Source organism: Myodes glareolus, chromosome 22 (assembly GCF_982192425.1).
Source record: "Myodes glareolus chromosome 22, mMyoGla1.1, whole genome shotgun sequence".
Taxonomy (NCBI): Eukaryota; Metazoa; Chordata; class Mammalia; order Rodentia; family Cricetidae; genus Myodes; species Myodes glareolus.
In genome coordinates, this window is record NC_142047.1 from 42,912,758 (window position 1) to 43,034,653 (window position 121,896).

A 121,896-nucleotide genomic window follows, 5' to 3' on the forward strand; every position below is an offset into this window, starting at 1 on the left:
TTCCTCTCTTCTGCTTGATTTTGTTATGAAAGAAGGCTGAGGTTTTGATTTTAGGGGTTCTTGGAAGTGGCACTGAGGAAGAAAGCAAAATTAGAGGTGAAACCCAGTGCCCGAGCCCTAATCGGCATATCAATAGTAGACTACTCAGAAAACACTCTGCTGTCCCTAGATTAAGTAGCAAGAATTCTCTGAGTCCCCAGATGCTGTAGTGAGTGAGTGAAACACTAGGGGCCTGTCAGAGGTGATGGCCCAAGCCAGGGATTCTTCGGAGAGCTGGGTCTGCAGACAAAGAACAGTATCAAGCAAGCACTGACTTCAGTGGCAGAGTTGGAACTCAAGCCCTACATTCTCTACCTCTACTCCCCAGCTCTTGTCATTGGGTTAAGACACAGGTGCTGGTGAGACAGCCAATATCCACAGTCTTCTCTTGGGTTTGGGGTTGGGCATAGGCAGCCCTCAGACTTACTGAGGGCTTCTTAGTGCTGGGAACTCAACTTCAGACTACGTCATCCCTACTAGCGACTCGGCCAAATGAGGGAATGCCAACGTTATCATCACTAAAAATGTCTGTGTTTCAGATTGATGGATGACCAGTGGCATCACAGTGCTGTAGCCCAAATCCGGGGTGTCCACTATCTCTTGGGCTCATCCCATCACAGTGGATTCTGACCTGGGAACTCCAGACACTGCAAGTTGAGACTGACTCCTCTATTGCACATTTCTACTGCCTTAAGCATTTGATATCTAATCGTTATCAAAAGGAATCCAAAATTATGTTCTCCTAAACCTGGGCATAACTGAAGAAGACAACAGTTTAAGCAGACACAACATCAAAGAAGTTCATTTTTAAAGTAAAATAAAAATAAGTTCAAGTCACGGAAATACTTTTGATATAATAGTTTTCTCATTGACCCCCTTAATATTTTTCCAAATTGGTAATTTCATCCCCAGACCAATTCATTCATCAGCTGATAAAGCACAGCCTCCCATTTTCCCCTCACTATTTCCGTCAATCATATACATTCTGACTTACTAGGTGCAAATACTAATCTTGGTTCTGAAGATAGAAGGCCTACCGGGGCAGGACTCTATCCATGAAGGAATTTATAGACTAGTAGGGGGCACTGAGAGTAAATCGGCAAGTTGGTTGCTATGGGAAAATGTCCTATGAGGAGTAATGAGTAGGGCAGGAAAGGGAAAGACAGGAAAATACGGGGTACAGCTGGGAGAACGCATCAGAGCAGTGACTGAAAACAGTAAGGAGGTGAAAACCAAGACATAAGATGCAGGAGGGGTCTAAATGCAATTTTTTGTTGCCAGGAATTTTCTACAAGAGGTGTTCAGTCTGTGTTTCATTTGGTATGCAGAATTACTAAGTTATAAAATTATAGAATTATAGCGATACACAGGGAGTCTAGCACTTTGGTTAGACTATCTTCAGTCCAAGTCACCTCTCCACCCTCTGCTCCCACTGACTGCATTGAGGGAGGTCTCCCCACAGCTCAGACCCATTACAGAAAAGGCTTCAGGACCACTAACTACTCAGTTCCTGGTCCCTGCGACTCCTTTCTGGTCCTTCAGCCCTTGCTTTGAGCTCTATTTTACTTAAGAAAATGACTTCAAGTTATGTTCTTGGTTCTATTTACATGTGTACTGACGCTTAAGCTAAATTGGTAAGATAGGTATTTGACCTCTCCTGCCTCTGCTCACCATCAACCTACCCTGGCTTTCCTTCTGCCAAACACTACCTCTCGCTGACCTTGAACCAAACCAGCCATCATGAAAGATCTGACTGTGTTTAAGATCATCCCTCATGCTTGACTCTGCCCATAGGATAAACTTGACCTAGAACACATTTGACGAGGTGTTCATTGGGAAATACTAATCAGCCACCATCCCATTCCCAAGCCACAAACCACTGCTCGCCTATTTCCAATCTGCTAGCCACCTCCCTCCACCCACCCCAGCTGGAAATGAGATTCCCAAGGACAGACGACCCCAAGATCTGACAAACACCAATGTGTTCACGAGACTTACGTTATTTCCAGGCTCAAATTTATCTGACAACAGGATCCAGTTGGATGGTGCAGCCATGAATTCATTTCTTACCCAAGTATTCTCTTGTGAAGGGTATTTGACAAAGTAAATTTATGTAATCACAGCAATAATAAAGCTTTGATTTTTTTATTTAGCTCTAATTTGATTGACCTTGTTCAATAGCAACATGGATCTGTGTTAGTTGGCCTTGAGCATGCCCAAGTTTATAAACTTCTGCAGAGATCATGAGGATTCCTCATTTACATTATGAGGTCGGCATGAGTTAATATTCCTACTCAGTTATCATCCTCCATCTAGGATCTAGATCTTTCTTTCCTTTTTTTTCCTGATATTAAGTTAAGTCCTCGTACAGTCTGGTGGTTTCCTTTGCATCAGGCTTGGTGCCAGGAATGTTCTAGCCTAGGTTTCAGTGGGTAGGTAGAAGCTATCTGAGCAGACCAGTACGGAAGAGGATCAGCTCTTGGGCCAAACTTCTCTTTTCCTAAACCTAAATCTTTCACACATTCTCACCCCCATGGTCTTGATTTTAGAGCTGCCCTAGCTTATACCCTAAGCTAGCTACCTCATGAACTTCCTGGCCACTGATGCTTCAATAGCTAGTTCCAGGTTATATATATTTCCAAGATTCTTTGGTGCCTGATGCCATTCTGAATGGAATTTATTGTCTAATTTCTATTACTAATTTCAAATGCAAAAAATAGTTTTATATCTTTGGTCATTATACTTCTGAATTATGTCTTCTGAATTCCCAGAACTTAGAGAAAATTTTGAGATAACTTTTAATGTTTTAATTATGTTCAGTATGTCCCTTTTCTCTAATGTTTTTTGTAAATATTTCGATTTTTTTTTGCTTGTTTCTTTTGCATCAACTACTGCTCCAAAGACCATAAAAGGACAATGACAGGATCTGATATCAGGTTTTAATAAGAAATGGCTCTAATGTTTTACCCTTTAAAATATCATCTGCCATTTTTGGAATCAGCGTGTATTATTTTTCAGTAACCTCTTTCTCATCATTCTCTCTTACAGTTATCCACAATAGCTTTGCCTTTTATTGAATAGCTTTTCAGCTGCGATTGATATGCCTTGGATTGTTGATATAATAAAATATGTTGATAAAAATCCCTGATTCTGAAGTCCTTGTGTTACTGGAATGCATTTCATTTACCATATCATATAATTTAAAAAATGGATATCTGAGCTCAGACATCTAATAGTTTATTTGAAATACTTCCTTTTATATCTGTAATTGGAGTCCATCTAATTTTCTCTTGTGTGCTATCTTCATGATACTTTAGGCAGTGAATTAAAGATATATCATCTTTTCCTGCAGACTGGAATTATTTAAATAACGTAAGAATTACATGATGTTTGAATTTAGATTAAATGCAGCAGTAAAACCATCTGAGCCCGCCACCCTATTTGGATATGGTTATTGGACTATTCATAATTTTCTTTTATTTTGGGTCAAATTGGGCATTTTGTGTTTTGATAACAAACTAACCATTTCACAAAAAAATCTTTGAACATGTATTATCATTGGTTTGTGTGAGATGCCTTAAATATAAATCTTAAGGCTTGTCTCTATTTGAAGATTATAATGTATTAATAGCACCTAGTTATCTTCTCTCCATGTGTGTCTCTCTGTCTCTGTCCTCTCTTACTCTGCCTCCCTCTCTCTCGCTCTCTCGCTCTCTCGCTCTCTCGCTCTCTCTCTCTCTCACACACACACATACACACACACACATACACACATTCAGTTTTACTAGTTGTTGTCTATTTCAAAGACAATGTTATTTCAAGTCCTGAAAAATTTTTCATTTTGCCTCATATTACATGAACTATAAAAAATATTGCAAAAAATTAATGAAGTGGCTGTGCTTTAAGGTAAAAGCTAATTTTTATCTCATGTAAGAAATAAAATATGCAGTCTAAGACTGGCCTGTCGCCCCACTAGCATGTTAAGTAACACAGACTGGGTCTTCACACCCAGGTCCCAAGTGCTACCTTCCTTTCTTGTGGTCCCTGTTATTCAAGTGACTTCTGGATTCTGGCTCATGTTCAACAGTATACAGAACAACGGAGAGCTAGAAGGATCACGTCATGAACAGTTCTGCTCCCTTTAATTTTTTTCCAGAACTTCTAGACCACACTTTCATTTTTGTAACACCTTAACATTGAATCAGAGTACAAACAAGGGATATTGAGGCTGGAGAGATGGCTGAGAGATTAAGAGCACTTACTGCTCTTGAAGAGGATCCAGAGTTCGTTCCCAGCATCAGCATGCACAGGGAAGCTCACAACTATCTACAACTCCAATTCTGGGGAGTCCATCATCTCCTCTTCTGCCTCTTCAGGCACCATTATGCTTGTGATGCACAGACATACATAAAGGCAAAAGGTTAACACACATAAAATAAAAATAAACAAATACCTCCTACAGCAAAGGATGTTCAAAAATGCACTTACTTAACTTTGCATGCAGGAGGCCTTTCTGGTGGGCATGCTGGCATGTGCCTATCATCCCCTGGAAAGGCTAATCAGAAGGAGCCAGGCAAACATCAAAGCATCTAGGGCTGGCCTAATAGAAAGAAGCATCTTTAAAAGATAAGAACAAAACACAGAACCAAAATTTTCTGCTACCAATTTGTGCATTCTATCAGATAGTTTTATTTCTGTGTCCACTTCAAACTTTTAGAGCTTTTTCATCTGAATAAATTTTCTCCCTGACTTTTATTAGCCTTTTTAAAGTCATAGTTCATGATGAATATTGAGCTGGGTCCTCTCATACACTAAGAACAAGCCATACCACTGAGATACCTGAGTTACTCTAATTATTATATTTCATAGGTAAATAATTAGTCTATTTTTGTCCTTTGAAAACTACAGTATGGCTGGGGAGATGGCTCAGGAGATGACGTGCTTGCCTAGCACAAGCATGAGTATTGGAGTTCAGATCCCAGAAACTATGAAAACCCCACAGAGACATGGCAGACAACCATCTCTAAATCTAGTACTTGGGAAGCAGAGAAAGAGAGGTCTAACTGGCTTCCTAGGCTAACCAGGATTGCTGAGTTCTGGATTCATCTACAGCCCCCAGCTGAGTTCTGGGTTCCTCTACAGATCCTGGCTGAGTTCTGGGTTCATCTATAGACCCTGTCGGAGCTCTGGGATCATCTACAGATCCTGACTGAGCTCTGGGATCATCTATAGACCCTGGCTGAGCTCTGGGATCCTCTACAAATTCTGGCTGAGCTCTGGGTTCATCTATAGACCTGTCTGATCTCTGGGTTTCTCTACAGACCCTGGCCAAGATCTGAGTTCTTCTGGAGACCCTGGTTGAGCTCTGAATTCCTCTACAGAGGCTGACTGAGCTCTGGATTCCTCTACAGACCCTGGCTGAGCTCTGGGTTCTTCTACAGACCCTGTCTCAATAAATAAAGAGGAAGCTGGTACAGAAAGGCATTTGATGTCAACTTAAGACATGCAAACACACACACACATACACACACGGATACACACACATGCACACAAACCCACTTAACACATACATACAAATCATACATATACGTATACAAAATGTAAACTGCAATTAAACTTTTAAGAATCTAAGTTTGAAATCTTGTGTTTTGCAAGCTCATTTGTTAAACACCAGCCTTCTGCCTGTGGGACAAGTGTTTATAGGGCTGCCTGGAGGTGGTTGAAACTAAGAGCATTGGATTTTAGGGTTTATGATCTTTGAACATATATTCCCTGAGCGTGGTAGTCATCTGACATATTAAATACCTCCTCTCAAGTGCATAGCCCTTCTTTCTCATAACTCATTTAACCAATTGCTTTTTCTCAGACATTTAGTGGTCTCCAATTCCTCAAGATTGTAAGTAATGCTGTATCTTCCTTCCTTATGATATATCTTTGTCCATCTGTGTAATTACTTCCAGTTTCTGGAAGCAGAATTGCTATGTCAAAGGGCATGCACATGTAAAATCTGACGCCTTTCCCAAAACCACTCACTAGTTTATTTCGTTCCATTTTCTGGATAATATATAATGTCTATCTTTCTTGAGCTTTGGATGATTAGGTCACTGGTTTGACATGAACAGACTTGAAATCGCAGTGCTTGGACTTCTGCCTCATCACTAATAGGGTGTAAAGCCAAGAATGGAGATTCCAGGACCTTGATTGCTACCAGGTCCTGGCCTGCTACCTTGGTCTCTACCAAAATAAACCAGGGGCCAGACATTAAAAGAGAATACAGTTTTTTTCAAGACAAAATTCAGGAAAAGAGGTGAAGATTCTCCATCCCAAAACAAAAGAAATTATTCATTTTTCCAAGAGAGAATGGTCTCAGGGCCTTGAGGGGTGAGAGCGGGAGATAGCTGAGCTTGGCAGGCAGCGATTCCCCTCCACAGTATGTTCGTAGATCTGCAAAACAGAGGCAGGCTCTGACTCTTTTTGAAAGTCACTTCTGGCCTTACCACCTATGTCCCTGTTAATACACTAATTTTGCAAGTGAAGATCTATAAAGAAAGATTAAAGGGGGTGGCACAGAGTCCCTTCTTAATATTTCAAACACTGCATGAAAGAATAAGTACAGATTAGACAAAAAGGAGGAAGGCAGGAGAGCTGGGTTCTGCCGAGACCCATCAGAGGATGACCAGTTCCTCCTGGGGAAACATGACTGTTTTCTATAGATTCATCTTGTAGCAGGAAGCAGGAACACAGTCCCCCACTTCCACAAATGATGCAGTTGCGTTTCCCACATTTGGGGAAGTCACAAAGGGTTAGCATATCTGGAATACAATAGATAAGCTTTTCCTTGTGCAAAAACCACCACTTGCATGATCGTATCTGGCCTGCCAGGCAGTATAAATCCGTCTCTTTTCCTTAAATTCTTTCTAATCTGTTCTCTTACATGATTATTGCCCAAAAGGATGATATCTAAGTCCCATCTCTGGGCGTGGATAGAGAGATGACATTCTGAACTGACAGAAGGTCATAAGATTACTATCTAGGTCAGGCTTTCAGGTAAGGAACAAAGACTTGCCATTGTCCTCCCCATTAGAAGTTAATCTAAATGGACCTGTCAATCACCTGAACAAGAAAATGCCCCCTCACGAAATCTGTCTGTTCTAGTAACTTTAGAAATAGCACAATGCCTACCAAAGCATGCAGGCTGGCACATTGATCTTTCCTGCCATTGTCTATATTCACCTGTTGGGAGTGTGTCTCTTGGTAATGGTTCAATCTCATCCCTTGAAGGAAATTCACTTGATAGCATAATAAACTCTGCTGTTTTTCTACTACACAGTAAGCTGTGTGCACAGTCACCTCTGAACTCGTTCTATAGAGACCACAGGGACCAGGGAACTGAGGGGAGTCCAGGACACGATCCTAGGAACTGTGACAGTGTACTATCAGGGCTGATGTAGATGGCAATGGGTGGGATCATTCAAAACTCAAACAGGAAGGGTCCTGATGCAGGGTCTTCCTCTAAGAGTGCATCACTGAATCGGTCGCAGCTGCACACAAATAGTCACCCTCTGTGTATCCTTTTCCCAGCGGACCTGAAAATATAGCCCAAAGATATTACAGTTAACCAGGGAAAATACTTTGAAGTCATAAACTATAGCAGACTTTCATCTGGTAAAAGAGAACTACACGGACATTAAGATATATTAGTACTTAAGTCAAAAATAATGACGTGCTCCCTGGTGAAAGCATGAATGCCTCACACATAACCGGCTGTGGATCCCGACGCTTGTGCCTCTGGTCACCTGCAGTTCTGTGAGTGAAAACCTGTGCCAGGTATAGGGGGGAAGGATTACAATTGTCCCTCCTTAGAATTTGAAATATCTTTTACAAATGGCTTGATCAGCACTTGATAATACCCTTTGATGAAGCTCTCCCACGCACAGACAAACCCTGTATGATAAGGAGAAAGGCTCAAGAGAGCAGCCTCACACCAGAATGCAGAAAGAAATATGACACATCCGAAGACCGGAGGAGGAGCAGCAGGGGTGGGGGCACAGCCACCTCCTCAAGAAGGCACCTAGTATCCCAGGAGCTCCTCCCTCAATGCGGGTACTGACAGATGTTCAGTGCTGAACCTGCTGCTTTCTGAATTCCCCTACTTGTCTATTTCTCCTTTTTGGATACTAGCCAGCGGCGGAAGACTTCTTGTCTTGATACCCGCGGCATTCCCTCCTGCCCCCATGCTTCCTACACTCCCTGCAGCTGCTGACAGACTGCCTTTGCTCATCTTGCTTTGCTTGCCTGACCCTCGGTTCATAAAGCATCCGTTTTTGCTCTTTCTCTGATCCAGCTCCCTCTCCCTGGCAGCTGACAAGTATCTAGCTTCCTGTAGTCATTCTGCTCTCTCTCTCTCTCTCTCTCTCTCTCTCTCTCTCTCTCTCTCTCTCTCTTTCTCTCTCCAATTTGTTCTCAAATTTACCAATTACTAAATCTGTTTTTAGATTCTTTGATGTATAAGACAAAGAAGCTAGAAGAGGGAGCATATGTTCCAAGCAACAGTTGCTTCTGAGAAGAGGGAGACTGGACCCAGTTGGAGCCTGAGATGAAGGGCTAGCTCAATCTAGGGTTTAAGAAGAAGAACTTTTGTATTCGGTATATATTTCCTGTTAAGATTATGTTTGAATTTTTGAAGCAAAAGTGATAATTAATTAAAATGAAATGAGATCCTGGCACATTTTTAAAGTTGTCTTTAATATTCCATTCTCACCTGCCATAGTTGTCCGTCAGGATCTTTACAACATCACAAAGGAGCTGACTGCTTTCTCTCTCGCTGATCTGCTACAATACACACTGGTTGCTTCAGTCTCTGCTGTCATAAAGGCCCAACAACCAGGTATGTGTGGTGCACACTCTGATTAAAGAACTGAAGGTCGTGGTGAGACAAAGGCGAACCAGAGCTATACAAACATTGTCAATGATTTTTTAAAAAAAAGCAGAAAAATCCAACAAATAAAAAGGGCTGCTGTTACAATGTTTTCACCAAAGAATAAAGAAATACAACCTCTCTCACAATGCACACACACATGCACAAACAAACAAACACACAACACACTCAACTAACCATTCTATGCGGTGATTTTTCCCAATACTTATTTCTATACATAAGTATAGTCTATCTTTTAGGTATAATATGATCATCTCATGGTCATTTCAGATTAGAGATAACCCTGGCCCAGTAACCATGGCAATAAACTAAGCAAAACAATACGATGAGTGGTATATGTATATGACAATGATAATAGAGCTAGTGACACTTTATAATAGGAGAAAAGATGATGATGATGAGGTTACAGGACCCTCACCTGAGATTCTAGCAGTTTCTCCCTCCTGCCAGCCAGCTTCCTCTTAGGCTTCAATGTGAGCAGACAGTGGTTCAAGAGGATGCGGGGACAGATTGCTGGGGGCTAGAGGGTTCATTAGAACAGCTATTAAGACCATAGACAGACAGAGAGAGGGCAAAAGTGGCAGAGGCTCTGAGGAGAGCGATTCAAATAACATGATGGGGCGTGTGAAGAGAACCAGAGCCCATGTGGCAGAGGAGGGAGCCTCTTCTGCTGCCCTTTTAGGATGGGGAGTGGTTCACAGCAAGAACCTGCAGCCAGACTGACTGATTTCCAGCAGGAGACAGGGAAGGAGTGGGGAGTGGGAAGTGTGGGTATCAATCACACCAATACCCCTTAGACATGAACTCAGCTCCCAGATGGGTGTGGCATTACAAGCTGCCTAGCTCAGAATCCAAAGACAGTGTCTCCTTAGGGTTTCTGCCAGCACCTGTGAGAGGAGCAGAGCTACTGCAAAGCAGCAACTAGATCTAAGGTGACAATGTCACCCTGCTTGTCTACAAGTGATCGCCAGAGATGTTACAGCATACGAGAAATGGGAAGATGTGAGCATAGAGCTCCACGATGCTACTCCCGTGCACTCATTATGTACAGTGGGGTAAACTTGGCATTGACAATGAGCTGTGAGCAGCTCCAGCCAACTCACTAGTCCTCCAAGTTGAGCCTGGGTAGAATCGTTCATTACTTTGGTTCACGTTGATACCCTATCTGGGATGACTAGACATTTGCTCATATGTAGCAGTGACTATGAAGAATTCGGTGACCAAAGAAAGAATGTATACACCTGAATCAATCTGGCTTTAAAAACAAACAAAAGAACTTCAGAGTAACGGGTATCACACAAGCAGCCAAGTTTGCCACGGTGACAAAAGGCTGTTTCCATCCCTGTGATCTGTATCCTCCCCTTCAGACTGTTTTAAAGGTACTTGTTATAAGTTTAGACCTCAAGATAAATCTTACAAAGGATGGCTTTCCAAAAAAAAAAACTTTCCAATTATGGTTCAGCCAATGTGGGTTGTGTCAGAGTAACTTAATAATGACTATAATAAGCGAATGTGTCTGTCAAGGTTTGGGGGAAGGCTCTCTTCCATGTGTGCCTACAGAAATATCCTGACAATAGCAACTCAGGGAAGAAGGGTTCATTTGGATTACAATTCCAAGTCACAGTCTGTCATGTGGTGTGGAGGGCCGGACCACATTCTCCATTGCTTCTAGGAACAAAGGTAGAGATTGACCTCTGTGACCCCAAGGTGTGGCGGCACACGCCTTTAATCTCAGCGCACGTGCTTTGTAACTCTCTACCGCTGCGTCCCTGCCTACTCCCGAGGTTTCACCTGGGACTGGGAGCAGTCAGCCAATCCGGGAATGACACGTCCAGGGCAGGGTCTGTTTCCTTTATAAGGGATGGGTTCCATCTTATCTGGGTCCCCACGGCCGTGTTGGCTTATGCTCTGCTCCCAAGAGACATAAAGCTATTCTGCAGAAGGATCCTAGTGTTCCGTGTGGTTCTTGCTGGCGAGACGGTAGCGCGGGACAATGTGGGTGAAATCAAGACAGGAACTGAAGCAGCTCATCATATCAACACGCAGTCAGAGCAGAGAAGGATAAACACATGCTTGCTGGCTGGCTGGCCAGCTGGTTGGCTGACTTGGTGACTATGCTTGGCCAGCTCTTCTCATTTCACTTTTGTATAGTTTAGGGCCCAGCCTAGGAGGTAACAGATGGGTCTTCCCATATCTAATAGCAATTGAGACAATCCCCAATATGATCTAGAGACTTCTTCATTAAGACTCTGCCGAGGTGACTCTCAGCTGTGACAAATTGACAGTTAAAACCCACCCACCCCTGGCTGGTAGCACAGAAAGAGTTTAAACCATAACAACTAACTCCATATAGTAAGGTTGGCCAAGAATCTTTTCCTTCATCGGCATCTATAAATAAAAAGGCAGCTGGATGGAAATGGGAGTTTGCATTCATCAAAAAGAACTCATTTCTTCTTCAAGGCATGCAAGTCACATGAGTGAGGGTCAGGATCATACAGAAAGGCATCCCATGAAAGATGAGGGCATGCTTGCTGGGATTTCTGTTCTGCCCAGTTCCCACAGCCGGCAAGTCCCAAAGAAAATCACACAGAGGTCTCCATAACTAATAAACTGATTGGGCCATTAGCTCAGGCTATGTATTAGCTCTTATAATGTATACCAGCCCATTATTCTAGTATATGTTAGCCATATGGCTCAGTACCTTTTTTGGCAGGGTAGATCACATCCTGCCTCTTCTATGATTTGGGCAGGACTAGGAGGAATGACTTCCTCCTTCCTAGAATTCTCCTGTTCTCATCACCCCACCTCCACTTCCTGTCTGGTTGACCCGAATATACTTCCTGCCTGGTCAATCAGCATTTATTTAAAATATGATTGACAGAATACAGACAATTAACCCGCACCAATCCTGGAGGTGTCATGGTCCAGACCATATCACTACTCTGAGCATACTACCCCACTGCAGTCTCTTTTGTCTGGAAAGGAAAATGGCAAGCACCCTGCAGAGCCTGTCTGTGAATCTCTAACTCCCTAACAGTTTCCCCAGGTGCCCAGATTCCATGAGAATGAAAGGCACCATGCTCATTTACCCCATGAAGACTCAAAGGACATTAAGCTCTATCAATGTATCACAACTAGATCACCTAAGCCTAAGCCTAAGATCACCACGATCAAGGAAGCTTACAGAAGAAAGGCTTCATTGTAGTTTATGGTTCCAGGGGCCTTGAGTCCGTCATGGTACAGAGGGGCATCAGCAGGTACCTGGAGTAGGAAACTGAGAGTCAAGAATGAAGCACAAGCATGAAGCAGAAAGAATGATGTACAGGTGGGATGGATCTGCAAACATGTGAAGCCCACCCCCAGTGACATAATTCTTCCTGTGAGACCCTACCTCCCAAAGATCCTGTAACCTCCAAATAGAGACCTAGTATTCAAACCTATGAGTCTATAGAGGGCAGATTCATTCAAACAACCACACCTTCATAGAGTTTCATTTTCCTTTCCTGTATCCCTCCTGTCACCCCTGTTGCCCAGCAATCAGGGATGAACCCAGTTTCTGCTACAATTGTGTGTCTCTGTAAATCATCCAGGGACTTAAAAATCTGGAACCACACTATGAATGTCCTCTGAATTCTGATGTCAACCAACATCATCCTCAAATCTCCTCTCCTAGAGAACAAACTTCTGAAGCTCTTGGATCAGGAGCAGCTAAAACCATCAAGGCCAACACTTGGGCAAGGGTTCAGTACCACTTGAAAGGTAAGACCCATGTTGGGAAGCAGAAACCCGTGCTGTTACAACTAAATAAGCCAACACTGAGACCCAGGGTAGCAGCCTAAGATCGAAGTTAGAAAGGAAAACTAGAAGAGAGTCCCTTCAGCACTCCAGCCAGGTGAATGTGCATTAATCCCCATAAAATAATTGTTTGTTCCTTGGAGAGAGATGCGCATGCATGGGAAGATTGTCTTTGCAGTTCTGGCTCACAAAGGAAGCCTAACATAGACAGTGGAACGAGAAAGGTAAGGACAGTTCTGAAAACAACCCAACCCTACCCTAATCACAGGTAAATCTGGGAGAATTCAAAGCTGATTACCAATGGAAATTAATTACAGGAATAACAAAATGCATACCCAGCTCAATTACTGATCAGGCAGACCCCTTACCCCTTAAAAAAAAAGTCTGCCAGAAAGTGTCTTATGTTTCTCTTTCTGTTGTTGCCACAGTTGCCTGACAAAAGTCCCTTAAGTAAGGCTCGCAGTTTATGGTGTAGTTCATCATGGCAGGGGAAGCATGGCAGCAGGAGCAGGTGGTGGCTGGACACAAGCAGAGAGAGGTGAATGCTGGTGCTCAGAGCACTTTCTCCTTTTTGTTCTGTCTACAACCCCAGCCCCTGGAATGGTACCACCCACACTCAGAACAGAACTTTCATCTTCCATTCAGTTTCTGTTGTAGAGCCCTCATGAACAGAGCCCTCAAGGACATAGCCCCCAAGGGCAGACCACCCATGGAAAGAGCCATCATGAACAGAACCCTTGTGGGCAGAGCCCTCAAGGACAGAGCTCTCAATGACAGAGCCCTCATGGACAGAACCCTCATGGACAAAGCCCTTATGGACATAACCCTCGTGAACAGAGTCCTTTTGGACAGAATCCCCATGGACATAGCCCTTATGGACAGAAATCTCATGGACAGAACCCTCATAGTCAGAGACCTTGTGGACAGAGCCAGGGGTGTGTTTCATGCTGGTTCTGATCTAGTGAGGTTGACAAGGAAGACTAACCATAACAAAGAAGTGTGCCCATTTCCAGATTCACGTCATTCTATTTGACTTCTACTGTCTTTGACATGATGTTTATCTTTGAATAGAAATAAGATGCCATGCCCGCCCCCCACAAAAGACTAAAAAGAAATTCTGTCAAGGAACAAATGAATCTGAGCTGAAGATACAGACTAGTGGTAGAATTTCTACCTACCATGCCTGGACGGGGTGGGCTTGAGTCCTTGGCCATGGACACCAAAATAGGAAGAAGGTAGTAGGGAAAGGAAGTGAGGGTAGGAAAGGGGAAAGAGGGACAGCAAAAGGGAGGGGATTCGGTGACAGTCATGGGAACACACACTTATAATCCAGTCTTAGGCTTCAGGGGAATCATTAATTCAAGACCATCCTGGGCAACATAGTAATAAGACCTTGCCCTACACACTTAAACAAATGAAAGAATAATATTTAAAGGTAACTTAATTGTACAGATAGCAGATAAAGAATCAAGAAGAGAAAAATAAAGATATTTTATATTAAATATATTTATAGTATATATCTAAATATATATTATACACATATGCTACTTTGTTACATGTTTTACTGGTTAATTAAAATCTGCAGTAGAAAGGGCACAGAATCAGCATCAGAGGAAAAAAAATGTCAGCTGCCCATCCTTTGAGGGAAAATCAGAGATTAAGTCCTGATACACTCATCAGGGGACCCAGTAGAGTAGACATGGTGAGTTGAAAAAAAAGTTACCCCAAACTGAAAAGCAAGTTGAAAAGTAAAAGGTCAGAGTAAGAAACTAAAGCAAACATTTGAACAAAGCCTTTCAGATCCCTGAGACATTGCAAGGTGTCTCCACAGCAGAAAAGACAGCTGTTTAGTTCTCTCTCCCAGAGGGCTTTGACATCACTATGTTTATATCTCCACTTATTTTATTGGTTTTTTGCTAGGTCACAGGCCCTCCAGCTGCCTCTCTTCCTCTTCCAGAAATCATGCCAGGCCATGCCTTCTTCATGCAAGAGTATTCATTCTCTCTCTCTCTCTCTCTCTCTCTCTCTCTCTTTCCCTCTCTTTCTCTCTCCAGAAGAGTTGTAAAGAGAGCATGATGTACTGAAGAACCTTTATAGTCACACCTAGGGCCTCCATGTTCTTTGGCATGTAGACCAGGCCAAGCTTGCCCAACCCCCTGAAGTCCTGTAAGCGTCAGAAATCCCCTTTTTCTCAGGATTTGAACAGAAAATTCTCTCACTCCCTTTAGAGATACCATCATCTTCTACATGGTGATGATGTCTCCCTGCAATGCCCTATTGACTCACCACAATGCCCAGCTATGATACCAGAGTTCGTAATTGTAACATCACAATGCCACATCATCAGATTATAATGCTTTCTTCTTACAGCACAATATTTCACTGAGATATCGAAGTATCTCACTGACAGCGCAACATTCATCGTGACACACCACAGTGCTCCATTGTGACACCACAAGTCACCTATGACATAACTATGCCTCACTGGCATAACAATACTCCCTCATGACATCACAATGCTCAATTGTGACTTCATAAATCTAAATTACTACATTACAAAGCACAGTTGAGCCATCACAATGATCTATTGTATCATCACAACAACCCCCAATGACATCACAATGAACTCACTGTGACACCATACTCTACTGTGGCATAAGAATAATGCATGTGATTTCAGAATTCATCATTGTTACCTCACAATGCCCCCTAGTAGCATCACAATGGCTCTCTTGTGCCTTAACCATTTCTGAACTGAGGCATCGCAACGTGCCATTCTGACAACAGCACAATGCTCACTTGACATCACAAGCCACCACTATGACATAAGACCACAAATTTGCATGAAAATGCTGCATGAAGATGTGCAGTACAATGGTCCACTGTGACATCACAAGACTAAACAGTATCATGAAGTTGCACTGTGGCTACACAGTGCCACATTGTCTCATCAAATGTCCTGCTGTACCATCACAAAGATGCTCTTTGAAATCAGATGCTCCATTGTAGCATCAGCATGCTTAAACTAATGACAGTATCGCCATGACATCAAACAACGACTCTGGCATCGCAGAGTGAACATTGGCATCACAAGTCTCCCTTGTTCACAATGCTGTATTAATCCCCTCAAGACCCCACCAAGGAGCATTATGACATAACAGTGTCCTGTTTTGATGGTACAGTATGAACTGATGACATCACAAATCCCAAAGACATCACAGTGCTTCATTGGTACATCACAATGCTCTTCTGTGCAATCATAGCATGGCATTTTAAGATCACATGCACCATTGTGCTATCACACTGTGAAAGATGGCACCCCAACAGCCCCATGTGCCACTGTGATACCACAAAACAAAGTACTATTCCAACAACACAAATCCCCATTGAGATACCAGATGCGTCACTGTGACATCGCAATGCTCTATTTTGTAGCATCACAAAGATGAATTCTGAGGATTTAATGCTCCATTTTTCCTTTGCAATGCCCCATTGTAGGACAACCAAGCTCTAATGTTGCACCGCCATGCATATTTCTTTACAACACAATATCCCACTGTGATGACATAATGCTCTATTGTGACATCGCAATACCCCACTGTGGCATCATGATGCAGTTTTGATGTCATACTGCTGAACTGTGGTACCACAATGCCCATTGTGACATAATGCTGAATTATGACATCACAAGCCTGAATTGTTAAATTAAATGGTCAACTTAATCATTACGGTGTTCAATTTTACCATTACAGCGCTAAATTGTGACATCATGGTCCTCGATGTGATGTCAGAATACCCCATTTCTCCAGATTGTGCCATCACAATGCCCCAGAGTAATACAAACTGTTTTTATTATTACATAATACCTTATTGTGACATCAGTGCACCACTGTAACATACGATACCCATTGATGCCACAAATTCCATTGTGATACAATGCCCCGTTGTGATGTCACTGTGTTTTACAGCATCACAATGCTCCATGTTGACATGCAAATGCATACTATTCTATTACCATGCAAGTTGTGCCATCACAATTCAGCACTTTCCCTGATAAGCCTCCCCTTCAAGGGTAATCTCATGGCAGCTCCTTTCCTCCTGCCTGCACTTAAGTTTTAACACGAGCAGTCTCTAGACTTCTTCTCTGAATTGTTGTGCTTGTATTCACTGAGACAAACCTAAACTTCTCTTGAATTGTGCTTGTAGACACCAAAAGTTTAAATCCACTTATCTTAATGGTTTTAGGCTATTGTTGTTTTCTCTGTGAATTTAGCCCTTCAGTTGCTAAAAAATCTCCCCTGCCCATATTTTTGTTCATGGGCTGTTTATTCTTTTTTATATGCCCATCTTCCCAACTGATATTATTTCCTTTAAGCCAATGGAACTCCTGTTAGTATTTCCTAAGGAGAAGGTGAATTATATCAGTGCTAAATTCTCAGGAGTTTGCAGTAAGAAATGTCTCTGTTTTTCATTTTTGAACATTGTTTTGTTAAATAGCATTATAAATTGGTGGGATATTTTTGCTTTGGGGTCTATAAACATTCCATTCATTTTCTGGTTTCCATGCTGTTTAGAAAGTTAGTTATCAGTTTTATCCTTGCTCCCTTCAAACTGGCATTTCTTTTCTTGTTAGACTTTTGAGATTTTTCTAACGTTGGAGTTTAGCAATAAAACATCATGTGCCTGGGCATGGTGCTCTATGCAATTATTTCAGTCAGTATTCATTGAAGTTCTTTCTACTTTGGTTTTGTCTTTATTTATCTATTTTTATGTGTAGGGGTGCTTTGCCTGCATGCATGTCTGTGCACCACATGTATGCCTAGTGCCTGCAAAGGCCAGAAGAGGGCATCAGAGCCCCTGGAACTGGAATTATGATGACTGTGAACTGTCCTGTAGGTGGCAGGATTCTAACCTTGCTCCTCTGGGAGAACAAGTGCTCTTAGCCAATGAGCCATCTCTCCAGACCTCATTGAGGTACGTAATCAGTAAAACAACATAGGCCATAAGATTTGGAGTCCTGCCTTCTAACTTTTTTTCAAATGTGGTTTCTGGGTTTTCCCATGCTCTCTGGGTTTCCAGTTATACATTCTACACCCCTTCCTTAGTTCCTTCTGTTCACATGGGAGGCACTGTTCTTTTTCACTCTTTCATTCACACACTGTAATATATACTCTGAAGTTCCCTGCATTTGCTAATCCTTTTGATTGTGTCCAGTCTGAAGTTAATTCCTTTATCTGAGTTTCTGATTTCAAATACTGAGTTTTGTTATTTTTATGGCAGTCATTTGATCTTGACCTCAATTATTAAATCATAATTTCTCGCTGAGAATTCCTGTTTTACATTTATTTTGTTTTATCGTCAAATATTATGCAGTTTTCTAAAGTCCTTGCTTGCCTTCTTTTTGTTTTCAACTGTTTTAGCATCATTGGGCTAAAACAATTTTTTTTCTTGCATTTTCCAACTCATAATATCCTGTTAACCTACTTGGGTGTTATGGATAAGACTTCATTATAGCATTTTTCCCCTAAAAGAACAATGGAAAGAAGGCTCAGTGGATAAGACCTCATACTATTCTTGCAGAAGACCTGAGTTCAGTTCCCAACATCCACATCAAGTGATTTAGAACTCCAGCTGCAGGGGATCTAACGCCCTCTTCTGTCTTAAAAAGGATTTGCATTCACATGAACGTACTTCATCAGACACACACATACCTATAATAATAATAAAAAAAAGTAGTAACCTTTGCCTGGGTGACAGTTAAAAATGCCAGTAGATCATTTTGCTACAAGTGAAGCTTTGCTAGTAGATTATGTTAAGTAGGATGTATTTCCATTTTTAGCCAAATACACATGTTACTACCAATATGTTATCCACTTTACAGGGTCTCAACTAAGTGACCTGGTAGCTCATATATTTCAAAAAGCAGTAATCATGCTTTCAAACAAATTGGCATCTTTCTTCACACCTGGCCTCTATGAATAAGTGTGCTGTTCTTTAATCAGTCTAAGTCATGAGTGATTGGCAGATCCAGAGAGTGACCATTGATAGTTGTGAAACTTGCCACCCCTCCAGAACTTTCTCAATAATCTGTAGACAATAGTGTGTCATTTTTCTTTAGGTATGTGTACCTTCTTTCTTTGCCTTTTTTATCTTGAGAGGTTCAAGGGGCCTAGACCTCAAATCCGGGGCCTCACACTTATTAAACCCATGCTCTATCATTGAACCCCTGGATTTGTTTTCCTAACTACTTAACAAATAGGAGACACATTTAAAAAAAAAAAAAACTCAGGTTGAAGAGAACTAAAAACTTGTTACAAATAAGAGCATGTACTTACCTGTCTTGTTTCTCTCCCGTCCCCTACCCTGTCTGCATTCACAATGAGTGAAACCACGCTGAACCTTACCAAGGATGAAAGTCAAATTCTGCAGTAGAATTAAACATAACACCCTCCCAGGAATAAAGTAAATAACGCTTGACTTTAATGAGCAGCTCATGTGAGGATAAGGCCCATGCTGAGTCTTAAAGTTAAGGTTTTAAATTAAAACTAAACATATACCAGTGCGTAAGCCAGAAAATATAGGTATCTGAAGGTGCCCTAAGGCACCATGAGGAAAATATGCCACTTAACTGTCCCATGGGAAAATTCTAGGCTTTCCCCCCTTGTTTCCTCAGTCTGCGTTGTATGCAGAGCCTGAGAAGGCAGAGCCAGGTTTGTAGAAAGGCGGATGTATTAGTCAGGCTTCCCAAAAGGAGCCAAGCCAATGGAAAGACTATATGGGGGTGAGTTAGATCAACTCAAGGACCTGGGTAACCCAACAAAGGCTGTCTCACACCACAGAGGTCTAGAATGTCTCAGCAGTTTCAATCTGGCCCCAAAGCCCTGGAGAATTTCTGGTCTTCATTCTATTTTGAGATCCCAAAGACGTTGGTTCTGATAGGGGTGAGGAAAGGCTGTATTAAGGGGCTATGAACTTGCCAGGGACAGTTAAGCAAGCAGGCAAAAGCAAGGCTTTCTTCTCCTATGTCCTGCTATGTGGGCTGCCCCCAGAAAGTCTTGCCCACATTTAGGGCGGATCTTCCTGCCTCGCAGATCTAATCAAAAATATCCCTCATAGGAGTTCTGGCATCTTGGACTCAAAGATGGTTAATACCAGCTACTACAGAACTGTGTAAATAAGTATGTAAATAATGTTCTCAAAGTTAAGGCCATGGGCTGGAGAGATTATTCAGCAGCAAGAAAACTTACAGAGGAGCCCAGTTTGATTTCTAGCACCCACATTGGTCAGGGGAAGAGGGGTTTCACAGCATTCTGTAATTCCAGCTCCATGTGATCTGACACCCTCTGGCATCTGCACAGACATTAATGTACTCAAACACATAAGTCTATGTATATATATTAACATATACACAGATTTAAACATGAAGATCTTTAAAAAACAAAGAGCAAAACTCTGTATTGGCGTTCTTTCCATGACATGTATAGAGCCCTGAGTTCAGTTCCCAAGACTGAAAAATAGAAGAGTGATTTAAAAGAAGCAACTGATTGCTTGAAACTAAAACACTTAATGGGCCTTATTTGAGTTACTCAGCTGTTGGCCAATTGGTAAAATAAGATGAGAGATGATAATACTACTTTTTACTTTATCGCCAATTGTACATTTGAAGTGGGAGAGCAAATCCTTCGCATCTTACTCATGCTGGCCACCGCCCCACGAACAGGATAGGTGAAGTTTGGTGCCTATCACATGCCCCGTGACCTACAGATAAGAATCTACCAGAAGCCTTCCCTAAGCTCTGCTTTGTATGAAACAGGAGTTTGATTTAACTCTTGCCATTCAATAGTTCCAATCCCTGGCACACCACCCGCTTAGAAATGTAAATAAGTGTTGGTCATATACACAACTGAGTCCTGGAGGGCTAAACATTCCATTAAATACATTGAAGAAAGGAAATATGGAAGGGCTTGATGGTGTCACTCTGGTTACTGACGGTTAATCTCATTCTACCCACAGCTTTGAGCACAATGAGCTCAAGGACCAGGAAGTATCATGGTCCACGGCCCACCCAAACTGCAGAGGCCATGTTTGTCAAATCAATAGAAACATGCTCCCATTATCTATTGATTATCTCCTTTAAAAATTATATTTATTTACTTTGTGAGTCGTTGTTTTGCCTGTATGTGTGCATGGACCGTGTGTTGGGCACTTTTGGTGCCCTCAGAGGTCAGATTAGGGTGTCTGATCCTCTGGAACTGGAGTTGCAGACTTTTTCAGGCCACCACGTGGGTGCTGGGAACCAAACCCAGGTCCTCCACAAGAGCCACAAGTGCTCTTAACCCCTGAGCCGCCTCTCTAGTCCTTCATTATCTCATTTTAACATCAACGTTCCCCTGTAAGACAGTCTTCCTGTCTGTCGTTTCAATTACAAAATTTGAACTCTGGACATTAATAGGCTTCTTTGACCAAAGTATGCCTATGATTGAGTTTGCAGCATTCTCTCTACCAGGGTTGCTCTCATGTCTAGGTTGGCTCACTAGGTAACAAATGTGAAGGCTGGGAAGCAGGAAAAGACCCAGACTTGCCACTGAGAATCAAGGTAGAAATAGCCAGCCACATGCCTCCTAAGAGGTAAAATTAGTAAAAAAAAAAAAAATCATGAAATATGCTATATTTCTGTTACAGGAGATAAAGGCAAACAGAGAGTGCAACCTTGAAGTTATGTGTAGAACACACATTTGGGTAAAACAGGAAGCCAATGGGTTCTTTTCCCACTGAAGAGACTTGGAGGGAGAAGACATGCAGCTTATCTGGGGAAAGAACTTTGAGATACAAAATGAGCATCTTCAGAATTTGCTGTGTGAAACAGTTGGCAAGGAGACAATGTAGGTGCAAAACGTAACCCCTCAGAGCGATGTGTGGGTACCAATACTGCATAGTGACACACTTGTGGCCAAATCATCCTTTCATTGACTTAAACACAATAGAATGTGGAGCCTTGTGGCTCAGCTTGTATCCTTCACAGAGTATCAGTACTTCCGTATTGAACCACCACCACCTGAGCCCCCAACAGGTTCACAGCAATGCACTCAGACCCTCTCCCCCGTATGGAGCTCCAAACTACAGTTGCAAAGAGAAAAGCAATTAGAGCAGTGTGGGATACTTTTCTCAAGTCTGGCTGGTGGGTTGCTTCGGATCCATCCCTGTTTTTAACAATTTCTTTCAACCTGACTTATAATTATGCAACTACAGTATCCACCAGAATCAATTGGTCTTCCAAACCCAAACACGTTTATCTTTATCTAAATGTAATTTATCTGAAATGCCATGTTTGTGCGAGCATTATATGGTACTTGCATAGGCTTCTATTTTCTTCTTAAATAATGAAACACCCTAATGAAAAATATTCCCGCTAAATAAATTTTAATGAGCACTTATTTGCCCAAACTGTCCTTTCTCTGAATGGCAGAAAATTTAATATGAACTTAAAATTATCACGAGCAATTTTTTTTTGCAATGGGCTTTAGGAATGCATCATGCAAAGATGAATTCTTTTCCTACACCTTCCTAATCTGCAAAGGCTGCAGTAACAACTTCCTCCCAGATGCAAAATGAGTGTCAGGGTCTTATCGTACATCTATACAGCAAAATGTCACCTCAGGACTCATGTCAAGGTGTAAGACATTGGGAGAACTTGAAGTGAGCAAGGAAGAAGCCAGATTGCTGCAAGGGGCATACATCCCAGACAATGTATATGTCTGCTAGAGAGTTTTAAAAATTCCACGCACCGAATCTTTTTCTTTCCTGAGAAAGGAAGCAAATGGGATGCATTCCTCTGTATCCTGGACGGTCTAGGGGGCATGGGCCTCGCTGGGCAGCAAGACTTAAAGCAGAAGCAGATGGAGATCTTGGCTAAGTACCTTCCAGAGGAGGGTTCAAGTCAGAGCAAAAATTATGAGTCAGCAGAGTAGGAAGGGGGACGAGAGAGTGCCCCGCAGACTGCAGAATGCACATTAATTGCTGCTGTGGATTTCCTCTGCATCCAAAATGCTGCCGAAGGGAGTCGTTGCCATTTCTGACTCTTTTTCTTTTCCTTTCTTTTTTTCTTTTAACAGAAATGACACTGAAAGGAATCATTTAGTTCAGTTCAAGAAATACATAACCATATCTCACAGAAGCTTCGGAGTATAAAATCAACAACTGCAGAAATGCTTCCATTTATCAGGGAGCTGCTCTCTAGCATGGGGGCACTCGGCAAAAGCAGCGGCAAGTGCCAGGTAGTCAGATTCTTCTCTTAAACGGTGCCAGTCAGGCGAGCACTTCCAGGGGGTACATGTGCATCAAAGCCTCACTCCTCCTGTCCATAGGAGGCTATTGGATGCAGCCAGTGAGCACAAACCCTATAGGCTAAAGCTGCTCCACTCCATGGCACAGGACTGCCACCAGGCCAATGGGCATCCTAAAACTATTCCTTCCTGGAAACAAACAAACAAAAGAGAACAAAGGCAGCTAATGGGAAGGGGACAGAAGGATATATTCAATATATAATATATATTGGAATGAAGAATTCCCTATTTCACAGGGTCATGAGCAATGACTACATACAATGAAAGAATGGTGTGGGGGGGGGGGCTCTCACATCCCTCTTCCAGCTCCACTGACTCACAATGTTTGCTCTGACTTGAACCCCCCTCTGGAAGGTTCTTAGCCAGGTTCTCCATCTGCCTCTGCTTTAAGTCTTGCTGCCCAGTGAGGCCCACACTCTCTGCTCCATCCAGGATACAGAGTAATGTGTCACCATTTGCTTTCCTTCTCAGGAAAGAAAAAGTTTCGGCGCATGGAATTTTTCAAATTATCTAGTAGTTAAGGTTCCAGCAAAACCATGTGCAAGTACAGTAATCACTAGAGTGTAGTCTGGCCAAGTCAGATATGTGAAACCACGGGATAAAATTCTAGTCTGAATCCATTTGCATCTCTGCTTCCTATAAACAACAACAAAAAGTACCCGTCTTGTAAGGCGGGTGGGAGACAAACAAAAGCAGTGGGGCTTCATGGAGCATTTTCCTGGTCCCCAGCAGCTCCATAGCAAGCAGGTTTCAGCCCTCTGCTACCTCAGGAATGCCTTTGAACTTCCCCGGCTCTCCTGGCAGTTCTGTCCAGGATTAGCCCTCCATCCATGGAAACGACTAAATGATTAGAACACGGAATCTCAGAAGGATGTGGAAGATGGAATTGTTTGGTCATGTAAGGAGAAAGGGGGACAAGACAGCAGATATAATACAAATGATCTGGTAGCCGATAATGATAGCGTGTCCCCTTTTAATTTAGATATACTAATAATAATTCCTATTTTTAAAGCATAAACGTAACACTCAACAAACATTTAGTAGATGTAAAGAATTTAAATATTGTTAAACTTTTTAAGTTTAATCCTATAGCAACTAGTGTTCCCAGTTGATCTCCCATCTAAACGCTAGCCAGCGTGACCCTTGCCTACCATCTGAGACCAAGTATGTTCAGGGTAGCATGGCTGTATGCCACTTTTTCTTTTTGCTTTGATCCTTGCAACAATCTAACATTCCCAGCGAGGCACATTTCGCTACTCATTTTGAGATGAAGAAACGAAGGTTCGGAGGATTTATGTTGCTTGATCCAGGTTAATGAAGAGCTGGTGGAAAAAAAATAAGATTTAAGTAAAAGTTTGGTGCCGAATGACATTTGCTTTACACAATATCTGCCTGCGTGAATAAATCTCTCTGAAGGAGGTTCGTCCTAGACTTTTACAGTGTCCCAGAATGACCACTCAACAGCTAACATGAAGGAAAACTCAAGCTAGAGCCAGAACCTAGATATTAACTCTTCTTGACTCACACGCCTTCTGCCAGTTCAAAGCTGCCTGTCCCTGTACAGATATTTCCGTCCACACCCAGATGGTCACACCAAGAGTCTTGGAGGTCACCCCTAAATCTCAGTCCTCTACCAATGAAACATGCAGACAACTCAGTGTCCCCACCTCTTAACCATCTGTGAATTCGACTTCACTGGGCTGGTGCTAGCTGTCACCAGCCTTTCCCTCTTACTGTAATAATTTCCCAGAGCCCATTTTTGCTACCTCAAATTTGATCCCAGGAACCATCTGCCATCTTTGTGAAGGAAAATCCCACCCTTTCCTGCCTGCATCCTTACTCCCCAAGCCTTCTCAGAAAAGTCAGGTATTTTATACACTGAACATCACAGGTTGGGTCTACCTGTTCCTGAGGGTAACCTGCCTACGGTCCTCTTAGGTCCAGCACACCAAATCTCATCCAACCACCAGGCCTATCCATAATGCACACTCTGGGTGATGTACCCTCGCTGCCTGCTTCCCTATGTTTAACACCTGATCTCCTCCATGGCTTCTGAATGTGGTCTCTCTTTTTGTGACTTCTCTCCAACTCTTCATTGACTCCATGTAACAGAAACAATAGTGGCCTCCCTAATGATGTTTATATACTAAGACTGAAGCTTGTGGGTAGGAAAAATTGAGTCTGCTGGTGCGACAAAGCTAAGGCGGTCAAGATGATAAAATTATCCTGGATTACTTACTCTCACCCATGAAATCACGGTGATCCTTCTGGAGGACACAAGGAGGCAAGAGAGAGGAGGGTGTCTCGTCAGAAGCAGGGTCTGGGCAGTGCAATGACTGACCAGGCGCCATGAGCTAAGCATTGCAACCACCTCAAGAAGCTGGAGAAGACAAGGAAATGGGTTTTCCCTTAGAGCAGCCAAGAGGAGCCCAGCTCTACCAGCATCTTGATTTTAGTTACTTAAGACCAGTTTCTGAATTTCTCACTTCCATAGTTGTAGGATTCTCAAAATGCTTCATGCTAAGCCACTGCGTGAATTGTTACTGAGGTCACCCCAAAGGAAGCTAATGTACCCCTCAACTCAGCTTCCACTCCAAGTCTTCATGCTTCTCCCTTTTAAAATAACAGCACACTCCTACTTACATGAACCTATTTCATACACACCTCATGTGCATAATCATGCATCGCTGTGTGTCTTCCATGCTACACAGAAGCAGATGCTGTCTATGTGAGAGCATTCGTCAACCTTCCTCGGGTGTCTAAGTTTGGATAACAATGAAATGAGAGGTCAGGGGAAATACAGAGAATGCCTAAGGAGCAGACTCTCCAGGACTCTATCATCTGCCTTCACTGCTGGACTTAGCTGTGGCCAAGACTCAGTTTCTACCTGCTGTGGGGTACAGTGGCAAGGAACTAGGCAGTAGTCTCCTTGTGAGGAGAGGGGAGCATTTCTGAGCACCTAGCATGTACGCATACATTTTATCCCAGTTGTGACTTGAAAGAGAAATGTCTCTCACAGGCTCGTGTGTCTGAACACTTGGTGTCCAGCTTGTGGTACTGTTTAGGGATATATTGTAGAATGGTTAGCATATGGCAGGTGAACCCTTGCTGTAAGAAGTGGGTCACTGAGGGAGGACCTTAAAACCGTAGAGCTTGGCCCCACTTGCTGCTCACTCTCTGCTTCTTAACTGCATACTTTGCATGAGCAGCCAGCCTCCTGCTGTGGGAGCACATTCAGCCAATAGCCTTTAAGAGACGAGCCCACTTGGGCATGGTCTCTGATACTGTAAAAGCAGCTGTAAAGTGTCCCCTCCCTCTCTTGCTTCCAGCTCTCGCTTCCAGTAACTAAACTCTGTTCCTGTTCATGCAGAGGACTGTTATCTAGGACAGTGATCTGTAAATTTTCCTTTAAATAAATAGCCCTTTATTATTCATAATTCTAAACTGGTGTGGGATTATTTTGTAACTTCCACCATCAGCCTCCTGCTCCTGGCTGATGCCCCTCACCATGAGGGATTGTAGCCCCTGGAATTGTAAAACGAACTAAATCAACTTTTTCTCCCTTAAGCTGTTTTGGTCAAGGCGTTTTATTATAGCAACAGTAAGATCATTGAGACAGGTCATTAAAGAACACCCCCAAATCAGCATAATGACAAAACTCCTGGTCAAGAAGAGGTAGTGGTAGTCTGGTATTGTGCTTGAATTAATCTATTAGAAAGTTAGATATATCCAGCTTCCACCCGTGGCTCTAGTAGTCACAGCTAAGATAATGGAGTCACACCTATTATTTCAAAGTCAGTGTGTCATGCCCACTTCATGTGTCTGTCCCTAAGCTTAAAGAAGAGCATGCAGATTAGATCCCTGACACATATCACATCATAAATAAATTATGAAATATCATTGTTAATATCGCTGCAATTTTTATTCTGCTCAGAGAAAAGGAAGGCAATCTCATTTATTGAGGGCTCTGACTAACCAAACGCTTTCTCAGGCAAGATCCATCTTATTCTTCACAACCTTCCACTCACACATCCTTGTCCAGTGAAGTAGATGCCGTCATTTCCATCCCGCAGGGGAGAAGCCAGCCTGGATGGTGGTGGGAGCTGTCCGGGATCACGTGGTGTGGAAATGGTGGGATGCTTGTTGAGTCATGCTGGGTGGCTGCAAGGAAAACGGAATTAGCTGCTCTTTTACTCTCTGAAAGAACAATCGGGACCTCGACGAGAACACTGTGACACGCACTCAGACTTGAGCGTGAAGTTCCTGAGCAGAAGAAATTGGCAGAGCCTGCTGCCGACGACAGGAAGGTAATCAACAGGAGAAAAGTTCAAAGAGAATGCAATTCTTTCTGCCTTCTTTGAAACAGCTGATTTCCCTAGACAAATGGAGAGCCAAATTCTTATAATTACCTCCACACACATTCCTGTCATCTCCTATACTTGCGGAAAGTACGTTTTCATTTTTAAGTTAAGGAAGAAAACAGAGGTGCCATTTTTCATATTCTTCCAGGCTGCGAGCCCTCTCCCCACTCACTTCTCTATTACGCTCGTCAGCACAACATGGTATCAAGATTGTCTTCAGTAAGTGAACAAGTGCATCTAGGAGGAAAAAAAAAAACAATGAGAGCAATATATTCTGTATCTCATTAGTGTGAAAATATAATGAACTGCTTCCTCGTTCTTAGAAAGGGGGAACGCGGGGCCTCTCTCTCAGTGGCACATAAAGTGTTCTGGCAAGAAGTGTCTGACGAGCAGGAGTGTCAGCGCATCAGGACAGATGTGGTTCGACACAGCGGCTTGCTGACCCATCTGCCTAGACAGTTAACTGCTTCCAAGTGCCCATGTCTAAGGGTATTATCCCCAATCAAGGGAAATCTAAGGTTAGCACGTTCTTTTCCAGGACTCATTTGCCACTGTGGAGGTGTGTGTGCTGTGGAAAGAGGGGGAACAGGCATGGGCGGTCTCGATGATAGGTATCTCCAGGATGTCCAAGCTTTTGACAGTGCAGCCTTGTGGGCTGCAGAGTCCACACACCTATCACACTTCAAGTGGCCTTGTTTGTCCCTTAGATGCTGGGCGGAGATCACAATGACATCTTTTGGCAACTGCTGACCTCATTGTTTCCTTCCCTAACCCCATCTGACATTCCAGTTGGTCATACCTTTCTAAAGTAGTAGTGCACCTTAGACACAGAGCCAAGAACCACTCATTAGCCAGAATGGATTTTTATACATTTGTAAAATTAACCTTATTAGAATAGTCAGTGCTAGGGCTCCTCCAAGAAGCCAGTGGGAGAGTGGTTAGTCCAGTCTGTGGTCTCCAACTTCTATCTTTGCTAGGCCTGCTTTAGAGTCACAGGGAGTCCAAGAGGCAATGTGAACCCTGGTCTTGAACACGTCTCCACGGACAGAGGGACCTGGCCAGCTTCAATCCCCATATGGGGACCGTGAAACAGTATTTGAGTCACAAGAAGCAACTGGTGCCCAGGAGAATGGCTAGAAATCAAGTCCACATGTGGGAAGCAGGTGGGGCAAGGGGGAAAAATAAATTGTTTATACAACAAACGGTACAGGAGATGCCTGTTGGTGAAACAATGTAATGTGAGTGATCGAGTGACGCTTTTACTAAACACACCGTGAGCTGGAGAAACAGCGCGGTGGGTAATACGCTTGTCACATTAACGTGACAACCTGAGTCTGAATCCCCAGAACCCACATAAAGCTGGACATCTATAATCTCAATATTCCTACAGCAAGATGGGAGACAGAGACAGAATTCCCAGGAACCTTCAGACCAGGTAACCTGACATACACAGCACTGTCTCAAACAAGGTCTGCTGTGCAGACTGATCCGTGAGCTTGTCCTCTACCTCCACATCCACACCATGGCTCGAGCATGCCTGCATTCGTGCATACAAGCTTACCCATGCATCATACACGCATGCCACTGAAAGATAATTTCCATATTTGACTTGTTTATCTCCAAATGTTATGATTATTAGTGATTATTTTTTCACGTTCGTGTCGCGGAGTTATTTTTTTTCTAATTTTTTTCCATTAACCATATACCGCTGTCACAATGAGAAGAAAGATGCTGCTTTCAAAAGCTGATAAACAGGAGCAGCAAAGATGAACTTATTACACACGCCGCCTGGAGTAGTTTGCCCTGGGCAGGCAGAAAGAAACTAAGGGCATGCGCCAGGTCATCTGGCGCCTTTACGGTGAGCAAATGCATGGGTGCGAACGGGAGGGAGAAAGGCAGAGGGGTTATTGTCCTGTGGAGAAAGGCAGATCTGTAGATGTGAGGGTAGAGAGGGACGGACTCCTGTGGGAGTCCTGCTTGCCTTCTGGGGCCATGGTGACATCCAGGCCTGGGCTGCTACCAAGAATCATGCCTGTGTACATGGCCCTGCCAGAGCCACAGTCTGTGTCGGTGTCCATGGTTCCTGTTACCACCAAATGCTGTGAGGATGCCACATATGGTTATGCTGGTGCCTGAGGGCCATGCCACCACTGGGACCAACCCAAGCTGTGTGGCCTGGGCTGCCACCTGGGGCCATGGCTTGAGTTCCAGCCAAGGGCCATGTCTGGGTCTGTAGCCCTTCCACCAGGGTCCATGTTGATATCCATGGCACCTGCTGCCATCAAGGATTGAATGGGTGTCAGGGGCCTGGTCTCCACCTGGGGCCATGTTGGTATCCGAGGGCCACCCTGCAGCCAGTGTGGTGTCATCTGAGTGAACTGCACTGTCACCTATGACCAGGGTGCCAACCAACCCAAGCTGATGCCGGGGTCCGTATCAGGGTCTGTGTTGATGTCAGTGGCTCCTTTCACCACTGAAGGCTCTGGGTTAAACTACAGGGTGGGCTGTGCTGTCACCTGGGCCCATGGTGCTGTCCAGGCCGGGTCTGCAGCAGGGGGACATCTCTGAGTCTATGGTCCTACTGCAGCCAGGGCCTATGCTAATATCCATGGCTCCTGGTACAATTAAAGGCCGTGGGGACGCACAAGGTCTGGGACACCCGCCACCTGGGGCCATGTTGTTGTCATGTTGCTGTCCAAGGTCCACCTTGCAACTATGGCCAAACCAATCTGAGAGGCCTGCATAGTTACCAGGGGCCATGGTGACAGCCAGACCCAAAATGCTGCTGAAGACCACATCTGGGTCCATGGTCCTACTGCATGTTTATGCCTATGTTTATGTCCATGGCCTGAGTTCTCATGAGAGGTCACAAGGATGCCTAGCTTCTGGGTCACCATCTGTGGCCATGTTGGAATCTGAGGGGTGAATAGCTGTAGGGGCCATGCTGATCTTAGATGCCTGTGCTGCCATTTTGGCCATGGAGTCCTCTGGGCGGGACTGCAGCCAAGGGCCATGTCTGGGTCCATGACCCTACCACAGTCAGGGTCTATGTTAAAGTCTGTGGCTCTTGTTGCCACCAGGGGCCATGTGACTGCAGTGGGGTCTCTACTGTCACCATGTTGGAGTGTGAGGACCATGCTGCTGCTGGGTCCATACCAATCTGAGCGTCACATGCTGTCATTGGGTTCATGGTGACAAAGAGGCCCAAGCTGCTGTTGATGGCCTTGACTAGGTCCATGGTCCTGCTGCAGCTGGGATCCATGTTGATGCCCATAGCACATGTTAGCACAGGGCCCATGTGATTCATGTACCAAACCGTGTGTTGAATCACAAGTTGGGCTTGCTGAGCTGGCCGTGTCCCTTGCTGACCCAGGGCAAGCTGCCCCCCTCCTCACTGGAGAGCTGGGCCCTGTCCCTCTCTGGCCTTGGGGTCCAGCTGGCCGGGGATCACAGGTCCTGATGACCCTGGCACAGGAAAGCTGGGCCCATCCCTAATAAGAGAGTTGGCCCCTACCACATTTGGGAAAGATGGCCTCACTCTCCGCCATAGACATGGGAGAGCTGGCCTCGCCCCTCGCCTGAGAGCAGTGGTCCCAGAGGCCCAGATGGACCAACTCAGCAATCACCCAGGTTCACATCCAGGACTTTGAGCAGACACACCCCAACACCTACTCCATCTATGATCTGCTGGATCATAGATGATCCTACAGGAAGGGACTTGTCCTGCAGAGCCATTGTTGCATGGTCTACAGGACTCAGGGCAACAGCCAATGTCAGGAAGTTTCTGCAGGGTCCAGTGTGGATGCTGTGCTGGAGGTCAGAGGTCTTGAACCTGGCCAACAACACATCACACAATGGAAGGAGAGCTGTGTGCATGATAGACAGACAAAGAGGCAATGGAGAGGCAAAGATGGAAGTGCAAAGTGGTTTTTATTTTATTTTTTTCTTTTGACTTTGTTTTGTTTCTTTTTCTGTTTGTTTATTAATTAAAATTGATACTCCTATTTGTATTTCTATTTATTTTTTATTTTATTTTTTTCTTCTTTTTTATCTTCATCTCATTTCCCTTCTTTCTTTGTTAGGTTGTCTTTGGAAGGACACTACAAGGGTGAGGGGCAAATGCAGAGGGACTGGGAGATGGTGGGACAGGGGTACATGATGTGAAATTCCCAAAGAATTAATTTTAAAAAGTTACAAATGATCCACACAGCCCTGAGAGCAGGAGGAGAGGGGCTAGTCACAGAGCCAAGTGAGCCCAATAAAAACAAAATACAGTCATTCTCTAGGCTCCCCTGTGCCCCACAGATGGCTTTCCTCTAACCAATGTAATGAAGCATTAAAATGTGCACATCATCAAATGATTAGTTCTTAGACTGCAAAATTCGTCGACAGGCAACTGCCTTTGTATAGATCAGAGAGGAGTTGCTCAGAACAGGAACACATGGAGACAGCGTCCAGCGTCCATAACCCTCACCTCAGAGCGACTTTCTCTTCACTTTTTCCTCACCTGGAGAATCGGGGGTTAACAGGTAACACTCTAAGGGTGGGAGCCAAGGAAGCAAAGGAGGGGTAGGAGACCCTGGCCTGATACAATGGGTCTGAGACAGACACTAAGGACTAGGCTTCAGTGGAAAAAAAGTTCCACAGTCAATTTGGTGCCCATCCCGCCTGCAGTCTTTGGACAACTTAATCTCACCTGGCTCCACGGTCCTCATCACTATATGTGTCCACTCGCTCGTCTCTAGGTAACCAAGCTTGAAGCATAGCAGGAAAAACAAAAATTGACTACTCATAAAACGAACTAGAAAAAAGTGGCAACTGTGAATCAGAAACACAAACACAGCATCTCAGCTCGGTAAACTTGCCATGGAGATGAAGTGTGTTTGCCTTTGCTTTGGCATCAAAGGAAAGGAAACTCAAACACTGTCACCCAATACACACTTCAGATAAGCTGCAGCAAGCTGTGTAAGAGAAAAACTGGGGACTTTCAACACAAAGTCAAACTGTCGCAATCTCAGAAGTCTGTAATCCAGTAGTAGCTGCCAGATGCATGTGACTGGAAGTGGGGTTGACCCACAACAAGATAGGACTCTGGTGTTTTGCTAGGATTCTGTGCTCATTAGTTTTAATGTTCAACTCAACACAATCTAGAATCCTCTAGGAGGAGTCTTAACGAGGAATTTTCTGGATCAAGTTGGTTTATGGGCATTATCTGCGGGGGATTGCCTTGATTCTTCTTCATATGTAAGAAGATTCAGAACACTATGGGTGACGCCATTCCCCAAGCTGGATGCTGAGCGACTTGGTATGTTGGAATTAGCAAGCACACACCAGAATACGTGTATTCTGTCTTTGCTCTTGACTGTAGTTGTGATATTCGTAGCTGCTTGAGTTCTAACCCTGATTTCCCTAAAATAATGGACAGTAACTTGGGATTCTAAGCCAAAGAAATCCTTTCTTTCCCTTTGTTGTTTTCTGGCAGGACAACAGAAATGAAACCAGAACAGGCTGGTTTAGCAAAGAACCATGCACTAAGTTGCTTATACCTCAGAAATCCACTATCTCCTGGTTCTGGAGTCTGGAAATCTGAGCTTTCTGGTTTGACAAGGGTACACTCATCTTAAGACCTTGGCCCTTCCTCTATTTGGATAGCATACTCCAGTCTTAACACAATGCTTCCTCGTGTACATTACTCTAGAGGCCGACTTCCCTCTTCCTACGGACATCTGCCACACAAGATGACAGACACTGCTCCTCTATGACCTAATCTTAACTCATCACACCTGTAGTGACCCCCACTCCTATGTAACCTCCATTCTGTAGTACTGGGGATTAGGACAGCAACATGGGCATATTAAAGGCAGAAAACCAAACTTATTCTATGATATAAATATAAAATTCTTAAGGAATCACAAAGATTAATTACATGTGAAATATTCCAGTTATAATTTTATATGGATTCTACACTGAGCTATCATTTTGGATATGTCAAATGAAGTGAAATACACAATATCAAAAGTAATCGCACCCATCACTTTTTACTTTTTAATGAAACTTTCTAGGGTATCTTAAGTTTTTATTACATTATTTATTTATGTGCATTGTAGCTCTCTCTGTCTCTCTCTCTCTGTCTCTGTCTGTCTGTCTCTCTGTGTGTGTGTGTGTGTGTGTGTGTGTGTGTGTGTGCCCAACTCAGGTCTTCAGGCTTGTCAGCACGTATCTTTACTCACTGGGCTGTCTTGCCAGCCTTTGAATAGGTTTAAGCATCTTGTATGCCTGACACATAACTATTGGACAATGCTAATCTGGAAGAAATCCTTTCTATCTGATGACAGACATCATTGTCTCATTTTCTCAGTGTCCATGTGCCATGAGAACAGCGGGATGGGAAGTGAACTTACACAGAACATGTGTAAGGGTGGACGGGGTCCTGCTACCCCAGTACTCCTGGGTAGTGGTGGCTGTGGCTAGGTTTGTTTTACTCCTACCCCTGCTCTTTCTCCTATTTCTTATTTATTTTCTCCCTTATTCCCCTCTCCTTTACGTTGTCTTTTTCTCTTTGGTAAGACTATATTGACCAAGACAACCTGCCATGTGGCGCTCCTGCAGCCCTGAGCCCCTGGGATAATTAGTTCTCTTCTACTTCACTCCTCATTAGAGGCTGATTGACTGGGAAAGCTTTACTCCAAGTAAAATCATCACCTGCCAGTGTAAGGTTGCTTCCGAGAAAGGCTTGACCTGCCCAGAATATGTCTTGTGTCCTTAAAACAGCAGCGCTCTGGCTCTGCTCACCTAAACTCATCAATCCCCTGATCCTGTCAATCACAGTAACCCCCACACTCCCCTTCCACACTAGATCTTCAAGACAACCCAAACCTTTGTCCCAGAACTCAAGAAAAATAACACACCATGGAAGTGGAGGCAGAAGGCAGTCACGCTTATATCCGTGTCCTAAGGAGATGGCCAATTGCCTTTGCCGCTGGGGCTTCAGCACGGCCTTGATATTGATTTTAAATTGTTTCTTTCTTCCAAAGAGCTCCCCAATAGCCTTGAAATAACTTCTTCCTGGCACCTCTGCTGCCCACATCATTCGTTGCTTTTGTAACATGGCCCTTATTCTAATTACTCTGACTTTTCAGAGCAGTGAAAAGGACCTTTGTCCCTGGTTTGCAAATCCCAGTGTCAGGGTGAATAGGATCAAGAGATAAAGCAGTTGGAGCCTAACCATAGCTTTGTGTTTGAAAAAACAAACAAACAACAACAACAACAACAAAAAACCCAGCCTGTCTGGAAGAGAGCTGGAAACTAAGTATCACTATAGCCTGAGAGTCCTCATTGCCATGCCTTGGGATGAGCCCTGGTAAGCAGGAGGTAAATGGAATGGAAAAGCCTGGATTTCACCCACCCTAGACTTTCACCTTTGAAGCACTACCACAGAGACTTCTTCACACTTAATCTGCCATCCCACCTCCCTCACCACCACCTCCATGAAATCAAGTTTTGATCTTGTGCCTGGAGCTACACAGTCTGAGTCATCTTTAAGGTGCTCCTTAAACTTCATCCTCAGAGAAGCATCTATTTCCTTGTGACCCATATATGCAACTTCAACTACCTTTATCACTTAGGGAGAGTAGCGAAGGCTTTGTCTGAATTTCCTGGTTGATTCGGGTAAAGAATAGCTTGCTGTCTTCCCAACAGACACACAACTGTCCCGTATTGTGATGCTACAAACAGACTTGGTCATTGTCTCGCCTTGATTATAATGATTACTCAATTCAGCCTCTCAGGCATTTTTATACTAGAACAAAGATGGAGTCTACATGAGAATTCCTCTTAGATTTTTCAAGTGGGAGCATTTGAATTTATTATTACTAAAATGTGTTGCTTTCAGTAACTGAGCTACCAAAAAGCATATTGTTTCTCTGTAAACTGTGTATCCATCAGTTCTGGCTGGATCAGTGGGAGGAGGTCTCCAGGTGAATCTGACACCTTTGATGTGTGTGGGCAAAGGACCATGTACACAATACTCATTGTGCACACTGAGTATCAGGTACCGGTTTCAGGGCAAGATGCTTTTATTGTTTATTTAATTTGGTTTTTCTTTTATTTATGTGCATGTGTATTCCTGTGTATAATACATATCACTGTGTATGTATGTATATAGTGTGTGTATGTGTTTGTATTTATGCATATAATAAATATCAGTGTATATGTGTGTCTGTATGTGTGTGGTGTGTTTGTTTTTGTGTATTCATGCATATAATATATAGGAATATGTTATATGTTTATCTCTGTGTGTGTGTGTGTGTGTGTGTGTGTGAGAGAGAGAGAGAGAGAGAGTGTGTGTGTGTGTGTGTGTGTGTGTGTGTGTGTGTTTCTGTGTGTAGACCAGAGGACAACCTCGGGAGTCATCCTCAGAAACACTGTCCACACCCGACCACTTAGTAACACTATCTTCAAGATCAAGATTAGGCTAGAAGAGCTGGCCAGGGAAGTCAGAGATCCCCCTGTCTTCACCACCACAGGGCTGGGATTACAGCAATGTGTTTCCAAGGGTGCCTGTTTTACATGGGTTCTGGAGGTTAAACTCAGGTCCTCATTCTTGCAAAGCAAACATTTTACCATCTGAACCATCTCTCAAGTATTTTTTTTAATCTAGCACAGAACATAAACAGAGTTTGTTTTAGAGTAACCAGGTACTAGAACAGACCATGGCAAAGAGGCCGTTGTGGAGAAAAATATGACAAGAGAGTCAACAATGACCAGAATCATAGACACAGATGTCCTGATTTACACATCTAGATAGGGCAAATACTACAAAAGAGAATACCGGAAACCAAAATAATGGAGTCATCTGGCTCAGATCACAAATCTAAGAAATGGCAAAGCAATGTTCGAAGCCCATTGGTGTCTAATTGTGAACCTTAGCTCCTCCTGCGGCATCATCTGGTATCATTGCTACTCCTGTTCCTGCCTCTGCTCATCCTGCCTTTTCTCCAATAACATGCAAAATAAGAATTAAAGAAATCGACTCTTATCAAGGACAAAACCAACCAGCACAGAGTGGTAGGCTCCACACTTCAACCCTCAACTCCAGCTTCAAAGCATAAGACAGAAGGGACTGTGAGAAAGCCACTGCCCTCCATCATCAGAGACACATGGCAGGGCACTCTTTTTAGGTCCTGCCATGTCAGTTTCAAAACCCAGGGCCTGTCCCCTTCAGCTGTTCTTCAAGATTCTTCTCGATAGCTAACATCTGAGTGTAGTTCGCCTCTAGGCTCCAGCTGCTGGCCTCTCCTCCAGAGCTTATCCCAAAATAGCAATGGAAAGACCTTGCTAATGCAAGAAATATTAAAGCACCAACAAAGCCTTGTCCATTGGCCTCTGACCTTTTATCCAGGTGAGCCACCTCTCACAGGAGCGGACTTAAAATAAAACACCTGGAGTGACTTAAAACACAGGGTATTAAGTTTGGTTGTTATTTTATAATAATTCGCAGGTGGATTCGTCCCATTGTGACATACAGCTATTCTCATGACCGCTATCCATAATTTTTGAAATTAATCTTCAAAGCCAGGCATTCCTGCTTCTCCCTGCTGATCCAGTATCTTTCTCTCCGAGGTTCATTTCTCATGCAGGATGTGAGATGGCAACCGCTGCCCGCAGAAACCACTCCTTGCCTAATGTATCCTTTGGGCCATACTTTAAAGATTTATTTTATACTTAATTATGTCTATCTATGTGGGGGTAGGTACAGGCACCACGCACCCACATACACATCCCGGAGGCCGGCGGTATCAGATTCCAGATTCCGTAGTGGCTCAAGTTACTGCCGGGTGTCAGCCACCTGACGTGGGTGCTGGGAACGGAACTCAGGTGCTCAACAAGAGCAACAGTATGTGCTCTTAACTCCCTAGCCACCTCTCCAGCACTGCCACCCTGCCTCACCCCCTTGGACGCTCTTGGTTACAGGTGGGGACATGGCACATTCATGTTGGTCAAAACTTCCAGGTTCAGGAACCAGCTCCTTCTGCCGTCCATCACAGCTGCTTGTCACAGGAGCATCTTAGGACATTTATTTCTTATGTGATAAGCTCTGTAGCAAGCCCTTTCCACAAATTTTCTCATTTTATATCACAATGACCCTATGGAGTCATTTCCCAGATAGCGAATCTCAGTCTGAATCTGAGAAATAAAAAAAAAAAAGAAAGAAAAAAAAGTCATCCAGAGGATTTAGGATTTGTACCCAAGAACTCTGGCTTCAGGCAGCATTCCCTGACCCACGAAGTCAGCACCCTTTCCCCCACCTCTTCTGTTTCCTGTTATCGTGGGATCTCAGGACCTCAACTGATTGGCACACATGGGCTGAGGATTTCCTGTAAGGGTGGGGCAGCTTCCCGCAGTCTGAAAGACCTGACTGGAAAAAGATGAGTTGAACCCATTTGCATCTCATTCTTTGACATTTGGGATACAAGAAATCTCTCAGGTAGCCATGGGAACTATGATTTAAAGTTTTATACGCTAGCTAAGGAGTCTACTGACAGGCTAAATGATACACAAATAAAGCTGGGCCCCAGAAATCTGAGCAGTCAGGGATACTCAGTTAAGGGAGGTAGGGAAGAAGTTGATGGGGTGGAGTCAACCGTGGGACTCCATTAACACAGCACTAGTACCAATTCAGAGATTCTGTCACTGAGGGTCTCTGTAGTGCAGGCTCTGCAAGGTCAAGCATTGGCTCCTGTGCATGCGTTTCCATGTGTGCACCTAGCAAAATTCCTAAGCTGAATCCTGAAGATGTCCTTCCCTAGTCCCCCAATTCTGAAGCATGAGATTATACTGCAAATTAATTGACCTGGAATTAGGGGCAGCATGTTGGTTTACTCAGGTGAGTATCCCGAGCACCCGAGATCACACTGAGTTGCCCATGGATCACCACACAAGAGCCAGGATGAACAGAGAGCAGAGACAGGAGTCGGAGAGAGTCTCAACACAAAAAGAAGGCACATTGTTGGTTCCCTGAAGGCCATATGGAAAGCCAAAAGGACCTGAGTTCCGCCAATCATCAGAGCTTAATGAAGGACCCAGAGCCCCATCTGTGTAATTGCTCTAATCTGAGCCACACGGGGGAGAAACTAGTTGATCCCAATATAAGAAAGTAATATGAGATAATAAATGTTCTGGGCTTTGGGGGGTGAGAGGAGAGCATGAGGAACCACTGCCAAAAACTGAGGCTAACTTAAACTCCAAGGTCTACCTCATATCGTCTTGTAAACGTCAGAGAAGGAATTTGCACAAACCTGCATCATATGGCCTATTACATATACAGGATACATGTATGTGTGCACATCTGTGTAGAAGCACATGTGTACCTATGCAGGATGTTTGTGTATATGAGAAAATGAGGCTACTGCCCTGTCTATAGAATATGTTTCATGAGACTTTGTTTTAAAACAATACACTCACACAGAGTGGGAAGAGTACAAAGTGACAAGTACTTAGACAGGTAAGATCATCAAGTTTCATGCATTGTATGTAATTACATGTGCTATGCTTGTATGACTGACAGAACCGCGGATCTCTCTACACCAGCATCACTTCAAACACAGCCCAGCAGGAATCTTTGAATTCCAACCTGATCAGATGGGATGCTGCAGGATGTGGTCTCTAATGCTTGCTGCAATCTTTGTGCAAGACATGTCAATAGATCTTTAGTTTCTTAATGTGTGTATTTATTTGAACATGTGTGTGCATATGCATGTGTGCAAGACAGTCAGAGAACAACTCCCGGGAGTTGGTTCTTTCCTTCTACACTATGATTCTTTTTTGTTTGTTTGTTTGTTTTTGTTTTTTTAGGTATTATTATTATTAAAAATTTTCACCTCCTCCCCTTCTTCCATTTCCTTCCCCCTTCCCCCACCCTCCTCCCCCTCCAGGGCTGACTGAGAAGCCAAGGACAATAGCACTGGGTTTTGATTCTACTGCATGTACTGGCTTTGGGAGAACCTAGTCCGTTTGGATGCTCACCTTCCTAGAACTGGATGGGTGGGGGGACCTTGGACTACACTATGATTCTTAAGGATAGAGCTGAAGTCACCAGAGTCGGTGACAAGCGTCCCCACCTACTGAGCCATCTTGGGGCCCACATGGATAGATAGATGCTGATGAAAAGTCTTCCTTGAAGAATGGGAAGACACAATGTCTGTTTTTACTATAAACATCATTCCCCTCTTTTTCCAAGCATGTATTTATTTACATTTCTTATTTACTTCCCAAAGATTTATTTATTATTTACATGGGACAGGGCATGTGCTTGCCGTGACCCACAAGTGGATATCAGAGGACAACTTGCAAGGATAGAGCACATGTTGTCCTACTCGACAGCGACACTCTCACCTGCCAAGCCATCCCCAGCCTCATCCCCTATCCTACTGAAGCTATGCTCAGTTTATCAACCAGTTATCTTTGAGTCAATACTGATGGAAATATGGGAGGTATGTAAATTGTGGCCAATTGAGCTAAGACAAGCATTACAAAAGCAACATTACTTCTTTGCAATTTTACAAAAAAAATACAATTCTAGGGAAAAAATTATGAAAGACAGAAAAAAGTCCATTGTATTTCTTTAGATTTTCCAAAACCTCAGTTATAACTGTTTCTGTGATCATTCCTTTGAAAACTAAGTTACCAATCCAGAGAATGTACAGAATCGTCAGTCAATGAGAGAAGATCCGGACCCATTGCATCAATGACGTGAGCCAGTCAGTGTTGACAACAGAGCAGAGATGGAGGTAGGGATGTAGGGAGGAGTGATTTGGATGAGAGGTCTCCCCTATAGTCTTAGGCAACTGCATACTTAGTCCTCAGTTGGTGGTGGCACTGTTTGGGGAGGTTTAGGTGGTGCAGCCTTGACAGAGGAAATATGTCAGTAGGAGCAGGCTTTGAGGTTAAAAACCTCCCTTGACTTCCAGATTGCTCTCTCTTCTTAATGTTATGGCTAAAATGTGAGCTCTTGGCTTCCTTTTTCTGTTGCAATACCTGCTGCTGGCTGCTATAGTTTCCCACCATGATGGACTCTTATCCCTCTGGAACTGTAACCCAAAATAAACCCTTCCTTCTAGAAATTGCTTTGGTTTGTGGTGTTTTATCACAGCAATGATATAAATGAGAAAGAGAAAGAGGGGGGCATTAGAGCAAGGATATGTGTTGTATAAAATCACTTAGGATATAAGGGAAGGCAAATATGTGATGTTCTATCTACAAGATATGGACCAGCAGTCTTCATCATTGGCATTCTCTCCATCTCTGACTCCGGTTATTTTGGGACAAGGTAGAATGGAAGGCAATAAAGCAAAGAATTTCCTTAAGTAGCAAACCTAGACTATGTATGAGTCCTTGTACTGTTACCAGCTGATACAACCAACTGTGTCTAGAAGAAGCGCTCATCACCTCTCCGAAACACCAAACATATTTTTCCTATAGCCACGAACACAGGCCATGGAAAACAGACTGGCAAAATACCAGAGTCAAGGTAATCCAGCCCCATCGTCCCCCACTTACTTAGAAAATAATCCCCTGGCAAGCAGCTGAAAGGAAGAATTAAGAAAGTCCTGGGGTTCTGGTGAGAGGACCCAGGACTGTCCTACAGGGAACACAGTAGACAGAACATGTTAGTAACAGCTGCTAGGACAACTAGGACCAACTGTCTCCATCTTTTCATCACACAGACTGAAAGTGGATATGCCTACCTGGATAGCAGTCATGGCTCCTCCATCCACTAGCTTGTCACCTTTGGAGGGCTATGTTGCAACTCTCCATCAGTGAGGTGTTATCAGTTATGAATGAATGAGCATCATTGTAGTGGCCTCGCAGGACTCTTCTGAGGATTGAGTTTGCTCAGTCCCTGGCATTAGCAAAATGTTAAACTTCTTAGCCTTAATTTAAATATATCTAACATTTTGTTTAAAAAAAGAAGCTTAATTTGCAGCTGGTTAGATGGCTCAGTGCGTAAAGGCCCTGCCTCCAAACCTGATGACCTGAGTTTGATCCGAAGAACCCACATGGTAAAGGAGAGAACCAGCTCCCACATGCTGTTCTCGGATCTCCACGCACACACACACACACACACACATACACACACACACACACAGAGAGAGAGAGAGAGAGAGAGAGAGAGAGCGCTAAACAAACAAATAAATTCAATTAATAAATAAAATAATTTTTAAGAGCTGCTTGATTTTACTACAAATATTGTTACAGTTAATTTGAAACTTGAAATGAGAAATCTGACACTTTTCAGCCTGGTGACAGGAGTGTGTGTGTGTGTGTGTGTGTGTGTGTTTGAATATATATGTGTGTGTGTATGTATGTGAATGTGTGTGTGCATATGCGTGTGAGTACGGGTGTATGTATGAATGTGTGTGTAACATATAATAAATGTTATACACAAATGGCCCCTTCACCACACACCCAGCTTCTTCACAAAGCCAGTCAGACAAGGCGTCTTGGTTTTTCTGAAAGCCGAGAGTAGCAAATTGCTCTCGCCTTGCTAGGCTGTGCATGTGGAAGACCGAGAGGTGCACTCGAAACAATGCTGACACGGTAACATGAACATGTGGGTGTTTCCCATTGAAGAGTCAGTTGTCACCCACAAGTCCTAAAGATAATCTCCTCTGTGCACTCTGGGATCACTGTTGTCTTACTTCTTATGTTTGACTTACAATCCACCTGAAACTGATTTTTGTTGTGTTATGCTGACAGTTCTTAAGGCTGGAATGGATGTGCAAGACCAGTTCTTTGTGGACTCATCTCAGTCCATAAGACGTGTGGTTCATGACCTTTTCCCCAAACTACTGAGTTGCCTTTCTTCCCTCCCTCCTTCCTTCCTTCCTTCCTTCCCTCCCTCCTTCCTTCCTTCATTCCTTCCTCCCTTCCTTCCTTCTTTCCCCTCTTTCTTCTTTGCTCCTTCTTCCTTTGTCAAATTATCTCTACCATTCTTTGAGTCTATTTCCCACAGAAGCATAAATAAACAGGAAATAAAATAGATCGTTCACACACACACACACACACACACACACACACACAGAGAGAGAGAGAGAGAGAGAGAGAGAGAGAGAGAGAGAGAGAGAGAGAGAACGAGAACCCAGGCTTTGTTTAAAATGGTCAACACACTGATACTTCACAGTGGGGCAAACCAGAGCACTTCTCAATCTCTGCCTTCATCTCCCTATATACACTTATTGGGGTATGAGAGCAGGATAAGGAGGGGCAGCAGAAATATCTGGAGAGCCCCCTGGGAGCCTGGCTCCGGTTCTAGCTCTTTGCTCTCTGGTACTTTTCCCCAGTCCCCGAACAACTAGACACATGGCACGGATCACTCTTGGTACACCCGGGGGACATGCAGAGAATAAAGGGAAGGAAAGACCAGAGCGAGGGTCCAAATGCTTGTAGGTGGCACTCGAGGGTCTACCTACTCCCTTAGGGAAATGATCTTGAGCCCTCTGCAGGACAGAGACCCTGGTGCCTAGCAGGACCATCACTGGTGTTCAGTCCGAACTCCAGAACATAGGCTCTTGAGCATGCCTGCAAATAAAAACACCGAAAAATCTCAATTGTGAGCAGCTGGAAATAATGTTCATTAAAAACAACTAAAGCAGGCTCTGTGCTGTCAAAAGGCTATGTGACACCTGGAAAAAATAGCATTCAGAGAGGTTGGGGGAGAGGAAAGGAAACACGTTAAAAAGACAACAGAAGAAACAAAAATAAAAGTGTTCCTCTATCTGCAAAGACACAGATTTTTCCCAGTTCTGGGACTGAATCACAGCTGACTTTAAAAGTCCTTTAAATTAACAGGTTATAGTGGAAAACTGACACAGCCTTATCTAAAAGTGAGCAAGAACAGCCCCATTACAACGAGAAAACAAAACCATAAGCCTCTGAAGTCGGCTGCGTTTTGAGACAAAGACGTGTTTAGGTCCTTGCATAACAGCGAACAGTGTGCCAACATCGACCGACCGAGTCAGTTTTCCCTCCCGGGGCAGAACAAACAACGGAGGAATTGGTGGAGCTGTTGGTGGCCAGGACATTTACTAACAAGCAGGAAACTCTGGCAGCAGAGACAAGAGTAATGAAAACATATGGAGAAGCGGGAGTGGGGCTTGAGGAGCCAAAGGAAGGCTTCCCAGGTCTTGGCAGCTCCCGAATTCAGCCTCCTGGGGTTCAGACACTCTCCGCCCTGTCAAAAGGTGCACTTCAGAGCCACCAGGAACAGGTTTCTCCTCATTTTGTCCAAGAATCCTAATTGCTCTAGAAATGGAGCGCTGAGAAGCAGGCTCTTTTCTAGGTGACAGACTGCGTTGTAGCACAGGACAAGGTTCTCTGTGCCCTCAGGGTGCTGAATTACAGCATGAGATCTTGGCCATCAGAGCCACACTGAAGATGGGAGAGGATGGAACTACACCTTTCCTGGGAGGAGGCAGGACTTATAAAGAGCTGGTCTCACAGGATGGGCAGAAGGGACGTGTGGCGTCTATACTCCATCCATCACGCTAAAGACGGTCATGTAATTAGAGCCAACAGGGCAGCCCTGGCTCAAAGTATTCTGCTCACATTGGCCTGCCTATCATCACAGTAGCCCCCTAAGAATTAGTTCAGCAGTCACCCTGACTCGGGGAAGCACAGCTCAAACCATTTCCTAATGTGCTTCTCCCGGGGTGGGGGTGGGGGGACTAGTAATGAGATGTGTTCCCAGGTCAAGAGAGCAAGATGTTTTCACACGAATTCATAAAGCCCCAATGTCTCTGACAACAAGCATCATTTTCTATGTAGTAGAAAATGAAAGAAAATACCCATGTACTTTTCAAAAAACGTGACTTTGAGAAAATTCCTTGAATTCTCCCGATGATGGGGAACTTCCCTGGGAAAGATACTCTGTATGTAGCACGGAGCACACACTTATTGAGTAGGTAGGAAAACTCTCTGACATAAAAAGCTGAGCATAGTTCCTGGTGCCTAATCTCAGCCAATAGCAGGGGTTGCTGACAGAAGTACCCGGCTGCCCTCCACTGACCGAACTATAGAACCTGGTGAACTAACTCCCTTCTCCAATAGTATAGCTATTTCATACTCTAACCGTGGCCGTTAGAGATTCATCACTTTGAGTTGTCAAATAATGTCTACAGAAAATTCTAGTAGGAAACATAAATTAATAATGAAAGACGTGAAACAATGAAATACCAAAACACATGAGAAACCTTACAGCCATTTGGGCTTTTACAAAATAGTTCTCAAAGTGGGTTACTGCCTCCGGATGGGACCCAGTGAGCAGAAGATTCAGATTAAGTCTAAAGACAATTGGGAGAGGGGCAGATTTGCAGCCTTTACAGAGGGTTGGGCTGGCATCACCCTGGTCCTTTATCCCGTGTCTTTTGGCCTCAAAGCAAGGCGGGGGCATTTTGAAGCAGGTACATGGGTTTTTCCTGCCATCTAGTGGCGAAACTTGAGAAGTCCAGTCAGTTCTCAAAGCTGTCCTTCTCTGTGCACCTCATTCTCTTTAGTTCACACATTGGAAGAGGTTGCCCTAAAATCAGGTCTGCCACACGTGGAAAACAGGCAGCTCCTTGCAATGTGAAATGTGAGTTTATGTCTTACAGTCTGCCTCCCAGAAGGCCCTGAGCAATGTGTTCAACGAAGTAAAACGGAAGAAGAAAACCTGGGAGTGCTAGCTCAATGCAGAGGTTGTTTTATTTTGTTTTGTTTTTCGAGACAGGGTTTCTCTGTAGCTTTGCAGCCTGTCCTGGAACTAGCTCTTGTAGCTCAGGCTAGCCTCGAGCTCACAGAGATCTGCCTGTCTCTGCCTCTCGAGCGCTGGGATTAAAGGCGTGCGCCACCGCCCGGCCAGTGCAGAGTACTCATCTGTCATGCAATGCCCTAAATGGACATAGCACACTCCCTATCCACACGGCTCAAGAAACAGTGTGGAAATGGGGAGCCAGAGAGTGAAGAGGACAGAGTGAAGCGATGTCTTCGGGAAAAGGCCGACCATTAACTTACGACCCCAGAGCAACCGTGTTTACCTGAACCAGATCAAATCAGTCAACATCGCACCAGGAGTTGGAGAGGTACTCAAGAGCCACCACCACCACCACCACCACCCTCCGCCACTGAGAAGCAATTGGCATTTGATGGTTGTGGGGTGAGGAAGGGTCAGTTTTCTTAAGGGTGTGTGTGCTTCAGTGACTGGCCCCACCCCCAGGCATATGGACAGCAATAATTCCATTCAGAGCTTGGTTTTTTAAAGGACATGAAGTTGAGAAGGGTATGTGGAGGACCAAACTGAGAGGATTTGGTAGGGGGAGTTAGGCTGGACATGTTTGAAAAACTTTGGATGAATGTCCGAGATTCTCAAAGAATACATTAAAATAGGTTTTTAAGGACGTGGATAATAAGAGAGAGAGAGAGAGAGAGAGAGAGAGAGAGAGAGAGAGAGAGAGAGAGAGAGAGTCAGTAGGAGGGCAGTGGGTGCAGAGAGGAGAGAAAAATTACCCACCAAGTACAAAGTTTTAATTTTAAAGGAGGAATGAGATCTGGAATCTGGGGCTGGTGCCCAGGTGGAGAGGAGGAGCTGGGGGTGGAGCAGTGTACCCCACTGATGGGGTACACGGATAAGCCATGCCCAGCAAGGTGACTGTGGCTAGCAATATGGTTCACACCCACAATCCCTGTGCTTAGGCTATTGCAACAGGATTGGTAGAGCAGGGTCATCCTCCTCTCCCATACAGTGAAGGCAAGGCCAACTAAGGCTAGCCTGACCCCACCAAAGTTCAAATCTCTCAGATCTTTCAAAATTGCTGAGATTTCTTGCATTCTCAGCACAGAGAAACTGCAATACTGCAGGCGAGGGGCGTGCAGATTAGCGTCATCTGATAGATCCGCTGTGTGTGCATATCTTTTTTTTTCTTGTATTTTTTTTTAGTAAATTTTATTAAATTACAAAAGTCTCCATTTCCGCCCCCCTCCCAACACCCTCCCACTCCCCCCACTCCCCCCCTCCTTCCCCTCCGTCCCCCAGGGCAGTCAGGGTTTCCTGCCCTGTGGGAAGCTCCAGCTCACTCCCCCTCCCTCCAGGTCCAGGAAGGCGAGCGTCCAAACAGACTGGATCCCCAAAATCCAGCATATGCAGAGGAAACAGGTCCCAGTGTCATAGTCAATGGCTTTTCAGAAAGACCCCAGGCCAGCCACAGTCAGAGAATCCGGCCAAATTCCGAGAATCTGGCTAGATCACGTCCTCGTTCAGTCCCAGTCCGACTGGCCCTGGTAAATTCTCATCAGATCCGTTCCCTTGTATCAGTGGGTGATAGCATCCCTCGCATATCTTGAACTATGCTTTGAGGGCTGGAGAGGTGGCTCCGCTGTTAAGAGCCTTTGTTGTGCAATCCTTGAGTTCCAGTGGGCATTCTCCTACAGTATTACCAGTGGCTGCAATCTTTAGCTTTTCCTGCAGGGGGCAGCAGTGTATAAACGTCTCCCTCACAGTCTTCATCAAGCCCTCCAGTTAACTTGTCTTCCTTCACCTGAATCTGATAAATGACTGGCCTGCTCATTGTAAACTTACTGACTTCTAGGTTCCCTTCAGAGCAAATGATTTACAGGAAAGTGTTGTTTTCATAGACAAAGATTTCCAGTAACACCATATAGAAGTCCTCACCATATAGTGGAGGACTCAGGGGACCTCTGATTTCCTGTCGCCTTAGAAAGAAAGAACCTCTAGCTCTCCAGCTCTTTTGAAAATGATTTTATGTAGATGGATGTTTTACCTGCATGTATGTATGCACACCACTTGTGTGCCTGGTGCCCACAGAAGCCAGAAGAGGATGCTGGGTCTCTCGGAACTAGAACTAGAGATGGTAGTGATCAACCATGTGGGTGCTGGGAAGAGCAGTAAGCACTGCACTCCTAACCACTGAACTACCTGTCCAGCCCCTCTGGCTCTCATAGAAAAGTACACATTGAATGCAATTTGGCTTAAGAAATGTCCAAAGAAGCCCACCAGATCTGACGGCTTCTTTATCATTTACACTTGTGTATAATTTACACATTATAAAAAGATGAAGCACAATTAATGTTGTAAATGGAATTGAGTTTTAAATCTAAACTAACAATAGATTATCCTGAAAGTTTGGTTTGAGTCTTGCAGCTGTCATGGTCTTTTAAATGTAGAAACAGGACTGGAAAGATGCTCAGTGGTTAAAAGCACTAACTGCTCTTACAGAGGACTGAGTTGGGTTCTAATCATTGACAGGGCAGCTCGCAACTGTTATTCCAGTTAAAGAGTATCTGATACCCTCTTCTGGCTTCCATGGGTACGGCAAACACTTCGTACACAGACATACATACAAGCAAAATACTTACACAGAAGATAAAATAGATAGATAAATATAGAAACAACAGAAGTATCTGTATGATGTAAGTTATGAGAGACTCGCTGGCCACCCATGGCTTTGGAGGTGAAGTGGGCAGTGAGCTGAAGCAAACCCAAGCAGTTCTAGGAGATGGGAAAAGTAATTCTCCTCTTGAACTATGAGAAAGTAATTAAAATACATAAAAATCAAATATCATCAGTGTGGTAAAAGTGTTAGTACAGAAGGGACTACATAGAGATGGAGAATGGAATGGAATGGAATGGAATGGAATGGAATGGAATGGAATGGAATGGAATGGAATGGAATGGAATGGAATAGAATAGAATAGAATAGAATAGAATAGAATAGAATAGAATAGAATAGAATAATCTTGTTGGTAAAACGCACAAAGAAACATGGTGTGTGGCAAAGACAATGCCTTAATCAAATATGCAAAATTTACCTTTGAAGTAATCATATTTGACTAAAGGAATTTCCAGGAGGAAAAAGATAAAATTAGGTTCATGTTTCACACTGATGCAAGATGGATTCCAAACATCTAACCACATTAAGCAAAAGTTGCAGAAGTGGCAGCAGGGCTCTTCGGGAAAAGCCTCTAATCCCCTCCAGTAGGAGAAGTCTTCACTATGACTCAGACTGCAGAGGGAAGAAGCTGCCCTAGTGTCACTTCTGTCGCAATGATAAAACATCCTGACACAAAGCTACTCAAGAGTTTATTCAGCTCACAGTTCCAGGCTATCATCTGTGCTACTAGGGAAGTCAAGGAAGGCACCCGAGAGAGCAGGTCACATCATATTCTTAGTGAAGAACAGAGGAGACGGTTAATGAGTATGTTCTCCCGCATGTGTGCATGCTTGTCCTCGGCTTAATTTCTCCGCTCTTCCCCAATTCAGGACCCTCCTCCCACCTAGAGAATGGTTTCACCCAATGTGAGCTGAATCATACCTGCTTGCTCGTTTGTTTGCTTGCTTATATTCAGCTTGCTTATACAATTCAGGTCTAGGGAATGGAATTACTCACAGTAGGCTAGGCTTTCCCACATCAGTTATTTAAGATGCATTCACAGACCAACTCAATGTAAACAATCTCTCATTGAGTCTTTCTTCCCAGCTGAGTCTCAGTTCTGTCGAGTTGGCAACTAAAACTGACTAGCACAGAAGCCAAAACCCTTGTTAAACTGTGCTTGGCTTCAGATTACTGTCTCACAAAGGCACATGTGTTAAATAAAAACTTTGCCCCGTGATACTGTCACTATTGGAAGCTGGTGAAACTGTTTAAGATGTGGGGCTGACTGGGATAGAAATAAAATGACCTTATTGTTAAAAGGACAAAATATATAGCAAGCGGATTCCAATATGCACAATGCACTGTGTACTTAAGGAAGGACCACTGAAGAAAGACTTCAGAAATGGGGTCAGTGCTCAATCAATACTCAAATAGAAAATAATATCAAAGAGTAGACCCGCGACCATACAAAGCTGTTTGCTCAAGATATTTGTCTCCGGGGGAGCAGGCTCACTTCTGCTGAAACAGCTGTAAGAAACACACAAATCGTCCTGGAGTTGACATCCCCGTACTTGCTTCTGTGTGACCCCAATATTTAAACTGAGTGGACATTGGTAATTTATGTAAGCTGACTTTTCTTACACAAATTGCAAGCATCGTGAATATTTACTTTTGTTGAAGGGCCTCAGCTTAGTGGAAGGGAATTGGACAACTTGGGTCAAGTTCATAAAGAGGATATTTGGACACTGACCCTCTCTCTCTCTCTCTCTTTCTCTCTTCCTCTCTCTTTCACTTCCTGGCTGCCATGATGTATTTTGCTTCATCCTTCACTCCCCACCGTGATGGCTGTACACTCTAGTGTCTAGTGCAATTAATCAGTGACCATAAACTATAGATTCTGAAACCATAAGGTGAAGGAAACCTTCCACCCTCTGAACTTGTTGACCTCGGGTGGTCGCTTCAACAAAAAACTACAAAGAGATTTAATAGCACATTTTGTTTTCAGAAAGCTCAATTAAAGTAAATGCCATCTATCAAAATGACAAAGTGGGTGGGGTTGCAGCCATACGCCCTAGAGCTGCTGTGGTTAACACAGCAGCCCTGAAAAGGTGAACAGGAGATAGAGACGGCAAAGAAAAACGCAAATGCTAACTAATGCAATACTATTTCTAGGGATCACTCCTAAAAGGTGTTTTCAAATAAAGCTCAGATGTAGCCAGATGTAGTTCACTGTAGTACAACATTCCTTACTTGTGAGGAGTTTCACTTTTCAACACTGCAGAGATTGGCAGGCAATCTTTATCTGAAAATACTAAATGAAAAATTCCAGAAATACATAACCCATGAGTTCTAAACTATGTGCAATTTGAGCAGTGTGAGAGAATCTTACGATGCCCCAAGCCAGTTTGGCCAGCTAATGAATTACTCTTTTGTACACTGGGTCCACTCCTCAATCAATGCATTGGCTCCTCAGTCAGTCACTTAAACAGCTTTCTCAGTGATTAGATTGGCTGTACCATGATGCTTATGTTCTAATATTCCTTGTCTTCCTTTTTAAATTTTTATTAATTTATTTTATGCATATGGATGTGTTTCCTGTGTTTACATCTGTGCAGCACATGTGTGCCCAATACCCAAGGAGTCCAGAAAACTATACAAAGTTGATGCTGGTAACCACACCCAAGTAATATAGAAGAGCAGCCAGGGCTCTTAACTGCTGAGCCATCTCTCCATCCTTTCCCACATTTTACTTAATCTTGGCTCATAAGCCAAACTTTTGTTACAACATATTGTTACAATTTTTGTATTTTATTATTAGCTAGTGCACATTGTTAATCCATTACTGCCTGATTCACAAATGAAATCTCATCATAACCTAGTACACATGGGGTTAGGAATAGTCCTGGTTCCAGGTTTCCACTAGAGAGGTGAGAATGGCTCTTGACAAATGAAAGGAGTTTCTTAATTGTTTTAAAGAATAACAGCAACAAAAAAAATCAAAGTCTTAATGCAAATCCAAATTATACAAAGTATATAAATAACATTTTTTAAAAGAAAATCAATGGAATCCTTTATTTGCTTGGTCTGTCTTACAAAATGTTCTGCAGAGGGATGACTAAAAAGGTAATAATAGTAAGACTCCTCAGAATCCGAGTGCCTGGAAGTCTGATCCATCTGCTTGAGAGATGTTTGCCAAGAATTATATTATGATCTCAAAAACAATGCTAAAAGGCAAATGCAAATGAAAGAATGGGTCCTGGTGATGGGCACAGCCAGAGAGCTAAGGGTTCCATACCGAGAGAATTGTCCAGCAGCGTGAAGGGAAAGACACATGAGTGTTTAAACTCTGTGGGACCAGATATACTGCAGAAGCTTGGTGTACCATGGCTCATACCAACAAAGGTAATGCATTTGTACTGTAGGGCACTGGTTTGCTACATGATCTGATATATGTCCAGTTCAGCCTAGTTTCTGTCCAGAACTAGACCATGTCTTCCATGTCTCGTCACAAGCACTTCATTTCTGTGGGTTTTTCCTGTGCTGGTGGCTCTGTCAACTCCTTGCAATGCTTGCCAAGGTGCAATACAGCTCCCTCAGACATTCTACTGCCTGTCAGGTATTGGCCAGTCTTGAAAAGTCTCTGCCAAGAAGCAGATCTCACCACGGAGTAGAGCAATGCAAATGTGGGAAGAGGGTGATCCTCCCAAGAACAGAGACACCACCCTGAAAGACCTGGCTTCTGGTCGACCTGGAGATGAGAATGACAATATTGGACCTGGATTTCTAGTACATCTGGACCTTAAGGTGGCCCTGCTAACAGAGATAAACATGGGTCTCCAGGATCTGCTGGTCTCACTGATGCTCCCAGGCAGAATGGAAGGTCTGATTGCTAAAGAAAAACAAAAGTGTTCCTGGTGAAGATGAGCATTGTAGGACGCCTGGAGGTCCTGTGTACCTATTCCTTCTGGTCCTCTAGGTGCCAAAAGTGAATACAGCAGTCCTGGTGGCCTTAGTGTTGCTGACTTTCCCGGTGGGCATGGTTCTTCTGCACCGCCCGACCCTCTGGAAAATACCAGTAACCCAGGACCTCTGGATTCCCTAACCTAAGTTCTTAAGGTAACAGTGTTTTGCCTGACAATCCTAAAGAAGCTGAACCCAAAGGTAACATTGGGAAACATAGAGAGAAGGGAACATTTGATGCTAAGAGCCCTGCAGTATTGACAAGCTCACGTGGGATTATGAGGTAACTGAAGCATAAAGTCTTACAGAATGACCAGGCATGCCAGGACTAGGGTAACCCTGGTCTTCTGGGTATCTGAGATGAGGAGTATCCACAATAGGGGATGTGGTGCTCCTGAACCCCAGAGACTTCCTGGTCTGGCTACTGCAACTTGCTAATCTGGGAGGGATGGAAAACCTGGATCAGATGGTCTGCCAGCACAAGACATGGTGAAGATGTCTTCCCTGGTTGCCTCCTGGTTCTCTAGGATAACCTTATAATGTTAAACCAGTCATAGAAAATAATGATAGAGGAAAACTTCCCTTGCTGGTCCTTCTGGTGCTCCAGGTCCTGCTGATTCCCAGAGTGCTTCTGGTCTGTGTGGCCCATACAGTGACAAAGGTAAAACTGGTGCACACAATCAAACAATTCTGATGTCATCAAAGGCCATCAAGGATACCCTGGCAGTCCAGGTACCCAAGGGTCTCCAGGAACTTCTGGTCACCAGCCCACTGGTAGTCTGAGACCCATAGATTTCAGAGAATCTGTTGGACTCCATGGGTCTCATAGAAAAGACAGAACATACTTGTTCATTCCAATTACATTTGGACCACAAGAGCCTCAGTAACAGAGATGGAGTGGATCTGAAGGTTCTTTAGGGTTTCCAAGACAACCAAGTCCTCCTAGACCAATTGGCATACCCTGTTCTTGCTGGGCTGGTGAGGCCAGTGGCAACACTAGAGTTGGAGGTAAAATGTTTGGTGGTTTTCTACCGCCTTATGGACATGACCCAGTGAATTACAAAATCAACACTGAAGAGCTTAAGTCTCCACTCAGATGTGTTAATGGACAAATAGAAAGCCTCATTAACCTTGATCGCTCTCATTAAAGCCTTGCCTAGAACTGCAGAGATGTAAAATACGGCCATCCCAGTGCCCAGAGTGGAGTGGATAGGGTTGATTATAAACGAAGCTGCAAGATGGATGCCCTAAAGGTATTCTGTAATATGGACCAGAAGAAACACATGTGCCCACCCTTTGTCTCCAAGGTAAGAACTGATGGACAGACCCTGGTGCTGCTAAGGAATATGTTTATTTGAAGAGTTCACGCGTGGTTGTTTTCTGTTTAGCTATGCTGACTTTGGCCTTCCTAAAGATGCTCTCCCACCTCTCTCCAGCTGGGCCTACCAGAACACCACAGACCAAAATACCCTTGCCTATAAGGATGAGACCAGGAGGATATAAAGCCCTGAGGCTGATGAGGTCAAATAAAGGTGAATTCAGCACAAAGGAAAGAGTAAAACTGACTTACACAGTTCTGGAGTACAGTTACGCTAAACACACGGGGAAGGGAGAAAAACTGTCTTTGAATATCAAACACATAGGGGCTGAGACTACTAACTACAGACAGTGCACTCCTGATACCAGAGGTCTTGACCAAGAATTTGGTATGGAGATTGACTGTTTACTTTTATAAGCTGGTCTCTGAACTATAGAAATACAGTACCTCACACCTGAGTTTCATAGTTGTAAATTCTAATTTGGCACAAGTGCCCAGCTGTGCTGGTTTTCTTTCTGATGTTATGATAAACACCATGACCAAAAGAGACTTGGGGAAGGAAGGGTTTATTTCAGCTCACAGTTGTAGCCTCTTGTGAAGGCAAGTCAAGACAGGAACTCAAGGCAGGAACCTGGGGGCAGGAATGTGGGGGCAGGAACCTGGAGCCTCCAACTGAAGCAGGAGCATTAGAGGAAGGCTGTGTACTGTCTTTCTCCCCATGGCTTGCCCAGTCTGCTTTCTTTTGTAGCTCAGGACCACTGCCCAGGGTAGCACCACCCTCAGTGAGCTCCCCCTTTAACTGTCAATCAAAAAAGTAAGCCCACAGACTTGCCTACAGGCCAATCTGATATAGGCAATTTTTCAACTGATATTTTGTCTTCCCAGGTAATGCAGTTTCTGTCAAATTGACAAAAACCAACCAGTACACCAACTAAATTCCATTTATTTATTTCCAAAATGATTTACAAAACCATAATTTGACAGAAGATAAACATTTTTCTATACCACCCAATATACTTCAGAGGTTTTCAATTTATTTTTTTAATCAATCTCAATTCCCAAATGTCTCAAGGATACAATAAGAAATCAACTTTACCATTCTAACCATGGGACAATAAAGTAATTTCATGTCTACGTATTCAGATAATTCATGTTACTAGTGATTGCAGCACTTCTTACTAAATGTAACTAGGAAATATATACATATATTCCAGTTATTTATAATCACCAGTCAAAATAATTTATAATTGTATATATATAATTATGATATATATAAAATCATAATCTCATACAGATATTTCAAACTCTAATTGAATAAAGTAAGACACATTCTATAGCTCAGTCCTTGGTTATTCATACTCATGACAACAAAATCTTATTGTTCTTTCAAAGTCATTTACTTTATTTAATAACAATTATCATATATGTAACTTCAAAATTATACACAGATATCCATGCAAAAACTAAACCTACAAACTGAAGTTTGTTTATTCTGTTGTATTCTGATTTTATAAAAGCCTCTCTCTCAAATTCTGAAATGCAGGGATCCACTTATCTAGAACTCAGATTTCTCAAGGGCACTTGTCTCCAGTTCAAGAAGAGAAATCTTGCAGAGGAGAAGCTCACAGGATGGAGACACTACCTATTATTCCCACCGCTCCAACCTGACCCAAGCTCTGAAAGCTCTACCTTTCAGCCTTGCGATGCATGCATTCTCAAAGTTACGTTTCTAAGCATAATGTAGGGCTTCTAACTAAAAGCAGGGAATGGAACTGAGCATAGAAATGATTCCTAGACAGATGTTGCAAATATCTATGCTCACTGTCAATGATCTGACCCTTTTGGCAGTTAACCTGCCATCTTAGAAAGGAAGGAGGATTCTGAGAAGAGAGCACCACGGCGCAGATGGGCCACTGGCACCGAGAGGATTTCTGTGTCTACAATCTGGAGTCAGTGTCTCTTTCTTAAGATATAAAACATGCTGAAGTCTTCAGAAGAAAAGGCGCCCAAGAACTTGCCACTGGGGACTCATCAGTGCATTCTCTATTGACTGTCAAATGCTATCAGATACCATGGCAACAGACAGAATTCAGCTCTACAGTGTGGTGAAATCAACACTAAAATGTTATTCATAAAACTTACTTAGCGTCTAAGAGACGGAATTCAGGCCTCCACATGTGTGCATTCCTACCTGTGTATAAACACACAGACACACACACAAACACACACACACACACACACACACACACACATATGAACTGACACACACACATACACAAGCATGCACGCACCACCAAGCAGCAGTAGCAGAAATTGTTTTCAGCTTTCCTCAAATGCTATCATTACCTGAAAAGATGTGAGGGCAATTTTGAGTCCCAGCAAATGGCAATTCAGTTCGAATTATTTACATTCAAAAGAGGAGACAGCGAGTCAAAAGCCTCTTATATCCTAAGTAAAAGGTCCTCAGGTTTGTGCTGAAATTCTTCCCGGAATGACAAATATTACAGAAGTCAAAAGTTACATAAAGCATCTTGACAAGAGAAAACTATTGGGACTCTATATGTCACTGTTTATAGAACATCAATGAAAGTTGTTTTGGGAAATGTCAGAAATACTAACAAAAGTCTTGAGTATAGAAAGAACTGATGCTCATTTCCAAATAATACAGCCAATATATGTTCACTCATGATATGAAAGTAGGTATTAATCCCTCTATCCCTACTTCTACTTTATGGAAGGTATTTAAAAGCTAGCCAGTTTTATTACTGCCTTCTTCCTCTGTACAGTTCTGCTAGGAAACTGTTCTGTCTTTGGGGATTTATCTACCGCTGAGCCCAGTACACACTCTCCCATTACTGAGAACTCCAGGAGGGATAAGAATCATGACTACAGCTCTCAGAGAACTCCATTCCTGATATTCAGACCCTCCATCGCCCCACATTGCTCACAATACTGTGTCAACATGTAGCCTAACTCTGGATTGTAGACCATTCTCGCTGAATCTACCATTGCCGTCAATAGCAAACACATAAAATGAGGAAAAATTACAGAATGGAGCACAAAATATTGGTAATCTGGCAACCAAAAAGGTAAATTGAGGAAATGAGAAAGTTCATGTGACAATGCAGGAACAAGAGGAGGAATCCTGTGTGGGTAAAATCAAAGCCAGATGCTAACTGAACCTCTGTCAATACCCTGGTTATTACACTGTACACATGGACATTGTCAGCCATTATTGAGGAAAAGTGGGTAGTTAGTTAGAATGTGTTTGGCGATCCCATGAGCTCATAGAGAGTGGTGCTATTAGGAGCTATGGGCTTGTTGGAGGAAGGGTGTCACTGTGAGGCTGGGCTTGGAGATCTTTTGTCTTAAGCTTCACTCAGTGCATCAGCCAACTTCCTGGTGCTCCTGCAGGGGCTCTCAGCTCCAGCACCACCTCTGCCTGCGCGCTGCCGTGCTCCGCTTCAGGATCACAATGGACTGAACCTCTGAACTCTGAGCCACACTCAATGAAATGTTTTTATTTGTAAAGCATCTCTGTGATCTTGGTTCTCTTCACAGCAGTAGAAACCCGAACTAAGACAAAGGGTTAACAGTTTTCCTTTATAATATTTCTTACAAATGCATGCCAGTCCAGAATTGTCTCAAAATAAGAATAAAGTCCCCAATTAAGTAACTACTGATGCACTCATATAACAGCGCAAATGAATCTTTTTTGCATTTTCAAAAGAATTTTACTTCATTATTTAAAACTGTACATGAGAAAAACCTAAGATTATGAAAAATTAAAAGTCTAAAATAATTGCTATGTTATAGGTTGAAGGAAAAAAATACTTAAATATCGTCAAAAATTTCAAGTTATTGTACATTTGGTTTTACTTAAAGTAATGCACAAGCATAATTAATGTTTGTCTATCTGTCTGTCTGTGTGTGTTTGTGTGTGTGTGTGTGTGTGTGTGTGTTGTGTGTGTGTGTTGCACCCATGCACCTGCTGGTCTGTATGCAGAGGCCTTATCCTCTCTGAGGAATGGATGAGAAGTTGGGGGGAGGAGGGGGAGGGAGGGAAGAAGGGGAGCTGTAATTGGTAGGTAAAATGAATTTAAAAATTTTTAAAATACATTTCAGAGAATAGAAGTCATAAAGCATAAATAATTTATGAGACAGTCTAAAGTTTGTAAGAACTCAGTAGGTAGATCAGTCAACAAATGAATCTTAAATCAATCTTTCTATGGGATAAAAGGCAGACTCAAGTTTTATATACTGTGTGAATGCTCTGTGAGCATTCAAAAGATGCAGAATGTGTGTCTGTTCTACGAGGAAAAACAACACCAGAGTGACTGTGGTAGCTTATGGGAGTGAGTAAGGGTTGTATGGGAGAAGTTTCAGATGGAAGAACTCTTTTGTATTGTTAAGTAGGCAGGTACTGGGAGACTTGGAAGCCACTGAAGATGGACAGGCCCCTCATGACCTGCTTTGGGCCCCATCTTCTGTTTACAGGATGGCTTTAGAAAGTAGTCATATAGAGAGAGAATTTTTGTGATTGTAGAATGCACTGTCTTCAAAGGGTTGCTAAGGTACCTAAATGAGATCTCGGGGTGGTTCCTGAGGACACCTGACTGACTTATAACTCAGGAGATAAAGTGCTAGATGCAGGAGAGCTGTCCTGTAAAGTTAGTAGTCTTGCTTGAGATGCCTGGAAAGGGAGAGCAAAGGAAGCCATACCCACGGCGCTATGCAGTTAAGCTTTAAGCCTAGCTGTACAGAACTATCCCCTGAGCCCCACTGCAACCATCTTCAGGTGTTCTGCTGGGCCTGTGCCCAAAGGAAATCACAGCTGGGCCTGATGATTGTACCACTTCCCTCGGAGAAAGAGAGGGCAGGGAGATCGTGGGCCCTTTCCTGAAGATCCAGCCACGCCTCCCAACCTTTCGTAAGTAATTCTGCCCTGCCTGCACATCAAGGTCTTAGAGGAGGGGCTGAATGATATGGGTTCATAAGGATGAGGGCAACCCAGAGAAGCCATCATCCAGGCTCCAAGTCTTTCATTCTGGTTAGGTTGAGGGCACCTCTGATCCCGCCCATAACCCCTCACCCATGGCTTTGTAAACCTGAAAGACTATTGGTTCCCCTGGAGAGCTTTGGTGGGTTCATAGCCCCATTTGCCCTTGGGACCCTAGGAAGATGGTGTTTGTAACATGAGGGGGCAGGCTTGTTGGGGTTACTGTCCCTCCCAATACCCCAACAGCCAGCAAGCAACAAAGAAAATAACACAGAGGCTAGCTACATCAGGTTATAAACTGATTGGCCCATTAGGTCAGGCTTCTTGTTAACTCTTATAACTTATATTAACCCATTATTCTCATCTATGTTAGCCATAATGTCTCCGTACCTTTCTCAGCTGGACATGTTACATGCTGCCTCTTCGAAGGTTTGCGCAGGAGTGGCTGAGGAACCTTTCTCCTCCCTAGCCTTATCCTATCCTCATTACTCCGCCTCTACTTCCTGTCTGGTTGACCCGCCTATACTTCCTGCCTGGCCAATCAGCGTTTTATTAAAATACATGATTGACAGAATACAGATAATTCTCCAGCACCATTTCCCTCTTTTTTTTTTTTAAACAAAGGAAAATACGCATAGTACATTTGTTGGGAATGTGGGCGTAGTATTTCAGGCTACTTCCTGCTGGTTGGGGGCGCTGATAATCTTATGGGGACCTAAAGAAAATTTAGAGTTATAATCAAGTCCTGACTGAAGTATCCTGTGAGTCTTGATCATCTCAGGCAGCAGTCTTGAATCTGTTCTGGATGTAGGACTCAGACATCTGGGCCATCTATTCCTATCAGAGATTTTTCAGGTGGCCTCCCTTGGTCAAAGGCGATTTTTCTTAACTCTGAATAAATCCAGAGCCTCTCGTTTTCTGTGGAAACAAAAGCAAAATCTCTTCTCCAAAGTAACATACCTTTTGACTTCAATTTTGAAGCCAGAGTATTTTCAAAATACCTATCTTGGGTTAGTTCAGCAGCATTTATAAACAAAAGTCTTTTAACAGCTGTTGTTCCTTCCTCAACAATCAAACAATTCAAAGAGAGCATAATAACATACAGTATCAAGATTCTCTTTGTATTTTCCATCTTTGTGTGACTTTACTTTAACCTCTATTTCTTTTATTTTTACTTTTACTTTTTGAGACAGGTTCTCTGTATATCTTTGTCCTGGAATAACACTGTAGACCAGGCTGTCTTTGAACTCACAGAGATCCTCCTGTCTCTGCCTCCCCAGTGCTGGGATTAAAGGTGTATGCTACCACACCTTGAACTCACAGAGATCTGTCTCTTGACTCCCAGGCATTGGGATTAAAGGCGTGTACTACCACACCTTGAGGTCACAGAGGTCAATCTACCTCTACCCCTTGAAGTCACAGAGGTCAATATGCCTCTGCCTCCCAGGCATTGGGATTAAAGGTGTGTACCACCACACCCAACTACTTTCTTTCTTTCCTTTTAACTTTAAGAACTTTAACTTTTAGCCTGCATATACACACTGTAAACCATTTAGAGGTTTTCTTCCTCTTTGAATCTCTCTTTACTGTATATTTTTCTTTTTCTGACCATATGAGTCTTTAATTTACTAAGCAATATGGAGAGCTGTGGCTTTGACGGCTAGATCCAGCTCATTCCTTAGCTTTTCAGACTCATATTAGAGGTACCATTGGAGCCTTTTACTGCCACAACTCTATGGCGTTTCAAGGTCCCTGCCAGCAAACAAGCTGGAGCATTCTGCTCACAGACCACACTCAGTCGGACTGCCTGCCTGAAAGAGTCAGAGTTTGCCCTGGCAGGACGGCCCAGAAAGCTGGCATTTTAAAACAGCACAGCTTTTATCCTGCTACGGCTGAAAGCTGAAAAGCATGCGTTCAGCTTTTCATCAACGTTTAAGTGTTTCGTGGTAGGACCTCTTAATGAGCTGCAAGGTTTTGCAGCTAAAGCTGAGTCAGGAAGCCTCTCTTAGATGAGAGCCTTGCTTGCCTCTAGCAAGCAAAGTAGACCCGAGAAATTGCTGCTACCAACAAAACATGCTTTACTCTATTCTTTCCCAAGCTTTCTCAGGCTTTCTGTGGATTCATTTATCCACGTGGGCGCCATCTGTAGTGAGGCGGCTGCGGGCAGGCCTGCTTTTCGCCATGGAGCCAGCCACCAGGTCAGACATGCTAAATCTTTTCCGGTAAGCCACCACCTCGTGGTGCTACAGATTATTAGAAATGGGTTAATATCAAGATATGAGAGTTAGTCAGTAACTAACTCTCTAAGAGATAATGGGCCAGGCAGTGCTTAAATGAATATAACTTGTGTGTTATTATTTCTGGGACTAAGCTAGCCGTGCGGGAGCCGGGTGAGGAGAAAAGCAGGCCTGCCCTGCAGCCCCTCACTACAGGTGTTGACAGCTCCTGCGGGGGATGAATCTGATCAATGCAGGCACTGTGTGGCAACATTGTTGTCTCTGTGTTGGCAGCTTTCATAGTGAAGGCTGACTATGCTGAAACTCTTACTTCTTACCTCCTTTGCCATCCCATGACCCCATATTGGTCTTGTTTCTCTAACCTTCTTAGAGGACCAACCTTGTGCACACCTCTCGGGTAAGATTCTGGAATCCCCTCCAATCCAGAAGTGACGTTCATTCTTCTGATGTGATTGGGGGTGACTCCGGGGGACAAGAGCAACGCATGCTAAAGTGTGCATGGAAAGGTCAGAGGACCACCTTGATGCCATAGTCCTTGTTTTTTACCTTGTTTGAAGCAGGGTCACTCTCCGTCTCTCCCTCTCTCCCCTTCTCTCCCTCCCTCCCCTTCTCTCTTCCCCCACCCTCCCAGGTTGCTGCAGCTGCTGTATATATCAAGCTAGCCGTTAGCTGCTAGATGGCCCACGACCTTCCAGGAACCCAGTTTCCACCTGGCATCTTACCATTGAGCACCAGGATTACAATTGTGTACAACTGCACCTGGCATTACACGGGGTTCCCCAGCCCCCAGGGTCGTTTCTTATGACTGTTACCAGAGCGTCTAGGGTCAAAGTTGGGCCCTGGCAGCCCTAACAAACTAGACTTGATCACTTTTCTTCAAAATACACAATAAAGAGAAAAACATCAGAGAGGGACAGATTAAGGAAATTTATTCAGTATAACTACATAAGAAGAGAAACAAATAGAGAAGCCCAGTGATGAACCTCAACTCCCTCAAAAGTCCATCTTCAAGTACTGACATAAGGGTTAGGGGTTTTTGTTTGTTTGTTTGTTTTGAGACAGGGCCTTACAGTATAACCCTGGCTAACCTGGAACTCGATAAGGATCCCAGGCTGGCCTCGAACTCACAGAGTTCTGCCTGCTTCTCCCTCTCTAGTGCTGGAATTGAAGGTGTGTGCCACGATGTTTATCTCAACAACCAGTGGAAGTGCGTGAATGCCTGCAGATTATCCTCGCTCCTGTCAGAGGAGTTACGAGACCACTCATGATCAAAGGACTAACACACCCACCATAAGAACAAAGCAGCAGTCCACGAAGACCCCTTAGGATCGTCCACAGGAGGCAGAGGGAGCATCTGCTGCTTCTCTCCAGAGACCAGGAACCCCTGATACAGAGAGCTTGCTTATGGGACCATTACTACAGTTGTCCAATGTCCAGACTCCATCAGGCAGTTACTATAGGCAGAGACGATTACACAAAAGACACATAAAAGCAGTTGCATAAAATTGACTACTCAGCAGGAGTCCTCCATGGGGGCCACCAAAACAAAATACATATAATATTGCTGACTCTCCGTAGGGGCCACCTTACCAAACACACAAGCGATATTGTGCATGCCTGTTAAAGTTACAACAGTGACCTCCGACAATTCAGTCAAATTCAAATGCAAGCAGACAAGCTTACTAAGAACCTTAATTATAATACAACATAAAGACGACCACATACCAAAGCCAGCACCTAAAGGGCTACTTAAGCCTCAGGCCTAAGAGATAACCGATCACACTTAGCTGGTCACTGTAAGTGGCCCAAGTGACTTCACAGAGTTTTCACACCTCAAACTTGGAGGTGATAAGTGAACCAAATCTAAAGATCAGGGTGGAGATGAGACTATTGGAAAGCAAATGAGCTGGTTAGTTCTAACTGTTAGGAGAACTGGAGAAAGGGACTCTCAACTAGGTCAAGCCGGCCTAGTGTGTCTGGTGTGCTTTCCTTGATTGTTAATTGAGGAGAAAAGACCTTGTAATGTTGCTGAGCCCTGGAGGTGACTGGGGTCTTTAAGGATGTTCATGTTAACATTCTCTGTTTTAGGATTTATAAGTTTATTGGGTATGATTTAGAACGGGTCTACAAAAATCATTTTTTAACAAAAGGTGGGTTCACCTTTGGGTAAATAAGCATGTGGCTTACTGCCATCTTGGCTGATGACTTCAACAGGATAAGAGCCATCAATAGTTGGCCACCATCTTTACTGAGGTTGAAGAGAGAATGCAATGTGGCTTCACTGCCATATTAATTAATGGGATCACATGATATAAACCAATTACAGGGGCACCCATAAAACTCCTAGTCCCACTGAGCCCTCTGCCTATCATCTCTTCTTTATAAAACAAAGGAGGCAACACCAGACCTTCAAGGTTTGTTTTATTTTATTTTCCTTACATTAAGGAAGCAACAGCAGGCCTCTGAGATATTTAGATTAGGAAGATAGGACTTAGGAGCAACCTGTTTGATGATTAAGGTTTATAAATTTGTAAGATTATAATTTATTCAGGCTCACAAAAACTGACATATAGATATATGTCTAAGTACTATGTCTTTGTTAACTGTGCTAAGATTTATCTATTTGGAAAAACTGGGTCATATAAAAACTGGTATTTTATAATAGACGCTATAAAAGGTTCAGGAAAATGATGTTCCCAGTCTCTCTGTAGATTGTATTTATTGCTTTAAGTTTTGTTTTGATACTAAAGGATCTTCAATTCAATTTTTTAAGGCTCTAACTTAACAGGGTGAAAATTATAAAATCTCAATCTTATAAAAGGTACCGACTTGTTAACTGTTAAAGATAATTAAAACCTATAAGTTAATGGTCAAATTATTAATTGTAAAATTCTTTAATGATACTCAAACTATATTTATAGTCATGTTAAGCATAAATTCAGTTTATTTACAGAGACAAGCTTAGGGAGAGACCAATTTTTATCTCCTGTCATATACATATACATGTATATGTATATATGTATTTGTTGTCAAAATTAAGACTAAAGCAAGTAGCTCTAAGCAGGTTTAAAAAAACTTAAAGTTTGTTTAATGTAAAATAATATTCAAAATCAGGCAAATTTTTTAAAAATGATTATGAAAAACTGAATGCTTGAGTAAAATGGATTATATATACAACATAATCATAATTAGTGTCCCTAAACCCCTGAAAGCAGTTTGGGTGACCGCTAAAAGGGGTCATGGACCGCGGGCCATTCAAGTCATCCCTCTACTTGTCACTCTGGTCATTGTTCTGGAGACTCAGAACTGAAACAGGTGGACTGACACCTTCTTCACATCAATTAACGGCTCTGTCTCGCCAGCTCAAATCAGTTTAACATCCTTCAGGGCCAGCTGGAGCCCTTGACTGTTGCGTACAGCAAGATTAAATAAAAAGAGCCAGATCTGACTAGTGCTAGGGATGGCCTTTGTGCCTGAACATGTGTCTCTTCACAGCAATAAAACACTGACTATGGCAGGAATACAGCTATCAAATTGATCTACAAATAGAAATATTCTAGGGTCATGGAAGTGTTACTGGTGGCTGGGTTCCATGTCAAGTGTTCCAGGCTCTTGACTTCTTACCCAAAGGTTTGAAAAGCAGGAACCACACATATTTGAAAGGTCGGCAAAAAATGTTTTATTTGAAACAATACAGCAGTAGAGATTAGAGAAGGATGCAATGTCAAGATTGACAGGACCACATGAGTGAGTACTCAAAGCACCCAATTAGTGTGTGGAGCTTTATGGAGTTCAAAAGAAGGAGAATTTTGCCTCCTAAGAGACATAGGGTAGATGGTTCTCTCTGGTTTAATTGATATACTAGGCCATATGATCATTTTCCACTGTGACTGTCCCTTCCCATTATGTACCTGACTTTATTAATCTGCATGCCCATGTGATCAACTATGTTCATAGCAGCATCGTTTGTCATAGCCAGTGTAGGAGCCAGCCATGATAAGCTAAAAATGAACAGATCACCCAAAGGAAGTTCTTTACTTCCAACCATTATCACCTGCCAGAGTAGAACTCAGCCATCAATAAATTTAATAGAGGCCTGAGTCCCAGTAGTTCATCCTGAAGCAATCCTGGTTGCAGAAAGAACCACAAACTGAGATTACCCAAGTGTCACCCAAGAACAGACCATCCAAAGGAAATGCCTACCATTCCAAACACTATAGATAGGATCACCTGCCAGCACACATTCACCAGGACACCCCTAGACAAATGTCAGCCAATCAGGGGTCCTGAACCTCAGGAACACCTCACCCCCACCTTTACTACTTCAAAAACCCAACTCTAACTGAGCTTGGGGCTCTCTGTTTATTCCAATACGTTGGACATGTGGAGAGATCGAGTTTGCAAACTTGCATAAAATAAAGGCTCTTTGCTTTTACATATGGGACTCGGTCTCTTTGTTGACTTTTGGGGGACTTTGCGGATTTGGGCATAACAGCCAGAACCTGGAAATAACCTAAATGCCCCTTGACCAAAGAATGGATAAGGAAAATGAGGTCATTTACACAATGGAGTTCTACACAGCAGAAAAATATAATGACATCTTGAAATTTGTGGGCAAATGAATGGATCTAGAAAACATATTTAGTGAGGTAATTCAGACCCAGAAACACAAATATCATATTTACTCACCCATAAGTGGCATTTCGACATAAAACAAAGAAAATCAGCCAACAATACACAGTCCCAGAGAACCTAGACAACAATGAGGACCCTAGGAGAGAGATACACAGATCTAATGTATGTGGGAAGTAGAAAAAGGCAAGATCCCCTGAGTAAATTGGAAGCATAGGGACCATAGGAAAGGGTAGAAGGCGAGGGGAGTGGAAGGGAGGGGCGGAGAGAAAAATGTATAGCTCAATAAAATCAATAAAAATCAAAAATAAAAAATAAATAAATAAAAACGAATAATCTGCATGTCCAGTTGTGAAAAAGATGTAACATAGTAAATAGAATATTTTCCCTAAAAGTTTACCAGAGAACACAATTTTGCCTTATTGCACATACTTCTGAAACTAGTTCAGGCTGTACTGCCTTCTCACTGATGCTATACTGAAATGTATCGGGAATATATTTGAATACAAACCATCCAAGTTTAATGTTCATTAGGGAAGGAGAATTTATCCCATTGTTCAGAGATGGCTGTATGTGTTGCTCATGGCGGTCCAAGTTGCTAGGTTCATTGTTCAGAAGGGGTGCTTGGGTGCATAGTAGGAGCAGGTAAAGGAGCTGCCGAGTTCATTGTAAGAATGTGTGTGTGTGTGTGTGTGTGTGTGTCTGTGTGTGTGTGTGTGTGTGTCTGGCTGTTCCAGGGTTCTATGCTAGTCCTTGTGCTTGCCTGCCTTGGAAGTATACACAAAGGGTGGAGACCATGAATAAGAATCTCCACACGCAATCACTAAAGAAATGGGTGAATCAATGAAAATGGTGGGGTTAGGTGTACCAGGAATAGATTAAGAGCTGGATGCAGTTTTATTCTCTTACTTGGAAAAGCTATATACTCCAAATTCAACCATGGGAAATAGCAGACAAATTGAAATCGAAGGAATTTTGTATAATATGATTATGAAACTTTCTGGAAATATGAAGGCTGTAGAATAAAAAAGCTAACTTAGGAAATATTTCTTGGTCTGTTAGCCCATTAAATCATGATAACTAAATAAATGTTATGCTTGATTTCTGATTGCATCCTGGGACAACTGGTTAAGACAAATAGGAGATACTACTGAGACAGAAGAAAATTAAAAATTAATAAACTTATAAATCAGTAGAAATGTGTTTGTCCTAAAAGAAGAAGTTTTAATTTTAGAAGATATTCAGAAGTAAAATATCTTACCTCCAAGCATGTAAACTACATTTAAAAAGCTAAAACACATTATGTCATTCAAGTTAAGTTTCAAAGCACATTAAAAACCATGACAAACTCTGAAAGACACAAAAATCAGCTAAATGAATAGAAACTAATGACGTGCTTGAGGTTCTTCAGATGATGCCTCTCAGGGGCAGGCTCATGTTGTTTGTGAAGAACGCACTCCAGATGAAGAGGACTCGCAAACAGGACACAGGTGGAAGAATGGTTGTCAATCTCAGGCCCCCAAACCAGCAATAGCTGTGTTTAGCCTTCTCCTGAAGCGCGCACCGGTGGGTAAGCTTAGTCTCAGCTCTCGGAAAGGGAATTGGCTTTGTCTTCCTTCCCCTGATTTTTGATTAGTCTTTCACCTTAGTGACCAGGTGGCCATAAGCAGGCTGCTCTAGCCTTCATGCTGACCAGGGACCACAGCGAGACTCCATTTGCATGGAGCTTGAGTTCCCATAAATACTCTCACAGATTAAACTGGATCAAGTGTCTGGTGGGCCTGATTCTCGGTGTCCTTGGAAAGGAACACTAACTCATGTTTCCTCGTTAAGTAATACTCAGTGGGTTTCTACACTGTCTAGGTCAGAATGGAGACCCTAGACTAAATGAGACCTTGCTATTAAGAAAGAAAGTTTGGATGCTCACCTTCCTAGACCTGGAGGGAGAGGGGAGGAACTTGAACTTCCCACAGGGCAGGAAACCCTGACTGCTCTTAGGACTGGAGAGGGAGGAGGAGAGGGAGTGGGGGGAATGGGAGGGTATTGGGAGGAGGGGAGGAAGTGGAAATTTTTATAAATAAATAAATAAATAAGTAAATTAAAAAAAAGAAAGAAGGAAGGAAGGAAGGAAGGAAAAGAAAAAAGAAAGGAAGAAAGCCAAGTAGTGGTGGTGCATGCCTTTAATCCCAGCACTCTGGAGACAGAGGCAGGTGGGTCTCTGTGAGTTCAAGGTCAGCCTGGTCTACAGAGTGAGTTTCAGGACACCCAGAACTACACACAGAGAAACCCTGTCTTGAAAAGCCAAGCCAAAAAAAAAAAGAAAGAAAGAAAGAAAGAAAGAAAGAAAGAAAGAAAGAAAGAAAGAAAGAAATCTGCAAAAGAAGTTATGATAAACATCTTCGCATCAAAAAAATTACTAGGATGCTCATTGCATGGCACAGTTTGCAGAATTTCAATAATAGATGCCTTGTGGAGTATCAGAAATGTTAAAAATTTGTTCAGTATTTAGAGAGCATTGAGTTTCCTTTCCAAATTATGAAACCAATGTATGTTTTGTTAATATTCTAAAATAAAGAAGAATAATTAGTCTACTTAGTCCTACCTTTTCATAGTCACTCTTATTTGGATGTGAGTCTAAGGGTTTGAGGAGCTAAGGGTGGAACTCAGTAGAGTCCTTGCCTAGGACGCTGACGAGGTCGGTAAGAAGGTGTTACCTGCTCAGAAGACCCACAGGAGGGCTTAGAAAGGATGCATGAGGTCAGCAGGTGTCGGTGAACATGTGTATGTTCTTAGCACAGTGTTTCTTGATAAAGCACAGTGGCTTAAAGCCTAGGATTTGACATCCATCAAGTCCATACCCAGTTGTCTTCCCCACTTCACAGCACACACTTCTGAAGTCCTAAGCAAAAAGCACATGAGCCTTAGATTTTCAATCCTTGGGGATACTGAGCCTAGATGAGTCTTGGCACAGTGGATGTTTGTCTGGATACATTGTTATGCAGACCATAATGCCAAACCACATATGTTCTATACATATATGATCCACTGCTCACCAGACACATTTTGGCTAGAGCATTCTATGTGCCATTGAGAGAGAGGCCCTAGGTTTCTACCTTCTAAGAAGGAGGAAACAATTTCCACAGCAATAAGATAAAGAATACATTTCTCTTCTTGACTACCCCCATACTTTTGTTAACTACTGCAGACACTGACGACACCACGCGCTGATGAGTGTAATAGCAAAGTGAGGGAGAAGAGGGTCTGTAGTCTGTGAGGGTGTGAAAAAAATTACACCCCATTTTCTTCCTTAACTTCAAGAGAAAAAATGTTTCTATATTCTGCAAATATAGAAAATGACAAGATGTATGTATGGGAAACTGTAAGAGTTTGTCTAAGACATCAGCTGTTTCAAAGAAAATGACAACAGCAACAAAACCCCTCTAAGAACTTTTCTCCAAGGGCTTAGGTACCAGTTTCTCTTCCTTGGAAGCTTACTCCCAAGTTTGAATCTTCTGTGCAGCGTTCCTGTGGAGGGACCAATTGTTCTTTCCCTGAGTGGAGAAAGAGCCATGTCCGCCTTCAGCCCACGGGGGAGTTTGCTTGAAATTATTGATTTTGCAGATCAGGGCTGATGAAATGATAGAAGGTCTTTGCAGAAACTTAATTACTCTTTCCACTATTATGTAATAATCTTCGATATTTTAGATAATTGTGTTGACATTACTTGCTTTCAATAGTTTAACATTTGAATTAAAAATAATATTGAGAATACACAGAGAAACCCTGTCTCAAAAAACCAAATACTACTAATAATAATAATAGTAATAACATTGAGAACGGGATTAATGGCTCAGTGAGTAAGACCACTTGCTGCTCTTGTACAGAACCCAAGTTTTGTTTCTAGCACCCACATTAGATGTTCACAGTGGCCTATAACTATAGCTCTAGGGCACCCAATGTCCTGGACTTCACTGGCACCTGCATGCATGTGTGCATACTCACATATAGTTACATAAAGAAAAATAAATCTTTAAAAAGTAATATTGCATGAGTTGATACAGTTAGTTTCCTCATGGGTTTAAGATAACAGTTCTGGAACAATATGCCCTCTACAGAATGCACATAAACAAAAAGCAGGCCCGTTAAATATAAGTGATATGAACTGGGAACTATGGTTTTGAAAGTCAGAGAAATAAGGAGTTTGGTAGTTTGAATGCAACTGGCCCTATAATCTCATGGGGAGTGGCACTATTAGGAGGTGTGACTTTGTTGGAGTGAGTATGGCCTTGTTAGAGGAAGTATGTCACTGTGGGGGCGGGCTTCGAGGTTTCCTATGCTCAGGATACCACCCAGTGTCTCAGTCAATTTCCTGTTGCCTGCAACATGTAGGACTCTGAGCTACTTCTCCAGCGTCACATTTGCCTGCACGCCACTATGCTCCCAGCCGTGATGATAATGGACTGAACCTCTGAAACTGCAAGCAAGCCACCCAATCAAATGTTTTTCTTAGAAGCGTTTCTGTGGTTGCAGTATCTCTTCACAGCAATAGAAACTCTAACTAAGACAAGGATCAAACATGGGAGAAAACTGAATGATATACTAGATTAGCCAGAGATGTTAACATAAAGTCATGATTATATAAGAATCACACAACTAGAGAGATATTGATGGGCATTTATGTGCTGTGGCTGACATACTCCTTAGCTCTACTGGTGAAAGGGCCAAGGAAAGCACTAGGCAGAGTGATTCACTAGCATGCACAAGGGAAGCACTAGGCAGAGTGCTTCATTAGCCTGCACAAGGAAAGCCCTAGGAATAGTGCTTCATTAGCACGCACAAGGGAAGCACTAGGCAGAGTGCGTCACTAGCATGCACAAGACCCTCCCTTCAATCCCCAGCACAGAGAGAAGGGGGGAGAAAGAAAGTACAGGATGGAGAAATGTACATCTAGAAATCATACATTGATTTTGAATTTCTTTCAAAGACAGTATCTTTCACTGAACCTGAAGCTCACTGACTTGGCTTGGCCAATGAACTTCAAGGACCCACCTGTCTCCACCCCAACCACAGTGCTGGGATTACCGACAGGCATCTCTATGCCTGGATTTTTATGTGGATGGTGGCTGAACTGATGATTGAACTCAACTTATCATGATAGTAGGGCAAAAACTTTACTGACTGAGCCATCTCTCCAGCCCTCTGAATTGTGTTTTAAAAGATGTATGTTTCTATGGAATCGTGTATTATCACAAATATTTAAGAGAGAAATATTTATGAAAACAAACTTCCAATTGTGTGTGTGTGTATATATATATATATTTCTCTAGAAAATAGAGTTTAACTTTCTTCCTCTTGAGTGTTGGATAGATTTAATACTGATTTACTTCCAAAGGATGAAGGATGGAGAGAGAAAAATCATGGCTGTACAATGGAAATATTGGGCAGAATCAGTCTTAACCATGTAGGTCATGTTAACACTGCAGTGACAAGTCATGTTGACATGAGCGAGTCGATGTGAGGTCAACTCACCTATGTAACCCATCACAAAACCCCATAACCCCAGTCTACTCATTAAGCAAAACCAAGGGTTGACATATGCAATACACCTCAGCAGTACATCATAAAACTAAATTAGATCCAGAAGGGAGGAAAGACTGAATTGTTCTTACTTCTGAATCGTGGCACCAAACCCAGTGTGGCATCTGGATGAGGCATTAGCCCAGAACAATAGCACAATGAGCATGGCAGAAACCCACGTCAGTTCTGAGGTCTTGTTGGTAGAACTATACTAGTGTTAATTCTGTTTCCATATTGTTATAGAAGAAATTACCACTAGGAACAGTTGGGCAAAACATATATGGGAGTTATCAACAATATGTGTATAACTTTTCTTTAAATCTAAAATTACAGGAATCAAAAATTATTTTCCCTTAAAGAAGAAACAATATAAAATGAAACCAATGGGAAACACGATGGCCATGGTAAAAGGTTCTCCTTCCTCTCAGACCCACCAGCTTCTACGCAACCCATCTGGTGGTGTAAGAGTGTACAGCAGGCCTGTCTAGGCAGATAGAAGCGGCGAATAATAGGCCAGTCTGGGTACAGAGCAGAGCGTGAAGGAAGGGGCAAAGCAGAGACTATTGTGGATCATGCCATTTGGAAGCCCTGCAGACAGGAAAAGACCTTTCTGAGTCTCTGTCTTCGCCAATACAGCATTTATATTTCTGACCAAATGTGGATGCTCGCACTGTACCCTGTTTCTCCTGGGAGACACACAGGTTGACTGAACGGAACGGAGGCTCAAGGATTCGGGTTAATGCGCGGGTCCTCTGCGTGCTGCTGTCACCCCTTGGGAAGGGTCAGCCATTGCACCTTTGCCCCAGAGTCCTCGACTGTGTCACGTGGATGACCCACACCTTCAAGATGGGGCTACGACCAATATTAAGTATTTCACACATGAAAGAAGCCGCCTGAGTTCTTGAGAGGGAGGCCTCAATTGGAGGGTTCTGTTTTCTGCTGTACGTATTATCATTACTCAGTGGTTACTGGTAATTGGGACTAAAAAAATTAACATTGTTTTAGTAAATGAGGACCTACCTCTGCTAAAGTGCACAAAAACCATTAAAATATGGATTTATCTTCCTGTTTACAAGTATCTCTTCATTCCTAATTATAATATTCATTTCAATTATACTATTAATGAAGTCATACCAGTGACGCATAAACAGTGTCTAAATTGCATAAAGATTAAGACACAGCAACAGGAGTCAGAGTGGAATTAATGACACCAGAGGGGTATTAATCTTGGTTATATTATGTTAATGCAAATGAACAAGATATTGAAGACCCCCCCCCATATCCCTAAGGAGAATCTCATATTCTCTGACAGAGTTTACCAAAGGAATATTAATATCATCAGGGTTGTTTTATCAGCCTTGAAAGGTCTTGGGATATGAACAAAGTCTATGGGATGTGACAAAGGCCTCATAACCAGTGTTCCACGCATGTGCTCCACGTGCCCCATCCACTTGTCATTGTCCCCCTACCCTCCACCATGCAAGAAAATATTTGGGGGCTCTCTACCCTAAGCAGATGTAAAAGGTGTCATGGAGGCCAGAAGAGGGCATTGGGTCTCCTGGAGCTGGAGTTACAGATGGTTGTGAGTTGTCCAACATGGTTGCTCAGAACTAAACTCAGGTCCTCTGGAAGGACAATGTGTGCTCTTGAGAGCTGAGCTATCTCCCCAGCCCCAATAGTATCTCTTTTGTAAATAATCATCATAATCCTGATGATTTTATTATTCACCACCATGGTATTTCCTTTAATTCTTTCAAATACTTTCTATGACTTCTTAGAATGTATTTATGACAAATGCTAGTAAGTTCACTCTTACTAAAACCATGTCTCACCCCCATGCATGCACACACGCGCAAAGAATTCCTTGGGACTTTTTCCCTCCTGTGTGAATTTTACTTTTTTTTATTTCTTGTCGGGTATTTATCAAAAGTTTTCCAATTTTACCACGCTGTGGTAGTAGCTGTGCTTTCTGCTCTCCCCTCCTCCGCGAGTGACTTTGTTTAGTTGATTTCTTTCTCTGTGTGTGTGGTGGGTTTGCAGGGGCTGCATCCCCAGCATGCTGCTGTTCTATTCTCTAGTTGATTGATCTAGCAAACATTGCAAGCTTGGGTGAGATGCAGGTTTCCCATTGTCTCCGAAATTGCTCCTGGGCAAAGATTTCTCTGTGCTCTGTGGGTAGCCAGCCTGCCCAACAAAGCAGAACAGCATCCAGTGCCCAAACACTGATTCAGAACAGGCAGGCAGATGTTCATGCCAGGGAGCTGTTACAGATTAGGAGCAGGGCTCCAAAGCTTCTGAACTTGTGCTATACTAAGATCCATTAGTCTGATCGGGCTTTCTCAGTTGTCTGGGCAGGGTCAATTCCTGCATAGCTTTCTTTTTCTTTTCTTTTCTTTGTTTTTTTTTTTTTTGAAAGATTGTATTTTTTTAATATTTTAGTTGTCTTTAAGACTCATTTATTTTAATCTTACGTGTATGAGTGTTTCCCTGAATATCTGTTTATACACCATAAGTGTACCTAGTACCTGAAGAGGCCAGAGAGAGTATCAGATCTCCTGGAAATGGAGTTACAGAGGGTTGTACGCTATACCATGTCGGGGCTGGGAATTGAGACAAGGTCCTCTGAAGAGTGGCCGGGGCTCCTAACCGCTGAGCCAACTTTTCAGTCCCATTTTAAATCACTAAACAGAACGTTTCCAAAACCCGGGCTAGTGCGATGGCTCAGAGGGTAGAAACATTTTTGCACAGCTCTGAGTAGTTGAGTGTCATCCCCAAATCCTGCAAAGTGGCTGAAGAGAACTGAATCGGGAGAGTTATCCTCTGCCCACCGTATGCATGCTGTGGGGTACACATAAACCTGCACGCACACACACACACACAACATGCACACACAATTCCAAAAGCTGAAACAGTCTCATTCCAAGCATTATGGTGGAACAATTTATCACAGAATGTGAAAAACAGATCTATGGAAGCCCTGCAGCTCCATGAAAGGCAACCAAAATTTTCATATAGTGTCCACTGGCTAGCAGTGGACAACAGGCACTCTTAAAAGTTTCTAAGTAAACGGTTTCAAACTCTGTAGCTTCTTCAACGAAATGACTGTGGAGATTAAACTGTGTACTGTGTCCTCTATGGCCTTTGCCGTGGCAGTCTTCATAGGCTGCTGACCCACGTGAGCCGGGCTTATGGGCAAATACCACACAGTCAATCAGCTTTGCCACTCATAAAGTGGACACAGTTGCCTTTACTCGTGGGACAGCTGACGGGGACTGAGAAGAGCAGTTTATGTAAACAGGGGCTAATACAGGCCCAGTTACTATATAGACTTAGTAAACACTATATCCACTTTGTTTTGGTGATTTGTTTGTTTTGTTGTTGCTTTCGTTGTAGTTTTTGAGACAGGGTCTCATGTAGCTTGGGCCGAATTCAACCCCTCTATGTTACCCCAGCTACGAGACTCTTGTTAGAAAACAACCTAGATTTCACCTGCAAATGCCTTTGTGTGCATTTGAGTCTGTCTTGGATTCGCATAAAAACTCCAATCCGCTTCCTACTTTCCCACGGAGAAGCACCCCCTTCATCTCACACCTACCCTTGCTTTTTCTTGTCAGTGGCCAGTCATGGCTGGATTCTGATCCAGGATCCAGAGGCAGAGAATGTTATTCTGAAATGATGTGACTGTGTGAAAAGAATGTCGAGTTGTGTAAAGCCCCTGGAACTCTGTGTGTCAGCCTGTGAAGGGAGTGTGTCAGCCTGTGAAGTGAGTGTGTCAGCCTGTGAAGTGAGTGTGTCAGCCTGTGAAGTGAGTGTGTCAGCCTGTGAAGTGAGTGTGTCAGCCTGTGAAGGGAGTGTGGAAGCCCCATTGAAAAGCTGCCAGCCAGGCAGGGGCCCTGGCGGTTTAGGCTCGTGATCTCAGCTAGACAGGAGGCTGGGTAGGAAGACTGCAGGTTTATTGCCTGCTGCTGGTACATGGCAAGCTCAAAGGGGACCTCAGCAAATGAGTGAGAATCTCTAAATTGAATGAAAGACGGGAGATACACTCAGCGACAGAGCATTTGCCTGACATATGCAAGGCCCGGGTTTCCATCTTCAGTACCTCAAAGGAAAACAGAAAATGAAATCATAAATCTCTGAATATATTTGTGTTTATTTTTTTAAAAAAGGTTTACTTAAGTATAGTTACATGTATCTGTGAGTCTGCAATTGTACGTATGTACTTATTTGTGTGTGGGGCTCACAAAGGCTAGAAGGGGCCAGTGGTCTTTTGGAGCAGAGTTACAAGAGATTTTGTGCTGTCCAAAATTGGTGCTGGGACATAACTCTATTCCTCAAGACTGAGCAGCAAGTGTTCTTAACCACCGATCCATCTCTCCAGTCTCTAAACTATCTTTAAAAGGTCGTTATTGCATTACTTTCATGCGCATATGTAAAATTTAACAAGAAGTCATTTTATCATCTGAGAAAGATGCTCTCCTGGCTGGTGCTGTGTGTCAACTTGACACAAGCTAGAATCATCAGAGGGGAAGGAGCCTCAGCTGAGGAAATGCCTCCATGAGATCCAGCTGAAAGGTATTTTCTCATCTAGTGATCAACGGGGGAGGTGGATGGTGCCATCCCCAGGCAGGTGGTCCTGGGTTCTATCAGAAGGTGAGCTGAGCAAGCCATGGGAATCAAGCCTGCAAGCAGCTGTCCTTCATGACTTCGCATCAGCTCCTGCCTCCAGGATAATGTCCTGTTTGACTTCTTGTCCTCATTTCCTTCAGCAACGTGGAAGTGTAAATCAGATAAATAAACCCTTTCCTCCCCAACTTGTTTTTGGTCGTGGTGTCTTATTGCAGCGATAGAAACCCTAAATAAGACAGGGACTTTATAAGAGGGACTGATGTTTTTGCTGTAAAGTCTACAGAAGACTGAGACCAGCGCTTGCTTAGTCTCATGCAAGCATGAGACTTGCATGAGACTCCATGCTCACACTAGCTGCTTCAAAACGATGAGCTGCCACCACATTCTGCCTTCCTTCCTGCTCCCTGTCTCCTCTTCCCTTTCCCCTTTTGCAAGCTAGTTTCCTGTATATGCGGGCATCCCCTTAGGGCATAACATTGCCTTTTCGTCTTTCTGAAGTCCCCTCATCTCTATAAGGTATGCAGTCTCTATAAGCTCTCTCCCACTTCCCCACTCTTGGTTAAGCTCTTGTGGAATCTCTCAAGCACTGAGAGGTGAGATGGAAATCGCTGTGGATGGAGCCAGAGCATGCCCTCCCCACCCCTGCAGCCTCTCCTCTAATCTGGTCCAAGATGAAAACGGAGGAGATAGTAGAAGCACCCTAGAGGCTTCCCTGGAAGCCTGGGTCCAACCCAGGGGTCTACATGTTTTACTCTCAGCTTTGGGTTCCAGTAAGCAATTTCCCAGCACTCAGACATGTGCCAAAGGTTACCCTCCACTTATATTTAGATAGGTGTGCAAGGAAGTGGTAGTACACATAAGAAACAAGGGTACAAATGCACCATATCTATTTGTCACTTTTAGGTGATATTCTGTCTGCCCACTTAAGGAGCAAAATCCCGAGTGTAAGCTCCCCACTACAGCACAGTATCCACTGTGGCCAACCAGGAGACTATGGGTGATTCAGACGGAATGCATATCTCACCAGGGGCTCCCAGCCACCCAGAAAATAAAAATATATGTTTGCAGTCGAACAACTGGAATGCTGCTCATTAAAATCATTCTGCATATTGTCAAAGACATATGTGATGTCTGAAATCATAAAATCCCTGTTTTGGGGAGATTAGAGGAAAATAACACAAACAGAAGGGTGGGGGGAAGGAGAACATTTCTATCTCAAAAGGTGCAGATGTTTCCCAATTCTGAAGATGTGGACTGCAGCCAGCTTATAAAGTCCCTTGAAATTGACAGGTTATATCACAGGTGCGGATAGGGCCTTATCTAAGAAAGAAAGAACAGTCCCATTACAAGAAGAAAGCAACAATTCTGAAGCCTAGGACAATGAAGAAGACCCTTCCTTGCATGAAATTTCAAGTTACTAACTACTGAATTGTTTGAATAGTTAAATTCATTTCCAGAAGCAAATGATGGAAATCTAATACTAAAATTAAAATTAGAAAGAGCAACCATAAAGAGAAAACTATTGACGGTAAACCAATATGATATACAGCATGATGGGGGTCATTAGAGCTAAATATATCTTATCTAGTTTTGCAGAAATCCCTAATATATTAGGATTAAAAAATTCCCCCCATAAGTTAGGCAATTATCTTTGAAATATTATTTCTTAGTCTTCTCCTGAGAGAGAACAGCTAAAAATATGATAATATCTCTAAACCTAAGGATTATTGCCTGATGCAATGGAAAACCTTGTTAATTGTAACACCAGATATGCAAACTCCTTTGAAGAGTTGGCATGGGTTCTGTGGATCTGTGGCTGCGTGAACAACCTCCTTTGAAGGTCTTTGCAGGGAAAGCAGTCTACCATCAGTGAAAAGATTAAACAGGGCCTGTGGAAACGCTCAGATCCCACTTTGTATCGAGGCACAGAAGCTAATGCATTAGACTGTAACTCCAGAAAACCAGAATAAAGTGTCGTAAGCAAAAGAAACTGAAGAGGAGCTCTTGATGGAAGGAATCAGAAGTGCAGTTCACATCAGTGCTGGTTTGACTCAAAGATTCAGTGTTTTACAATTTTATTTCTCTCTCTTTCTCTTTCTCTCTCTCTCTCTCTCTCTCTCTCTCTCTCTCTCTCTCTGTGTGTGTGTGTGTGTGTGTGTGTGTGTGTACACATGAGTGTATGAGTGTATGTGCAGGTGCTTACAGAGGCCAGAGTGGCAGATTCTTCGGGAGCTGGAGTTTTAGGCAACTATAAGCTGCCTGCTATACATATGTCTGTGCTGGGAACTGAGCTCCAGTCCTCTGCAAGATAAATAAGCACTCACTGCTAGCTCTTGAGTCAGCTTTCCAGCCCAGATTCAGTGTTACTTTAGGTCTCCTGTTGTCTGACTCCACCTGGCAGCTCCCCTGCCTCTTTTGCCATGGCTCCTCCTACAGAGTCCCTCTGCAGGGTGGATGTGTTGATTTGAATCTGCTGTGCCCATCAAAGGCTCGCGAACATTTGTTTCCCAGCAAGTGACAATGTAAGGAGCCTTTGTCCCACCAGCTCCAGAGTAATGACGCAGAGACTTCTTATTAATTACGAAAGCTTGAACTTAGTTTAGGCTTGTTTCTAACTAGTTCTTATAACTTAAGTTAACCCATTTATGTTAATCTACATTCTGCCATGTGGCTCAGGGCTATTACCTCTCCTCCTACACATCCTGCTTTCTCTGCGTCTCCTGGGGTCTCCACCTTTTTTCTTTCCCAGCTTTCTCTTCCCAGAAATTCTGACACCTCTCGCCCCCCCCCCCAGCTGTTGGACGGTTAGCTTTTTACTAATGCAATCACAGTGACATATCTTTACACAGTGTAATTAAATATCTAGCAACAGACAATATCTGGGAGGACTTGGTGCCTTAAGGAAATGTCTGGGCTACCAGAAAGAAGTAGATCACTTGGGGCAGTAAACCCAAATTCAAATAAGCCTCACCTCAGGCTCCTCCACCCCAGCCACCTTGCCTTTCCTGCCCTGAGGGACAGTAACCCCCACTGATGCTGTCCCAGTAGTCAGTGTGTGGATCAGATTTTTACAGGTTTGTGACACTTTATTCAAAGAACTATAATTAAGGTGTAAATATATTGCAAAGTAGCAAGAAAACTATTCCAAATCAAAGTGATTAGTAGTATGGATCAAAAAGAAGCAAGCTATCAAGAGTAACAGAGAGCCATGAGGGTCACATTAGGCAAGAGTCCCAAGCTATTTCCTAGACCTTCTTTTATGACGTCTAAAAGAAAGACTGCCTACTAAGGAGTCTAATTTGTGTGATTCCCTAATTTGATTGACAGATGAGTCGTATAACCTTTTTAATCTACTGTGTGATTATATAAGCAGATATAGATATATTCAAGTTATAAGTGTTTCTCTGCTGTCCTTTCCTACATTGCACCTAACTTTCTTACTCTGCATCCCCAACTATGAATATGTATAAGACACTTTACCTTATTGGGTATGCATTCAAAACCAGCTCAGGATGGGTCAGCCCCTTGCTCTGGTACCCAGCTGTAAACTGGAACTATTTTATGACACAAACTATCCACAGCGGATGGCTGTCACGAGGAAAAGAAAGTTATCCTGTTATTTAGAGTAGGGTGACTGTGTAGCTTGATGTGTCTGGTGTCTTAGACAGCTAAGCACATTGTCAGGAGGGAGGTGTGTGTACAGCCCAAAGCAAGTGGAGTCCCAGGCTGCTAAGCTATTCCATATACTTTCCTGCTCCCAAAACATGAGTCAAGATAAACTTCTTTCTTATTTCTTATTTCTGAAAGAAAGTTTGGTCCCTTTGATGCAAACAGTAACCAAGGCAGCGGGTGAGAGGGCTTTGAGGGTTCCACACTTACATCACTGATCACCCCAGAAAAGAACTAGGGTTATTTCGTAGGTAGTAAAAGGCCCAAGAATTCTTTATCACCCCGTGTAGTCCATCTTGGGTCACTCTTCCCTCCCTAAACTAACCATATGGTCTGTATCAGGGTATTCTAACTGGACTTGGATGCCACAGATCCTCCATTACTGAATCTAAAAAGGCCCGGGAGCTGATGATTTGTGGGCCAACAGGATTATGTAGGTAATGGACAAGAGATTCCTTTGAGGTGTGGCACTTTCAGAAGATATAGAACAGAGTCACAGACTACACATCAGTCTGTCATTTTGCTGGTGTCTTCCTGGGAGGCAGAATCGTGGTGATACCCATAAGGGCTTCCTGTCATGCCTTTTGTGTGTGTGCATGCGTGTGTGTGTGTGTGTGTGTGTGTGTGTGTGTATGTTTGAAGTCTACTCAAGAAAGGCTGAAGAGTGTAGCTAAATGTAGGTTACATGACATACAAGCACAAAGACCTGGGATCAATACCCAGAAACATATAAACAAATCTACCACCACCACCAAATCATCTCACCATAGTTTCAAAAAGGACTTCAAGTTCTGCTTTTCCTGTGTGGCTGAAAACTAGATGGGAATTAGAAAACTTCAGTTGACCTGGGTACACAACAAAGTTACAGAGAAAATCATGGGCAGAGACCCATGTATAGTTCTCAGGTTCTCTCCGATCTCCAGTTCTGTCTCTCATGGTACCCTGCCAGTCCCCAACCACTATTGTTAGGAGGAATGCGGGTGCACTTCAATAGACTTTAAAGGAAAGCCCTGGAGCAGGCTTCTCTTACTTGCAGCAATGAACCCTAACAACTGTACTAAGTTTTAGGAAAGGGACCAGTGAGACACTCTTTCCTAGGCACAAAACTCCTAGTATACTGTAACGAGAACAAAACTGGTCCCAAGAATGTTCGTCTCTAGCACAAAGCTCGCAAACACCAAGTCACGCCACCAGAGGTGCACAGCAGGTGGGAAGATCTGGAGCCAAACCTTAATTTAGAAAGAGACAGAACAGTAATGAGTTGGTCCTGTGCAGCAGCTAGCTTGTGTTCTGTAACTACTCCATCAACTGAACCAGAGAGGATCGTGTACGCTGGAGCCAGCAGGGCAGGCTGAGTTCAAATATTCTGTTCACATCAGCATAGCTATTGCCACATGATTTCCAAACAAATTAACTTAGGGTCACACTGACTCAGGGCAAACCAATCATATCCACTGTTCAAAGTAGTATAGTTAATGAGATTTTAGCACAGGCTTCATCCGGTCAAGAGAGCAATTACTATTCATCGGAATTCATAACGCCTCAGTATTACTAACATCAAGCTAATTCCACATACTATAAACAAATGAAAAAAAAATAGACATTTTCAAACCCTGTGAACTTGGGCAAGCAGTTGATCTCTGAGTACCAGCATGCTTCTCGGTTAAAACTGTTTAAAATGTCATGTCATATGACTGTTGCAAAACAAACACTTTGTAGACTTGTCCCTTTTAAAACTCATGTTGAATTTTAAGTGCCATTGTGACAGTATTTAGAGGGTAGGCATCGAGGATCCACCATCTAAAATGGATTAATGCCATTATACATGGAGCAGGCTCATTATTGTGGGAGAGGGTTCACTATATAATTAATTTTTAAACGATATAACATTGTACATATACATCATATGATATTCAAATTAGAGTCAATACGCTGGTTAGTTTATTTGAAACAAACTGCAGTCACCTAGCAAGAAGGAACCTTAATTGAAGAACTGCCTCCATCAAACTGGCCTGGGGGCAAGTCTGTGGGACATTTTCTTAATTAGTGATTTATGTGATAAGGGCCAGTCAACCATGGGTGTTGCCACCCTGGGCAGGTCATCCTGGGTTAGATCAGGAAGCAGGCTGGGCTGGCTGTGGAAAGTAAGACAGCAAGCAATGCTCTCCAGTAGTTTGTGCTTCAAGTTCCTGCCTCGGCTTCCCCAGATAATGAGCACAACCTGTAATCCAAACATATCCTTCCTTCTCAATGTTGCCTTTGGTCAGAGTTCTATCACAGCAACGGGGAGGCATGCTAGGGCAAACCTACCTACTGCTGCTACTACTCCTTCTGGTTCTCATTTGCCCGTCTGTAAGATCACACAAACATGAGTATCTGTGGAGGCCAGAAGGAGGTGTCAGGTGCCCTGGACCTGGAGTTGCCTGACATGGGTGTTAGAAATTGAACACGGGTCCTCGGCAAGTGCTTTTAACCACCAAGCTATATCTTTAGTTGCCACATTTTCCTTCTTAATGGTTAGTAATTTTGCCTACTACATAGTTCTGAACAGATGCCAGCTCTCACTACTTCTGAACTATAACAGTGCCTTATTTCAGACAGGGGAACTTTCCCTTGGGCAAAGTTATTCCATATATCTCTCTAGCCACTTGAGATTCACCACTTTGGGTTGACAATCTCTGCTATAATTCAGAACATTCTAGTTACAAGTGCAAAGCAGCATATTCAAACCTTCTGAAAAGAAGTTTTCAGAGTAGTCTCAGTCCTCCTAACGAGTGTTAATGAAGAGAAGTATGAGGGAAACAAGACTCTTGAGACAGTTTGAGGTTGGGTTCTCGTCGTGGATGTTGGCAAGTCTCTATCATGTGGATTTTCTGCCATCTACTGGTCATTCTTGCAAAAGACAACTATGTCCTTGGCGTTTGGTCAGTTTGTCGGTAGTGTATTTGAAGTTTTGTCTTTACTTGTCTAAATATTTAGGGATGCTATGTCTTCAGGATAGAGACACCTCCTTGATCTTGGAGTTGGGAATGTACCCCAGATGGTAGAGTGCTCACCCAGCATGCACGAAGCTGTGGGTATGAACTCCAGTACCACACACACCTGGTGTCGTGGGCCCTCCTGTAATCTCACATACTAGGGAAGCAGAGGCAGGAAGCAGAGTAATCCTTGCCACGTAGTGAGTTTGAAGCCAGCCTGGGATACATGAAACCCTGTCTCAAAAACAGAAATTGTTGGTCTTTATATCATTATAGTATTTTTCTCTGATAGTAATATGGTAACTTAACTCAGAGACACAGACTGAAAGGCTTAAACAGTCTCAAAGGCAGATGTACAGAAAGACCCAAAGAAAAAGGACCTAGGAATCTAAAGCAGGTCCATCCACGCCCTCATTCTAAACCTGGTTGCTTTGCCGAGGTGCTGGAGCACAACTGGAATCTGTCCTGACTTGTGTTTAGGACGCAGATAGAGACTGAGGGAGAAAGATCGCGAATTTAAAGCCAGCCTGGACTATATATAAGGAGTCTCCGACTCAAAAGCAAAATGAACAAAACTGTCAGCTTGGAGTTCCTTCTGCTCACTTAGACAACCCCACGCGCGCAGCCTTAAGGATGTACCACCTCTACTTGCTTAGAAACACCAGATTCCTTACTACAGTGGCTGCCCCGCGGCAGAATCCTCAGCCAACCAGAACGCAGCAGTCCCTGAAAGCCCCACCCCTCCACCCCGCCCCAGGCTTGGGTGGATGGTTTAGCTGGCTCGATCCGCAGCATCTCTCCTTGCCAGTAGGGAGGGCTCGTGTTGCCCGCACATACCAGCCCTAAGCAGCCTACCTTTGCCTCCGCAGTGCCCCTTCCCGCACAGGCTGGCGCGGTTCAGACTCCCAAGAGTCAGTCCTACAAGCAGAGCCCCGCCTCTTGCTTCAGCACCCGAGTCCCATAGGCTGACTGGACTGCGCGCGACGTTACGATTGGAAGGAGAGACTGTCCGTCAAGAAGACGCTCCGCCCCACGACCGCCCCAGCCTCTCTTGTTGAAAAAAGACGGGTGAAGTTGTCCTAGTTCTGAGGGAGCGAGTTCATTGGTTCGGCGCGATCTCGCTCCAGTCAAGACACGAACAGACTCAAGGTTTCGGTTAGAAACAGTGAGATGTCAGTCAAGGAATGGCATTTACCAATGAGCGCATAGTATTTGCAGAGGCGCTACCAGAATGGGGCGGGGCAGAAGGGAAGGGCTACTCTTGATTGGGTGAAAGGAACAAGGCTCCGCCCTCCTGACCCAGCGTGCTGGCTGCGCCCTCTTCAGCCGGTAGTTTTGGGTACTAGAAGTGTTCCGCTCCCGCCCCGCTTTACAGCCCACCCTGGCTGCGTCCAGAAGAGGGTCGCTCAGAGAAGATTCTATAGAGTTTCGTGAGAGTCCCGCGCCATCTGCTACGGTGAGGGAACGCAGCGTTCGGCGGCCCTCGGCGCTGCGGGGAGTAACTACCACTGTGAAACCGGAAGTGTCCCTGGAGGCGTCGCTTCCGGAAGTGTGGCATATCCCCACAACCACCACACCAGGAAGTGTGGTGCCGCCGCGGCTCCTGGAAGTGTTGCTCTCCACCCAACTGAGATGCGGGGTTGAAACAGGTGTCAGTGTATCGCTGTTTGCGAAGGCTCAGCGGAGCGTCACCCTTCCGAAAGTGCCGGAGGGTGCAAGTATTTGATCATGGTTTTGAATGTCGCGTCCTGTCGGAAACCGTAGGGGAAACAGCACTAGGAGCGTTGCCAGGGAGCCTGGCTCCCTAAAGGCTTTTAAGAAGTTTTCTGTTGCTGCCCATCACCCTCGATTCCCCTTCTCCCCAGGGATGTGCAGATGGAGTCCGGAGAAGGTAGTGCTGTCCCAGACCCCGGGGGCGTGGAGGACTTGGTGGACACGCAGTTCCCCGTTGAGGAGGCTGGAGACAGTGAAGGGGTTCACTCGAGCACGCCGGATCCCGGAGATGGGGACCCGGAGGACACAGGTATAGCTCTCCTCAACCGAGTCTTGGAAGTAGTCCCTGGGGGTTGTCATTGCTAGCTGAGGGGGAAAGAGTGGGCAGTGGAGACCAGTGGGCAGTGTTCGGGGCCCCAAGAAAGTAGCTTGAGGCATAGCTCGATCAGTCATTGGTCACAAACTTGCTAATTTAATTGAAATCACTGAGAAATGACAAAGAAGTCAATGGGGGTCAGCTGTTGTCCGGGAGGGGCAAATGTATCCTATCGTGAGGGGTCAATGGTAGGAGGATGGGCTATGCTAACTTGTCTGGAATCGGCCCGTTTTAACATTGGAGTTCCCACATTCCGGGATACCCTTCTGTTGTAGGGAAATCAGAATGTACTTGACCTGAGGTTAGATCCCTGAAGAATCAAAATGGGCGTGGTTGGGTTCAAAAAGGGTCATCTTGACAGTAATGGGAATGGAGACAAGTTGCTTGGGTATTTGGAAACGGGATTATCAGTGCACAATTAAGAAAATAGGAAAACATTGGGTGTGAGAAAATTAGATGAGGTTACAAACCTATGATTGCTGTTGGGTGGCACAGTAGATGTCAGTGACTGTGGGGATGAATGTGTGTGTAGAAGGAAGCAAGGGGTTTCATCCTGGGGGAAGAGCAGTGGAGGTATGAAAGCCTTATATGTTAGTGATGATTAATGGTGGACATTGATAGAGTGGAGGGGCATGGAGCCACCATGTAGGTTCTTGAAGACTAAAGTGTTGCTGATATTAAATGTACTTGCTAAACTGTTAATGCAGCAGTGTAAGTAAATAGGGGGAGTGGCTGAAGGTTTGGAGAGTCCTGGTGATTTGGATGTCAGTGGCTGTTAATGGCTACTCTAATGGCAGAATCAAGGATCGTTACTGGGAGTGTGGTTAACCAAGAGTGTCAGTGGGCGTCACTCGGGATTGGTGGATGTGGAGGAGGGTCAAAAGGATTAGGAGAGTCAGTGGGTGTAGTTTACTGGTGGCCTTTGAGGGGTAAGTACACATCAGAATAAACAAGGGGTCAGAGAAGTTAGTGAAGAGCCACTGTAGATAAACAGATTAATAGTTATTTGGAGAGTGGGGCGCTTTGAAGACCTAGGAATGGCAGTGCTGAATGGGGGGGACCAGTAAACGACAGTGAGAACATGTGTTTTCGGGTGGGGCTCATTCAAACCTTAGTGGACACAGGTAGGAAGGTTCCAGCCATTGTCACCCATTGTTCACTGAATAGCTAGGAAGACGTATGGAGAGTTTTGTCAGCATGCATGGGGGTCAGGGGGCTGGTAAGTATTTGATAGATTGTTGAAATACGGGGTTAGCAGGAGATGAACCACTCAGGGCTCCCTTTCAGGATCCAAGGCCAAGGACCAGGCAGCCAGTCTCCTACCACCTTTGCCTCCAGCTGAGGCCCCATCAAGCACTGGTGAGCCCTGGAAAACTGCAGCTTCCGATGACAATCCTCCTGGAGAACCTGAGGGTAGTTCTGAGGACCAGGGAGAAGACCCCGTTGATGGGGACCCCAATGACGGGGACCCTAGTGATGAGGACTGGCGCAGCCAAAGGAAGCACGTGTTTGTGCTGAGTGAGGCAGGCAAGCCGATCTACTCACGGTATGGTAGTGTGGAGGCCCTGTCTGCCACCATGGGTGTGATGACGGCCCTGGTGTCCTTCGTACAGAGTGCAGGAGATGCCATCCGAGCCATCTACGCCGGTGAGTGAAGAGAACAGGGGACAGAATGGGGGCTGGTGGTAATATGACTAGGAGTTCGGTGGTCTGTAACTAGCCGTGGGTAGCTCTGCCTGTCTCCTGTATACGTGAGTCTCTGTCTAGCCACCAGAAGTGAGTCAGTGAGGGTATCTGTCGGGGGGTTCATCTCTTTGGGTTCCATCCATGTGCCTGGCAGTACACCACCCAGTTGTCTGGGAGTGCAGAGGTGTGCTGTGTGACCTGGCTTTGTTTCCGTCCTTGTCCGGTTTACCATTCCCACCACCCTGACTCCATGTTGTCTGTCTAAATTACATGATTCCTCCACAGCCCACGTATCTCTGCAAACGTCCCAATATCCCCAGCTTGTCCGTGCCCTAATTTGAGTGCTGGCAGAGTCCAAGTGCAGGCACAGACCAGGGGATGTATGTGTCGGAGAGTGTTTGGGAAAGCTGTCCTGTCTGATCCCTGGCTCATTCCTGGTCTGCCTCTGTCCCTGCCCACTCTTCCTTCCCCTAGAGGACCACAAGCTGGTGTTCCTGCAGCAGGGTCCACTCCTGCTGGTGGCTGTGTCCCGGACTCCACAATCGGCCGCGCAGTTACGGGGCGAGCTGCTGGCAGTGCACGCACAGATTGTGAGCACACTCACACGTGCAAGTGTGGCCCGCATCTTCGCACATAAGCAGAACTATGACCTCCGTCGTCTGCTGGCTGGCTCCGAGCGCACACTGGACCGACTCCTGGACAGTGTGGAGCAAGACCCTGGTGCCCTGCTCCTGGGTGCTGTGCGCTGTGTGCCTCTGGCCCGTCCACTGCGGGATGCCCTGGGTACACTTCTGCGGCGCTGTACAGCCCCGGGCCTGGCTCTGTCAGTGCTGGCTGTTGGCGGTCGACTGATAACAGCAGCCCAGGAGAGGAATGTGCTGGCTGAGTGCCGGCTGGACCCAGCTGATCTGCAGCTGCTGCTTGACTGGGTGGGTGCGCCGGCCTTTGCAGCAGGTGAGGCATGGGCACCTGTGTGCCTGCCTCGCTTCAACCCAGATGGTTTCTTCTATGCCTACGTGGCCCGCCTGGATTCCATGCCTGTCTGCCTGCTACTGCTTGGTACCAACCGGGAAGCTTTCCATGCCATGGCTGCCTGCAGGCGCTTGGTTGAAGATGGAATGCACCACCTTGGTGCCCTGCGTACCCTTGGGGAGGCTGCCAGCTTCTGTAACGGACCTGCAGCCAGTGCCCCTGCCTACAGTGTGCAGGCTGTGGGAGCACCTGGCCTCCGTCATTTCCTCTATAAACCACTGGACATCCCTGACCAACACCGCCAGCTACCACAGTTTACCAGGTGGGCCCTGACCCTGCAGGCGATTGGAGATATGTCTAACCAGGACTGTCAGTGTCTTATACACATGAGTTAGGAGAGCTAGCCAGCCGTGCTCTAGAAAGGGGGAGCAGACAGTTCTCTGTTCTAGTGGGGAAAGGCCCTCCTTCCTAGTTTAATGGAGGCAGCTTGGCTTACAACCGACAGAAACCCTCAAGTCTAAGGCGGGAGGCTGAGCCCCATAACCTAATTGCAGTCCCTAGACTGTGCTGGACGGCAGGCCCAACGCCAACTCACGGTGCTGCTGCCTCCCTCTGTTGCAGTCCTGAGCTAGAGGCCCCGTACAGCCGCGAGGAGGAGCGACAGCGACTGTCCGACCTGTATCACCGCCTGCACGCTCGCCTCCATAGCACCTCCCGGCCCTTGCGCCTCATTTACCACGTGGCTGAGAAGGAGACGCTGCTGGCCTGGGTGAGTTGGTCATGCTGTCAGTAAATCAGTTCCCTACTGCAAGCCTGCTTTCCCTGTGGTGAACCTTTAGCTTTAGTACCCTCTGTAGGCACACAGGGACTTGCCCAGGCTTTGCCTCTCTCTGCACCGCTGACCCTATGGGCACATGTGTCTTAAACTATAGAAGGATTTCTCGTCATATGCAGCCCTACCTTAGGCCTGCCATTCCTTTGCTTTCCCCCATGAGCAGTCAGGACAGGCAGGGTCTTGGCCTTTCACGGATCCCATCTGCTGCTGTCACTATGCTTGCCAATTCCCTGTCTACCGGGATAGAGTCCCCAGCTCTCCTTGACCACTGCAGGTTCAGGACCACTCCGTGCCCTCTACCCGGAGTGCCCTTCCTGTGGGACTGTTAAAGATCAGCTACTGAGGGAGGCTGGCGGCCAGGCAGGCAGACCCATAGGAAGGAAAGCCTTCCCCACCACATTCTGTAAACAACAGTGCGTATTAATATGGATCCAGCGCTGTTCTAGGTTAGGGTTTTGGTTTTTGGTTTTTGTTGTTTCTAATTTTCAAGTAACTCTGGAGTTGGAAGTAGTAAAGCTAGTATAAAGAATTACCATAAAATGACCTTTCACTCACGTTCCCCTTGTGTTTTACCTTGTGAAAGGTAAACTTTCACAAAACTGTGGTGACGTGCCAAACCCAGGTGGTTGCCACTGCTGTAACACAGAATCCACAGGCTTCATTAGCCTTTGACCAGCTGTCCGTTCATGTCAGCTTACTGGTCCAGAACCCAGCCCAGGATCACATGGTGGACCTGCTTTTTTATGTACCCTGGTCTCATCTGTTCTGAAAAGGTTCCCCAGGCTTTGTTGCCTTGGCACTTTCGAAGGATATCAGTAAGCTGTCTCATCACAGTGAGAAGTTATGCACCAAGTGGCACGAGCCAGTTTCCGCTCTGTTTCAGGGCATGTGATGCACGCTTGGATGCTTAGTTAAGGTGGAGTCTGTCACATTTCTACTAGAAAGTGCTGCTCCTTTGTAACTAGCCCCTGTGGCACCTATGGACTCTGCATTTGTGGGTTTTAGAATTAGACACCTCCTTCTCATTTTAATACGCCTTCTTGGTTTGAAATACAGCAGTTATTAGGTTTTTGCCTGCTGGCAGTTTTTCTAACTGCCCTACTTTTTACATTTATAGTTGGGACTTTATATAAGAACAAACTTCTTATTGAATTTTTTAATTAAGAACTGCATTTACTTAGCATGTATGTGTGCACACATATGATAGGTGTAGAAGCTAGTGGACAGCTTGTGGGAATCCATACTCTCCCTTCTACCAGGTTGTCAGGCTTGATGGTAAGGGCCTTCTTCCACTGAGGCATCTCACTGGCCCCAAATTTTATATTTTGTTTAACTATGGCCCCATGAGATTTCTCTTGAGTTTGGTAGTCTAAAATAGTACCTAGCATTTACTGCATTTGTTTCTGACTTAGCCTGTGGACTCTATGACTTGGGCAGCCTAGGCCCTGTTTCCCACCAGCACATTTCTGTCTCTGTGCACACAGCTGGCTCACTTTACTTACTCCATCCTTCCTGGACATGGCATTTTGCCAAGGAGCCTCACCAGCTTTTTCTAGAGAGTTGGCATTTTAAAACCAAGACACAGTAGGCCCAGGGCTGTACATCGGTGCGTGGGAGGGGGTTTTTCTGAATAGATGACTTCCCACTGGAGTGAAGGTGGCGAGCAGCCTGGGGGAACAGCTGCAGGCATAGAGAAGGGACTGCAGGGCTGCAGCTGGCTGCGTTTGAGGAACAGCAAAGAAAGACCAAAGTTGCTGGGGCAGAACGAGATCACCAGGGAGAGCAGCGGGAAGTGGCACAGAAAAGGAACTGAAGACCTCTGGGGTCGGTCTCGGGGTGGTGTGAGGACCACGTGTGCAAGGCCATAGGGGAAGGAGGACAGAACAGCCTTGTGTGTGATGATTGCTCACTGAGTACTGAGTGTTGGTGTTACTGTTATCTCTAATCCACAGATAAGCAAACTGAGAAGCGCGCACACAGAGAGAGAGAGAGAGAGAGAGAGAGAGAGAGAGAGTCAGAACGATCCAGTTGAGCCACTGATCTAGCTGACCTCTTGTCTGCCCTTGATAGGATAATCCCAGATCGCCTGCCTTAGCCCAGCAGTCACACCCAGTTGCTGCCTAGCACGTCTCCAAGCTTCAGGAGCACCCAAGGTTGTGCTTGGGAGGCCAGGATTATTCCTGGCCAGCTCTAGCCCATCTGACTGTCTCCTCCCCATCTTCCTAGGTGACCTCCAAATTTGAGCTCTATACTTGCCTCAGCCCCCTGGTGACCAAGGCAGGTGCCATCTTAGTGGTGACGAAGCTCCTGCGCTGGGTGAGGAAGGAAGAGGACCGGCTTTTCATCCGTTACCCCCCCAAGTACTCCACACCGCCCTCCACCTCGGTGGACCAGGCCCCCAACAATGGCTTGTTCTCTGGACTCTGAATGACTGCCGAAGTCACCACATTTGGCTTTTAAATTCTGTCTCTGGAAATGTGGGTAGAAATCTGTGTGGGGCTGGTCCTGGGCAGGTGGGCAAGATCTCAGGGTTTGCCCATAACTGGGAGAAGGGGGACAGCAGCTAGGGGCACAGGTTGCTCTGCGAGCCCCCTTATGCACTTCCACATCTAGGAAAGTAAAAAACCTCCTTTGCCCTCTGCTTCACCCCGTTAACTCACCTGAATGCCACCGTACCCTTTCCCAGCTCCCCCCTCCCAGCCTCTTCTAAGCAGCACAAGTTGCTCCATGTCCATCTTCCAAGCAGACCTGAGACTGGGCTGAGGCTGTCCTCAGGGTAGGGGTGAGTAACCCACAAGGGCTCAAGAATTTGCAATACAGGACTAGTCTATGCTTGAAACCAGCCTAGAGCTGTTTAAAGAAAACTGCAGAAAGGGTCTAAAGTTGAATCCCACAAGACATTCCTCTGTCCTTCATGCCCTTCTTTTTTCTCCATCATTTTCTCCTACTTAAAAAAAAAAAAAAAAAGCCAAGCCCGACCAATTCAGGCTGTTTGTTACTTGTTACATGAATACTAAGGTTACCTCCAGTGTCTACCTGTGTAACACATGCCACGTGACTTCACCCAGCGGCCGGGATGCAGCTTTGCGAAGATGCTCCTAACCCCCAAGGCTTCTACTCAAGAGAGATAACTTTTTTTCAGCCCTTTCAATGTGGACCGGACAGGGCTTGGAACTCTGTTGTGCTTCCCTTCAGCACGAACACATTTGTTCTGGACGTTGGCTGCTTGTAGCAGCGAGAGCTTGCACGCACAACCCTCCTCAACAGCCCACGATCTTGTTTCCCCAGCCTTGTTTAGCATACGGCCCTGTGGTTGTGCGCATGCGTGCCATCAGTTGCGCTGCAGATGTTCTGCGCTTGCTCAGAGCAGATACCTACGTCGCCCCACCCCCCTGGTTTCCTACAATCGCTGTAGCTGCACGTGCTGCTTTTCCCAGCCACTGTTTTTCCCCATGCGCAGGTGCTCCACGTTGGGAAATGGCTGCCGAGTGGCTGGGAGCTGAGGAGGCTGAGGACGCCGGAGGTAGTGAGGGCCCACAGGGTAGAAGGGAGAGAGGCTTTGGCCCAATATAATAATCGAGAGTAGTTTTTTTAGAAAAAAAATGTTTTTAGCCTATTGAGATATTTAACTTCCACATAGTGGAAATAAATAACTTGAGTGTTCTCATCACCTAGGTTAACTTGCCAACATTATTGACGTTATTAAATACTTCGGCAGTTCTTTTCAGCATCCATTACTAAGCAAATCGGGAAGGGATAGTAATGTTCTCACAAAAACTGCCCTGTTGCTACAGCCTGCCTAGATGATTACTACATGGACCGTTCAAGGCCCTTGAGAGTGGTTTTCTCACACTGTTTTCAGATTTGTTTTGACTTAAGTAATGAAGCTTCTCTCCTCATTGGGGTCAAGGAGATGGAGTTGAGCCTAGAAACTACTGGAAATTGCATTTCCTTCAGAAGAAAATGTGTGTCACGGTAAATCCACCAGAAGAGCGTTTTTGTTTTAATTACAGAAAATTCCCAAACATTCTAAAGTAGAGAAAATAGCATGACCAGTGCCCCTGACCCTGCTTCAATGGGTTCAAACGTTGTCTTCATATCTATATCCACCTTCCCATCCTGACCGCCAGGTCTTTCACTGCATGACATAAATGGGAGGCGGCATCTTGCTATACTTGTCTATTCAGATTCCAAAACAATGGGTGTGACCTTCAAGAACAACACCCGCAGTTTCCCTGGGCACCCAAAACACCTAATTGGTACTTGGTACACAATACTTTTTTTTCTTTTTTAAATGGGTGGATGATGAACTCATTCTAACAGAATCTGTCTTAAATTGTAGCCTCATTTGGGTACTCATTTTCAGAGAAGAATAAAAATCAGACAACAGTGAACCACACTTTATTAAGAGGTTGATACAGTGCCACAGGGATTTAAAATCTTAGCATCAAACTTTCTAATTCCTCATGTTCAGTGAGGGACTTCACCGCCCCTGGAGGAAGTTGGAACGAATATCAGGTTATGTTTCTTTGCCATTACATTGGGCTTAGGGGGCTCATACTCGCACCAGTGGCATCCAGGCCTTCTGGTGGAGGCTTAGGTTTTTAGCAGATGCTCTTCCACATCTGTAGCTTCCATGCTAGGTAATCACAGGTGATTGACTACCCAAACACATGGACCAAGGGCGGTCAATTCAATGGTCACTTACCGTCAGAGGCAGGGATACAAGAAGTGGTCACAAAAATGACCAAATCTAGGGAGAGTCATGTAGATGGTAGATTTTTTGAAAGAGGTGAAACGTAATTTTCAGTTGATATGATTGTTCATTTATAAAAGGTGGGCCCCAGAAGGTTGATTTTTTATTAAGTAGTTGGGGTTGTCAAGAACAGCTTCCTGGAAAGTCTCTGAGGTAAGCACACTTTGATAACTGGTTAAGGGCCTTGGATTTAGGGGAGGGGAGCAAATTGAGGCCTCTTGTGATTCATTGTTTTATTTATCGCTTAGAAAACTAGGTAGTAATATATCATTTAAAGTTAAGAGGGAAAGGGAAAGTCGAGCAGCACCTGAGAATTATACATTAGCATCAGACCAATGTTACCACCCAGGTTTTAACGGTTATTGTGCAGTTACTTGGAGTCTCTGTATATAGGAAATATGCACTGGAGTATTGAGTATTAATAGGTCATACTGTCTGCAGCTTACAGATGAAAAACACTCAAAGCATAGTGGGGATGATAGAGTACCACAGCCTATTTCTACGACTTTTGTGTACATCTGAAATAATTTCAAAATAAAATGTTAAAATGGGACTTATCCTCCACGGGCTCTTTCCTTTTGTAATAGGGAAGGTTTTTGTTGTTTTAAGTTAACAGAGATATGAAGATGGATGCTAAAAGGAAATCCCACACTAGCTCAAAACTGAGTATAATAAAAGATTATTTATTTAGGGATAGACTCACAGATCACAGTCCTCTGCTTGACTGGGGAACAGCAACCGAGCCCTGCAGCCAGAAGAGAGCAAACGTGTGCTTTACATCGGCATTTATAGTATAAGAGGCCACACCCCAGTGGGCAGATGACTTAAAGGCTATAAGAATTTCTACAGCAGAGATATTATATTTAAAACTTTTTAAATTAAAATTTTAAAATTTTCTTATCACTTGAGGGCTTGAAAGATGGCTCAGCAGTTAAGAGCACTGGGTGCTCTTGCAGAGGACCAGGCTCAATTCCCAGCACCCACACTGGCTCACAGCTGCCTGTAACTCTAATACCCTCTTCTAAACCTCAACAAGGATAAAGCATACATGTGGTGAACAGACACACATGCAGGGCAAAGCATTCAAACACTTTAAATAAAGATAAAATTTTTAAAAATCATTCTTATCACTAACCAGGGGTCTTATGACTAGCAGTTAAAAGGCAGAGAGGAAAGCCACGGATGGAGCTTCTGCAGAAGTAGCTGCAAAGGCCAGCTGGAGACCACGTGGGCTCTTACATATGCTCTGAGTATTGGCAATACAACATGGTGATTGCTGATCATCCTGGGAGTGATTAGAGTAGCAGGAGAAGCAAAGGTGGCTGGGTGTTACCAGTCCTAGTGTCTGGGCCGTGTATATTCGGGTTCATCCTGACATCCTCACTCTGAGTTTGAAAGTTTTCATAAAATGTTAAGCAGACAAACACCTTGCTCTGTCATGTGCTTTTCTTTCTTTGCAAAATATTAAAATGATTTTAAATAATAAGAATGTCTCAGGAGGAGATATATCCTATATATATGTGTGTGTCGTATATATATATAAGCAGAGACGAGTGTATCATGGTAAGGAGATCCAGTACCAAAGAGAAGGGGAATTTTTATTTCTTCAAAGATTTTGTAGTGTTTGTAGTTTTAGGATGTTATTTCTGTATTAATTTTTTTAAGTAAGTGACACATGAAATATATTTATTCTAGAAGGTGAAAATATAGTCAGTCTGCTGCTGACAGTGGTTAATTTTGAGAAGGGAATGTTGGTGAAATGAGACTTTTAAAATTTTACTTATATTTTCGTGTGTGTTTGTGTGTGTGTATGTGTGTGTGTATGTGTGTGTGTGGTATGTACATGTGAGCACAGGTTCCAGATAAGGCCGGAGAGGTCACAGGGTTCTCTGTAGCTGGAATCGGGCAGTTGTAAGCTGTCTGAGGTGGGTGCTGGGTACTGAACGTCGGGTCCTCTGGAAGAGTAGTCCTTCTGCCCTCGCTACCTCTCAACCCTCTCTCCATCCCACAGACGTTTAATGCCATGCTCTACTATCCATGTCTAAGTAACTAAAATTAATTAAAGTGCAAAGGCAAACAAATGAATGCTAGTTCATTATAGATTCCAGCGAGATCAAAAAATGCAAAGAAGATGAACAAGCACCCAACATTCAGCAAGACGAGCTCAAGGTAAAAAAGCAAACAAAAAAAGAAGAGCCGCTGTACAATGTGATTGCCACTGACTGTAAAGAATTTCACCCTACCAGGTGCCGTAACTGATGCTCTGAGGTGTCTTCAGGTTCCTACCGGATGTTAATGTTGTGGCACTGGAGCAGTGACGGTCATGTCTACCTCCGTTAACGTTAAGATCATTCTTTGGAATGGAGTTTCCGATATAGAGGAGATAAGAATGTCTTGGTGCAGAGTCCCAGAAAGCTTGAACTGAGGCGCTGGTTTTGTCAGTCAAATGTAATGACAGGCACAGCCTCTGATGTAGCGTGCGGTCTCGAAGTAGTATTCAGATGTGTCCCGCAAGCACAGGCCAAGGGAAGCAGAAGCACATGTTGAATGGATACTAGGTAAAAGTGTGTCCCTCAAGCTGGCCACGGGGCTTAACATGTGCAAGGTTCCAGGTTTGATGTACAGCACCCCAAAGACTAATTGAAATAAAACTATGACCCCTTCCCCAGCTTGGGCCCACCAGAGCTTCAAAGTATTACACATGATACATACGTATGAAGTTGTTGCAAAATAAAAACATAAATGCCAAGAAATGACCTTATTTGAAAACAGAATGTGCTAGTTTCGTTTCTGTCGCTGTGATAAACTGTTCTGATAAAAAGCAACTTAGGGGAGAAAGAGTTTATTTGGCGTACAGTTCCAAGTGATAGCGCATCACAGCTGTGAAGACAAGGCAGGAGCTCACGGAAGCAGCTGGGCATGCCACACACGTGCAGCCAAGAGCAGCGGGAAGGAAACACATGCCGCCATGCTGCCTTCTTACTCCCTGCTCTCAGTCAGCCTTTTCCTCTCTGTCAGGCCCCTAACTCAGGGACTAGTATAGCAATAGCTGGACCCTCCCGCATTAACTAACAGTCTAGACAGTCCCCCAGCACCGTGCCCACAGGCCAACCTGATCTAGGTCATTCTCCCTCCCATCGAGGCTTAAGTCTTCTCCAGCGATTCTAGGTTCTGGCAAATTGATAATTAAAACCGTCAGGGCAGGAGAGAGGGCTCAGTGGTTAAGAGCACCTGGCTGCTTTTCCACCTGACCCGGGTTTGATTCCCAGCACCCACACAGCAGCTCACAACCTTCTATAACTCCAGTTAGGGGATCTGACTCCTCTTCTGACCTCTGGGCACCAGACATGCAGAGAACAGATGTACCTGCAGGTATTATCCATACACCTCCGGACCAAACAAAATACGAAGTAACCAGCGAATAGGATCTTTGCAGATACAACTACTTAGGATGAGGTCATACTGGCTTAGGATGAACCATAATTCAGCGGTAAATATCCTCACAAGAGAAAGGAAATATGGGACACAGTGACGTCAGGCACAGAGGGAGGACCTCCTTTATAGGACTTCGTCTCTGCAGCTGAGAAAAGGAAACAGTAACCGTGTCGCATTTGTGCCTGTGAAAGAGACAGACTATATATAGCAGTAGGAGGCTGCTCTTAAATTATGGCATATGTATATTGGAAGACTGCACCGCCAGCGAAGAAGAAACTGATCACAAGTATACCTTGTCAAGTGAAAACCAGGAGAGCTGTGACATCCTGTGTGGCTTAGTGTCCTGCCTGTGGAGAAAGGGTGTTTGCCTGTATGTCAAGCACCAGCTTGGGTCACTGAATGACTTCTAAGGAGAGGAAGTGGAAACTTGGGGTCTGAGGCCAAGGGACTCCTTGCTGCTGCGGAGAAGCACTTTCTGCCTGTGGTCTGTGTTTATGAGCTCTATTTCTTCTCTGTCCCGCTTCCTATGGAAAGGAGCAGGTCCCTGGGATTTGAGCTTTTATCACTGATCTCAAGAATTTATGGCATTCTTCCTAGGACTGTTTGTCTGAATTTTTAAAGTACTATGGGCTCATGCTGAAACGGCTCTAGAAGTATGCATCATGAAAAATGCCTTTGCTTGAATCAGGAGCCACATAAGTTCAGTTCGTTGTAGTCTGTTGATACAGGCCTCGGGTCATTCTTTCTCCTTTTTTTTTTTTTAAATCTCTTCTGTGCATTCGAACTCATATTTGAAAACGTTTACAATATTAACTAAACTCAGTCTCAGAGATCATCTTTCATGATTTTAGGTCTCAACATTGGGATTATGTTCAAAATTATTCAGCCCCAAACTTACAGATGTTTGGCCTTAGGGTCTTTACACCCCAGAGTAGGCTGTTAAGTTCTTCAACTTCAAGGAAGAAAGTGCTGTTAACTTGACTGATGGGAATATCTCCTAATGCTGCTAGTTCTTCTATTGTTGACTTTTAGTAGTTATCTATAATTGTATGAAAAGAGTCGAGAGGAGAGGTTCTTACACTGGCTCCACATAAGAGTGCATAACCAATTACAGTGGTAATAAGAAGATAGGTAATGTAATTGCTCAGTATTTTTGAGGCCAAGAGGTTAAACCCAAGGAGTTTGCCAAGATTCAGGAATGAAAGCCCACACAAGATGAACTGTGAAACTGAACTGAGGGTTTAAGAGAAGAACAAAGTCACAAGTCACCTTTTTTGACAAGGACAATAATGAATTTTTTACCATCTTTCTTGTGCCTTTAAACAATCTGAGGGGAGGAGGGGAGAACAAGACTGGATTGAACAGAGGTCCCTGGGTCCTGCCCTCTAGTGAGAGGCTCTGTCCCTGCCTTTAGTGAGGCTTGAGAAATGTGGGTACAATCTTTTTTGTATTTTTTCTTTTGTGGGTACAGTCTTAATGTGGGATTTTCCCCCAGTTTCCACGGTGCATCTGCATGTACGTGTGTGTGTGCGAATGTGTGTGTGTGTGTGTGTGTGTGTGTGTATGTGTATTTGTAAATGAGGCCCGAGAATACAGGTCTTTCTTAGTGTAGGATTTTCTTTCCCCCAATCCCTCTATGGTACATCTGCATGTTCGTGTGTGTGTGTGTGTGTGTGTGTGTATTGATTCCTAGTCTTCATAATAATGAGTAGATTCCCAATAGCATCATTTCCATGTTTACCTGTCCTTTCTTTGTATACATTCTGAATTAGTATAAAAAAATGTCAAAATCTTGGTGTAATTCCATTTTTTGTTTTGGTGGGGTCTTTCTTTCTTTTTCTTCTTTATGTATTGTTTTACATTGTGACCACAGTTTCCTCTCCTTCCTCTCCTCCCAGTCCTCTGCCTACTTCCCCTCTGTCCCCCACCCATTCCTCCTCCGTTTCTATTCAGAAAAGGGGAGCCCTCCTATGGATATCAACAAAACATGGCATATCAAGTTGAAGTAGGACTAAGCACGGCCTTGGGGTCTTTTTTTGCTTTCGTAAACAGTGTTTCGGCTGTACATCAAGAGATTCCCCAACCCACTTCTTTCTGCTTAAAATGCTTAGGGACTGGGGAGATGGTTCCATAGTAAAGTGCTTGCTGCAGAAGCCTGAGGACCTGAGCTCAGATCCCACACCAAGTACAGCAGTCAGAGTCTATAACCCCAGGCCGGGGTGAGCAGGGATGAGGGTTGGATATGAGTCAATTTCCGGACTCGGGCTGGCTGGGTAGTCCAGCTGACATGAACAGCCCCATGTACAGTGAAAGACTATGTCACAAAAGTACAGTGGCATGTGACAGAGACGTTGGATTCTGTCCTGTAAATTTGTCCACATGATCACATGCACCTCTTCATAGTCTGACACATATGTACAACAGCATACACACATGAGTTAAATAAATATGTATTAGCAGCACGCGTAGCCATGTCTAGATCCATCAGTTTGTTAGAATTTACAAATTAGGGCTATAATTAATTTTAAAGAAATCAGTATATAATCTGCCTTCTCGGTCACATGGATTAGAACTTCACAATGACTTTCAGCAGTGGCAGAGTCAGGGATACATTTTTTTTTTCAACCTGAATTGGACCACGGGGAGTTCTGGAGTGTCTTTTCTCCTCTTGAGGAGAAGCTGATTCATTGGATGTACATCATGCTCCTTAGATACAGAGAACAGGGTTCCCCGGGTGCCCCTGCTCTGATGGAAACCTGACCCTCAGCCCAGCCTTGGCTGCAGCCCAGGAGTCTCTACAGAATCCTCACTGCTCCTCTACCGGGGTTTATGTCTTCCCTGGCTTTACCCTTATTCCTACTGGGTCCTGTAATTCTGCTTTTCCTTTCTACAGGGCAGGTCACACCTCTGAGTAAGACTGAAGACTTGCTGGAAACAGTGAAAAAGCTGCAGAAAGGTCAGGTGTCCTGTGTCCCAGTCTTAGACTTGAGTCAGACAAGCAGGGTTAGAATCTAAAACCCTCCGCTCACAGCTCTGGAAAACAACCCTATTGCACAGACTTATTCTTTTTGTTTGTTTGTTTGTCTGTTTTGTTTTCTTTTGTCTTATTTTTTCTGTTGTTTTTATTGAGTGATATATTTTTCTCTGCTCCTCTCCTTTCCTCTCCCCTCCCCTTCTACTCTCCCCCATAGTCCCCATGCTCCCAATGTTCTCAGGAGATCTTGGCACAGACTTATTCTTACTCGCTTTTATTCTTTGAGTTGAAAATCAAGTCCCACCACTAAAAATTCAAAATCTTTAAGAGGATAGAAAAGCCTCCACTTACAGAGGCACATAGACACACAGAGACAGAGAGAGGGACAGAGACACACAGAGAGAGAAATGCACATACACACCATTCATCAGCCCATCCATCCATCCATTCATCTGTCCATCCATCCATCCATCCATCCATCCATCCATCCATCCATCCATCCATCCAACTAGGTGTCTATTCATTTTCCTGACCCACAGACAAGCAACAGTATTTATGTATTAGTGCTGCAGCTTGAATCCAAAACTACTGTACTACTGGGCTACCTCTCCATAGCAGCAGTTTTTAAAATGATCAACTGTCTCCCAAAGTCTTTGAAAATAAACACCTTTCAAAAGTATATATTCCTTGTCCTTTCAAAAGCTGCAAATAGCAAAGGACAATACAGAGCATCTTCTACTTGGCATTTTTGTTGAGAAGGAACCTGGGAGCCAGCTTGCCTTAAGTACCCAGTATTGCTGGAGCAAATACCTCGCCAGCTCATTCTCAGCTTCATGTATCCACTGATTTGCTTAAACAAAAGGGAACCTTCCCTTTTCCATCTCCCGATGTAGCTCACCCGGTTCATTTTAGCTGTTGCCCGGACTAAAATTTTGTATAGAAATTGAACTATAGAACTAGAGACATGTAGTGACCTGTCCTGACCTTCTCTAGTGAAATAAAGCCCGTGGGCCACAGAGATGTTTGCTAGTTGTAATTGGCACCCTGGAGGACTGTTACTCTTCTAGAAGTGCCTAGAAAGGGAGTCTGTCATCTTGAGAAGTCCGGGGCTAAGCTTGTGAGCCCAGATTGCCTTACGGTCGGCAGCGAGACCGATCACATGCAAAGCAGCTTCATATCCCAATGCCTGGGACTCACCTGACCTAGAACATGATAAACCAGGAGAAAGGCTTCTCCCTGTGGAGAGGTAAAATGGACTGTGAGGTCAGAAGTGACTCTCTCAAAAGACATTGAGAACTTGCGAGGTGCTATCTGTCACTGGAAAGCCCTGCTGTCTTCATGACAGCTAGGGACCAGGAAAACAGGAATGGCAGGCAGCCTGCCCCCCCCCCCCAGCTTGAAGAGCATGGGACCTGTGGGAGGGCTCCACCAGCTTCTGCAATACTCAGTTGCAGCCTTGAGCCACTGAGGTCCTGCAGGCCCTCCCTCCTTGCTTCCTCTGCCCCTCCGCACTTACCTATCCTCTGTGGCCTTTGGATATGGCCCCACCCACTCCTGCTGCAAGAGGCTTATACTTGTTCCCTCTCTCTGGAGCAGCTCCCATGCCACACATGCCTCCCCGTGACATACAGGGCCTGTTCCCATATCTCAAGAAGCACTAATACACATCTGGTCCTTAACATCTCACCTGGTGTCATCTTGGTAACTGGTACTGCCCCCAGACTGAGTCATAGCCATCCACCCAGCCCCCACCAAGAATGCAAGCCCTGCAAAGACTCCTCACAGATCCCAGCATAGAGCAGCTGCTCCCGAGGAGCCTGTGGTTGGCTGCCAGTAGAAACCTAGCACCAGATAGGAGTCCTCCTCCCTCCTGGGACAGCCGAGCATCTTCCTTTCCTGCCTCAATCTGCCTTCTTTCTTCAGAGGGAAGCCTGGAACCCCAGATCGAGGACCTGATTCATCGAATTAATGAGCTGCAGCAAGGTAAATGTGAGAACCTAGCCTGGCCAGTGGATACCAGCAGGAAGGAGCCTGGACTGGGTGTACCTTCCACCCAGGGCTGTCAGAGAAAAGAATAAGCCATTCCCCAAGCTGTAGGAAAACTCCAGGGCTGTAGTCACGCAATCCCTTCTTCCTTTCTTTGATCCAGCAAAGAAGAGATCCAGCGTGGAACTGGGAGAGGCTCAAGCACTCCAGGAGGCCATGAATCAGGAACTGGATTCCTGTGAGTGGGGCCAAAAGAGGGAGCTAGGGATCCCTTGACCACTGTTGGCATTTCCAAACATGCCTCACTGCCTTGGCACAGGCTGTGCCCTCACCTGGGGTTCTCTGAACCCATACAACTCAGATTGCCCACTGCATCCTGTTATCTTTCAGTTCCCAGCTCACATAGCCCTGCTCGGCCCATTTTTGATGGTTTCATCTAAACACAGAATCCTACCCCCTCTCCATCCCCACTTCTCCTTCCTTCTGCTTTTGCTTAATTTCTTCCTTCGAAGCCTATCTATTTTTACCTGGTATGATATTTGTTTCTTTAACAGTTCACTCTTCCTTCCCGAAGGAACTTGTACTTCCTTTGGGGTAGTTGCTCCTTTGCCTCTGTTGGCACTTACAGAGGACATGGGTGGCGGGGGATGGGGGGATGAACCCTGTGGGAGAAGGTTGCAAGGGTAGGAGAAAGATACCCCCATCTCCTGATCTTCTGTGTGATTTTGCCGACTGGATGAAATTGCAGTGGGGGTATGGGATGTAGGCTCCAGAGGCTGAAAATGTCACCGTGTTTTCCAGTGAACGACGAGAAAGCACACCTAGAGGAAGTCCTGGGCAAAAAGCAAGGTATTCCATTCTTCATTTTTCCCATTGCTTCACAAAGCCCGCCCCCTGAGCAGCCACAGGAGTCCCGCTGAAAGCTGGGTCCCGGGGTTTCTCTCAGCTCTTTCCCTGGCTGCTCTTGTGGAGGATACACCCAAGCCCTGTGAGTGCCCACCAACATCCAAGGTCACATGGGGCATCCGGACTCCTCCCAACCTTGTTCCCCCAAGGTCAAGGTCCCCCATCTGTCTCTCTTGTCTGCTTTCTCCACAGAGGCTCTGATGATTCTCCAGAAGCATTGCCAAGAGAGGGAAAGTGAGACTCAGTGGTAAGAGTCTTCCCCAGCTCTGCCCCAGCTTGAGGAGGAGAGAGCAGAAGCAAGTAGAAGGAAGCATGGACACACAATACACATTCCTCTTTCCCCTTTATAAAACAGAGCATCAAGACAGGATCCTTCCCTGGCCTTGAAGTGGTGGTGATAGAATCATATCAACAGTTTGATCAACTGCTCCCTCATACAGTTTTCTTGGGAATAAGATGGACAGGGTTGTGGTCTCCCAGAGGGATGCAAAATATGGATCACTCGTAACAAAAGAAAGAGAAGCATTCATGGAAAGAGTGGGGGCTCAGGCAGAATCTGAGGGCAAATGGTCTGTCCCTCCCAGGAAGTACACAGTCCCATTGTCAGGATTCAGACTGAGGAAGCTGGGGTTATTCCTAAACCTGGGGTCTGGTGGACAGCTAAGTCGGGTGGGAGTGGAGCTCCCATGAAGAAAAGGAGGTGAAGAGGAGGTTTATTTTACAGAACCATGAAGGGGATCACTGGGCAGGAAGCACCACAGGCCTGACTGGCTGCCTGGGCCCTGGCCACGTTTCTGGGTGTCTGTCCACAGGTTGAATGCTAACGACCAACTGGAGGAGCAAGTGGAGGAGCTGACAAGTCAGCGCAAGGACCTCTGGGAGTTCCATGTAAGCCATGATGTCCCTTCCAACCTCCACTCCTCCCAGGACTTTAGCATGTCCCCACCCCTGCTTAGGTCCAACATCCTGGGAGAGACCCTGACTCCTCTCTTCATGTCACCTTTGGCCCCACAACTGGCTGCTTTTCCCCCGCCCCCTCTTCCATATCTAGCATCCTTTGCTGGCTGTTGTCATAGCTTCTGTGGATTCTGCGTCTCCTGAAAGTGGCCCATGGGACCCTTGTGGAAATGTTCGTTCAGCTGCAGATGGGAACATCAGGCAGCATTCCAGGCAGGGAGGGGCAGTGGTATACCAAAAGGCCCTTTCTGCCTCAAGGGGCAGGGGACCCAGAGTCCAGCCAAGCAGGCAAAGTAGATAAATCCTGTACACCTGGGGCACCGTCTCTGACCTGTTGGGATCTGACCACATGTGTTGAGCACTTGAGTGTAGAAGTGTTAGTTCTTGAGAAAGGCCGAACTCTTGGAACATTCAAAGAACAGCAAATGGGGAGTGGGGGTCAGAGGAGTTGTAAGAAGTAGACTGAGAATTATGGGCACATTGGGTTGAAGTGAGTCTGTAGCCACAGCGGAAACTGCAGAGTTAAAGAATGAGTGCATGACCTAGTGTAGGGAAGGACTTCATCAAAAGCACAGAGAGGGATGGACTGGAGGTGTAATCAGGACAGAAGAGCAGAGAGACGGGCCTCTGTCCTCGCAGGTCCTGCAGCAGCGGCTGACCCAGGAGATCAGCACAATGGAACACAACCAGGATCAGCTGCTGACGGAGAGTGAGGCTGGGGCAGTGATGGGCGGTGGGGCACAGGGCCTCAGGGAACCGCCCTTGACATCCCACCACTGCCTGCAGGGACTCTGCTGTGTGCCAGACTGCAGGAAGTGGAGAAGAGGCTGCAGATGGCTAGGGAGGCCCAGAACCCCCCTGGGAACTGTGGGTGAGAGGGGGACCAGCCCTGGTCTCTGATCTTCAGGCCTCTATCTTGACTCTTCCTCCCCGATGCCCTGGGCAATTGCTCATTTTCTTTTCTCTGCTTTTCTCATAGGCTGGAGGAATTTGGGGGGCAGTCCCAGAGCATCCCGGAAATTCAGAATGACAGAGGAGACATGGGCACCCAGTGAACAGAAGCAGAGGCTAGAGAGAAGTAAGTGGGGCCCTCAGAGGTCCCCTGAGAAGGGGGATCCGAGGGTCATTGACATCTACAGTACTGGGACATTCTGAGGGAGCCACCTGGAGCTTGCAGGTGCAGACAAGAGGGTGTCTGAGTAAGAGTGTTTGAGATTCTGGGTGTCAGCAACCTGATCCCACTGTTCTTAGGTTGGCCAAAGAGGAGCAGCATCATTTGGAGCCATCAGGAGAGCTGCCAGGGCCAGGGATGCCCTGCTCGGCCATGAGGACCCACCAGTGCTCACGTCCCTTTAAGGCCTACCAGGAAATAAAGATGATTGCTAGAGTCCACTGAGTCTGTGCATGTGAAGTTGCTGGAAGTGAGAGGCTCCAGCCATGTGGTGGGCAGGTAAATGTCCAGGGCGTCTCTGTGTGTAACATCAGCTGGACTTCATTCGTCAGCCACAGACATACAGAAAATACTCAATAAATGCTTCCGGGGCCCCCAAGGAATAAGTGTCAGATGACGAGGGTTCACTCCGTTTCCCTGGCCATGCCCAAAGGCACAGAAGCATCTACCCATCAATAGAGACCCCGGCAGACACTCCAGTGGTCCAGAGAAGTCCTAGTCTCCCCAGGTATCAGTGTTCCCTGTAGGGTCCTTGACTTCTCAGACCTATCCCTCTTGCCCGTGGTCCCCCTCACAGCTGGGCTCATGTCCCACCGAGGTCTTTTCTTCCTGTCCAGACCTCCAGGCAAACATCCTCTCAGAGCAAGGCTCCATCTGGAGTGCCCATAGCACTGGGTCTCCTGGGGGCTTTGACAGTCACCATAGGGCTGTTAATAGGAATTAGAACTGAGGTAGAAAGAAAGCAACTGTGAAGAACAGGAGAGGACCCAGCGGAAGCTGGTCGGGGAAGTGCTCCGAGCACAGTCCGAGCAGCTTTTGGACGGGACGAGGCTGGGAGAGCGGGTTTCCTTAGAAACGGGGCAGGGATGTATTGGCTACTTTTTGTTGCTGTGCTAAAGGGCCATGGCAGAAAGCAATTTACTGAAGAAACAGATTATTTGTGCTCACCATTCCAGAGGGCTAGAGTCTGTCATGGTCGGGACAGAGTAGCAGCAGGTGGCCTGAGCGGGAAGCTGAGACATCACATTTCCACCCACGTGCAGGAGGCAAAGAAGGAACTGGACGCATAGTCAGGTTATGCACTCTCGGAGTCAACCACCAGAGACACGCTTCTTCCAGCAAGGCTGCAGTACCTAAAAGTCCCATAACCTTCCCAAACGGCACCACTACTAGTGACCACGTGTCTAAATACATGAGCTTATGGGGGGGGCATTCTAATTCAAGCCACCCCAGGGGATAATGTGCCTGGGTCAGAGATTGGACTCTTTAGTGAAGAGAACCTGGGGCCGGACTCTCTCCACTGCACCCCCAGCTCTGCTGCACACAAGCAAGCTCTCTGGCTTTGAGCAATTCCCTTCCCTCTGTCTCAATAGCTGTGTGAAACAGAGTGCTTGTGAGGGGAACCTAGACCAGCAGTTCTCAACCTGTGGGTCGTGACCTCTTTGGGGGTGGCGTATCAGATGTCCTGCATCTCAGAGGTTTACATTGTAATTCACAACAGTTGCAACACTACCGTTATGAAGCAGCAATGAAATAATTGTATGGTTGGGGGTCACCTCAACACGAGGCACTCTATTAAAGGGTCGCAGCATCAGGAAGGTTGAGAACCGCTGACCTAGACTGATAACTTTCCACATGGAAAGTGCTAATAACACTTCTCAGTCCATGGCAAGGACAACATAAGGGGGAGCCATCATCATTATGAAGACCTTTCGTATCATTTAGCCAACATCCCAGTCTCACTATACAGGTGAGAAGCCACAGGCGAACTCGGATTCATGCTGAACCTTCCTGAATTCCTCCTGCTTTCCACCCCGAGTCTTCCTGAGTCCAGGCTCACAGTCCTGGAGGCACAAGGTAGAGAGAAACCAAGCCTGGTGGTAGCTTCCTTACTGGCACTTGAGATAACTGGAGACACACAGCATACCTGTGTACCCCGTCTGTATTTCCTGTTCTCGTAAATCATGGGAGGCCCACCCTAACAATCTTAGTGAATTCTAGTTATTTTCCGAAAGCCCGGACTCTAAGCGCCAGAGTCCCATTCATTGTCCATCCTCTTAGCCCTTCAAGACAGCAATTCAATTTCATAGAGCAGTTAAATGACGCGTGTTTATTTGGTGGCATTGGGGATGGAACCTAGGGCCTTGAGGGTGCCAGGTAAGCATGCTACCCCACCTCCAATCCCAATAGGAATACATTTCAGACTCTGAAAACTCAGACTCTGAAACTGTAACAGGATTATTATTTAATTGCCCCAACTCAAGCAGTTCAGCCTGCTCTGACTACCCACCCTATTCCTGGTTCTTTGCTAGTTATTGAGAGCATTTAGAAAATGATGCTCTCATAGGGTCTGCCGTCACAGAGCTCAGATACGCAGCAGGAGGACATGTACTGAGTCCTAGAAGCCAGGGGTGCCATTGGGGAAGTACCTCCTCCGCGACGGGGCACTTCCCTCGTGACTCAGTTCCGTGTGACCTTGCCAAGGAAACAGTGATAACAAACCCTCTGCCAACTCAGGAGACTTGCACACGCAATGTAACCGAGAGGACGGTTTTCTCATTACATTGGCTTTAAGTCTGTGGGGCCAGGCAGTCTGCTAAAGAGATCACAAAGACAGAAACAGCCTTTGAGGGCCAAGTGGATCCACCCTGTAAGCGGCAAGCAGTCTTCAGGTAAGTACACATTGCGTTTTGTCACACAGTTGGTCCCGAACCAGGGTGACCGGCTGTGCCTCTTTGCTTTACACAAGTGACGACCACAGCTGGCAGTTTGGGGGGAAGTTCAACTTCTACCCCCCCCCCCCCAGGACCAGGCCACAGGAAGAGGGCTCTTAGGTCCTTAGAAAGGATCTTCCTGGCTCGTGAATGTGGCCAGCGGCTCATCGCTTTGGACAAGATTTGTATACAGAAACAGAGAGGGAGTTCTGGCCAGCCGTGGAGGTTCACAGCTATAATCCCAGCGCTGGGGAGGTAGAACCCTAGCTAAAGGAATACACAGGCTTCATAGAAGACTCTGTAGATGACTTTAAAAGGCAGGGAATGGGAGAATTAGGCATTTTATTTCCAAATGCTATTTGTTCTTACAACTTCTTTCTGGCACCCCTTCCCCTTTCTGTGTATAAAGAGACAAGAGATACATATGCGTGCTCACCATTTTTAGGCCTGGCTAAGGTTGTCTGAGCTGACTCCGGTTACCTTTGGCTTTATTAGCATGTCCCTCCCCCTTCTGCTCTTGTAATGTGGAGCCCTGTTGTTCCTCATTGCACTGATGCAAATCCAGCACACTCATAGCTGGTGCTCATAGTAGCACCTATGATTGATTTGGGAGTCATTTGAATAAACTCCCTGCTTTTCTGGTATCTTCTTTGATCTATCCACTCTGAAGTCTGCAGAGAAAGCAGAAGAGGTAAGGTCAGGATTATGTCCCTCACACTAGCAGAAGTCTAACAGATTCTGCCTTCTGTTCTCCCTCTACTGGCTGCTTCTGCCTCCAGACCACTCATCAGTACTTGTAACCTCTTTGGGACTTGGTAGGCCTTACGCTGCAGTAAAGAAATATCCTTAAAGACATTCCACAAACATCTGTGACCAGTCCGCGTGCCTGGGAAGGGGTGGAATTCTCTACAAAAAGCCCCCAAAACCAAACAAAGAAACTATAGAGTTTACCATCTATAGAAAGTCTGAACAAGGCACCAGTCATCCAAAGCACTTTTGTGTTCCTGGGTATATTCTACAAACTGCTAATTTTTTAATTGGGCTGCAGGCTAAAGTCAACAGCAGCCTGGTGAGAACAGAGATGCCCAGAACTGCCTTCAAAAGATATGATGTTGTTCCTCTGGGGCAGAATATTCCAGCTATGTATGGATTTACTTAGGGAATTTCCAGTAGATGAGGTGCACTTGTCCCTGTGGAGCACTTATCCCGAAATAAGAAAGAGTATTGAGTGAGGTCAGGCTCCGGGAAAAGCGATATCTGAACTCCCTTGCATCAGCAGCACCCGGGAACTGGCAACATATCCCAGGCCAAATGAGAGGATCACTCTATGTGGACTCAGTGATCTGAGTTCCACAAGCCCACCGGAGTTCTAATGTCCACACTGGAGAGCTGAACTGTTCCAGAAAAGAGTTTCTGACTTTGCTTTTCATTTGCCTTCTTAGAGAGTTTTTCAAAAGATGGCTCTTGGAGCCAGGCATCTCTGATCTAAGCCAGGCACCATCTTATTATAAAGTGCAACTCAAGAGGGTAGGCATGGTGGCACACGCATGTGATGCCATCTCTCGGGAAGCTGAGGCAGGAGGATTGAGTCTGAGACTAGGCTGAGCTATACAGAGAGACAGGTTTCCTGAGAAAGGAACAACCGGTCATTTGTCAGGTTAGATGTCAGGCCGTGGGCCAGGAAAGAACTGCTCTGAAACACATTCTATAAATAATCTGTCGGAAAAAATGAAGTATGACTCAAGAAAAAAATTATTTACACATGTAATCTGCACCTCAACCGCAAACTGGAGACTGAAATAATAGCTTCAGTAGAGTTATATGACTCAGTTTCTTCAAATAGCTTAAGCTTAGCACAGTCAGCAAAGATAAGGAGGCTAGACATACATTCTAAAGCCTGAATAGACCTTGAGTAAGTAGACATTTCCTAAGCCACTGGTTCATCCCCCAGATCCTGAATTTCTTGTAAGCAACTTGTTTTCCACTGCTCTGAGACAGCCTGCAAGCTGCTCTGAGCACGAGACCCTCGGGAGTTCCTGATGGCAGGGGAGTGGTTTCTGGTGGGTTTGGCTGGGGCTTGGCTATTGTTTAAGGATCCCTATATAAGCAGCTCTAGTATACAATAAAGGGGGCATTCTTTGGCATTCTGGCATCAAGGATGACCTGTGTCTCTGTCTATTGGGTCTTTGTGTGTTTAAATCTCCAGGCCCTTGCCCAAGGCTCGTGAATGGTCCTGTAGTGCAGGCGCCGCAATACAGGAGTAGTGCCATACTGTCATGTAGTACAGGCGGGTGCTACAAGTCTCAACTTTTTTAATACTTTGATCTTTTAATATAGTTCCCCATGTTGTGGTGACCCCCGATTATAAAATTGTTCCCGTTCTATTTCACAACTGCAGTTTTGTCACTGTTATGAATCTTAATGCAAACATCTGACCTGAAAGTGGTCCTAGGCTACCCCTGCAAAAAGGTTTTTTAATCCACACAGGGTCGAGACTCAGTGGGCTGAGAAACTGTTCCAAGCCCTTTGCCAGAGTGCTTAGGTCATTGTTTTGCTATATTACAAGAAATGAACATTCCAGTTTCTGGTTAGCATTTGGTGCTTATGGCTGCGACCCTAATTTTTAGCCTTTTATTTTAAGTCCAAATATTAACAATAGAAAACAACTTGTAAGCATGAATGCCTTAGAGTCTTCTAAATTTAAATATTTTCAAACTGTTCTTTAAAAACTTAAAATCCCTTAATCATATCCCTGCAATATCAAATCTTCCTGCAGTATCAAAAATTAAGTGCCTCTTTGGCCTCACCCTCAACAGCATATACATAGTCTGTCTCTTAGGTCTCAGCCTGCTCCATTTTACCGTACCTGGTGCTTTTGGTGACTGTCACCTGGCACCGGCATTTCTAAAATTGTTAAGGTCCATCCTTGCAGCTGGACATTCTTTGGGACTCCAGTCCTGCCATACAGTTGCAAACCTCAGCTGTTCCCAATGATCCCTTTATGTCTCTAAAACCGTTATCACCTGGGTGACTTTTAAATTACAATATTTAACTTGCAAAGAACTATTTTGAGTGTAAAAGCATTGAGGTGAAGCTTTAATACTTTAAATCTTATTTTTTAACCTTGTTTTTAGGACGGGACATGAATTATCATATAAAAATCTGTCCCAATCCAAATTATCGTGGAGATCTGTTATTGTCTCCTAGTCAGACCCATTTTCCATGGTCACCTCCAACCAAGACAACGGTGAAATCCTGTGACATCCATTTTTTTTAACTCTAGGGAAATGGCAACCAGCCATGTGACTGACTAAAAAATGATGCCAATCTACATTGAAATCATATCATATGGTTCTTTTTAAATTACCCGTGCATAGATTTTAAATTATCAACTTCCAAGTTTAACTTTTTAATTAGTTTTCATTTTAGCAGATTTTTTAACCATATCTATCAAAATAGATTTATAAATTTTAGAATACAGAGTGGTCACATAAACCAAGCTCAGACATTTTTCTTTGTCTGTTCTTCTTTGTTTTCTTCTCCTTGTCACTGTGTCAAGTGCTCAGACTGGCGGAGTGACAGAGAGAAGATTTTTAAAATCAGCAGGCCTGGGTCTAGCGAAGGCAGAGTCGTAATCCAACTCTAGAGCCAGCTTTCCAATAAAGAACAGCATAAGACAGTTTTAACTTTGTCTCTATCAAAAAGACATCTGGATTCCTGCTCGACCAAATCCAGGGACCAGAGCTCAGAGGTAAACTCTGAGCCACGCCCTTCAATGTGATCACAGCAGTGACGTGCAGCAGAGACAGTAAAAATATCCAAACTGCTTCTGTTTTAGCTCCATGCCTATATCAAAACGTATGAACACACCGGAACACAGACAAAACTTTCCAACAAAACAGGAATATACAGCTTTCTTGAGGAATAGACAAAACTTTTTAACAAGGCAAACAAAACTGTCTAACCAGAATTAACTTAATATGGTCAAATAACTTTAAAATTGCATCAACATATAAAAACCTGTACCGGTATGAAGCATTTGACCCCTCTAGATGATATTTTTAACCCATGGAATCTGAATGACCAAGACATCCCTGGTGAATCTGTACCAGGCAGTTTCTCTACAGCCCTGGCTACAGCTGTAGGTTAGCAGCCACAGAGCCAAACCACGGCCAGGTTTGAAAGAAGTTGAGGTGGGCAAACCCCAAGGCAGGTCTGGGAGCCCCATTCACCAGCATGGAAAGAGGGCTGCATGCAGCATGGGGGTCAAAAGATTGCCCATATTTCCAGCCATAGCAGTTAACTCCAGATTCCCTTTGTTAAAAGGGGTTAATATTTGAACATTAGAAATTTCCTTTGGATGGTCTGTTCCTGGGTGGTGCCTGCGTAGTCTCAGTTTGTGGTCTTTCTTGGAACGAGGTATTGCCTTAGGGTAAACTACTGAGACTCAGACCTCTGGAGCTCGTCATGGCTGGGTCCTACACTGGGAAATTGAGATTCGCAAAGTTGAATTGTTGCAACTTTGACAAGCAGCAATGTTCACCATGTGGTCCGTGCCAATATTCTCATCCATGAGGAATCTGAGGCATTGAGGCCTGTGAAGACTTGTAACTTCCTAAAGTTTCATAGCTGAGGACCCATGAAAGCCCCGATCTATTGATCTTCTTAACTGCTCTGCTCTCATCTAAGCCCTGTTCCCTTCCAGCTCCGACTTTCCATTTCTTAGTGGGCTATGATCTAGGCAGAAGCCACTGGAGTACACACCATCCAGGAGTGTGCCCTTTGTCTGGCTTCTAGCTGAAGTTACCAGCAGCTCACATGGAAGAGAATTTGCAGGATTTAGCAAAAGTCATTGCCAATTCAAGTGCCACCCCCAACAAGGACACTCGACAGAGACTGTTTGCCGAGGCACACACATGTTTCAAACACAAATCCAGCAGGCAGTGCACATTGCTCTATCCTATCCCATTTCACTTTGGAGATGCAGTCTTTTTTATGATTTATTTATCTTTTATTTTATGTGCATTGGTGTGAAGGTGTCAGGTCCCCTGGAACTGGATCTTCAGACAGTTGTGAGCTGCCATGTGGGTGCTGGGAATTGAACCCAGGTCCTCTGGAAGAGCAGACAGTGCTCCCAACCGCTGAGCCATTTCTCCAGCCCCTGAAATACAGTCTTATACCCATTGTTGTCATCCATTTTCAGGAGTTCTCTCAGGGAGCCAGTGAGCTGGTTTAAAACCCTGCACATTTCCTGGAGCAGCCCACATCCAGTGATCACTGACTTGCAGATATAAACGAGCCCTAGATGTGAGGTGGACTGGCACTGACTTAGTTGGGAGCCGTTTAAAGAGTCGTAGGTCTTCAAAACTCTCTGAGAGGTTGGCTGATGCTTTCATTGAAACATCGCCCCCTGTTCAGGCCTGCTTCCGTCCCTTCCAGGGGAGTTGATACCAAGATCATTATGATGGCTAATCTTGACTGTGGACTTGACAATCAAGTTTTAGAACTTGATTCTAAAACTGTCATAGAAACAAGCCTCAGTGCAGGTCTGTGGAGGGTTATATAGGCTCTATTACTTAAGGCAGGAAGACTCACCTTAATGTTGGTGGGTTTCCTAATGGCATCAATAGAATGCAGGTGAGTACCAACATTAAGAGGTGGTGTGTTGTTCTGGCCATGCTCTCTTTTGTTGCATGTTGCCCAGAGTTGGGAGTGTGTGCAGGAGTGGTGATCATGGGAATTCCTGTCTTCCTCTGGCAACCAGCTTTTTATGATCATCTTGATATCTCCTGTCATGGTACCAACAAGTCCTAGCCACCCCCCTTTAATAAATGAGCAAACCAAATTCCAGAGAGATTATATCTTTTATCCAAAGTCAGTAACAGAACAAGGAAACCCAACTAGGCCTACCTGACTCCAAAAGCCCTGCAACGTACTACTCCATGGCAGTCCACTGAATGTAGAGAAATGACCTTGACCCAATTTTAATTCTTTATAAGCCTTTAGGTCTTTGAATGATTGCTTTGGGTCAGAGTGAAATTAAGAAACATTTATCCAAATGGGCTACTGCTGTCCATACTGTAAAACTATCCAGGAGATGGAGCACAGCTAGATTGTCTAGCAAACCCTATAGCTTCCATTTCAGTTTTCAAAGAGTGCTGATGACTTTTTAGCTTTGCGATGTGAGTGACATTTAAAAGACCAAAGGCTCTTCTCCAGACAGTCCCACAGATGACTGGCCTTCCATCAGCCTTCCTGATTGGCTGGTGATTTTGCTGGTGTAGAGCTGTATTAGGGTGGGTTCCTGGAAGCTGCACGTTTCAAGAGGGCTCTCTCTCAGGTCTTCTGTCCTATCTGATATATATATATATATATATATATATATATATATATATATATATATGTATGTATTTGTTTTAATGTGTAGGTAACGTAAAAAAATGTAAAAAAACTTTTAGTAAAATTGCTTCTCTTACCCTTTCTGCAATGATGACATCATCCATAACACTGTTCCCTCTGAACCCTTCAGAAAGGTGTTTCAAAGACCATAAAAAGATGCGCTAAGTTAAGTTTGGTGTGTGGGTGGCAGTGTTCTGTGATTTTCCCTAGGAGATGTAGGCAAACATCTCCTCACCCAGGATAGAACAATGGCCAATGGACAGAACAGTAGACCAAAGATTCCACCCAGTTCTAGCCTGGTAAACTATGCGTTTGCCGGGGTCCCTTCAAACAGTGGGGGCGACCTAAGGCAGCTGCACCAATAAAAAGCTTGCCCCAGCATGGGCAACAACTCATGAAAGCTGCCCCCTGGGGCGGCACAGCTTGCAGCCAGCTCTCAAACAGAGTCTCTTCTCGCTCTTTCTGCTGTTATTGCTTCCATAACCTGGGGGAGGGATTTTGTGACTCGCTGTTTCCGAGCATCCAGTCTTATGAGCCTTCTGTCTACCTCCTAAAGAGAACATTCAGCTCTAAGGAAAAGGTGCTCACCACACTGGAAAGTACTCTGAGGCCATTGGAAGTGCTTGTGGCAGCCATCTTGCTTGTCCTTTGAGCTTTCACACCTTCCAGACCTGTTTACACAGGGACCAGGCCATTTAGGCATCTAGTCTGACCCTGCAGGGTCGCTATGTGTAACTGTAACCAGGAGATGGCAGCATCTGCCCAGAGACCCAACAACTCTTCTGTAAATAGCTCAGGATACCATGTATTATGCTTACGGAACAGCAGAGGGCGCTAAGGCTCCATTGCTGGATGCGGAAGGGTTGGTTTAGAGGTTCTCGTTGGAGTATCCCTGTGTCTACAGTTTTCTGCACCAGAGTGACTGTTCTGCATGTGCCTGTTACTGTATAACATTCCCAAGGTGAGACAACATTTCTGAGCTTTGAGAGAGAGAGAGAGAGAGAGAGAGAGAGAGAGAGAGAGAGAGAGAGAGAAAGTCAGAGAGACAAAAAGAGAGGAGAGAAGCAGACAGAGATAGAAACACACAGAGAGACAAAAAGAGAGGAAAGGGAGAGACAGGAAGAGACAGAGATGAGAGAGGGAGGGAGACAGGACAGACAAGCAACACCATATTTTTACCTTTCCTTCTGAGCTGTAGTCGTGAAAGCTTTCTGCATCAAATGCTCGTCTCTTTCTTCCTAAAGTTTGTTTTTATTTTTAATTCTGTGCATGTGTCTATCCTTAGGTCTGCGGCAGTAAGTGCAAAGTTGGGTCCTCCCAGGAGCGGCACGCTCTTACTGACTGAGATAAGTCAAATCCCGTTTCCGTGGGGGGGTTTATTAGACACCATGAGCACAGAGAGTAAAAGTTAAACAGGAGCTGTCTCTCACAGGAACCAAGAAGCAAACAGAGAACTGGTACCAATCCCATGCCTGCTTCACTGCGTGGCCATGGTCCCCGATGTATCAAATGAGGTCGCATCTACCTACATCAATGGAGATAAAGAAATTGACCCCGTAAGCAATTCCATCTTTATTTCCTTATACTCTGATAAGTTGGATTTTGATGTCACTTCTTAGATACTTTTTGTTGTTGTTGTTGTTTTATTTTTTTCTAAATAAAGCTGTAAACAGAGGAGAAAAAAAGATTCAGTCCTGGAGCTGGGAACTTAGTGTACTTGCATTAGCAGGTGTGAGGCCCTGGGTTGAATCCCCAACATCATAAAATGTCAACAAATGTGATCTCCAATCTGCCTGGTACCCGAGCCCATATTTGTTCTGTACCTTGGGCTTCCCTTACAGCATAAGAGAATGTTCACTGCTCTGAAAGGAACTTAGTATCCTTGCAATTCGTTTCCGCTTTCCAAATCGAAAGCCATCGAGTAAAAACCTTTTCTCAAGAGTGAAACAGAAATATTTATGCTAAGGGCAAGCATTAGTAAAGTCGAATGAGATGCGGAATTCTGGCTCGATGGAATTCTCCGGGGCCTAGGTAATATAGGTTAAAAATAACAATATATAAAAGGTCCTGTTATATACAGTTTAAAACAAGGCTATGTAAAATGGACATGCTTATTGCTTACGATGTTGATACATCCTCCGGCTGAGGTGAGATGCCAGGGGAAGCAAGTCTCTTTTCACGCAAGCTGTTGCTGGCAGCGAGGCCAGCAGAAATCGGCACAATCAGGCTACCTAGTAAATCGGTGAGAGTTCCAAGTGGCACGAACAAAGGAATCAGGTTCTAAGCTATAGATACCATCAGTTTTTTTTTTCTACCCTGCCATGGTCAGGCCACTGTTGGTGCTGAGCTTCAGAGGCAACCTTTTGGAAACCTGTTTCGGCAACTGGGGAAGTGTCAGAAGTGTGTCAGGCCAGTTGGTTAAGACTCAGCCAGGCCTCCAGAGCTGGTGGTGCAGTTGTTCCTTACACTGTAGGCTGGGGGAGACATAATGGGGAGAGCCTTGCACCTGCACTCTGATGGTCTCGGGAGGGCTTGGTCAGATTCCCGCCTGTGGACGCAGAGGCGGAGCAGAATCCTTACATCAGCACTTCCCCACCCATTGTGAGAGCCAAAGTTACAGACACAAAGCTTTCATTACTGTGCCTAAGAAATCCGTGAAACAGAAGTGCCTCTGATCTGCAAGCCCCTTGCCCAAGGACAGACAGTTCCAGAAATGCTGGAGGCTTTTGTTAGTGGGAGATAACTAACTAGTCACGTGTTTTTCACCCACTCCCCAAACAAGTTTGTTTGACCCATCTACACCAGACAGTCTTGATTGCATGTGGGTGGGAGGATCACAGTCAGAAAATACGTCAGAATATATGCTTGCCCCAATTGGTCCTGATGGAAAATGCTATGAATTATGGGTTCTCCTTCTTAAGCCTCTGCAAACCCGAATTCTGGGGCATTTCCCTGGGAACCTGTGTATGAACCTGGCCAGAGCCCATCCACCTGGCCAATATTTAATTAAAGCTTGCTTCAAATTTGGCTTTAAACTATTGTAGTGGTCTCATTCTTGATCAGTGGGATTAACACCCATTGGATCCTAATCCTTTTGGGGTCACATATTAGATATTTACATTATGATTCATAACAGTAGCAAAATTACAGTTATGATTTAGCAACAAAAATAATTTTATGTTTGGGAGTCACCCCAGCATGAAGAACTGTATGAGAGAGCCGCAGTACTAGGAAAGTTGAGAACCACTGTCTTACAGCCATAGTAGGGACCGATCATCAAAGCCATGTCCTGATTGGAGGGTTGATGGAGTTGGTGGACTGATGGCATAGATAACAGAATCTTCCACATATGTCTTGTGCTAAGCTGGATGCTGGGAATACAGTACCAGTCAAGATAGGCACTGGCCTTGCCTTATCGAGCCTTCAGTCTTGGGGCGTACAGCCTCAGGATGGAAGGAAGGTACATGATGTATTACAGAGGAAAGAGGACCAGTGAGCTGGCTCAGGAGGGAGGACCTGCTGCCATGCCTGACCAGCTGATCTGGATCCCCAAGATGCATGTGGTGGGAGGAGATCGCAGACACCGGTAAATTGTCCTCTGATTTTTACATCTGCACTGTAGTTTATGACAGACAGACGGACACAGAGAGACAGACACAGAGAAAATAAAATACATAAGCAGATGTGATAATAATAGTTTTTTTTTTTTTAAGAAAAAAAAAAACCACCCAGAGGAAGGAGCAAAACGCCGAGGAGGCCATGAGAAAGCATTTTCACAGGGGTGAGGACCGGGCGGGTGAGGCAGAAGGAGCAATTCCCAGATGATCATTGTCCAGTCTGAGACCCGAACAGTGCTAAGAAGGGAAAATTCCTCAGACCAATTAAATTTAGTAGAGTTTACTTGAGCAAAACAAAACAAAGTAATTCGCAAAACATGCAGCTCCTGGAACTAAAAGAACATTCTGTGAATTCCCACCAAAGCATGGGCTGACAGCCTTCGTCTAAAAGTGGCATGGAGACCTGAACTGGGAGCAGCTTAATTAGGTAAGTGGTTTCAGGGCAGTCTGCAATTACCCGGAGCTTAGCTACTGTCATTAAAGACTGCCTTGCTTTGGTCTGCTGAGGACAGTGTAGGAGCCTTGTCCACACCAATGGCCGCCTGCAAATTTTAACAGTAGCCAGTAGATATTATTTGGATAAGGGGCACAAGGGGAAGAGGATTTTCTCATGGGAACCATCTGCCTCCTCATGCACAAAAGTACCTGTGAATTGCTACACATCTGCAAACTTTTCAGCACACAGAGGGAAGCTGTCTCTGTGGCTGCCTCACAAGAGTCCAGTGTTACGGTTTGGGAGCCACCATGGTGTTAGCTCAAGAGTTCTACCCCGGAATGGGCTCAGCCAGCTGTTTATTTTTTTGATCGGTCCGGTCTCACCTATGAAGTTGCTAGCATGTGTGGGGCTGGTCCAGGTGGTCTCAAGTTTCTGGTCATTGGTGCTGGGATTCTCTGGTACCTTGGCTATTTCCTACCCATGTTCTCAGCCTTAACTGGGGTAGACAGAAAAAAAATCTTTGTCTTGTGGTCTCCCTCCAGCATTTTAATGTGCAGATATCTGGGGAGTCTGGGTGTAGAATGAACAACCTAACTTTCGATTAAATAGTTTCCATTGTTGAAGGCAAGTCTGTTGTTAGCCCAGGTCTGACCAAATATGAGTTCTACTCCAACTTGCAGTGATATTAGTGATACGCTCTGGAAAATCTCATGAGCATCTTATTTAAACTACCGCTCTTTTTCTTCTGGGAAAAACAAAAAATAAGTAACGGCTCCCCGTCCCCCTAAAAATTATAGTAAATTCAAGGTGACTCCAATAAATAAAAATTTGAGGGACAAAGACGATTGGGGGAATGGAAGAAAGGGGTGACGATATCTTCAGGAGAGGAGGTGGGAGAACATAACTAGCCTCCTCAGAGACGTTCTCAAAGAGTGGTATCAGGGAATCAGAGAAGATATCATGGCGTGGCAGGAAAAATGCGCTGACACGTGTGCCGTCCTCTGCCCACAATTTACTTGGCTGTCTCAGAGATGAGAACTAGTATTTACACATCAGATCACGAAAGGCCCTGTGTGATAAAGATGAATCCAGCATGAAAATATTTATAGCAAGGTCTGAAGTGTCATTTCAGAGGTCCTCCAGGACATAAACCCAGACTTTCTTCCTTCCCATGAGTCTGGTCACCACCATGATTACGGTACTTGCTGGGTCCCTGGTTCCATCATCTCTGCATCCTGGTTCAGCATGTCCTTCAGAGTAAAGGAGAGACTGCGGCTGCAAACTGATAGTCTGCCAAGACGGTGTGTGGCTTCATTGTGAACACCGAAGTGAGTGACCCCACGGAGCAGTAGGGTGGATTGGAACGTGTGACTCATGACGTGGACTTGAGCCTGTGAAGGCGGAAGCCATCAAAGCTCACCCCTGCTACCGCGGCCAGTTAGGTTTCCGTAGAATTTTTTTTTTTTCTTCTCCTACTTATCTTCAACCATTAGGCAAAGGATGTCTTACTACTGAAGAGCCCAGAGAGACAAAACTTACACAGCAATCAACATTTTGGCCAAGCCAAGGATGAAGAGCTTTAAGCTACCCTAAGGTCATTTGATAGTCAAATGGTCTAAACCTCTGGGGCGGGATCGCAAAACTCACTCACACTTTGGGTTGCTCTGTGGTTAGAAACCAAACAGGGCTTCAAAAGGGAAAGACTCCCTCCAGCAAACCCCCCCTGTTTCTTTTGAGGTACGCTGGCAACCCCCTAGCTTTTATGCTCAGACGATTTTGAAAATCAAGTAGAGGCACATCCCCCCCGGGCAAGGATGGGTCTGACAAGCGCCGGCTGCTCCCTAACTGCACCCCTTTGTTTGGTGCTTCCCTCCCCCACCCCTCAAACTGAGGAAGCGGCAGCAGAACACAGATCAAGAATCCAGCAGTTCTGCAAAGTGATTAGCTGGGGTTGAATGTCATTCAGCTTTAATGCTGGCACAAGGTTCTCTTTTGTTTTGCTCTGAGGACGAGTGCAGGCTTTCAGAGGTGGTAGGAGTGAAGACTTGTTGACTCAAAGCATTTCTGCTAGGTTAGCCTGGACTCTGCAGAATGACATACCCCCTCAGCCTCAGGTTGCCTGTGTTTTGGTAAGATAGGAAGGGATCCCCTCTGGGACGGGCAGGCCTGGGGCTAATTATACCGCAGGGTGAATTCATCACGAAATCTTTCACTAACAAAGACAAATTACCTCATACCTTTTACAAGACCCTAAAAAAATTAGGTGAGTGAATCTGTTGTCCAGCCAGCGCAGGAACCCAGACAGCAGATGGCACTCCTCCAAGATGACTCCTTTCTCGAAGCGGGTTTGCGTAGACCAAGATGAGACAGGCAGCCCTTATCATCACCTGGCTTAGGAGATCTTTCACAGACTACAGTCTGCTTTGATCCTCACGGCAGTCAGTTTGGAGAACAGTGTTGTTAGTACCTGCATTTGTGAACAAGGAGACTGTGGCCTGGACAGATTCCCATAGAAGAAGCCCAAATAGTTTGGGTGTAGAAGGACAAACAGGTCTTCGGTCTAGATTCCTGGCTACCACTCTTTTCAGCTGGATGTGGGATTTGGTCCCTTTGTTTTATAGGGATGATCGTCCTCAGCTCATTGGCTCCTGACCGCAGAGGAGAATCACTGACGCCGAAGCTCACAGGTGCATCATGCCTCTCCCAAAGGGCTGTTTTACCCACTGGGATTCCTTGTACCCAAACTCCTATCTGCTTAAGTCAATAGATAAAAGATCCAGGTTAGTCTTTCTGGGGTCGTCTTTTCTGATCTGTAAGATATGGGCAATTACAACAGCTACCCCAACTGATGATAGGTCATTGTTACCGCTGAAAAACGGTAGAAGCCAACAATAAGCACAGACATGGGGGTGATGATGTTAACGAAGACTGTCTTGCTGATGATAATCCCTAGACTCTCATAACATGTGCAGCTCGGAGCTGAAGTCCAATCCCATGCCTTCTAAGGCTAACTTGTCACCGGCTTTTCCTATTGTGAGACAGAAATGTAGAATCTAAGACAAGGATGGTAAGCAATTTGAAATCCCAAGAGATGGGGTTTCTGTGGTGCCGGGACAGACTTCGGAAAGACAATGGAAGTGTGGGAGGGCTGAGCTAATGCCTTCCGAATGGTGGGGATGGGCTTTGATGGAAGTCGCTGGGAGAGGCTGGCCTTACTAATGTGTGCACCGTGTGTGCGGCTGTGGGGCTGAGCTGTGGAGTGGCTGGATCTGAGTTGTGAACGGAAGTCATGCCTTCAGATCCAGTTTGGCAGAAGTGACTCTGCCGTGGTGACCAGGAACCCTCAATACCCCTCTGTTCATTCCTTTGTCATTGTGACCTCTCTTGGGACAAGCACTGGGACCGATCTCAGTAGTAGCAGCAAGCCTCCCGTGTCATTACACTACTCCATTTGCCCCATGTTTTAGGGTTTTTTGTTTGTTTGTTTGTTTGTTTTATTGTTGTGATGAAGATGGTTTTGTTTTTGAGGTAGGGTCTTGTCATGTATTCCTGAAGGGGATGACACTTTTTTTAATGTAGTCTGTGCTGGCCAACGCAAATAAAAATATTCCTGCCTCAGTCTCCTGTTGGACTGGCTTAATTTTTTTTTCTTCAAAAGATTTCATGTGTGTGCATGTGTGTGCTATGTATGTGTGTATGTATATGTTGTGTGTAAGTATGTATGTATGTATGTGTATATAAATGCAGATGTGTGTGCAGGCATCCACAGAGGCCGGAAAAAGGCATCATGTCCCCTGGAGACATACATCTCCATACATCTTTGAGCTTCCCAATGTGATGTTGCCATCTGAACTCTGGTCGTCTGATAGATCGGTAAGCTTTGTAAACTGCTGGGTCATCTCTCCAACTCTTCCATTTATTCTTTATTGGAGCGCTACCTCTTGACCAAGGCGCTACTCTAGCAGGACCTCAGTTTTCATCTGTAAACAGGGAGAAGAGTGTCTCCTTGGGCTTATGACTGAGCCCATAGAAGAAAACACAGGTAAAGCAACAAACCGTCCCAAGTCTTTCCACTGATTGACAAGTGTATTAGAGAGAGAGCGTTAGGGCTCTGACTGAGAGATGGGAGGGGGGATCTGCCTTTCTGGCTATTGACTGAAGGTTTGGGTCTGAGTCCTGGTTCCTCACTGGTAAGTTCTATGACCTAAAAGATGTCACTCCTCTGACCCCTTTCCTCACATGATTTTGGAAATGGCCGATACTTAAACATTATGTTATAAGAAACATTAGTCTATGTCCTTGTCATTTGAATAAAAGAGGGTCAAGCCTGGGAAAATCTGTGTCTTCTCTTTGCTCTTGAAAATCCCCAACGTACATCACCACTATGTCAGTAAAGCCCCCAAGATGTCCTGCACCGATGTCCTTTTATGTTTGACATAATGGACACCATACTTGTCCGTTTGGCCATCGACTCTCTTTCCTTCCATAGCTGTGACTCACCTTCTAGTGAATTGTTCCTCAGAACAAGCTGATCTCCCGAGGGTCTTTTCAACTTTGATGTTTTTCTCTCTACCTCATTACCCATATCTCGTGTTTCCATAGCTAAGTACAGCATCAGACGTGAGAAAAGAGACAGCCAGCAACAGCAGCTGCCTCTTCAGTACTAGTAAGGAAGGCTAGGCAACCACCAGATCTAGAGTTCCCCAGAGCCATGAGGGGAAGACACGCATGTACCAGGACGTGTGCGCTGGTGACATTAGTGTAAAATCTAGAGCTGTGTTTTCGGCATTTTTATTGCAGCCCGTGCCGTTCCCACCCCAATTCCCTGGGCAGCCTGTGCTTTTAGAATCCTATCCCCTTTTTCTCACCCAAATGGAAATAAAAACTTGGAACCAGAAGCTTTTCATTGCCTCCGAGTAGCCGAGCCAAATAAGAGCAGCGGACTGGAAACCAGAAAGTCTGGACTCAAATTCTTCCTGTGCTGTGAACTTGACCTTGATTTGCTGGGAGTCACCTGTCCCATCAAACCTCGCGCCGTTCGTTTCTTCATCTAGAAAGGAAAGGGGTT

At 44.6% G+C, this 121,896-nt stretch overlaps 2 protein-coding genes, 3 long non-coding RNA genes and 1 pseudogene across 6 annotated transcripts; 3 read left to right on the forward strand and 3 right to left on the reverse strand.

The window, feature by feature from the left end:
- Nucleotides 1-24,058: 24,058 nt before the first annotated feature.
- On the reverse strand, nucleotides 24,059-25,490 carry LOC148118532 (uncharacterized). The gene is made up of 2 exons (XR_015735982.1): nucleotides 25,355-25,490; nucleotides 24,059-24,437 (listed from the first exon to the last, which is right to left on the reverse strand). It is a non-coding gene; the product is annotated as an uncharacterized LOC148118532 (long non-coding RNA).
- A 1,522-nt stretch (nucleotides 25,491-27,012) lies between these two features.
- On the reverse strand, nucleotides 27,013-83,123 carry LOC125402511 (uncharacterized). Its single transcript, XR_007232646.3, has 3 exons — nucleotides 82,751-83,123; nucleotides 27,525-27,713; nucleotides 27,013-27,276 (listed from the first exon to the last, which is right to left on the reverse strand). It is a non-coding gene; the product is annotated as an uncharacterized LOC125402511 (long non-coding RNA).
- A 67-nt stretch (nucleotides 83,124-83,190) lies between these two features.
- Mon1b (MON1 vesicular trafficking associated B) lies at nucleotides 83,191-92,786 on the forward strand. Its single transcript, XM_048437332.3, has 6 exons — nucleotides 83,191-83,351; nucleotides 83,761-83,918; nucleotides 85,272-85,631; nucleotides 86,145-86,964; nucleotides 87,264-87,411; nucleotides 89,704-92,786. The coding sequence occupies exons 2-6, from the start codon at nucleotides 83,771-83,773 to the stop codon at nucleotides 89,902-89,904; spliced, it is 1,677 nt and encodes a 558-aa protein (XP_048293289.1). The 5' UTR covers nucleotides 83,191-83,351; nucleotides 83,761-83,770; the 3' UTR covers nucleotides 89,905-92,786.
- Nucleotides 90,628-103,883, forward strand: Syce1l (synaptonemal complex central element protein 1 like). 2 transcript variants are annotated; one of them, XM_048437334.3, is made up of 11 exons: nucleotides 90,628-91,000; nucleotides 98,562-98,624; nucleotides 100,566-100,625; nucleotides 100,792-100,866; nucleotides 101,430-101,477; nucleotides 101,727-101,781; nucleotides 102,347-102,422; nucleotides 103,131-103,200; nucleotides 103,278-103,362; nucleotides 103,471-103,569; nucleotides 103,743-103,883. In XM_048437334.3, the coding sequence occupies exons 1-10, from the start codon at nucleotides 90,628-90,630 to the stop codon at nucleotides 103,544-103,546; spliced, it is 981 nt and encodes a 326-aa protein (XP_048293291.2). In that variant the 3' UTR covers nucleotides 103,547-103,569; nucleotides 103,743-103,883. The 2 variants fall into 2 exon arrangements, with proteins under 2 accessions (XP_048293291.2, XP_048293290.2); XM_048437333.3 differs by having other exon boundaries at nucleotides 103,278-103,358.
- Nucleotides 96,544-96,973, reverse strand: LOC125402351 (phosphatidylinositol N-acetylglucosaminyltransferase subunit P pseudogene; annotated as a pseudogene).
- Nucleotides 103,884-106,142: 2,259 nt separating the features above from the next.
- Nucleotides 106,143-120,446, forward strand: LOC125402512 (uncharacterized). Its single transcript, XR_015735995.1, has 3 exons — nucleotides 106,143-106,319; nucleotides 114,061-114,331; nucleotides 119,450-120,446. It is a non-coding gene; the product is annotated as an uncharacterized LOC125402512 (long non-coding RNA).
- Nucleotides 120,447-121,896: the final 1,450 nt, after the last annotated feature.

Coding starts and splice junctions, on each gene's coding strand:
- Mon1b (XM_048437332.3), top strand. CDS start 83,771: ATGGAGTCCGGAGAAGGTAGTGCTGTCCCAGACCCCGGGGGCGTGGAG. Junction 83,919..85,271: donor TGGGGACCCGGAGGACACAG/GTATAGCTCTCC, acceptor GCTCCCTTTCAG/GATCCAAGGCCAAGGACCAG. Junction 87,412..89,703: donor AGGAGACGCTGCTGGCCTGG/GTGAGTTGGTCA, acceptor CCATCTTCCTAG/GTGACCTCCAAATTTGAGCT.
- Syce1l (XM_048437333.3), top strand. CDS start 90,628: ATGTGGACCGGACAGGGCTTGGAACTCTGTTGTGCTTCCCTTCAGCAC. Junction 91,001..98,561: donor GGAGGCTGAGGACGCCGGAG/GTAGTGAGGGCC, acceptor TCCTTTCTACAG/GGCAGGTCACACCTCTGAGT. Junction 103,201..103,277: donor GGATCAGCTGCTGACGGAGA/GTGAGGCTGGGG, acceptor CACTGCCTGCAG/GGACTCTGCTGTGTGCCAGA.